This window comes from Manis pentadactyla, chromosome 2, assembly GCF_030020395.1.
Source record: "Manis pentadactyla isolate mManPen7 chromosome 2, mManPen7.hap1, whole genome shotgun sequence".
In the NCBI taxonomy this organism is placed as follows: domain Eukaryota; kingdom Metazoa; phylum Chordata; class Mammalia; order Pholidota; family Manidae; genus Manis; species Manis pentadactyla.
In genome coordinates this window covers 209357166-209493624 of record NC_080020.1, presented here as the reverse complement: position 1 = coordinate 209493624, position 136459 = coordinate 209357166, and the positions used below count along the sequence as shown (strand labels likewise).

At 39.6% G+C, this 136459-nt stretch overlaps 2 protein-coding genes across 3 annotated transcripts; one reads left to right on the top strand and one right to left on the bottom strand.

The window, feature by feature from the left end:
- Positions 1-17405: 17405 nt before the first annotated feature.
- Positions 17406-57857, top strand: RASGRP3 (RAS guanyl releasing protein 3). 2 transcript variants are annotated; one of them, XM_036931615.2, is made up of 17 exons: positions 17406-17516; positions 20235-20430; positions 21542-21644; positions 23432-23494; positions 24050-24181; positions 25200-25347; positions 26828-27001; positions 27384-27500; positions 30577-30852; positions 37248-37325; positions 42569-42685; positions 45811-45926; positions 47132-47279; positions 51472-51508; positions 53556-53681; positions 54002-54366; positions 56135-57857. In XM_036931615.2, exons 2-17 carry the CDS (start codon positions 20361-20363, stop codon positions 56141-56143), a joined length of 2079 nt encoding a protein of 692 aa, XP_036787510.2. In that variant the 5' UTR covers positions 17406-17516; positions 20235-20360; the 3' UTR covers positions 56144-57857. The 2 variants fall into 2 exon arrangements, with proteins under 2 accessions (XP_036787510.2, XP_036787509.2); XM_036931614.2 differs by lacking the exons at positions 17406-17516; positions 20235-20430; positions 21542-21644 and having other exon boundaries at positions 23392-23494.
- A 19037-nt stretch (positions 57858-76894) lies between these two features.
- Positions 76895-92641, bottom strand: FAM98A (family with sequence similarity 98 member A). Its single transcript, XM_036931621.2, has 8 exons — positions 92470-92641; positions 89328-89476; positions 87024-87158; positions 83288-83472; positions 82207-82287; positions 81542-81658; positions 78802-78969; positions 76895-78715 (listed from the first exon to the last, which is right to left on the bottom strand). The coding sequence occupies exons 1-8, from the start codon at positions 92520-92522 to the stop codon at positions 78008-78010; spliced, it is 1596 nt and encodes a 531-aa protein (XP_036787516.2). The 5' UTR covers positions 92523-92641; the 3' UTR covers positions 76895-78007.
- Between the last annotated feature and the right edge of the window lie 43818 nt (positions 92642-136459).

Below are 136459 nucleotides of genomic sequence, written 5' to 3'. Positions count from 1 at the left end.
ACCCGTTCCCTCATTTTGTTACCCCCTCCTCCTTCTGAGTCTTTCGCTTCCTCCTCCCTGTCAGTGTAGAGGTACGTTTCAGCAACTCTCATCTTAAGAAAATGTCCCTTGATCCCCTCATCCTGTGCCAATGTCTCTTCAATTCTAGACAAACTTGTTAAACTTGTATTCTATACCTTTGTATCTTTACTCCCCATTCATGCCTCAGCTCACAACAACCTGACTTCTGCCTACAACTCCACGAAAGCTGTTCTTGTCAAGGTTTCTAGGGACCTCTTTGTAACAAAACTTTAAAAAGCAGATAGTTTCCCGTCTGTCTCTTATTTGACATCTCAGCAGCACTGAATACAGATGCTGATTTCAACTTCCATCAGCACGTTCTTCTTTTGGCTTCGTGGCACAACATGCTTTAAGTTTTCCTTCTGCCTCTGACAACCCCTTCTCATGGTGCTTTGCTGCTTCACCTCCTCTCCCTGACTTCCCGATGTTGGAATGCCCACGGCTTAAGGGTGGTTCTCTTGTCCTTCCTCTTCACACTTTCTTCCTCCATTAACTGAACCATTCCTATGGCTGTAAGTGCTGTTCACGTAGAGATAACTCCCAATTTGAAATTCCATCTCAGATCTTTCCTGGGAGCTCCGTATTTGTATAAGTGACTGCATCTTCAGAACTGCACATGGGGATTTCACAGGTATTTCAACCTTAGCACTACTCAAGACAAGTCTAGATTTCTTCCAATATATCCACTCCCTCCATTCTGCCAACCTTTTCCAACTCAGTAACTGGAATTATGATCCAGCCAATTTTTCAAGCCTTTCATTCCCTCTCATCTTTTCCTAAATTAATCTCCAAGTTTCAACTCGGCTTAAATATTGCCTCTTCTTACCTTGCCATTCACCTAAAATAATTTCTTTTATCATTCTATATCTTAGCATCCTGTCTGGGTTTTCATTCATAGCTCTTATAGCAATTTGTAATTATATATCAATTCGTCTGTGTGTGTGTTTGATGTCGGTTCCCCTCGCTAAACAGTACACTCCACTGGACAGGCACCTGGTCTGTCTTGTTCACCACAGGATAGGATATCCAGTGTCTGGCATGACATCTGGAAGGTACAGGTACATGTGCATTCAATATTTGTTGAATCAGTAAAGGACTATTTGGATACTAAGCCTAAAATGGACACTTTTTATTCCTGACAAGATAATAATTAGGTCTTTCTTTATGAAAATAATAAGCATTTATTAAAATGAAAAGTATATATGTGCATACAATGTATACAAAATGATTTTTGCTTTATCACTTTAGGAAAATTACAGGCAAATTTAATAGTTGCTTCCTAATTTCCTGCAGGAATCAGGTCTTTTTACTGTTAGAATCATACTCTTAATTAGGTTCAAAGATAACATTTAAATACCCAGATAAAGAGAAAGAAACAAGATATTTCATAAATACTTGATGACTGGTGGATAGATTAAGTAACCAATTGAAAATTTACTTATTTCTGTGTATTTCAATTTATTTATAACATAGAAATAATATAAACTATCTTTTCCAGAATTATTTTATAAGGTGAAGTTAGATTAATGTCCTTTAATCTCCTTTGAAGAAAGACATTAAATATGTACAAGGCCCCATTTGAGCTGGTGTACTATCGATTTCCATAGTCTGAGATTATATGTACTAGCAACTTCCTTAGCCTGAGAACTGCAGTACACTAATGTCCTAATATCTGGACTCTCATGGTTTGTAAGCCAAAAAAATGTCATCAGTTTTCATTGTTATAAGCCCTATTTGAAAGGACACTATTTGACAGTGTTTTTGTGAAATTGTTAGAATTGGATCATAGTCTGTGCAGCGTTGGAGCCCCCCTCTCTGCTGCCCTGTCCCGTGGGAAGTGCCATATGGAGCTGGTGGACTGCACAGCACAGTGGTCCCTGGCTGATGGCATCTGGCCAAGGTACTGAAGGGTAACAAAGATGACAAAGTGGCGACAGAGGCCACTTCACAGGGAAGAGTGGGAATAGAATCTCTAGACCTTAGCAGGGTCATAAATGCCTCTGCAGAAAGGAAGCCTATGTTTTAAACGGAGTGTTCAGACTAAGGTTACTTATGGACTCTTGGGAAAGGGTGAAATTTCAGTATCTCAAATTTTTGTGACTCTAAAAAGCTCTGATGGTGAGAATCAGGAAAGGATGTTGTTTTTCCACTCCTTTTGCATTGGGCAAGTCCATCTATTTTTATGGTATTAAAAAAATGACATTACATGATAGAACCTCAGGGAATACTGATTTTCTTTTGTCTTCTTCTGAAATCCTCTGGAGCAATCAGTCTTTGTGTGTTTCATAGAAGTTCTTAAACTTTTGTTGAAGTTCTTAAACTTCTGTTTATCACAGATCCCTGAAGAGGGCCAGGAATCATCTCCCCAGAAAGTAGCTCTTGGGTGCAAACACACAAAATTGCACGTATGATATCAGGAGTTCTACAGATCTCTGATTCTTGGTTAAGGCCTTGCTGTGTCCTCCCAAAAATTTGTATGTTGAGCACTAACTTGCATTGTAATTGTGTTTGGAGAAGGGGCCAAGGAAGGAGGTAATTAAGGTTAAGTGAGGTCCTAAGGGTGGGGCCCTAATCCAATAGGGCCGTACCCCTGTAAGAAGAGGAAGAGATACCAGCGCTCTCTGTCTTTACCATGTGAGGACACAGCAAGCCAGAAAGAGAATCTCACCACGAACTGAATCAGCCAGCACCTTGATCTTGAACTTTCCAGCGTCTAGAACTCAAGAAATTTCTGCTGCTTCAGCCATCTAGTCTATGCTAGCTTGTAGTGGCAGCCCAACCAGACTAATACAAGTCTGTACCCCAGAAACCAGCCTGCCCCCTGAAGTAATTGTGCTCCTTGCAACTGATCCATGAAGGAGTGGGTCTGGAGGAGGGGGACTCCCTAGTGAGCAAATGTTAGGTGCATGGGAGAACTGGCCTGGGGGCATATGGGAGCCTGGGAGCACAGGGACAGGGTCCAGCCAGCAGCACCATGCACGGCTTTCTTTCTTCTTTCTGTCCCAGGCTTCAGGAGTCCACACTGACAGAGCAAAGTATGCAGGCCATGCAGAGGAGTGATGTGCTCTTGGGCTGGGCATGGGTTTCTCCTACAGGTTTGCCCTCATTGCACTGGGAAGATTGTCCATCTGAACCCAGGGACTGCCTCATATTTCTTTCAAGCATTTAATAAGAGGCAGGCATCCTCCTGAGCACAACAATCCCATTTCATAAAGCAGAGAAGTCACTCCCTACAATTAAGGTTGGAGCCACCCAAGCCAGAAACAAACTGCCGGGAATGTGGAAGCACTTCCTCCTTACAAATCCATTAACCCCATCCTCATCCCTCTTGAGAAAAAGTTGCTGCTCCCTGATGTGATAGAATTTGAGGACAAGGACAATGGGGGCTATAATTCACAGACTATTTGGTGCCAAACGGGCACACACACAGGGTCTCAAAGCCTAGTGATACTGTAGGAATGAGTTTAGCCTTGGGGAGGAGAGCATGTGCAGCTCTTTTCTGGAAGGCTTGAAGAGAGAAGCCCAAGTTTGAATGGCCAAAGATAAGCAATGTGTGGGGCTCCATGTGACAGGAGTAAATGACCAGACAGGGTTCAAGATACAAGTCAGAGCCCAGGAGCCAGCCCTTGGTGCCAAGATCCATGTTGAGTTCCAAGGCTCCACCTTCTCGAGCTCACCTTCATCAACACATCTTTTCCCATCTCAAAATTACCCAGAATTGCTTCAGAAGCCCAGTAACCACCAACCAGAGATACTAGCTTCCTAGATACTACACTAAAATATACTACACTATTATTTTAGACCATGGAATACAAAAAGTTACTTTGACAAAGGGAGATGATTAGGTTGGATTAGTTTTTGCAAAGCCAAAGAGCCAAATTCCCTTGAAATCAGACCGGCGAGCAGAAATTCTGTGACTGACAGCAAATGGTTTGCTCCATTTCTCCAGATCTAAATGGCAAAAGGGCTGCTTCATGTCAGAAAACTCACAGTTTTTAAGCAGATGCATTAGTTCAAAATCAGCCTTCTGACACATGTATTTTTTATGTCCCAGGGAACCGAGTATGAGTCTGGATTCTACAGAAGTTCACCGTGAAGGAATATTTCCTTTTATTCCATGAACTCACTGTTTTAATTTGAACAGATTATGTTATCTTTTTGGCCCTGCAGCTCTCCTTTATAAAGTAAGGTTGTTAAACTGGAAAGTGGAAATGTTCTCTGCTTCTTCTCTATTAGTACAACAAAGTTTCTCTGAGTAACAAACAAACAAACAAACAAAAAGCACTATCAGAAGACTTTGAATGAACAAGATGATAAACTCAGGTGTTTAGAGACCAGCCCTTGCAGGTGCCCTGACCAGTAAATACCACCCCCCTGCTTCTGGTTTCTCTTTTTAGAGTAATAACAACAAAGACGAATACCAGCTCCACTTGTATAGTCACTGGTTTTCCAAGTGACTCATTACCTAAGTGTTGGAAATGATCCACAGGAAATGATCGTGGGAAGTACACAGCGATTTACTCACATCTGACATGGAGGAGTAATCTATTATTGGCTGTAGTCAACAGATCCAAAGCAACCTAGGGAGGAAGTGGGAGAGAGTGAAACTAGATACTACAGTGTGTGGGATCTGAAAATGTGTTTGCCTCTACGCATGAGTAGGTACATAGTTTTTTTAAATAGGTGGCTCAGTGTACACCCTATTTTCCCTTAATCGTTCCAGAAAATGCAAAGTAAATTACTGAGATGGCATTGGTACCAAGTGTCATCCTCTTCGGGAAATCACTGGTGAACATCTGTTTTGTTGATTACAGGAAATTCCCTCAAAAGGAAAACAGAAATCTGAGGAAATTGCAAAAGTTGGAGGTAATCTAGACATTTTAAGCATATTATAAATGGAGATAAATAATAATGTATTAGCCTAACCAAGCTTGACAAATGCTGTAGAACCCAAACTTACTTTTTTGCCTGGGCAAGAGGTGAAGTTTGTCTTGCAGTCTGAACCTACTTTACAGGTATAAATATGCCAGAAGGCATAGTAGCTGTCTTGTGATTCCTCCTTGTCCGATCCACAAATAGTAGCATTCTGCAGATCTGAAGAGTCCTCCTTAGCTTTTGCTTAGTATCTGTGATGTCAGCAGGTCGCCTGACGAGTCTGAGGAAGGGGCTTGCAAATGCAAATAGCCAAATGCCCAAGAAGGTACCATACTGAGCCAAGAAGATCAAGGATAAGAAAAATTCTCTGACTTGGACAGGTAACATGTCAGCTTCCTCTTCAATCTACTACAGAAGCAAAGACACATAATAATATGATAACTGGCAATGATACCTGGCCTCAGTTTGAAGCAAAAAGAGAGGGTAGTTGGGACTTTGGGAACCTGCGAGGTACTTGCCACTCAGCTTCTGCCAGATGTTGCTTATTGGTGATGCAGTCCAAAACTGGCAGATTTGATTTTTCCACAGGAATCTAGAAAAATGGATTTTTAAAAAGGGCAAGTCTAGATTTGTACATTTTTGCAACTAATTCAAAATTTTTGAAATTTTGTGAGAGCCAGTGCTGTGTGGGCCTAACAAAAAAATACACGCATGGGCTAGTTTTCTATCTAAGAGGTCACCATTATATAAGCATGGATGCTGAGTGAGAAAGAACTTAACTTGAACCATCTTCAGTTTGAGAAAATACTAAGACTTGTGATTTATTCATTGTATGTCTTTAAATAGGCTTTCTCAGATACAGAAAAAAATGTAGTAACAGAAGGACATTTGAGAACAATATTTTTAATGTTTAAACAGCCAATGTACTTTTATATTGAATTGCTGTAGCTTCAGAGCTAGAGTTCTTGGGTTGTTCTAGAAAGCATGGTTTTGTATTGGGACCCACAGGGCTTTATATGTGAGATGTGCTGATGTCAAGCACATGGCATCTTTCAGTCATCTTGCTCTGAATATGGTTCTCAATAAATAAAACATTAGAATAATTCAGATTGCTCCATGTTACAACAAAGATATGGAGATTTGGATACATTCAGATGACATAAGGGATTTTCTAGCTTTTATAAAATAGATATGTGGCAGTTTGTAGATAGCACATTATCAAAGTAGATTCCCTATCCATAAGCAAAATTAAATTTTGGGGGGAAAAACTATAATTCCTGAAAAACAAAAACATTGTTACAAAACCTGGGCTCCCTTCTCATTGCTTCAGATGCATGAAGGTAACATATTTTGGGTCTTGAGCATTCCTTAATTTTTCAGTGTAGATACTGCTGCAAATACTCGAGTGTTTTTTTCCCCTATCAAATGTTTCTATGGTGGTTTTTTTCCTTTATCTTCCAAGCCAAGTATCACTATATTATTATGTAATAATAAGTTAGTGAGGGATTTAAACATCTTCATTTGTATTGTTCTCTTTTAAAAATGCAGTAAGTAGTTTGTGTTGTGTTTAGTAGGTATTCTTTTTACCTAGATGTTGATGAATATTTTCAGGTTTTGTGTGATTAATAATTTCAGAGTGCTAAATAAATAAGTAAATACATGCTCTGTTTCCTAGACTAGAAATTAGAAGCAAGTGTTGAAGAGAAGCTGCTGAAGATGAGATATTGTGGTGAGACAAAGATTGGCAAGGGTTTAAACTGTGTGAACATGCGGACTTGTGAAATCCCCACAAATTACCACAGAAGCCAGTGAGGTTCTCATTCTAATTTTAGTCCTTGGTTTCACTTACTATTTCAGCCCTTCAACATCCTTATTGTGACTGGTACGTCCATCTACAAAACTTTTGGTGGAAACACTCAAGAATTGCTTTTAGGAACATTAACAATTTGATATGCATTTCTTTCTTTGCACAGAAGCATGAATGCCATTTCAAGACTTGCATCCCATTCATGACCCTTTGATACAGGGGAGATACTACTAGAATCTATCTAGTATCTACTAGAATTTCCTGGTCTTTAACCTCTTTGGAGGCATGCGTATGTGACTTTGTATCCCCTGAAGTATTTATCATAGGTGCTTGATACATTTTTCTCTAAAAAGTAGGTTGTAACTAACTGATCAATAAAAATATAATTGAGTAAGTTGGGTTGTATGACTAAAGGAAGCTAATTTTATCCTCACCAAATAATAAATATTACAGAGTAAGAAGCTGATGGTAGAGTCTTTATTTAAGAAAATGTGGGACTCAGGCATACTTAGTAGAAATGGGATTTAAACCAGTTCTCATTTCATGATTCAAAGTTCCAGCCTATGCTGCCTTTCCCCTCTTTTTTATTTCTCTCCTTTCTTTTTTTTCTTTCTTTATTTTATAAAATGGGCATATGTAGGTAAAATATATGTGGCTTATGAGTTTGAGAGAGATGTCTTAAATTGGAATCATTTTATCCCTTGGGTAGAAGGCACTTTTTGGTTGTTTATCAGGGAAATAATAGTAGCTAATATTTATGGAGAATATGCTATGTACCAGTTAATAAACATGTTACCTGTATTAACTTATTTAATTCTTATTATAGCCGTACAACACAGATACTATTATCCTGCTATGTAGATAAAATACAGAAACACAGTAAGATTAAATAACTCACCAAAGGCTGCAGAGCCAGGAAGTGCAAGGGTGAATTTGATCCCAAAGTTCTGGCTCTAGAGGCCAGCCTCTTAACCATTAAACTGTTCTCAGAAAAGAACCCAGTTAATGGGTAAAATGTGTAATGCCTATACAGACCCACAAGAAAGAGCTACTTGGGATTATGTCATTTGGACCTTCACAGAGGCTTTTAGTTCTGATGTTTAAAATACGGTAGACCCTTCTCTCCCTCTGTCAGTGTTTATTGAATGAAGAATGAATACATATACACTTTATTTCCGTGTTGAGACCTCACCATTCTGCTAGCATTCCTGTTCTCCACACCTCTCTACCTTTTTCAATGGCATTTACTTCTGCCCTGTTCTCCTATTCTCTGCTCAGCTCCACATGCTTGAGGCCCAGCTCAATTATCTGAGTCAGAGGTTGTTTTTACTTCTCTCGTGACTCTTTCATAATGCCCTGTATCATAATTTCTGTTCATGTGTGTCCCTCTCTTAAGATCCTAAGGCCTCTGAGATCATAATCTGTGCCTGATAGATACTTGTACCTCTGCCATGGAGTTAATCACAGTGTCTGGCACAGAAATAAGTGTTTATTAAATAGATAATAAAGTGACTAGAAGATTTTTCTTTATTCTCTCTGTATTTTTTCTCTATAACATAAATCTATAATTCTAAAAATCTGGAAGCATGTCGTGAAATTCCATTTTGGGCATGCTAACGCAAAAGGAGTAAATTTGTTCAATCATCAAAGGAAAAATACAAGACAAGAATAAGATTAGGGGATAAAATTGGAGAAGAAACAAATCGGAAGTTGGAAGACCATGTTGGAAGCATATAATGGCAGAGAAAGATAACCATATAAAGATATCAGATACCCTTCTAGGTTGGGGGCTAGAAAGACAAAAGACACAGTCTGGTTCTTCAGAACCTCCTGGGGAGACAGAACCATCTGGAAACATAAATCATGCAAAGCCTAAAGGAAATCAGTGTGTTGAGTGCCATAGTCTTCCTGGAAGAGTTGGGAGGGAGGACGAGAATGCAAACAGACATTTAAGAGGTTACTACGCGATTGCCAAGCAGACATATTGAGGGGAAGGGAGACATTCTAAAAAAAGAACCAATGAAATTCAGGCTGCTGCTATAACAAAAAATGCCATAGATTGGGGGGCTTAAACAACAAACCACCCTCGTGGCCTAATTATCTCCCAAGGCCCCATCTCCTAAAACCATCAAATTGGGGGTGAGGGTTTCAACATATGAATTTGGGGGGCAAGGCACCAACATTCAGTCCAAGTCATATGGGCACTATTTTACAGCAATATAATGTAAAGCAGAGGTGAATAAGAAGGGTGAGTGTACAGATGGGCGGGGAGTGAGGGCCATTCGTGAAAGGCTTTGGATTCCATGCAAAGGACTTTAGACAATAGGGAAGCATGGAAGAGTTTAAAGTTCCCTTCTTTAAAAGAAGGGAGTGGCAAGATCAATCTGATGATTTGGGAAGATTGACTTGGCACCAGTAGAGAGGAGAGAGACACGAGAAACAAGAGTCGTCCTAGCAGCCTGACTAAGCACACATTGCAGTGGACCAGAGGGCAGGGAACGCTAGCTTGAATCCAGGGGGGCGCAGGGGAGAGGAGGAGTGAAGGCCTGTGAGGGGCACAGGGGAGGGGGATGATCACAGGTGGTGTGGAGGGATGATGGAAGGAGGTGTTAGGAAATGTAGGATGAGTCCCAGGTTTCTGGCATGGAATATTTGGAGGCAGACTGAGCCATAAATCACGGAAAGAAATACAGCAAATATAGCAGTTTAGAGAAGTGAAGCGGATGTATTTTTTAATTAATTAAAAATTTTAAATGGAGATACAATTCACGTACCATTTGATTCTGTCCTCCTGAAGTGTACAGTTCAGTGGTTTTCAGTATACTCACAAGGTTGCAGGATAACTCGCACTATCAAATTCTAGAGCATTTTCATCATACCAAGAGACATCCTGACCTCGCTGCAGTCTCTCCCTATTCCTCCCTTCCTCAGCCCCCGCCAGCCAGCCATGTACTTTCTGTCTCTATAGAATTTTGCCTATTCTGGACATTTTATATAAGGAATTATATAAAATATGCCTTTTTTTGTCTGGCTTTTTTCACTTAATATAACATTTTCAAGATGTATTCATATTGTAGTATGCATCAGTACTTTATTTCTTTTTATGGCTGAATAATATTCCATTGTATAGATATACTTCATTTTGTTTCTCCGTTCATCAGTTCATGGACATTTGGCTGGTTCCCACTTTTATGGGATATATGGTTTTTATGAATAATACAGCTATGAACATTTGGATACACATTTTTTGTGTGGACATAAGTTTTCAATTTTCTCCTGGGTGTATACCTAAGAGTGAATTTGTGGGATCATAAGCTAACTCAATGTTTAAGTTTTTGAAGAAATGACAAACTGTTTGCCACAGTGGCTGTATCATTTTACATTTCCACTATGTTGGTAAGAGATGATAATTTACCCAAAACTTAACTAAAACTTGCTCAAAGTGGCATAGTTTTAAGTAGCAGAGCTAGGATGCCATCCATGTCTACCTACCTCCAGACCCCACTCACTGTCCTCCACAGCACTCCATGCAGCTGGCCTCAGTGTGGTGTGAAGTCACTAACAGAGAGGTGGTGGTGAAGCCATGCTGTGGGTGAGTTTACCCTGGGGAGTTTGAAGCGAGCGGAAAAAAGATTTGTTTTCTTTTTAGAGAAAGAGAAGGGAGAAACATTTGCTGTAGGAGGAACATCTGAAATGAAAGGAATGACAAAGTCATTAAGTGGCACTTTCTATGTATAAGAGTCAGGCTATATCCATTTAATGAAGAGTACAGATATAATTTTTAAAACATATGTTTTTTTGGCTCCTATACTTGACTTTTAATTGGCTCCAATAAAAGGTCTAGCAGCAAGTCCCTGATTCAGTAGTAACATCAGACTGAGACTTTACCCTCCCGTAAGCGTGCTGTAAGCATACTGGTTTCTAAACAGCAAAATGTTTTTCCTTAAATGATCACAGTACAGTTTTACTTTAAAAAGAAAAATTAATATTACATTTTCAAGTGGATCTCTATCCATGTATACAAAAGTTAGCATCCCAATGTGTATAAGAAATTTAGCTTTTAAAACTGAACACTGTGAATAGTGAAATAGGATAATAAAATGAGTAACAAGAACAAGAAAGCAGCATTGCACAGCCCCTGTGCTTTCCCTAGTGGGGTCCTTTACTTACACCTTTTTTTAAAAATCCAAAGACAGTTCAGAACTTAGTGCATTCTTGCCTGACCCCAGTCCTTTCACTGTCATCAGCTCTTGTTCTAAATATTGTCTTACATATGTTCTTATTCTTTTTGTCATGTGATGATAAGTCTCTTGATGATAGCAGGTGGGTGATATCCATCCCACACCAAATTCTGGAATCATGCTTAGATATCTCCAGACACTTCATTTTCTGACACCACTGAATTTAGTTAATATTTTCTGTTTTAATTTTGGGACCCATAAAACTTAATATTCTCAGGTGTCTCCTCTTTCCAGAAGCATTCCCAGATCTCTGGTTTAATTCAGTCCCATCTGTGTTCCCATAATGCCCTGGGTGTGTGTCTCTGATACAGGACTTAATAGGCTCACTTTTTAAATAATAATCAGTTTATAATCTGAACCCTGCAAGAGGAGTGGGCCCGCAAAAATGGGCTTTTTATGCCTGTGGTACAGTGCTTAATGCTTAATTGATATTCAGTAATCATTGGCCTTTTTGCTCAACCAAATACCTTTCTCTGAGAGCAAGGAGATAGTTTGGAAGGCCGTCTTTCATTGTGTTAGTGCCTCTTGCTGCATTTCTGTTCAGCAACTTGTAACTCAGATTTCAAAATGGTTCCCTGCTGTTTTGAGAGACAGGGAGTTTGCACAGAGTGGTGGTAGGTTTGAGAGATTGCTCCAGGCTGTGCCTTCTGTTTGTATTCTCTTGCTTCTTAAAGGCTTTCTGTGCAGTATTTTCATTCCCTTGAAGCTCCTTTGTGTAGATTCTATCCCTTGGGATTGTCATCTGTCCCCAGTGGGTGGATCCCTAAGAGTTTTACTTGCTTATGCCAGTTCTGAGAAAGTCTTCTTGCTCATGGTGAGAACATAAGGCATGAGCACATCAGCTGGTCCCAAATGCTGACCAGAAACCAGTAACCAGCTCAGAGCTCACCTCACAAGGCCTCCTTGCATTTTTAGGTAACAATTCAGTAACAAGGCTTCACTGTATTTTATGTATTGCTGGGTTTCTAGGAAGAGACCAGTCTCCCGGAGTTCATGGGGTAACGTGCCAGCCCAGGGACTGGCACAGAGAGAACCCAGAAGGATAAGCGCCTCCTTCTCCTTCTCCTCCGCATCCTTCTCCTCCTCCTCTTCCAGCATCAGCATCACCATCATTACCATCTTCCTCAAACTCCCTGTGAACTAAATGAACAATCAAAGGGTAAAGAACTATGTCTTTATTTCAGGGAACTTGGAACCAGATCCCTCCAGAGCATGAGTGCCACAGATTAGGATTCTTACAAATATTGCTGTTAAATTAACATTGGCATCTGCAGGAGAAGAAAAGATGGGTCTTTACAAAAACTGTTTCCCCAAAGTTTGAAACATTAACTTCTGAGCTAAATATTTCCCAGTTCTGGGTCTTATTTTAGGATATTATTTAAAATTTGAACACTGGAGTTGCTGTGGTAGATCATGACCCTTCCATGGGGTTGAATGTGTCCATTTGAAACCCATCTGATTGCAAGTATCCATTATGTGCATATTTCAGTTCTCTTCCATGCTCAGCTCCACCCAAATGTTAGGAAAATACTTTCTTGGTTGGACTTTGTAATTTCATGGTATTTATTACTAGAGCTTTTTCAAGACTCTCATTTCTTATTCAACTCATGTCAGATAGCTATAAATAGGTTAGTTTAGTTGCCAATATTGAATACCAGTAACCAAGAAAACATAAAATGCACCTTAACCTTGCTACTTATTTGCTAACCAAAAACATGCAAGGAGGTCTTGTGGGGTGAGTTCTGAGCTGGTTGTTGACTTCTGTTCACTGTTTGGTACCAGTGGGTCCCTGAATCACCGAGCTTGCTGTGATAATGGTGGTTATTCATTTTCAGACAATAGTGCCAGTGATAGAACGTTTAGAAGCTAAGCATAGGGAATAGTAAACATTTGTTCTAGATGCCTAGAAGTTGATCTAACAGGCAAACCTTAACAACAGCTAAAATTTGTGTGGGTAGTAGAAAAAATACAAATTTTCGGAGTTAGATGGACCTGGCTTTGCAGCTTAAGAGGAACATGGTATGGACAAGTAATTTAACCTCTTTAGGCCTCAATTTCCTCATCTATGAAATGAAGAAAGTAATACTTAGCTTTCAGGGTGTTATAAGAGTTAAACATAACATAAATATTTTCCCCAATATTGTGTCTATCGCATTACATGCTACCATTTGTGCAGGCTATCATTACCTCATTTTCTAAAATCCAGGACAATATTGATTACTAATGCCCTATTAATTTAGGAAGAGCTCTTTGCAGGAAAAAAACAAACAACAAAAGTTAAAATCCAGAAAAACCTCATGATCACATTAAATAAATCCATCTGAGGCAAGAATGAAAAAAATTACTTTTAGAGTTGAGAAATACAATATTATCCATGGCTACTCCCTACAGTCATTGTTTAATAACCTTTGGCAATACTGCTCACAATCCATAAATGTGGGATACTTCATTCTCTGAATCATCATTATTTAAAATGTTTCAACTTTGCTATAAGGGCTGGGCTCATTTCCTAAGTTTATACTCTCCCAGTTGGTTTGTGATAGAATCAACTTTTGATGGTGAATGGCGATGAGGCTGTGAGGGAGCACACAGGGAAAGCCAAATTGGAGCAATATTCAAAGAACTGAGAGATGATGTTGAAAGAAATGAGAAGGAAAATGAAAATTACAGCAAGATCGATGCAGAAATAACTGAAGAATGCCAAACATGAAGAATGAACTGAGAAAAAAACAGTCATTTTTTTCTTGTGATTTATGACCTTTTCAAAGGTAACAACAGATAAGGAGGGCCTTGGAGAGTGTGTGTGGTGAGGCAAAGAGACAGAAATTCTGGCTGGGAGAGTGGAGAGCTTGGGGTTGGTGGCTGAGGTTGTTGTAGTTGCCAGAATGAAAATATCCTGGATTTTGTCAAAAGGTGGAAGACAAATGATTTATTTATTATTTCATTTCCAATACTGTCTCCCTCTTCAGGATTTCAAGCAAAGCTAGGTGAAATGGGAGCAGGGATCATGCCTTCCCGAGGAAACCACCTAGCAAATGCCAGTCACGCTTTAGCTCTGAGGTTCTTCCTTATGGAAACCATCTGTCACTAGGCCATAATAGCAGAAACTCAGAATTGCCTGCTCGGTACAGAAAAAAAATTGTCATATAAGTTGTTCCCAGAGAAGTTATCAAATAATTTCAGAGACATGACACAAGTAAGTGATTTCACCCTGGGAACAAGGAACATTAAACTTCCTCTCAAAACAGGCTCCAGAAGAAGAGAAACATCAGCCTTCCACTCTGAATGGAGATATTGCCAACAATTCTGGTTTCTTTCTTCTGTTCTTCCCAACATCTTTTGCATATGTTCCTCTCTTGATAAACCTTGGACCCATCTCCATCAGACCTTCCAGGAGATGACCTTATTGCCTTCTTTTTAAAGTAAGTAGAAGTCATCACACAGAAACTTCCTTGACTCTCTGCTATGAAAAGGACAAATCTCCCTATATGTACATTTTTTCTCCTCTTTTATGCTGTTACATTGAAAAAGGTGAGCCTCTACTTTATCCAAGCCTAATCCCTCCACCTGTGTACGGGTCCATCCCTCTTGTCTTCCCAGGGACCTTATTATATGGGTTTCATTATCTTTCTCCTATCCTTAAATTTCCCTTTCATTTGATTCTTACCCTTAAACACACTCAGGTGTCAACTCATAAGTCTATAACAATACCCAGAAGCTAACTCAACATTTCCCGCTGAATGTCTCAGACATCTGTAATACAACACATCTAAAAGTGAACTCATCATTTGCCCATATTCCTACTCTTTCCTCATCCCCTCAATTTTTCAGACCCAGGGAGAAGTCCCATAATCCAGCAAAATGTCTAGATAGAAATCTGGAAATTATCCCTGATTCCTCCTTCCTGCTCATTATGCGTAGTCAATGAACAAGCAAATCTCACTGGATCTATCTTCAAAATATATTCTGTAACTGACCACACCTCTCCAGCTCCACTGCCACACACTGGTTTAGATAACCATCATCTTGTGCCTGGATGGTGATAATTGACTACTAACTGGTTTCTCCATCATCAGAGTGGGTCTTTACTAATCTCTTCTCCATACTGCATCTACAGGGATCCTTAAAATCCAAATATGATCATAGCACCCTCCTACTCATCTTTAAAACAGTCTTTTCCCATTGCCTTTCAGGTAAAGTCCACACTCCTTAATATGGTTTACCATTCTGTTCTTGAGCTACTCTTTCTGACTTTTTAGACTCATGTCTTGCCACATTTACTATTTCAGTCATTCTAAATATCTTTCAATTTTTCATAACTGCCATCTTTCCACCAATTCTTTGCCTAGCTAAGACTCTTCTGGTTCCTAGACTAAATTAGTGCCTGCCACTTAATAGGATACTTTATTGTAATTACTTGTTTAATTCTTTGCTAGACTGTAAAGACAAGAATTGTGTCTATCTCGCTTACCAGTTTATGCAGCTCTCTGCTCATCCCCAACCTCCTCTACCAGCCATTCTAGTACTGGTACCTGATGTCTTAGTATCTGATGTCTAATAGAGCCTCAGGATGTATTTGTCAAATAAATTTATGGCAAAACTCTGTAAGGTAATTATTTCTCTTATTGAACTCAGTCATCTTGATTCTCCTATGAAGTCTCAGAGAATATAATCACAGCACTTTTAAAATTTCAATTCCATGGTGAAAAAGAGGGATTGAGCTCCAATGTTGCCAGAGCAACAAATGTTGACACTTTAGCTGCTAATCCTTAGGGATTGAAGGTTTGTAATGATTATCACTCATCCTCACAAAGGGAGTGGGCATTGTCTCTTTATGAAGGTCACAAGAATGTGAAAACATGTATTTGGTCATTTATATATAAAGACAATATCTGCCTTTATAGAGGAAAGGGTCTTCAAAGGTTTTTTTGTTTGTTTTTTTCTTGCAGTACAGATAATGCTATTTAGACAAGATTGCCTGTGGAAGCGTTCCTATGGCCAACATCATTTCAAAACTATCTGTTGAATACTTTCTAGATATAATATTTCACCTTACAAACCCTGCCATCCTAGAGCCAGGAGCAGTCTTCCCGGTCACTTTGGAATGCTTCCTAGACACTGTCTGGGAATTTCATCTACAGCATCTCTGACAGTCATTACCTTACTTTGGCTTGAGAATTTTTAGGAATGGAAGTCCATTGCTATGAGGCCATCTGCCTCACACCTGAAGCTCTAGAGTCACAGCGTGTTTTCTATTTCCTTTTTCCTTGTCTAAACTAAAATCTCTCTTCCTGTCATTATATACACTGGTCCTCTACTTCACCTTAAGTCCTCAACTCAGAAGCCTTTAAATGCTGGAAGGGGAGAGGTAGTGGGGGCAAAGGGAGATGTCCTCCCCAAGCAGCCCCTGTTTTGCAGGACACACGGTAGGTACATCTTATGCTTCCTCACTGCTTAAACAATCGAGTAAAGTAAGCAGCCTTAATGGCACTTTACTCAGAGATAAGTAAGACTTTCCCCATTTGTTTATCTAATGTTTAAATCAATTTTTAAAAACTTAACATTCTGAGTCAAGAACCTGGGGTGCTAATTTATATCTGTTAATGGATGGTTGGATGGAATTGGCTCTTATTTACTATTTCTAAAATTAGGAGCATAGTTCTTATTGTTCAGGCAAAACTCAAAAGGATTTTTTTGGATACAGTCTTCACCAGTTATGTTAATGAAAGTCTTCTTGCTGCATGAACTTACCCACACACCATACAAACTTTGGAAATCACACCCAAAAGAACTCTATTGCCCTTCAGAAGTGAGAACTTCTTTCTTAAAAATAGTTCAAGCCCTAGGAAAATTTTGGCTTATTATGTCCTTTTCAGACTTGTGAGAAAATATCTATGCTGGGGAGCAAAAAAAAAAAAAATCATTTTCACTGCAGCCAGAGAGTATCTATCAACACTAAAGCAAGTCCTAAAATGACACTGACATTCATGTTGAGACCATCAGGAGCGGCTGAGAGTCAGAGTTCGATGATCCCCAACAACAAACTGTTTTAGAGATTTACTAACTTTTCAGAGTTGGTGTTTGGAAATTCGTAATGAGTAATCCACTGAGATAAGTGTATTTGGACTAAAAGAGTAGGTTACGCTATGTGTATACATTTTATTTGGACACATTCATGGGTTTCTAATAGGCTGAATTTTAAACAAAATGACTCAATTTAAAACACATCATGTCACCAAATAACTATTTTGAGTTTTTTCTCTTTTTAATTGACTTTGTGGGTGAAGTTTAGACAAAAATCTCAAAAGCCAATTGTATTTTTGGAAATGCTTTAACACAATATGGAATCTTTGGGGTTTCTGTTCCTCAGCTCTGAGGATTTCTTTCTGTCCTTGTATCAGGTTCTCCAAAGTACTTATTATTCAAGTTGAATAAACCCATTCTGCAGCCTATATCCCCAGTGCCTTGTCAGTGATGATAACTGCCCTTAAAATTCTTTCAGACCTAGATATCTATCTGTGTGAAACCAACAGGTATTTCTTTAAACTATTTTAGATTATGTAAGAAAGTCACCAAAATAAATATGCCTAGAGAAAGAAAAATTCCATGATATTAATAATAGTTACGGGTAACTTTTGCCTTTCCTTTTTCCTTATTGTCCTTTTTTAAATGATGAATATATATTGCTTTTACAATAAAGAAGCTTTACTGTTGAAAAAGGAGTGGTAGACACCATAATATCCACAATATGCATATGAAATGAGATCTCAGGTACATGGGCAGGCAACAGAACACTAAGCAGGGACACAGACACATCTGATGGTAGAAACAGGTGGGAGCCGGATAGCCCAGCCCACCTGGCTCTCACGTCCTGGCTTCGTTACAGATCACAAATATAACTCCAAACTTGGGGATAGGTCTTCGGTACAAGCTTATTTCTGAACCCTTGTGGATGATCGATACTTTTCCCCAAACAGATCAGCCGCATAATTTTGGTTTTGACCTGAAAAACTAGTTTAGTTAATCTAGGCCCTTTGGTTCTAAGTGATATATTTCCTATTCAGTAACAAGAAATAACAAGATTTAAAAAAAATGTCTGTATATACATAGTAGTAATCAAATTTGTCAATTGTCCAATCTTGACTTTTAATGGGATTGGCAGACCTTTCATTAGGGAAATCAAGGAAGTGTTGCCCTAAAATGTCCTAAAAGAGACACCAAGTTCTTCTTTTGAATATAGGCAGAGCCTATTAAGTGCAGGAAGCTGTCAGCAACTTCTGTCCCAGCGATGTTTACTAAAAACTGATTTAAACTGGTAAAACAAATTAAAAAATAACCTCTTAAAAATTTACAGTACACATTCATACAACTATGCACATATTCAAAGACAAACTTTGTATTTTTTGAGCATCTTCTATGTAAGAGGCAAAATCTTAGGAGTTGGGAAGTAAACCAGAGAACAACACAAAATTCCTGCATTCGTGGAGCTGATATTAATTACGTAAGAGAGATTAAAAAACAAGTAAACAGTGAAAATACATAGTATGTCAGATGGGGATAAGTGTTACAAAGAAAAATAAGTCCAGGAAGCAAGGTAGGGCAAGCCAAATGGGAGGTGGGTATGGAAAGAGTGCTGTTTTAAGGAGGGTGGTGAGGGAAGGCCCTCCTGATAAGGTAACTTGGTTAAGAGATGTGAAAGAGTTGGTTCCAGACAACTTTATACTTCCTTTTCACAAACCATTTGAGCAGCAGAAATGGGAGAGCACACTGGTCCAGTGTTTCCATTATTTTTATTGCACATGTGAAATAGCCCTTCTTTTTATGCTCTAAGAGCGGCACCTTCGGCACCGAGTATCAGCATGGTGGTAATTTATTACACAGAAATAATACACAGTAAACATTTTTCTTCCTGAACTACATGCCTGGTGAACAGACTCTCTTAAATGATACTCTTCAGTGGTCTCACAACCGTGCACAGGGATATTAGTTTTTTTTCTATTCGTTCATGTGTTTGCTTTCTGAAGTTGACACTGAGCCCATTGAAGGCAGGGACAAGACAGCGATTGGCTCAAGTTGGTAGCCTCAATGTCTAGCCCAGCGCCTAGCATTTGTCAGGTGCTCATTGATTAGCAGTTGAATAAATAAATTTTGGGAGTACAATAGACATTGACTTCAAACAGTTTAAGAGATGAATTCCGAATGGCCACATTTACCTACTTAACTGCCCAGAGTGGATGACTGTGTTATATCATGAAGGCCTCCTGACCTCTCTAAGCCCTGTGTGGATCTTGTTCTTCAAAACAAAGTGCTGGTTTGTCTCCAACAGAGATGCTTTCAGTAGAAGCAGCCCTGAGAGGTTGTTTCCAGTCTCATTTTCCCCATGGTGGAATGGGACAGTTGTTACCCCCACATTTTCCTTCTTCCTCTGTGACAGATAATCTGGTTTATGCCCTCATTCTGAGATGGTGTGGAGGAGTGATATTCTTCACACTAGACTGGGGGCAAAATTATGACAATTTATGACTTGGGAGAGCAATAAAAGGGGAAAAGGGAGACCAAAAGCTTATTTTATAAAGAAGTTCTGATTCTAGGCCTTAGCAGCTGTGTGGTTTTGGACTAGGCGCTGAATCTCTATGAATCCCATGATCTCATCTGTAAACTGGGAACAAAATTACTACCTCATAGTTTTGTTATGATGGTCAAGTTGAGTGATATGTGTAATGCATTTGGTATGGTACCTGGCACATAATATGGGTAGTCAATAGATTTTTATTAATATTTTTACTACTAATAGTAATACTGTTACTATGAGAGAAGTTAAGCACATAAGATTTTTTTTACCAGTTATTGAACATTTATATGATCACTGGGGATAATGTTCATAAATATATTTGTACTTTGAAATTTTTCTCCCCCTATATAGTTGTATTAATATTAAGTAATTTTTATAATATTCTTGTGTGTCATATCATTTAAGAAAATGAAGAAAGTGTAATATACTGTATCAAAATAATTTCAGCTGCAACATGGGATGGCATTCAACAGGGAACATCTCCGTGGGCACAGAGCGCCATGCATGCTAAGGGACACCTCCACAAGTATTTTGCCATCATGGTGGTTGTATTATTTCTGTCACTTTGATACTTTTCTAGTAGAAAGACACAGTCAATGGAAGTCACAATCTTTTCAGTAGGAAAGTAGTGAGTTAACAGGAACTCCAGTCTAATAACTTTCTCTTCTTGTTTCTTTAGTGCCTTGAGGCATAACTGAGGACAGAGACCACTGCTAGGTGCAAACATCACCAACTTGCATGATTATGAAGATGGTCTGTCTGATGCCAAGAATGTCTCTAGTTTTTTGACAACGGCTAAATAACCATGGGGTCAAGTGGACTTGGGAAAGCTGCAACATTAGATGAACTGCTAAGCACTTGCATTGAGATGTTTGGTATGAGTCTTTTCTACCTTTTGTATATCTTGATACTATTACTTCCCTCTATTCAGATGCAAGTGTTACTGTGGAACAGAATTCCATCTCCATAACTTGGTATCTAAGTCTTTTTTGCTTGATCCCAGTTTTTCTCCCCAGTATCACTGCTCTCTGCATTTCATTCCCTTTATTGCCCACAGGTAATACCCAGTCATACTTAATGTTTCTGGAATATTCCCTGCATCTTTCCACCTCCATGCATTTATCATACTCCTTCACTGAGATTTCCCTTCAGGGCCCATCTCAGATGTCATCTCAGATGTTCCTAACGCCATTCCTAATCTCCCCTGTCAGGAATGCTGATTGCTTCCTCTACCTTCCTACAGCCCTTTGTAACTTTCTTCTGGCACAGGTATAGGCTGTTATGATCGTGTCCTGGTCTTCTGGCTTAGACACATGTGGGTGGCATAGTCTGCTGCATTCTCTATTTGCATATGTGTCTTATACCTCCTACTAGATTATAGACTTTACAGCTGTATGCCTTTTTGGTGGGGGGAGGGAGAGCCAGGTAGAGGCTTTTATTTAGTGGTAAAGTGAGAGGACAGAGCTCCTGGCTCACGCCAGGAGGGAACAAGAGAGCCCCTACAGCTGTGTGCTTTTTATGTTATTTTTGTATCCACGTTAGCATTTTGGATTATTCCTTGCACAAATAGAATCACAAAGGATTAATTTGTTGAATTAATTGCCATAGGAAGAGTTTAATCAGAATAGGTTTGCCAGATAAAACACAAGAACATCAGTTAAATTTGAATTTGAGATACACCACATTTTTAGTCTAATTATGTCCTACTTGTACCATATACTAAAAAGACATACATGTACTAAAAAATTACTTGTAGTTTACCTTAATTCAAAGTTAACTAAGTGTTCTGTGTTTTTATTTGATAATCTGGTAACTCTAAAGCAGAGGGAGAGTGAGACCAATCCACTTAACTTGCAAAAAAATACCAATGGAATGGAACAGTCTACAAGAAATTTTTGACACTAATATTTTTCTACTAATGTTAGAAAAAGAGAAGAGGTATAATGTTTTCTTCTCACTCCTCATTTTATTTCACTTTTTTAACAGATGACAACGGAGAGCTGAATAATAGTTATCTGCCAAGAATAGTTCTACTGATGCACCGATGGTATTTATCTTCCACTGAATTGGCAGAAAAACTTCTCTGCATATATCTTTTCAACTACCGTGTAATTTTTACAATCATAAATCAAGTTCTGTATTTAGATAGAGTGTCTAACCAAAGCCAGTAAATTAAGATGAATAAACAGTCTTCAGTCAGTTAGCCAGCCATTTTGTGAATATATATAGATGTCTAGACAAAACATCTGGGTGATGGACCAGATAGTTGACTATCCATCTGGATGTTTTGGCTCTTCTTGAAAATAATCAGTAGATATAAAATGAAACAGGAGCTGTAGGAACAACAGTTCTACTGTTAGTGTAATGAAAGAGTATTTAACACTGATTCAAACCTAATTTATTCCTTGTAGGATGGCAAAATGGTGGACTCGAGGATACAGATTAAACATATGGAAATGCCAGCCAAAATTATACGATCTTTCTCAGACACAAACAGCACCTAAGTTTTTACATCTTCCGTTGCTGGCAAGACCCAAAGTACATTCTAGCAGGTTTATTGTAATTTGTTGATTGACATTAAATTTAGATTTCCTTCAGACACAAGAGAAAAAAGATGAGTTGGAGACCCCATTCTGTGATCAGGGCTTCCAGCAATGCACCCTTTGGTGTACACAGTGCAGTCCTGAAAGGGAGTTGGAAGACAAATGACTGAAAATGGCCAGTCCCACGTTCTAAGGAGGTTTTATTCCCTGAGATCTGTTTACTAAGTAATGGCTCGTGTTGGTTCCTACAGTCTCTGCCTGCTTCAAGCTGCGGGGCAGGGCCACTGCAGACAAGTAAGAGGCCTTACGGGGCAGGGGGAGCCAGAGGGACGGAGGGTCTGCTGAGTGTTGTTTGGGCCAAATGGGGCTTCCATCTGCTCGCTTTAGGCCTTTCCACTTTTCGCTGCCTCTGTTCTTCTTCCCCACAACCTCAGGGAAGAAGGGGATATTAGAGAGGGTAAAGGGACATTCACACCGAACAGAGGTCCCAGAAAGTGAGTGAGATCTGAGTCACCACTGGTCCAAGGTATCCACAGGTCCCATTATTGCAGGTAGCGCTTAGGGAGGGACAGAGGGAATTGACTCAGTCCAGCCCCATCCCTCCTCGGGATCGAAACACTGTCCAAAGAACGTGCCCACACACAGCCTTCTTGTCATTAGTATGTCTGCTGATATACAAAACAAGAAAAAAAGGCATATCTGGGCACTGCGAAGTTCAATATGTGAAAGCACAGATTGTACAAAAGTTGATACTGCCTGTGAATCAACATTTCCTTACATTTTCCTCACTTTGGATTCTTTGCTCTTTGCATATCCACAGTGCCCAGCATATAGCAGGAGCTCAATTAATATTTGTTAAAAAGGCTGTAAATAAATAGACTTGAGAATAAATTATAGCACAACTTACGGATTCATATAACTGACAATAACATTTTCAAATACTAAAGAAAGTAAAGTACTTATATAAGGCATCGATCCTAAATACAAAATCCTTTCTACTAAAATGGTACTTCAGTTATGGTTGGTTTATCTATAGTCGTAGTATATCATTACAGTTGACAGGCATCCCTTGGTAAGTGCTCAGAAAGGTAAAACTACTTTTATAAATGCTTCTCTTCCAGACAAAAAAATATATCCCAGAGTGATAATATGTTGTTTTAGTTATTCAGTGCTGACATCTTCAAAACCCTCTTGTCTCCCCGTTTGAACATCCCCGTAACTCATATGTCCCTAGGATGGCCCTCTTATTAGGTATTTATCTAAATTGATCAGACAGCTGCAGGTATGTGCAAAGGAAACCAGATGCAAGGATTTTTTTCTTTAACTAGTATACGTATCGAAATGCCAGTGGAGAAAGCTGTGATGAATTTCGATTAAAGATCTGCTACTTCATGAGGTAAATGTACTTACAAATTTAATTGTCTTATAGTTTCTGTTTTTGGAATTGTTGATAATTTCCCTTTACCCAAGCAGTAGACCTAGCTTTGTGACAGAATGGACTCAGATCCCTCTTTCATTGATTTTGTTAAAATTAGTCCTCCTCTGTTCTGGGGGTAGAATTTATCTCTCTCTCTTTTTTTGGACTAGAGGTCAAGCAGTGGTAGATGTGATTAGGGAATGAAACCAGCTCTTAGAGAGAGGGAATTCATATTTTCCTATTTCTTCACCATACACATTCCCACCTGTTTGCTGTGAATTAGGAGAAGGGATTCCTCTCAGCTGTGGTTCCAGAAACTCAGAAAGAGAGGCTCAGTGGGGGAGGGAAAAACTAGGGTCCTTGGTTGCAGGAGGGGAGAGAAACCCAGTGTGATAGATGGGGGATAGGGGATTGCTAATTTGACATATATGGTCCTGGATTCATTGTTAAATGTAATGTATAAAATGATACAATGCTTTCCATGGAGTCTAGTTTGAAATCTTCCAGTTGTGAAAAATATATGATACCTTTCAGGTACTGGATTCTGAAGTTTCCTGCAGAGTTCAATTTGGACCTTGGTTTGATCCGTATGACTGAGGAATTCCGGGAAGTGGCTAGTCAACTAGGATATGAAAAACACATCAGCCTCATCGACATATCCAGCATGTAAGAGGGATGCAAGCCCCTTTCAAACATGATGAGTCCTCTGTTAGGGGGAGAGAATACTGATGACCCTACTTGGCCTCCATTCACGCCATTTCGGTTTCCAAGTGTGCCTCTCTGGGGGAAGCCTTGTTTCAGTGGGCCGGGGCCATTGGACATAGCTCTTCTCTCCACGTTTCAATTTCTTTATTTGTGAAATAGGGATAGTACCTTTCTCATGGGGCCATTATAAGCATCCAACAATACATGAGATAGCATGTGGAAGCATTTGGCACAAATAGATACTCAGTTCCTGGATCTAGTTTATGTCTCCTATGCCCTGACCACTTGTAGTTGTGCCATAAACTGATTAGCTCAGGTATTAGGAAGTTGGTGATAATGAGGCTTTTGTTTCATATCAACTAGTTAACTTTGCATGGTGAAAACTATTTTAGGACCCTGATCATAGTTATCCACCTTGCAAATATATGCTCATGTGTCCTAGGCATTCGTATTCTAGTCTGTTTTCCTAAAATACTTCTTCAAGAGTGATCAACAGTGAGTGATCCAGGAATCATTAGGGATATTGTTAAAAATACAGATTATTCATCTTCAATCAGAATTTCTGGCCAAGAGGTCCAGGCTTCTGTCTTTGTAACAAGCTTTTCAGATAACCCATATGTTGATGCAGTGTGAGAACCAGCTTCTAGGGGTTTCCATGTGCCATAAATCACTATATATATATTGATAGACTGCCAAATTTATATGCTGGGCCCTATTATATGAACATTACTGGTCACAGAAAAGACTAAGTGAGAGATTCTAGATGGATCAGTGCAAACCCACCCTCTCTGGAAAAACAACTTGACATCTATGTTCTGTTGGCAATGGGAAGTGGTTTTCTCTTTGAATACCAAGGACAGGGCATGTATTTTGCTCAAGACCCTGGAAGCGGGCCAAGAGTTACCGAATCAGTAGGTTAATAACGTCCATTGAGTGAAATGGGCTTTCAGCACATTGACCAGATTTGTCCTCTTTACAGTCCTTCCTATGACTGGATGAGAAGAGTCACACAAAGGAAAAAAGTATCCAAGAAGGGAAAGGCCTGTCTGCTGTTTGACCATCTGGAGCCCATTGAATTGGCCGAGCACCTCACTTTTCTGGAGCATAAATCTTTTAGAAGGATCTCAGTAAGAAACTGACATTCATTCTTCCAAGGATAACAACCCCTGTGCCAACTTTCCCAAGAGCCGCGTTTTCACGCTCATATTGGCAGCCTTGTCACTGCACTCCACTGGAAAAGTGCCCTTAATTCACAGGAACAATCCCTTTTAACCAAAGATAAATATTATCCTGTCTTTATTTTATGGCTCAGGAGCTGTATTTCTGTCGCTATTTTCAATGTCTCCTTTCATAGGCTGAAAGCATAGTTTTCTTGTGTGGAGAACTTCTCAGTGGAGATTTAACCATTCAAGGTTTATTGAACTCCATTGACTACTCCCAAGTGAACATATTTGGGTAGACCCTTTATTTGGGGGAAGAAATATTTATTTGGGTTAGGTTGAATGAAATATTTATTGATTTGCATAAATGCCGAATTAGGGGTGTATGTTGAAAATCAGAATTGTAGGCTTTGAGGAGAATCTCAATATCAGGCTGTTACTTTCCCAGGGTGGAGATCGTGAATTAAAATTTTCTTCCCTACTCTGTCTTGATAGCATTCCTTCTCTGCATCCCTTTTCTTCCTCCTGACTGTGGTCTCTTCCTAGCCACCCACTCACTGTCCATTTGTCATGGTAATATTTCCACAAGGCCCACAGTCAGCCTGGTTCTTTGTCTCACCAAGCTCTGGAGCAGTCACTCCTCTTCCCCCTTTTTCATGATGCCTGGGAATGAATTACATTATTGCTTACAAAGAAGAACATGAGGTTAGAAATATGGGTTTCTGAAAGACTGATGCTTTTCACTAAGTTCGCCTTATTTGCAGAGAACCTTAATGGTGCCCTGCAGGCAGGCCATGGAAGGGAACCCCCACCCCACCTCCCACACTGTTTATACCATAGAAGGTTCATATGTATTTACTAACATCTATGCTGACTTCCTGAAAATATGTCTGTTTTGCTAAGGAGCTGCCTTACTTCAATTAGTATTCTTTTCTTGAAAAAACTTTACAAAGTTATTCTGACTTAAAATAATTACTTTTATATTCATTTCCTCTTCTTTAATGTATACCATTATATCGCAAATTTGCCTTGTCCATTGTAAAGCCCAGTAGAGGGTGAAAATGGAGATTCTTAGGTTCTTCCTCTGGAGATACTGATCCCTTAGGTCTGACTGTTCCCAGAAACCAGTATTTTAGCAAATGCCCCAAGTAGATCTATGGTCCAGTGAATTTGGGACTCACTGAAATATAGCTCTGAGTCTTGTCCCTTCCTCCCTGACCAACACTGTAATGTGTGGTCAGTGTGTGTCTGCATATGGGAAATGAAATGCAGTGAAATAACATGTTAAAGGCGTGTGTGTATTTAAATGTATAAGATGCCATTATGTATGTGAAATCAAATCTGTGTTATCATGAAGCAGTATCTTATTTCTTCCATACAACATTCTAAATTCTGATTTTGCCACAACTCTATTATAATTCAGAGTCTCTGAATCTTCTTTTACTAGTTCACTGATTACCAGAGCTATGTCATCCACGGCTGCTTGGAGAATAACCCAACCTTAGAGAGATCTATTGCTTTATTTAATGGAATTTCTAAGTGGGTCCAGTTGATGGTTCTTAGCAAACCAACCCCCCAGCAAAGGGCAGAAGTCATTACAAAATTTATCAATGTTGCCAAGGTATGTATGTCTGGTAGTTAGACTGGGGTTCTTAAAGGATGCTAGATTTTTATTCACTCTATTGAGAGAAGTCATTAAGGAAGTTTGGGGTTCACAATATAAAGGACTATTATTCATAAATGTCTAATGAACAAAGCATACTTCTCTCATGTAAAAAGATTGCTTTTAATTGGTAATACTTAGAATAATTTATTGCAGCTATTTTTCTGTGAAATGACTGATATTTTTTCTAGTGGATTTCATTTGTACTGTATTTTAAATTGATGTTACTTTTTCTTGATCCTTGTTATTAAGATTGTGCTTGCATTCACTTGTAATTCAGAAAGTTCAGAGTAATTCAAAAATTGTTACAAAATACTGATGCTAATATTTTTCATTGCAGAAGCTCCTACAGCTCAAAAATTTTAATACCCTGATGGCAGTGGTAGGAGGTCTTAGTCATAGTTCCATTTCACGCCTCAAAGAGACCCATTCTCATCTTTCTTCAGAAGTTACAAAGGTACAGTGGATTGAATTCTAATCCCCAATTTAAAAATTCATTCATAAGTTGTTTATGGGTAGGATACTTCTAACATGTGTCGCTCAGATGGCGGAAATTTTCTTCTTACATAGTGGTGGGTTAGACATGGGGGCTAAAATAGGAATAAAATATGCTCATCGTCAGAGAAATGCTGAGAAAAATCACAATGAGTTATCACCTCACACCAGTTAGAATGGCCACTATCCAAAAGACAAGAAATAACAAGTGGAAGAAAGGGAACCCTCCTAACACTGTTGGTGGGAATGTAAATTGGTTCAGCCGCTGTGGAAAGCAGTATGGAAATTCCTCAAAAAATTAAAATTAGAAATACCACACAACCCAGTAGTCCACTTCTAGGAATTTACCCGAAGAAAACAAAAGCCCTGGTTTGAAAAGATATATGGACCCCTATGTTCACTGATGCATTATTTACAATAGCCAAGATATGAAAGCAACCAAAACATCCATCAATAGATGAATGGATAAAGAAGAAATGGTACATATATGCAATGGAATATTATTCAGCCATAAAAAAGAAATAAATCCTGCTATTTGTGACAAGATGGATGGACCTAGAGGGTATTATGCTATGTGAAATAAGCTAGGCAGAGAAAGAAAGTCAATAAGTGATCTCACTTATTTGTGGAATCTAAAACTAAAAATTCTCAATCATAATATAAGTTGGTCATGGGGATGAGAGTACAACATGGAGAATATAACCAATGATTCTATAACATCTTTCTATATTAAAAGATAGTAACTGCACTAGGTGGGGTTCGGATTGAATGATGTGGGTAATTGGTGAACCACTGTGTTGTATATTTGAAACTAATATAAGATTGTATATCCAAGGGAAAGGTACTGGGGATGATGGGTAGGAAGGGAGGGATTAGGACAGGGAAAAAGAAAAGGGGCATTGCAATTAGCATATATAGTGTTGTGGCGGGGTACAGGGAGGGCTGTACAACACAGAGAAGACAGGTGGCGATTATACAGCATCTTGCTACACTGATGGACAGTGACTGTAGTGGGGTGGGGGGGGACTTGGTAAGTGGGGGAGCCTCGTAAACATAATGTTCTTCATGTAATTGTACATTCATGATAGCAAAAATAAAAAAAAGATTGTATATCCAGAATACCTCAGTTAAAAAAAAAAAAGGAAGAGAATAGCCACAACACCTGGAAAAACAGGTTGGAGGTGGTAGCAAGCTGTTTGAAAACTGTCCCAATAAGAATCCTTGAATACCATCAGCATACTGTAGTTGCAGATATTCCACAAACATGTATTTGGGGCTTACTCTGTGATAAACACAGGGAGTACAAGTTGAATAAGACAGAAATTGTTCCTATTATCCCTTCCTCAAATGAAGTCATTGAATGCATGCTCTATTCATAGCACTATGTTTGACACAGCAGAAGATACAAAAAAAGGAGGGGATGTAGGCCTTGTATAGAAACCCCTCAGATTTATAGCTGAGTTGTCAGGAACAAAAATATATTTTTTAAAAGAACACTGAGAAAAGAACATTTATTTTTTAAAATGTTTTTAAAAGAACATTTCCCAAACTGAGCTTTTTTTCTGCCATATTTTTTTTTCTAGACCACCACATATTTTTCCTTATTTATCAAAAAAGAACATTTCATCCTTGTGAAAATATTTCCTTGTAAGTGTGTACTTTGCTGTTATCAGTAAGGACACTTTCAGCTGTAAGGTTTTTTTTAATCTTGAAATTGCTTAACAATAAGGAAATGGATCATCTCACAGAGCTAGGAGTCCAGATGCAGGGCCAACTCCAGGGCTGGTCTGAACAGAGCTCTGACTCAGTTGCCCTGCCTTCCTTTGAGTATCACTTTTTGGGTTTTGGTTTGTGTTTTTCATTAGACCAGCTTCTCTCCTGACTGGGCTGTTGGGACAATAGGAAAATTATACTCCCTTATTCATGAAAATTGGAGATAAGGAAACCTTCCCTCTTCAGCCCTACCTCCATGGAATTAAAGACCTTTTAGGCAGACTGGACCATCTCTAGTCACATGCCCACCACTGGACCAATAACAGTTGCCAGATGAACACAGTGTAACTGGTTGGCTTAACTCTGCGTTCCTGAACCAATCACAAGCCAGAGGGATGGAATTATGATGATGGTAAATCAAAACCCATCCTTAGACCTGGACATAGAAACAGCTCCATCCGAGTCACAGGGGCTGCTTTAAGAAAGAAAAAACTGACCCAAGTGGGGGTCTGTTAGGACGGTCTCGTTGACGTTAGGCAGCCAACAGCAACTTGTCCCTATAAACAGGAGGATGTAAGCCACAGAAGCACCACTGTCCGGCCTCAAACACTGCACCATCCCAAGTATAATGGGGCTCATTATGTAAGTGTTTCATTTTTCCTTTAGCCTTATACTGAATTTCAAGTAAAGAGCAAAACCCATTTTAAGTGCTGTAAAGAATAAGAATTCAGTGTAGGCTCATAGAGGTTTGGAACCACCAATGTGTCTCCAAAAATTATTTATTTGAACTCCTCTTTCTTACAGAAAAGGAAACTAAGGCCCCCAAAAGTGAAGTGACTTGTTTAAGGTCACCTGTCTTCTTCTGGTTAGTGGTGGAGTCCAAAGACACAGCAATCTCACACCTCAGTAGACTGTTCCAGATTAATCTGGAATGCAACTTTCTTGGAACAACTAGGCAATGTTAATATACTACTTACATATAATACAATACATGCCTGTATTTGTGGACTGTAACATTTCCATGAATTACGAAATAGTTATATATACATGATGCTGTTTAACATCCCAGCATCCCTAGTAGGTGGGCAGAGGTGTGGACAGTTTCCATTTTGTAGTGAATAGAACAGGCTGTCCAGCTCAGCCAGGCCCAGTATTTTCCTAATTTTCTCTTTCCTGGTTAGTATTTCCCTGCATCAGTGTTGGTGCACTTGATACTTCTCTCAGGAACAAAGGAATTTCCTAGCAACACACTGCAGGGTCCTGGGAGTGGGCGTGAGGGCACAAGGAAAGCTGTTTGAAAACTGTACTTTTCCATCTGTTCCCAGAACTGGAATGAAATGATGGAGCTGGTCTCTTCCAACGGCAATTACTGCAATTACCGCAAGGCCTTTGCTGACTGTGATGGCTTCAAAATCCCCATCCTTGGCGTACACTTGAAAGACTTGATAGCAGTCCATGTCATTTTCCCAGACTGGACAGAGGAGAACAAAGTGAACGTTGTGAAAATGCACCAGCTCTCCGTTACCCTGAGTGAACTGGTCTCCCTGCAGAATGCCTCTCACCACTTAGAACCCAACCTGGATTTGATCAACCTGCTCACAGTGAGTCCGCGGGACTGGGGTTTGTGCTCATAACACTTCTGCACCTCACTTCCCAGGGGATGCAGGAAGTAATTCACTAGGCGAGGGAGGAAGAGTTCAGGATCAGTTGATGGGAAGAAATCTTAAAGGGTGAAGGGGAACCCTCCACCCATAACAAGCATGACTTGAGACTGTAATCTCAGGGCCAAGAAATGTCCCTCTGCTCTGAGGAGCCCAGTCTCTGCCCCTATGGATCCTGCCTCTGGAGTTCTTAGAAAGGCCCTCCAGGCCTGTCCTCGGTCCCTCACTCTCCTTCATCACACACACCTGATTAATCACCTCCCGCTGAGTGTCCTCAACACACCTGCTTCTCTTTATCCTCCCTGCGCTGCTGTCCTCCAAGCCTGGAGTAATGCAAGGACCCCCTCTGTGATCCCCCTGCCCCCCACCATCAACCACCAGGATGCGGTTCCTAGCCTGGCATTCGGGGCCCTTCAGGTCTCCTTTTCTGACTGTCAGTCTAGCCTTGTTTGTTGCCACTGATGCTGCATCGCACCTACCTCTGAGGAATATTGGCCTTCTTACACTTTCCACCATGAACTACTGCCTTTTGCTTCCTGGCCTTTGCACTTTCTTGGAAAAAATCCCTTCCCTACTCACCCTGTGACAACCTCAAAATCAAAAACTTCTATCTTTCTGGAATGTTCTCTGTTTCCCTCAAAGCAGTAATGCATCTGTCACATGTGTTGCTCTCATGCCTTATACTTTCTTAACTATAGGAGGTACCACTTTTAATTTGATGTTTTTGATTGCTTGCTTGCTGTATTCATTGCATGTCCCCAGCCCCTGTCACGGTACCTGGCGTATTTAGGAGCTCAACAGATAAACTGAACGCTGTATTTAGAAATGGTATGGATCAGACAGAAGAAATTCACCTACCATTCATGTTTTGGCACCTGTGGCACCCTCCTTTAGCTGGTCTCCAGGTCCTCACACTGTGAGACACAGTGGGTATATAGACCAGAACATTTCCATTGGCTGTTGCTGTGTCGGCGGAAAAGAACATAACCAAATTCTCTCATTCTTGCTTAAACAAGGGGAGAAGCAACTTCCCTGTTTGAGTTTATATCACTGTGGCATCTGAAACTTGGCTGCAACACCGAATTGACGATTTTCCTTTAATGGCCATGGAAAATGAAAACGATAACCCCTCTGAAGCTCTGAGAGCCTAAATCCGCTGGGACTGCTACGCTGGAGTAAGAATGCAGTTCCTAGAGCTTCTCACCAATGGTTCCTAGAGTACATAATTGTTTACCAAAGAACAGAACCCCTAAGTGTGTGCAGTAATGCCTGCTGCACCTTTGGTATAAAACAGAAGTGGCCAACACACAGAAACACCAATCTCCTGGGATTGAGTGTGAGACAAACAGTAAACACACAGACATTCTCTGTTGGGGGAGAAAAAAACTCCCACAATCCAGGCACCTGCATTTATTAATCATTTGCCATGTAAATCTGTTGCCATGAATAAATGACCAGAGTGTAGCCCTGATCAGACTGCAAACCCACAGACACAGGTGATGTCTGCGGACCGGCGTATGTCTCACACGCCTGTGTCCTGGCTGTCTCCATGACATGGGGCATACTGTCACAGAGCAGAGGTCTACACTTAGGCAATTTCCCATCCAGATAAATGATCCAGACAGTGATGCAGTAGGGAAATTAATTTTGAGTTCCAAATGCAGCAAGCAACATCATGACATATATTTGGAAAAATACTGAACATTTTGAGTGAAAACTTTTTGGTGCAATTGGAAAATCTGAACTCTAGAAATAAAAGCTATGAAATAATTGCTTTTTGCTGGGAAGAAAATAAAAATGTAAAAGGATGCCAGTTCCCCCTTTCTCTGTCTCTCTTTCTTTCCCTTTCTTTCAAAGGTATTGCAGGAAAACTTAGAAGCCCCCAGACTCTATATTCAGTAATGGCAGTGTCATATTGCATCTGAGACAGGAGATTTAGCTTTGAGCCCTGATTTCAGTTACTTGGCTTTGTCCCCTTACCTCACTAGCACTGACTGTGGGTTTTTCTTAAAGGGTTTTGTGTTCGTTTGTGAGGCCTCTTCCTCTTCCAACTCTACACTTCTATGATTCTAGCTGTAAGGAACAGTTGAGCCTTGAGAATAAGGAACCAAGTGTCAACTTGATTCTGTGGTTTCAGCCCAGCAGCTCCTTAGGATGACACAGTCCTGTATCCAAGACCCAGTGACCCAGCTAGTTTCTACTGAAAAGCCAGGATCCTTCCTCTTTCCCCACAAGCAAAGAGAAAGCTCAGTGTGTAGGAGACTCCCATGAAGTTTTCACTAAAGGCCTGTGGGCATTTTATGAAGAACATATATGTGGGATTAAAACCTTATGATTGACGGTGGCTGCCCAAATACGTGCGAGGGCGTCCATAGCACATCATCCTGAGGGAAGATTCATTTGCCCCAAGACTCGAGGTCAGGTTTCTCCTGAAATGATTGTTTACCTCTAAACACAGTCCCAGGTGAGGATGCTGATATGTGATTGAAGATAGAAGATGAGAATTCTTAAGTCAATTAATGATTACTGACTGCTCTGTGCCATAGCTGGTATAGCAGTGCTTGAACTCCCTCTAATAATTGATTACAGTTTTCCCAGCACTTTTCTCATACATCTCCTCAGTAAGGGCTCACAAACACCCTGTGTTGGAAACAGGGCAGAGCAGGAAGTGCAACATCAGCCTGACCCTTCCAATTTCACAAAATAAAGAGATTCATAAAGGACAAAAGCCTTGAAAATGGTCAACATCCGAATCCTAGCTCAGGGCTCACCCTCTCTCTCTCTTCCTCTGATAGGCATGCACTCTGTAATGTGTGAGTTACACTACATTCAGTCTTTTGCATCTGTAAACATGAAATAGCCTCGCTGTCCCTCTTCATGGATGTGTAAAGAGAGAGTTAACTGCAGAACACCAGCACTGAGGGTGGGGACTGGGTATGCCATTTTATCCTCGTAGTCGTGGATCCCTGAACAGCACTGGGCACCTAAAGGGAGGGGGGACACCAGCAAACTGTTGGGATTTGGATCGTCTCCCTTTTCAGGGATGGTCCAGAGAAGACATTTTTCCACTGTGACCCAAATTCACACAACCAGGAGCTGACGCTTTCTGTTTCATGGTACACAAAATAGTCTGATTCTTTTCATAGTATTTTTAGATCTATCAGTTACTTTTACCATTCTGAGTATATGCAAATAACTGGAAATCCCCTGTATTTTTTCAGTCTCATAAAAAAAAAAAGAAGAACAATTAGAAAAATGGTGAATAGAGGCAGCTGGATGACCAAGTATGTTTTATTTTACACTTTTCCAGTCCAGGCAATATAGGTCCTAATGGACAGATTAAATTAAATCCACAGCCATCTTTGCTGACAGGCTTGGGTATAAATGTGACAATGTCAAACAGCAGCTCAGAATGTTTTTCAGAAATAACCAGATCCAAAATACATTAGACACAAGCAAACATTCTTGAAATCCCACAGACAAACTGCCTATATTATAAAAAAGGATATAGGAAGTAAAACAGGTCACTCCATGAAGGGCTCTAAACCCCAGGGGTGATCCAAGGACACAAGAAGAACCGTGGCTGAGAAAGCAGAGGGGCGGCAGGAGTACCCCAGGCGGCAGTTTCCACGTCACCATGAGCACAGGGGCATTTGGCTGCTGCACTGACTGGAAGCCACCGCTGTAGTTCCCATCTGCGCAGCCCTCTAAATGAACCCTGTTGGACATACATTAGTGCATTTTATCATCACAATCGTCCTGGAAGGGAGCTGTTATTTATGACTCCTATTTTACAGATCAGGAGACTGACACTTGAGAAAGTTGTTTTGCCAGGTTCACACCACCTTTAGTAAACAGGGGCAAACATTTGGAGAAGACCAGAACATTCCCATCGTAGGGGCAGATATCTGTCCATGTGACCTATAAAAAGCCCAAGAATGTTCTATGTCTCTTCAGAGAACATCTCCCCTACTTACTGTTGTTGGCTTGCTTGGATTTCTGGCCAGATGTCTGGCACTGCTGTCATCCCCACTCCAAAGACACCAGCGCCAGTCATTAGAGGCCACATCAGGAAGACTGGAACATGCTCATCAAAGTCCTGATTAACCCCGATAACAAGGAATTCAGAAGGGAGAAGTCACTTGGTTCTCTAGTTACGTAGCATTCACAGTACAAGGCAGCAAGCTGGAACTTCAGTTATGGTGGAAAAGACAGGTGCTCACCTGCTCTCGTGAGGCTTAGAGACCAGCAGAGTCTTCTGCTGGGGAAATCACAAGATGGTGGTCAAGTGCCCCATGGCGGATGTGTTTTATTTGGCCCAAATGACATCACTTTAAAGAGTTTTTGGATTAGTTACCAGTGCTTACAAATGGAGGTATTTCATATAAAGTTCCAGATTTCTGACTTCTCTCGACAAATTAGAAGATATGGCAATTGTTATCAAGCTGAAAGAGGAAAAATCCCCACGTTAATTACATCGGAAAGATCCTTTTTTCCAAATAAGACATTGTTATACCACTGTTTCTCTCAAATACCTCTTTCACGTATTCCATTTTGCTCTTATGTCACGGGCTGCCTCTTAAAGGCATCTGTTTGTGCCATGGGATGGTTCCTTCCCCTGCAAAAGGGCAGAATCCCTGGGGGTGGGAGGGACTACTGTGCAGGGGAAGGTAGATACAGTGTCCATTTTTTGTGAGGAGGATTTTCATGATCTGAAATGATGCTGGGGCAATTTTATAGTAAACTCAATTTATTATGTTTAGAAAAAAACCTTTAGGTGGTGAAGTCTAGGTAAAGCAATATACCACCTGATGTATGCAATCTTTAAGTGTTGTGTTTAGTAGCTAGAAATGTGGCTAGAATGGTCACTGGCACATGCTAGATGACCAGTGAATATTTGTTGAATGAATGAATAATTCATAAATGACATGTTATAATGCCAGCTTCTTTTTTGAATGAGGTAGAGCAGAAAGATAAATCCTTCAAAGACATCCTTTGCCTCTGATTTTCTCTTGCTTCCTCCTTCTTTCTCTTCCTCCTCACTCCACACCCCTTCACATTAAGCCTTTATCTTTAGACAAAATATGTGAAAGGACATTTTTTCATGCCTAAATGGTCAGAGAAGGATAGGGCACCTGCTTATCTTCACTGCTGATAAAGTGATGTGATTCATCAAGTGTCTTAATATTCAAGGGCATGGGTGGGAATTATCCAGGCTTATTTTAAGTGTCATGACTTCTGTTTTAGGTGAGTGAGGCCATGCACCTTAAGGCTTTACAGATTTTGTCCATGTGCCCTAATCTTGTTTTAAGTTGTTAACCCTGCCTACCCTAAAATTTCTCTCCTTGTTATTTGTCTAAGTCCTCCTGGTTAGGTCCCAGTTCACAGGTTACTTTGTGATCCGTTGTGACCACTTCTGTCTTCAGTGGCCCCCACACATAATAATAATAATATTAGTGTAACAGGTATAATAATGTCAGCAACACCAAATTACATTTCTTGAGGCTTTACTGTGTACCAGGAACTGTGTGAAATACTCGACATGCATCATTCCATTTGATACTGATAAAAATTCAATTTCGTAGGGACTTTATCATTGTACCCATTTTACTGAGGCAGAAATTGAGTATCAGAGAGAAAATAACTGGTTCGAGGTCACAGAGCTAATTAGTGGCAGGCTCAGTATTTGAACTAAGGCCCCTCTGACTCCAAACCTCAACCTCATGCTGTACATGCTGCCTTCCTGAAAACGAGTCCTAGAAGCACTGAGTGCAGAGCAACTTACTTCACATTTAGCACATGTTGCCTTCTGCTGATATGAACACATCTTTTTGTGTTCAGGTCCTATTTATTCAAATAAGTCGTCAGGCCCTTGTGAGTCGAAAATGATTTTATACCATTTTATATCACCAGGATTTAGCACAATGCCCTAAAATAATAAAAACCTAACTAATTGCTCCAATTTTCTCTGTAGTTCTTTATTCAAGCCTCTAAGACACTACTTATTGCATTTATAATTCTTGCTTTATGCATCTGTCTCGATATAAAATGAAGAATCCCTTACCTCCAGCTAAGGGATTACTGCTTAATAGCTGCTTGATAATATTTTGAGGAACCGAGTCAGTGATTCTTGTTCATACTAATAACCACCCTAGGTTTATCTTTAAAAGACATTTTTTTCTTTGTCCATCTCTGCATGCTATCTTCTTAGTGTTCTGCATTCACTCAGATTATTAGACATTAAGTTGAGACATTCAGTTTGAAAAACAGTTCAGCAATGTAAAAACACAAATGTGATCCAACATAATTAACTTCTCCCTTCTAATTTATTGTAGCTTTCTCTGGACCTCTATCACACAGAAGATGACATTTACAAACTGTCACTGGTGCTGGAGCCTAGAAATTCTAAATCGGTAGGTACTGTGTTCTCTCTAAGGATCAGTGCCAAACACCACTGTTGTCACTTACAGTAATTCACTATTCAAATCCATGTTATTCTCATCTTGCCAGTGGAACAACTTAGCCCTGACAGCTTGAGAAGTATTTCTTTACATCAGCAGCTAGTAAAGAACATTATTCCCAATTATTCTGTTTTGTGATCTTCTATGTGTTTATGTTCCCTCTGAGGACTCACCTACATGTAGGGCCAAAAAAAGAAAAATAGAAGCATCTGACTGTTAAAGAGTATGTAAATCCTTCCAGGCTTTTAAAAAAATACCATTAACGTAAAATTAGAATTAATAAATTTTAAGTACTCTGATCATAATTCACAAATTTCTCTACTAAAAATTGACTCAGCTCAGAATTTCAGTATAACATTGAATAGTGTCTCATTCAATTGATGGCTGACTCTTAGTAAAGAAACACATAATGAGTTGAGTAAATTGCTTTATCGAATGTATACTTCTCATTAGTTTAGCGACTATCTCTTAGAGATGGTTTGCACATGGCATGGTAATAAAAAATGCCTGGGTGAATTTGAAATTTATAGCAAGGATGAGGTTTGCATGTCCAGAAAAAAAGTCCACGTTTGCTTCATATCTCATATCCTGAGATCAGTTTCCTATAAAAGTCTCATGCATTATCTCCTTAACCAGGTGAACTCTGTAGCATGTTGCCTGCAACTCTAGACCCTATGTGTGTCCATCTATTAACCCTTCCTGTGATTCTGAAGCATCAGACTGAAAGAGGCACAATGATAGGGAAGCCTCTTTTATGGCGCTGGGAAGGCACGAGGCTGGCTGCAGCATGCTAAGCTGTACGGGTTGTGTGCACACAGCATTTCCACCTCCCAGCACCTTCCTTCCCCTCAACCTGGCACCTGAGTTGCTACTGGTTGGGTGTTGGACTCTTAGCAGGGCATCATATACAAGTTGTCTCCTTAACTCTGTGAAGGAAACCAAGTCTGGTGCGCACAGGCATCTTGTGCGGACCACCCAGCCAGTAATTGGGAGAACAGGAATTCAGTCTCAGGCCTGTTTTCAATACCTGTGCTTTTTATACTGCCCACTGCTGCCTGAGGTTCCACACCACCCCTGTTTCAGGAATGGAGTAGGAATGAGCACTTTAGACCACTCATCTGATGTGTGTCTTTAGATTTATTCTAATTCATTTTCAGTGTAAGTTTCTGCCAGTTTTAGGAGAGATTTCTATCAAACATAGAAAGTCTTTTTCTGTTGTAAAAGCAGATGCTTTCAGAGTATCAAGTGCTGAAATCCTATGAATTTGTGAAAACGCATTTCCCAATCCCTTTCTGTCTCTTCTTTAAGTGGAATGTCATTCTATTTGTGCTTAGCTTTTGACATGTGCTGATAACTAGAGAACAAGTCCCAGACTGGGTTATGTTCCTGAGAGCCTGTAGCTCACAGTTGGTGCTGGCTGACCACACCTAAACAGTTAGTCCCACTATGAACCTCTTTCTGTCCACGGTGGCACCTCGGTGTCTCACTCGCTCTTAGTGTTTTACTTGGTGTCTCAGTTTTTTCACTCTCTCTCTAAGTCAAAAGAAATGCCTAACAGTTCCACTTATAGAATAGTTAGGTACAAACAACCTAATAAATATTTATATTCTAATACCTTAGGATCCACTTGTAAAAATAATACCCATACATTGAAATAAAAAGAATATTTAATTTTACTCCTAAATAGCTACAATTACTTACTAATGCATGCACGTGTCTGTGGATCACTATACAATTTCTTAAATCTTGAAATGAGATTGGATACTGTCACCCTTATTTCTTGTCCCACATTGATTTGTTGCTTCAGAAAGCTATGATATCATTGAAAGAAACAGAGCATGATCTACTGGGTGAACTGTGAACTACTTGAAGCTGATAGTTCTCAGGGCATCTGACAAATATTGAGGCTTGCTGCAATTCCCTTGGGAGTTTGAAATAGCTTTTGATACTTTCGGAGTTTAGCAGGGCTCCAGGCAGGGCACCTTGTTGTATAGGTTGGAAACTGCACATTTATCCTTCATCTGATCAGCAAAATAAAAAGTCTGATGGGAAGAGCCGTCATCATGAAGGTGTGCATGTGAGTGACTGTGTGTTGAGGTGACCAAGTCCAGCCAGCAGGCAATCTGTGGTGCTTGTTGATAGCCCACAGGATACCAGCAACTCGCAGTGTGGTTAAGGGTGTACATCAGTATAGTTACTCCTTGATTTCTGTTGCAAAAATGTTTATCCCCAATTCAGTATCAAATAAAAAACCTACTAATACAAGTTTGCCTGTGTGCACCACTAAAAGCTGTTAGATTATATGAGGGTCCCAGGTTGAGGATATAAAGCACAGAGCACTCTTGGCTGGTCTCCTAATAGGATTGTTACGTGCTGTGTTGGATAAACATGTTATGTGCTATTACCACCATCTTCCCCACATTATTGAAAGAAAGTATCTTTTGAGAATGTGGAAAAAACCTGTAGAGAAAGCAAGTTCTCCAAAGAGGTCTAGAAAGACCTAACAATTAGCCAAACAGAAGTGATTAAGCATACTAAGATATTGACATAAGGACATGTGCGTGCACTGGTGCCCACTTACTGCACCCATCTACTAAATTATCACTAACACTAAGCATTAACGAGTTAGATAACTGGTGTTCTGTGCATTTTGTATCACACAGAAATCTGTATGGATTGTTAAATATGGGAGTTTAAGGATGTTTTCGTTATATTCGGGGAGCTTGAGTAGGATTTTTGGATGGGCTGGGAGAGCATTTATTTTCTCTTTCCATTTAAAATGTACTCTAGGCTGCTGCTAAACAAAATGCACTATCCGAGCATGTATTTAGTTACATATTAGAGTCCACTGACAAAAGATGTGTGTGTGTGTGTTTCTTTGAAGCAGAGTACAAGTTTTATTTAAAGTCACTTAGAGACAAAGTGTGGGCAACCTCAGAGAGAGGAGCGCCAAAAGATGTGTGTTTTTGTAACATTCAAGTTACATAAATATTTGCAGATGACATGATATTGTACATAAAAAACCCTAAAGAATCCACTCCAAAACTACTAGATCTAATATCTGAATTCAGCAAAGTTGCAGGATACAAAATTAATACACAGAAATCTGTGGCATTCCTATACACTAACAATGAACTAGAGAGAGAGAAAACAGGAAAACAATTCCATTCACAATTGCATCAAAAAGAATAAAATACCTAGGAATAAACCTAACCAAGGAAGTGAAAGACGTATACTCTGAGAACTACAAGACACTCATGAAAGATATTAAAGAAGATACCAGTAAATGGAAACACATCCGGTGCTCATGGATAGGAAGAATTAATATTGTCAAAATGGCCATCCTGCCTAAAGCAATCTATAGATTCAATGCAATTCCTATCAAAATACCAACAGCATTCTTCAACAAACTAGAGAAAATCGTCCTAAAATTCATATGGAACCACAAAAGACCTTGAATAGCCAAAGCAATCCTAAGAAGGAAGAATAAAGCAGGGGGAATTATGCTCCCCAATGTCAAGCTCTACTACAAAGCCACAGTAATCAAGACAATTTGGTACTGGCACAAGAACAGACCCATAGACCAATGGAACAGACTAGAGAGCCTTGATATAAACCTAACCATATATGGTCAATTAGTATATGATAAAGGAGCCATGGACATGCAATGGGGAAATGACAGCCTCATCAACAGCTGATGTTGGCAAAACTGGACAGCTACATGCAAGATAATGAAACTGGATTATTGTTTAACCCCATACACAAAAGTAAACTCGAAATGGATTAAAGACTGGAATGTAAGTCATGAAACCATAAAATTCTTAGAAGACAACATAGGCAAACATCTCCTGAATATAAGCATGAGCAAATTCTTCCTGAACCCATCTCCTTGAGAAAGGGAAACAAAAGCAAAAATGAACTCATGGGACTACATCAAACTAAAAAGTTTTTGTATGGCGAAGGACATCATCAACAAACCAAAAAGGCATCCTACAGTATGGGAGAATATATTTGTAAATGACATATCTGACAAGGGGTTAACATCCAAAATATAGAAAGAACTTATACACCTCAACACCCAAGAAGCAAATAACCCTATTAACAAATGAGCAGAGGATATGAAGAGACAGTTCTCCAAAGAAGAAATTCAGATGGCCAACAGACACATGAAAAGATGCTCCACATGACTAATCATCAGGGAAATGCAAATTAAAACCACAATGAGATATCACCTCACACCAGTAAGGATGGCCAGCATCGAAAAGACTAAGAACAACAAATGCTGGTGAGGATGCAGAGAAAGGGGAACCCTCCTACACTGCTGGTGGGAATGTAAGCTAGTTCAACCATTGTGGAAAGCAGTATGGAGGTTCCTCAAAAAACTAAAAATAGAAATACCATCTGACCCTGGAATCCCACTCCTTGGAATATACCCAAAGAATACAACTTCACAGATTTAAAAAGACATATGCACCCCTATGTTTATCGCAGCACTTTTTACAATAGCCAAGATATGGAAGCAACCTAAGTGTCCATCAGTAGATGAATGGATAAAGAAGATGTGGTAGATGTATACAATGGAATACTATTCAGCCATAAGAAAGAAACAAATCCTACCGTTTCCAACAACATGGATGGAGCTGGAGGACATTATGCTCAGTGAAATAAGCCAGGCGGAGAAAGACAAATGCCAAATGATTTCCCTCATTTGTGGAGTATAACAATGAAGCAAAACTGAAGGAACAAAATAGCAGCAGACTCAGAGACTCCAAGAAGGAACTAGTGGTTACCAAAGGGGAGGGGTGTGGGAGGGCGGGTGGGGAGGGAGGGAGAAGGGGACTGAGGGGTATTATGTTTAGTACACATGGTGTGGGGGGTCACGGGGAGAACAGTGTATCACAGAGAAGGGACATAGTGGATTTCTGGCAACTTGCTGTACTGATAGACAGTGACTGCATTGGGGTATGGGTGGGGACTTGATAATATGGGTAAATGTAGTAACCACATTGTTTTTTCATGTGAAACCTTCATAAGAATGTATATCAATCATACCTTAATAAAAAAAAAAGAGTTACATAAATATATGTTTTACTGGTATTATTACTATATAAAATTTGTATGTCTTTCTCAGTGTCCCTGGTCCTAATTGCTCAAGGCTCCAGACAAAGTTGAAAAATGTGTGTGTTTTCTGCCAGCAGCCTACCTCGCCAACGACGCCCACTAAGCCGGTGGTGCCCCTGGAGTGGGCGTCAGGAGTGATGCCGAAGCCAGATCCCACTGTCATCAACAAGCACATAAGGAAATTAGTTGAGGTAAGTGGTTGAGGGAGAGTAAAGACTAAGCACTAGAAGGTTGCTTTCTCTTTCCAGAATATTCTACTGTTGTCCAGGAATCAGATGGAGTCCATGAAAAGAGCCCCTGGGGTGAAGGAGCGATTTAGCAGACATTGCTCTACCTGGCTTTGCCTCTGGGAGACAATCTGGTCAAGTCCTCTTTCCCCTTCTTGTCCGTTTGTTCTTGCCCACATTCTCTTAGCTACTCCCAACTCTTCTTTCTCCCAGGCATTTGACACCTCTATCATTGCCTCTGCAACTTGAGGGACTGTTTAGGGAATAGAATCTACTCATTAAAAACTCACCTGAGTCACAGTAAAATGCCCAATTAATGGGTTAAATCACCTAAAGGAAAAAGATCCTATACATTGAATAGTTTCTCTTGGTGTGTGTGTTTGGAGATCTGTGACATAGCTTTACAATGCCGTTTAGGTCAGAAACATCACTTAATGAAGGGCTAGTCTCGGTCAGAGTTTTCCATATAGAAGGAAGAGTAGAAGCACCATTGTGGGAAAAATGGAAACATATCAGGCACTGGAAACTGTGACCCCTGATTAAACATCTATTTTCATGGACCAGTACATCCTCTGGTGCACAGGAGTGTGTCTTTGGGAGAAAAATAAGCTTTTTGCTGGGGAAGAGTGTCCAAAGAAAAAGCATTTTCTCTATATTGGGTCGTCCAGCAAACTATGAGGTATGAAAGAAAAGTTATGTGGAGCACATAAGGTAATAAGGAAAGGTCAGAAAGGGTGCGGGAAGGGGGTGGGGAGCCCACAAGGTCCCGGGGAGGCCATGGGATGATGTTGTAGTAATAGACCCAACATGCAGCCGGGGCAGGGAGAAAAGGATCCAGGCAGGGCCTAGTTGCAGCTCAGAAAGGTCTGGAACCAGGAAAGGGAGGACAGAACTATGTCCTCTCTCCACTCTCCTCTCCGCTTTTCACTGAGCACTCCCTCTGTTCTCTGCAGGCTGACTCTCTTCCACATGGGAAGGCCCTTCCTCCCTCCCTCCCTTCCTCTCTCTTTGACCCTCTCTCCACCTTACACCTTCTCTCTTCTCTCTAATACCAGTTTTATGGGGAAGGTTGGCCAAGTTAGGATGAGTTACTTACTGTTGATTCAATCAAATGAAAAACTGGGTTTTCTTATAAATTTCTATAGAAGTTTATTGCACAAAAAAATATAATTTTTTTATACTTTTAATATAAATATAGATATTAGACTATAAATAATAGGTACTATGTAATAGTTCATTTTTAAGCAATTTGATTGTGAATGAGTATTAATATTGGGACTTGCAAAAAAAGTAATGCTTTATGATTCTGTGTGATTCAGTTACCAGCAGATAAACTTACAATGAGTGCTAAAAAAATCATATTTGTTATTCAGTAATTTGTTCATTTATACACTGCTTCCTTCCCAAAACACTCCTGAAGCAGCTTTGCAACACAGGGCAATACAGGTGAAATAGAGAGAAACCACTGGGAAAAGGAAGATAGATTCATTACAATTAGACTGCAAGTTGAATATACAGTTGCATACATGTGTTTGCAGGTAGAACGTACAAACATTTTTGGAAATCCAGTTTAGCAGAAGGCAATGGAAAAATCTTTTTATATATCTCTGATTATAAAGAAAGTCAGAAACATTGTAAATACTGATGCTGTAAATATTCAAACATTTCATAAAATACACAAAGCACAAGTTTTACTTTCAGGTCTTGGGATTTCTACTCTCTAGGGATAACTCCTGGTAGTTTGTAGATTACCTTGTACAACTTTATTACACACACACACACACACACACACACACACACACACACACACACGCATGTATATCTCTGAGCAACCTTGTTCAATTATTTCTCAGAACAGATTCCTGGAAGTGGAATCTGAGTACGCACTGATTGTCCTCCAGAAAGACTGTGGCCATTTACTTCACCAACTTGATATGAAAGGACCTCTTTTCTCACACTCTAGGTGATTTCCAATTAATTTAATGCTTTCTGATCTAAGAGGTAAAAAAAAAAAAAAGTTTCATTTGCATTTCTACAGTTATTAGCAGAATTGAGCATCTTTCCATGAATGTATTGGCCATTGATTTTTACTGTGGTGATTGTCCATTTTCCTTTCGTGCCTTTGCTCTCATATATGTTACAAAAATTTTCTCATTTATCTTCAAATTTGTGAATTCAGCTTTTTTATTCAGATATTTTACATTATGTTGTAATAAAATATTTTGCTTATGGCTTCTGACTTTGATGTCCTACCAGGAAAGACATTTCCTTCTCAAACATTATAAAACATGTGAAGTATTTTCATCCATTTACCTTTGGTACTTTTATAGCCTTATTTTTTTGCATTAAAAACATTTAATGCATCTAGAATTTAGTTTTGGGGCAATTAATTTTATAAGATTATTAACTATTTAACTAAGTAGTAATTGTTGAGTAATCTATAATTTTCCTGTGGATTTGAAAACATACTTTTTGATATTCTAAATTAGTGTATATACATAGATGTTTCTGTACTCTACTCTCTGTAGTCAATTACAATATCATGTTGTTTGATGAATGTAGAATATTGCAGAATATTTGATTTCTGATAGGACACATTTTCCTTCATTACTTTTCATCTTAAACAATTTTAGACTATTCTCAACATGTTTACTTCTATTTGAGCTTTAGAGTCCATATGTTCACTTGGAACAAATTCCCACTGGGATTCTGATTGGAATTGTATTAGAAGTATACTTTAATTTTTTAAATAATTTAACATTTTAAAGCTTTATTCCTTATTATCATGATATTGGCATATGTGAATTCACCAAGTCTAACTCCTAGTAACCCTGAGCTCTCAGTTGAGACCTTGCTTTCTCCAGGAAACCTTTAAAAATTTTCCCCATCCCCAAAGTACCCTGTTTTTATTCTCAGCATTGCACTAATCTTGTTATACCATAAAGGCTTCTTGATTTCATTATCTCACACAAGATTGTGAGTTCCTTGACAGAAAGAGTAATATGCCTGTTATCATTGCTTTCCCAATAATGAGTTCAGAGCCTGACTCTTGAATAGTCATTTGATAAATATTTGTCTTTCCTTTGCAGTCTGTGTTCAGAAACTACGACCATGACCAGGATGGGCATATCTCCCAAGAGGACTTTGAAAGTATAGCTGCCAACTTTCCCTTCCTGGATTCCTTCTGTGTACTGGACCAAGATCAGTAAGCTTTGATTTGTTATATTTTAATGCAACTGTCCTGAAGCAGAAAATTAGTAGCAGAGGGAGAACAGGATATCTTTAATGTACATCTTGACAGCTTCAATCCTAGTGAGCTGATGAGATGAGTCTAATGTTTCACTCATTTTTTTTTCTTGGGGTGATGAGTACAAACTCCCGTTTGCAAATTAACCCAGCTCTCCATTTTTCACATTACTGCTACTGCTTGGCTATTTCATCAACCCCAAAACCTCCATCAGAAAAGACTAGAAGAGAATATATGTTAGATGTAGACTGGTAGATTCCTCAGCATTAGTGACCCTGAGGGCAATCTTAAAACTCATCAAGTAAGTGAAATTACTTTAAATTACTGTGGTCTTCAAGAGAGCAGGTGATGGTGCTGAGAGCCAAGAAGTGTCATGCTTGGTTTTTTTCTTTGCTAGCTGAAAGGTTGTCTTCATAAATGAAGGAAAAATATATATATTTTACTTTAGCTTTAGATGATTCCTGAAAAATTTAATGACTTTAGGGGCTAAAACCCAGCTCATTAAAAATAATAAATTTTTTTTTAATGACTGCAGAGAAACCCTGGCATTAATAATTCGATTGCTTAATTCTGAACTGTGTGAGATCAGTTCCAAGTTTAAAAATCATCCTTAATGAAATGCTGTATTTGATGTTGGTGAAATGTCCAAATTCTATGACATTAAAATTCTCTAATATTTTTGTTGGTGTGAGAATTTAAAAAAAATTAAATCTCTAAGTAATTTGAGGCACCAAGGAAGCCTTGCTATTGCTAAGCAAGGGCTAGGAAGGAGATGTTCTTCTGGAAGCTACTATTTGGTAATGAAAGAGACTCTCCATGCTGTGGTACAGAAGACCGCATGCGCGCACACACACACACACACACACACACACACACATTTGTAATGAAAGAGACTCTCCATGCTGTGGTATAGAAGACTGCACACACACACACACACACACACACACACACACACACACACACACCCCTCCTTCTGCTTTCTAAGAAAGCCTTTGGCACTGGAAGTTGCCTTCCGAGGTGCTCTCCTTTCAGATATAACAGAGAAGTAAACATTCCCTACCTGCTCTTGGCCACACAGGTTTGGGAGGTGGTTGGCACAAGAGTGGCAGCCACTTAGCAATGTGGTCTTCAAAGATCCCTCCCTCCTCTGATTCTCTTCACAGGGATGGCTTAATTAGTAAAGATGAGATGATGGCCTACTTCCTGAGAGCAAAGTCCCAGCTACACTGTAAAATGGGACCGGGATTTGTCCACAATTTTCAGGAGATGACTTATCTCAAGCCAACCTTCTGTGAACACTGTGCAGGATTTGTGAGTCTGTTTTCTGTTGTTTTCTTTTGCATGAAATTATTTGTGCAGCATTCTGAGAAGGTAGGGAAATGATACATGAACAAAATCTGTAGTTTGCTTCATATTAGAAGTAAAACATGATGGCTCCCTGAAATTAAGAATTATATTCAAAACAATGACAAGATGTGTAGCTTTTGCTGTAATCTTTCTAGGAATGCAGGCTGGCAAAGACAGAGGAGGCTGGTGAGGCCTCTCGACTCAAGAGAGCGGTTTGCCTGTAGTCCCTGCCAGGAAAAGGTTCCACTCAATGAGCCCTGGCCTTCATCACCTTTACTCCTAAGTGGGTGCAATTAGGGGGAGTGTTTATCTCAGCCAGTTCCTCCCAGGTCTTGTTTCATGTAGTATCAGTCACTAGCAATCCATCACGGCATGACTCAAAAAGGAAAAAAAAATACTTTTGGAGAGAAGATGGTTATAATAATAAAAAAGATTTACTTGGCTCCTGATAGTAACAAAGTACTTCTGTAGACATTATGTATTTAATCCTCATAACTAGTCCATGAGGTGGGCATTTTACTCTTCCCATTTGCCTATGAAGATAGGTCCAGAGAGGATTCCCCACATTTCCCAGGATCACACAGCCGCTAAAGACCAGAGCTGGGGCTCAAATTGAATCCTGTGCTCTATGTGCACCACTGCAACAAAGGCAGATTGTCCACTTCATTTCCCCACACTTGATAGTGCTTCAGCAGTTAAGGTCAGCTCTGACCCTCGTACTAAGCAAATTCTCCTGGGCCCTGAATGTCTTCTAGTTGACACTGAAGTTATATAAGATGGGAAATGTGGTGCTCTGGGCGAGGGTGGCCCACCTGCCAGGTGAAGATGACTATTGCTCCTTTGTCCAGATGCCAGAGCTCAGTTGTGTTAGCTCATTCAGTAGTCATGGCCCACTGTTGCTGCATATTGAATTCACAGCTGACATTGTATGCTACCACTGAATTACATTTTCCCATTCCTGGCTTGAGGAACTGGCTTTGGGGGACCCAAGGGCAGGAGTTTGTGCTCAAGCACACACTCCTCTGGGAATGGGTAAAGGGGAGGCGGTGGTGACGTCCAGGATGGCCCCAGTGGCCGCAGCAGCTGGCGTGGTCACAGGGCAGAGCCAGCCTCTCCAGCCCCATCTGCCCGCCCCCGGGAAGGAGGACTGCTGCTCTATCATCTTCACCCCTGGGTCGCCTCACTTGATCACTTACCGTAAAGTAAATGTGTCTCCTTTTACATGTTTCCCTCTTCTGTTGGAAATTTTTGGATGTATCTAGACCTGAAATGCTGAAGTGGCATGGGGCGCACTGGTGGGCCACTGCAAGGCTCAGCCCAAAGTCAGCTTGGGACATCGGTCCTCTGGTGTGGGGCGAGAGTCAGTAGGCCCATATCAAACAGCAAAACCTTATCTCTGCTCTCCGGTCCTTCTGGCCTTCTCTCCTTTCAATGGAGGCCCTAGTTCTGTAGAAGTTGCAAGGCGATCTTCCTTGAGGACTTCCGCTTTCCCCTCCCTGACTCATCAGAGATTTGCTGGCATCTTGATGCAGCTGTGATGAGGTAGAAGCTCTGGAGTTGGAGTCTGGGACTCTGCTTTAATCTCAGCTCTGCCCCTTATTAACTCTATATCCTTGACCAAGTTATTGACTGTCTTTGAGTATCTCTTCTCCTATTGGTAGATGGGGTTAATATGCCTGCCATGTTTTGTGATGACTAAATGATATCAGGCATGTTGCATGTCACATAGCTCAGAGTAAATATCCTTGGTACTTTGTAATTTACTTAAAAATGAACTTATTTAAGGTTTTAATGGCCCTTTTTATTTTTCAAAATATATTTAATTTCATTGGTACAATTTGATTTGATCTTTACTCACATATACATTTTTTTAAAAGTCCACTAGTTTTCAGAGAGACTTAGAAGTACATCTCTCTAGATGTGTCACTGAAAGGAATTATGGGGGAATTCAGGGAACCATTTTTCAGTGCCTGCACTGCCTGCTTTTGAAATAAATTCCATTTTAAAGGTAAGGAAGACAAACAGACACTACTTAAAATACATTTATTTTAGCATTAGAATTCCAGAACTGAAAGAGTTAAGCTAATTCCCTATTTGGGGATGTGGACAAGTTAGGTGACTTCTTTAAAGTCACATGGATGATTAGCAGCAGGACTATGACTCATATCCAGGTCTCCTGACTCCCAACCAGCGCTCCTTGCCCCACAACAATTACTCCGAATCTTCTAGCAGCCTGAGGTCTCACCTCAACGGGTTGTAGGAAGGACTCCTGCACACCCATCTCCGTGGGCTTGATCTCTCCTGTCCTTGGCTGATGGGACTCAACTTTTCCAGCAGTTCCTGCGGCTGTGCTAGTAATGTGCCATATCCAGATATTAGTATGAATCTTCTTAAATTAAATCACATCCTTTCTTAGGTCAGTGGCTTTTGCTCACACACAAAACACAGAGGGACAATTGCTTCCTGTGTTTCCTTCAAGTGACACATTCTTTTTTCCCTGCTTACCAGCTCTGAGACCTTGCCAAGTGGCTCCACCTCTCTGTAGCTTAATCTCATCTGTAAAAATGAGAAAATTATTACCTATCCCGTAAGGATGATGTGAGCATAAAGTGAGTTAATACACATAAAGAACTTAAATTGCACCTTTCATGTAACAAGCATTCAATAATGTTGGCTATCATTAATATTATTATTACTATTGCCAAGGGCTCCTTGATGAAACAATTTCTTAATAACTACAAAGTCTCCCAGACGTGGCACCTTGCAAACTATTCAATTCCTAGGTCATCACACTCGCCGTTTATAAAAGAGAAGCAAACTAGGTATCTTGAAGATCTGTGTAGCTCTGACATGGTGCGATTGTCCTGACCACCCACGTCCCTTTTCTGGACTGACTTTTCTGAGCCCTCTTCAATCCCCTGAGGCACCTGTGGCCTTGCTTCCAGCTGGATGTCTTAATAATTCTTCCAAGCCCCAAGGCAAACTACTGGGCTGTCCCAGGAAACCTTTGCATTTTAATTATGTATTGGGAAGGACCAAATAACTTCCAGTGCTCAAAGGAATCACCAACCACCAGGGGAATGTCCTTGTCAGAAAGAGGATAAGGAGCAGCCTCCCCAAGGCCCTTGAGTCTCTTCTTAATGGCAGATACTTTCCCTTCTCATAGGGTCATGATGACCACCTTCAGGGCATTATTCCTTCACAATGCATGTGAAGGACACTTCCATCAGCCCTAGTAGGCCACTGGCCCTGTTTCTTTCAAATCAGTTTATTAAGTAGATATCAGTCATCTGACCTTACCACTAAAAGGTTAGAAATGCAGCTTCTCCAGCTTGACCTAAACCCATTTAATTCAACAGTACTATGTGTTTCTGGTGTCCCTGGTACCCACGTACAAGTGCTGGGGGAGGCATGAAGAAGAACACGGGAAGGCCCTTCATGGAGTCAACAGTGTGTCAGGAGGGCTAAGACACCACCTCCAGGATGATGCCCCCAGGTGCTTGGGCAAACATGCCCCCGGTGCACCGCAGGCTCTCACCTCTCTGCTGAGATGTTTGTCACTTCCTACACCCTACTTCCAACGTGCTTGGCAGAATCTGAGCCTTTTTTGCATCTCCCACAGCCCTGGCACCGGCCAAACCCCAAGAAAATGTGGAGAATGAATACATGAATACATAGATCTTTTCCTCTCCTGTATTCTTCAGGGGTACTACTCAGAAAATAAATTCACAAATTCCTAATGCTTTTGTGGGATGTGCACTGCTTAGGTTGCTTAATTTCCTGTAGAGGGCGCCAAGAGCCATTAATATAATTAAAAAGGAGGCAGTGGGAGCCAGAAGCTTCCAAAGAGAGTGAGACTCCCCATAAATTTTGCTGAGAACACTTTATGCCAAAGTCCAACAAATGCACCAACATCAGTTTCCCATCCCAGCTGCATGTGGCTCCCAGAAAGAAAAGGGAAGCAAAACTGTTATCACCCCCACTGGGGTGGGCTAGGAGAGGGTTCTTCTATCTGACAGGAAGGGTGTCAGGATTAGCTACATCCTGTTTGTGCTCCACCAGTCATCACATATCCCAGGACTTCCTTTTCTATAGCCTTGTTTTCTTTCCAGATTTTTCTTCAGATTCCCTGACATTCCTTTGTCTTTTGTTACAGCTCTGGGGCATAATCAAGCAAGGATATAAATGCAAAGGTAAATAAAATGTTATTTTGTTAAAATTTTAACATGTGATGTTTGGGGCAGAAATCAAATTTGTCTGATGAAACCACAAAATCATGGCATCGTGGAGCACTTGGGTCTTCTAGGCCACTGGCGCCTGAAGAGTTAACGTGGCCAGGAGCGGACTCCCTGAAGTTTCAGACAGCCCAGGTGGGAATTTTATAACTTTTACAAGAGCAAGCAAACTACCCTTATCAACCCGCACACACTTAGTCCCCTTCTCTAAGATGTCTTGCTAATCGTCAGCATACAGTTAAGGTGGGAATTTTGAAGTGGGACAGTCCCAGCTAAAGTACCATGTGTAAGAGCTTTGTCCTTCAAGGGGAAAAAAATGCACACTCATTTCTATAATACATATGCATTTCTTTCCACTCTCACACAAGCCATTTCCTTCTCTACTAAATCACAGATGATGATGAGAAAAGAGGAGAAACCTTAAAACTTAATTTTTGTCCCTTTCGATGAATTTTTCAGACATCTCCCCCATTTAGCTGAAATTTATCAACAATTGAATAAATATATATTCAATAAACGCAATACATGGGCATATTAATAGGCATTTAGGAATCTGTTGCTATATGTATACATATGATTGTCATATATCACTGGTGTTTAAGAAATTGCTGGATATTTTATGCAAACTATTTATACTAGTTCTTTTAAGAATCTGATAATGCTCCCCAAACATATGGGAAAGCTACAAAAGGAAACATCTTAATCACAGAATGTTCACAGAGTCATATTATTCCTTGTGATACCATCTTTCCTCGAGCCAACCTTCAGTATTTGGCCCTCATTTTGCATCAACAGAGAGCTACCTTGAATCTCAATGAAAGCTGCATTTTCATGCTCAAAAAACCCTTCCACTTAGTTTTCTGAATCTATTGTCTTAGTCTATCTATCCTGGATTTTTACTTGCAAGCACTAAAGATACTACAATATGTTACTACTCAGCTGTAAGTCATTAGTTTTATACTGGTTCCTGTCCCTTATTCCCTAAAAGACACACAAACACGTACACACACAACTTTAGGAAGATGAAAATCAGTCAAACCCTTGGATCATCTTTGTACAATAGGGTATTTTCTCTTAAAGGTACACAGAGTGAAAAAACTAATTAAAATAAACTGAACACGTCATTTAATTTAATCTTTCCATGATGTCACTACAAGACCATTTGAAACAAGATCATCTGGGGGACAGTGGGTATTGGACAGAATTAGAGAAGTCATCTTTGATGGTGAGAGAGAAATATACTTTTTTAAATGAGCATATCTGTTGAGTGACTCTAAGGGGAATGTAGGACCCTCATCATACAAAACAATTATGTTGCTATCTTCCAAAGTGGCCAAAATTTTCTACCCCAAGTAGCAATTAAGAGTCTACTTGCTTAACTAAGGTATCCTAATGGGGAATTCCACAGACTCTGGCACATGCCATTTCAAAGGCAAAGTCCCATCTTATCTTCTGTTTCTATGCAAGGAAAGGAAGCACAAGATAGAATCACTTGCCCTGGAAAAGGTTTGGGGAAATGAAGATGAATAAAAAATGCAAACAAATACTGAACAGAGGGACACCTTGCTGTAAATGAGAAGAGGCAGCAGGTGGTCCTGGGAGAAGCTAGAAACTGAGGCCTCTCCCCCTCCTTTGGCTCAGGGAGCTTCTTTGTGGGGACTCCACCTTGGCCTGGGAAAGAATCTCAGTCTCACGTGATCGGAATTTTGTTTTGGGCAAAGGCAACTCCCTGCGTAGGCTGGCCCCTGCTGCTTCGTGCCCAGTACTTCAGTGAACTGTGCAGAGGAAGAAGCTAAACAAGTGTAAGAGAAGGTTAGGAACCCCAGGAAGGCAAGAGAGTTCCAACTGCCCTTTTCCAGCCCCAGAAACACCCTGTAGGCCTGGACCCGACTCAGGTTCAGACACAGAGAAAGGAGTGGGCAGAGGAGGGCTGACAGCTCAAGACCAGTAGGCACGAGACACACCTGCTTCACACTAGTCATCGTGATTCTTTGGGATTTTTCAGACTGTGGAGCCAATTGTCACAAACAGTGCAAAGACCTCTTGGTTCTGGCCTGCAGGAGATTTGCCCGGGCGCCCTCCTTGGGCAGTAGTCATGGGTCGCTGCCTGGAAGTCCCTCGTTGCCCCCAGGTAATGTCCTCTGTTCATTTTCCTATCTCAGTTTCTCTCTGCTCACCTTCCCCATACCTGGACCTGGGTTGGGTTCTGGACCTAAAGCTGGTCAGAGTCATTACACACCAAGGCCTTCTTCAGCATGAGCAGCTGTGGAGAAAACCCTTGAATCCTGCTTGCTTTTCTCGCTTCCAGGTCTAACATGCGAGTCACTTACAGCCAGTATAGTTCTGCCTCTGGTCTATTTCTCTGGGACTCCTGTTGTTTGCACCAATTTAGAGGTTTTTTTTATGAAGAAGTCAGATGTGAAATAATCACAATAAGCTCTCTGCTTCCAGTGCAGGATGAGGTGTTCGAGTTCCCTGGTGTCAGTGCTGGACACCGAGACCTGGACAGCAGAGCCATCACGCTGGTCACAGGTTCTTCTCGCAAGATCTCCGTGAGGCTACAGCGGGCCACCGCCAGCCAGGCCACCCAGACTGAGCCTGTGTGGTCAGAGGCGGGCTGGGGTGACTCAGGGTCCCACACCTTCCCCAGAATGAAATCCAAGTTCCATGAGAAAGCAGCAAAGGACAAAGGCTTTGCCAAGTGGGAAAATGAGAAGCCCAGGGTGCAGGCTGGTGTGGATGTTGTTGACCGGGGCACCGAGTTCGAATCTGACCAGGATGAAGCAGACATGGCTGAGAACAGACAGGATGGTGAGGTCAGTGTTGGGTCAAACCACAAATAAAATTAGAAGAAGGAGGGTGAAATGAGCCGTGATGATGGGAGATAGCCTGGTAGTTTTGAAAGCAGAATGGTTGGAAATCAAGACATACATCACTTTTTATCTTGCTGTTGCCTAGGTATGTGACCCTGAGCAAAGGATTTCTTCTTCTTAGGCCTCAGTTTATCATGGGTAAAATTGAACCAAATGAGGCCTAAAACTTAGTAAAGGCTACCATGTCTGTGTACTGAAACAGTGTCCTAGGGACCCAGGACTACTGTGTACATTTAACAGACCAGAATGCCAAGCCAGCCAGCTCAGTGCACCAACCTAGAATCAGGGTGCAAACTGAGGAGGCAGTGGAAGCAAAAGGCTTGCGGACAGAGAAGGAGAGCTGGAAACTCTTGCCCTCACTGGAAGAAAAAGAGGTTTTTGACAACATCATGGAGAAGGAGGTGGTGGGAATCAGGGACATGGGGCCCTCGCTCTGTAAGCCAGGCTCGGCCTCCACATAAAAACTATGCTCGAACATCCAAAGCAAATCGGGGAACATATGGAATGTGTTAGAATAAGCTGAAAATGTAAATTGATTCAAGATAGACTTAGATAAATTTACTAGTCAACAGTTCATTGAGTATTAGGAAAAAGGATTTGGGGGAATTGGTATCATATTCCTAACCTTCAAAACAATGTCATGGAGGGCAGCCATTGCCTCCCTACTGAATCATTCTCATAAACAGATCATTAGGTTAGGCAGAGATCCTACTGGATGGAGCCAGCACTCTGTATTCTTATGGGTGGTCCTCCGCATTCCACTCACCAGGAGACCTGAACACACAGTCTCTTTAATTTCCCACGATGAGAAAAACTCCTATGAGTTTTAGCCAAAATTCCTCTAGTTCTCTTCTCTTTGAAGACAATAAGGAGGCCGCACTTCACCTTCAGTCATATGAAGTTTATTCTAAGTTCTTGCTGAGCCATGTTTCCTTATAATGCCAGCTTTTAAAAAACAGCTTTATTGAGATACAATTTATCTTTATAAAATTTAAAGCATATAATTCAATGGTGTTTAGTATATTCAGATGCACAACCCTCACCACAATCCTAGAACATTTACATCATTCCCCAAAGAAACTTTCTACCCATTAGCAGTCTTATCTCCCCAGCCTCACTCCAGCCCTAGGCAACCCACTAGTTTAGTTTCTGTCCCTACAGATTTGCAATACCAACTTTATTTTTAACATTTCCCCTACCGAGGATCTTGGCAAGTAGTTCAGGTCTATCCTTCCCGGTCTTCTGCTGGCCTCACATAGTTCAAGTGGGAATATAAAGGCGAATAAGGAAAGCTTATGACTGGGGACAGAGGAAGATATCCAAGCACAAGGGATTCTAACTCAGGGTCTAAAACAGGGCTTTGAGGAGTTCATACTTTTTTCCTCATAAATGTTCTTCACTGCCCTTATGTTAATTTACATTGTGGATTTCTGGGAGGGAAACCTCAAGGAGCGTTTCAGATACCAACATTTGGTGGTGCACCCTGTGAGAGCATTACAGCGAGTCATTGTTGGACTCCGTGTGGGAGGCTTTAAGATTTCATGTGCTGGATGGATTACATGCTCTGTTAATTCTCTCTAAAACTTGCAAGGACAAGGTACTGATCATGTGACCTGTTCCTTCAAATTTATCTGATAAACTGCTTTCTAGGGATATTCTTATTCTGTTCAATGAGACCCAGCCATACAACAGTCTCTGATTCAAATTGCAGGATGGCTGACTTCAGGCTGAGGACACTGGGGACAATAATGTTGACATTTGGAAGGAACAAGATGAGAAACTCTGAAGAACACTCCAACCCTCAGGAAGTTAGCTGAAAAGATACCTGGATGCTTACTGCCTTGACACCATGGATCTCCCTGACTCTACTGTGGGACAGAGGATTTACCCTATGAACTATTTATTTCCTCCTTCCCTGCCCCTAGTTAGGTGCCACAGAGACTGTGTCACCTAGTTGGTAGTTAGTTTTCTCATGTAACTTTCTCTAGAGCCATTTATATACGGGTGAAATGAAAGCTTTTGTGCATGTACTTGATACTCATCTCTAAACTCAGACTTTGCTTCTGTTGTGAGAATATTATTTCAGTATTTTTATAAATGTTGGGGGTTGTTTAATGAGGAGTCTATTTAAAGGTCTTGTGTGTTTCTTGGATGGAACCGGGACTTAAGATTTTCTCAAGGGACAGGGAAGCTCTTCAGATCCAGGAATGCAGTGATTCTTCTAATGATGAGCTAATGCAAGGAGAAGCTGTTTACATTGTTCTTACCATACAGTTGCCATGATGATGTGTAACGAGTCACATGTTTATATTCATATAAGTTTACCAATTCTGCAACACTAGGAAGCTATGACACAGCCGTGAAATCTCTCCGGATATTGCCATGGGAGAAAATTCACTATTTTTGTCCCATTTGGCTAGGTTTAGTCATCTTTCTTAAGACTCCTATGAAGACCACTATTAAGAAATGTTAATAGCAATTTAAAAATCAATTCAAGTTTTTGGAGATAAAACTTAGGAGAAAAACAAACCAGCAAAAATTCTGCTTGGTGAACTACAAAACCACCAGAATTTTTTAATAACTCAAAATTGTTTTAAGAATTTTGTTTCTTAAAGAAGAAAATGTTTTGTGGTGAAAGAGAGCTCTTGTCTTCTTCCTACAAACTTACCGTCCATAATGAAAGACTAGTTGTAGAAAGCAAATCATCACAAACCACCTTTAATTAACATTTTATTTGAACATTTAAAGTATCAATATTTTAAGTCTCTTCCTTTGACCCAAAATAACTAGACATGGGTTTCTTTCTCACACGATTAGAGGAAAGAGAATTTGGTTCACAGGCAGAGCTGGGATTGAGCCTGTGGGTGAGGGGAATGATATGTTACCACATGACCACTCAGAAACTGTCCCCCCCAGAGGCGCACTGGTGGGCATTTGGGGGCTTCTGTGTACACACCCCATGTGAGAATGAATTTGTTCCTATTGAGGACAGCCACTTCTGTAAAGAAATGCTTTTCTTCTCTTTTTCCCATCAGGTAATTGAGGCCAGTTCTGCTCAGCAAACACTTGCTGAGCGCTTGCCCTGGGCACAAAGATGAGCAACACTTGGTCTCTGCCCTCAGGAGCTGAGAGCCTGTGGGCCTTAAGGCAAGATGATTCCTTAAAATATGATTCCAAAATTTCCTAGAACTGACTTAATTGTGTCGAATAAATTCTGAGATCAATTTGTAGAGATACTGCAAATTAAATGAAGTCAATAGTTGAGAGAGCTGTGATTAAGCTAGATAGCAATAGAACTTATTTGCAAGCACCTCAGAAAGCAACCATCCCCAAGTGTGTTTTATGTATGTACACTCTCTATTACTATTCCTAAATGCAATGAAAAATACATGTTAACAAAATTAAAAACAAAATGACAGTTTAAGTACAAGAAATCTTTTTGTGGTTTTTTTCTTGTCTTTTTTTTTTTTTTCAGTTTTAAGAAAATTTAGGAAGAAATCTGTTCTTTGTCTTCTTAATTGCTTCACCTGCCACTTAGTTTGGTTTATTTTTGAATTTTCACATATAAGAAGGGTTTTATATTGCCAGCCTTCCTGTAATAAAGATATTAAAAGGACCTTGAGTAAAAAACAGACAAATAAATACAAACAAATATATATGTATATAGACACACACACACACACACACATACACACATAATACTGTTATTATTACTTTGCTGAAAGGGAATTTGAGTCCATAGTGAAGCTACTTTATAATTTTGATTATATCATTTAGTTATAACCAATGGTGATTCTGATGTTTCCAATTTATCAATTTCCCATAATCAGGGAAATACGTAAATTAGGCAAACCTATGGTGAGGCAAAAAGAACTATGATGGTTGGTTCTTCCAGACCTTCCTTTTGTAGATTTAATGATCATTTGTCACCTGTTAGGTGAAAAGTAAACACAAAAACAAACTCTTAATGGTGAATATTACCAGGTACGGGGAGAGGGTAAGTTAGATGCTGCAATTAAGTCTGCACTGAAGGACGCACAAAGTGGACCAATGCTTTTTTTGCCTAACCAGAGGGCGGCCCTACCTAGGATTGGAACCCTGTATGTCGACTGGCTGCTTCCTGAGCAATAAAATGCCCCCAGATTTCCATGGTAACAGTGTCTCTCCAGAGGTCAAAGAGGTTTGTTCTTTAACAATGAAGGCAGGACACCTACAAGAAGGCACACCTGTTATTGGTAATGGGCAGCTTAAGCATTCCTAAAATAAACAAACTGATTTTTGTCTGAGGAGGTAAATTCAATCAAATGAGGTTACCACAGCATATCTTTGGCATGTAATCGTCAACCAGATTTAAATCCATCTCTACCAGTTGTGATTATGAGATCCTGGGCAGGTCACCTGCATCTATTTAAGCCTCAGTTTTCTTATTCGAAAAGGAGAGATTTCACTATGTTCCTCAACTACCTCATAGTTATTGTAAAGATCAAGTTGAATAATACACGTGAAAGTATTTTGTAAAGACTTCATAAATAAGTTAAGATTATTTTGCAATCAAGCAGTGTTCTTCTCTAAAATGGTCAAGATTGCAGATGACATGTTTTTCATGGCTGTGTACTTTGGAGGCCCTAAGCCCCACCTTTAACTAAATTGTGTGTCAAAAAAGAGTTAGTTAAACAAAGAGGTAGAAATCAAAAATATTCAAAAGGGTTTTTTTTTTATTCCTGGCACAATGTGTGTGTAGGGTTAGTTCTCATCTGTCTTTTGACATTGGCTCTTCTCACTCCATTTGAAAATTGGTAGGCAAGGTTACAAAACCAAATGGATAAAATATAAATGAGTTTAGAGAAAAATAGGTCAAAGCATAAATATGATCAAGACGCTGGCTCTAAAAAGAGTTTACTATGGGGAGACAGAGGAAAACAAAAATTAACTTTTAAAATTAGAAGTAGGCCGTTTGACAACCAGAATGTATTTTACAACTACTGAAGGTGGTAATGATAGGAAACTACAGCTGACCCTTGATCAGCACAGGTTTGAACAATGCAGATCTGCTTATATGCAGATATTTTTCAATAAATATGTTGGGAAATTTTTTTGAGATTTGTAGCAGTTTGGAAAAATATTTTCTCTAGCTTTATTGTAAGAATACAGTATATAATGCATATATAAAATATCTGTTAATCGACTGTTTATGTTATTGGTAAGGCTTCTGGTTATTTGTAGTCAAGTTCTGGGGAAGTCAGAAGGTATATGCAACATTTTCCCGCTGCTGGGGGATGGGGGCATCGGTGCTTAGCCTCCACTTTGTTAGAGGGTCAAATGTACTTGGAATACTTGGAATTTTAAGATTCATCAGGAAATAGCTTCCTCCATGCTCTATCCAAAACTTGCTTGCTGAAGTCTAGGAAGTACTCAGACCTCAAACAAAAATGTTTTCTTTTTAAAATGTTAGTGGCATGTTGAAATTCACATCTATTCAGAGTCAAAGTGACTTGTAGTTATACATAATACCGTAAGGAAAGCATCACTTGAGTGCACTCTAGAAGGCAGCTGGCCTGAACACTTCAAAAATAAAATGTCATAAAAACAGAAAAAGGAGGGAGAAGCAGTTGTGGATCAAGTGAAACACATTAACCAAATGAAACACAACCACATGCAATGTTGTGCCTTGATTGCATTCTGGATGCAAAACTTTAAAGAAAGAATTCTCTGGCGAGGGCAATTGGAGAAATTTAAATGTGGACTACAGGAGTCCCTTCTATCCACAGTTTCGCTTTTCCCAGTCTCAGTTACCTGCCGTCACCCACCTCCAGAAGCAGATGATCCTCTTTCTGATGATCATCAGAAGGTCAGTAGTAATCTAACTCTACGTCAAAGTTCCTGCACTGTTCACCTCAGTTCCTCTCAGCATGTAGGCATTTTAACATCTCATGTCATCACAAGAAGGGTGAGTACAGAACAGTAAGATATTTTCAGGGAGAGACCACATTCACATCATTTTTATTACAGTATATTGTTATAATTGTTCTATTATTAGTTACTGTTAATCTCTTACTGTGCCTAACTTATAAATTAAACTTTATCCTAGGTATGAATGTATAGGAAAAAACAGTGTCTATAAGGGGTACGGTACTATCCTCAGTTTCAGGCAGCCACTGGGGATCTTGAAATGTATCCCTGGTGATAAGGGGAGACTACTGTACATATTAAATGACATATTGTGAATGAATTTTAATTCACTTTAGTGTGGTAATCATTACGGTCATATAGACTGTCTTTATTTTTAGGAGATGCCTGCGGAAGTAGTTAGGGTTATAAAGTATCAATATCTGCAATTTACTTCCAAATGGGTCAGTAAAAAAAAAAAAAAAGGAAAAGATTTTGTGTAAGGAGATTAAGTAAATGTAGCGAGATGTTAACAGTTGCCAAATCTAGATAAAGGGAATATGGATATTCACTGTACTGTTTCGTAAGCTTTTCTTAAGGTCTGAAGTTGTAAAACAAAAGTTTGGAGAAAATAATGACTTCTCTTAGTGGAAATAATTTTAAAAAACAACGAGAACAAAAACAAAAAATAAGTTCCATTTGCAGAGAAACTAGGAGAGATCTGAGCTCTTCGGCACAGCAGGGAGCCATGGCCAGAAGCACGGGAGATTGATCAGAGGCTTGCGGGAGGACGTGGAAGCAGCCGCCGCCGCAGAGAGGGACTCTGGCTGCAGTACAGACAGGTAGCATCAAATGCCCCTCCAGCACACGCGGAGCATATGCTCAAGTGTGGATTTTTAAGCCTCTGTTGACAACAGAAGGAACAGATAGACCAGCCAGTCGTGGGAGCTTCCTGGACCTGGTTTGATTCTGAGAAGTAGAAAAAGTGGAGCACACAGAAGGAATATTTGCAAGAGACCGTCTGTTTCTATGTTAGCAGAGTGCTAGGGAGTTTTGTGATAGAAAAAAACAAAAACCCCACAGTTGCCAATCCTTGCCAATCAGCCTTTGCTAACTGAACTTCCACGTAAAACCGAAAATTTTAAGACAAATTTCACCTGGCCTGGTCAAGGTCTTGTCTCCTTCCCTATGTGAACTTCAAATTTTGGATAAAAGCACATAAGTAAAATAGTGAAGACAAAAACAAAAAACAAGGGCATAGTAAAGAAAAAAAAAAAGGACAGTTAAACAATTGTCACAAGACCTCTCCCCTGTACCCAGCAACAGTGTTACAGATCATACGACAATCGTTTCTCCAAGAATCAAAGTCACTAAATGGATTCCTGATCCACAGAAACCGTGGTAGTAATAAATGCTTGTTAAATTAAGTTACTGAGTTGTAATAGATAACTAATACAACTGGGCAATTAAGCTGTAACTCATAACTTTGGGCTAAGGTCTCTACAGAAATAATTTGCATCTCTACCAGATAAAAATAATTTGCAGCTTATCAAGTTTTCTTCAAGTTAGCATCTGGGCCCTAATCCATAATAAATAGTATATCAAACCAAGTTGTATTCCCCTAGAAAGGAATTTCTCAACTTCTGTACTACTGACATCTGGGTCTGGAAAATTTTTTGTTGGGAAGAGGTGGGCTGTCCGATGCATCGGTAGGCCACCAGATGCTAATAGTACTCTATCTCCCCCTTAAGTCGTGATAATCAAAAATGTCTCCAGACATTTCCAGATGTCTTCTATGGGCAAAACCGCTTTGGTCTGGGACCGTTGCCTGTGCATCGGTCTCACCCAGAGGTCTTGCTGAAACACAGATTGCTGGACCGCATCCACAAAGGCTCTAATTCTGTAGGTCTGGGGTGGGGCCTGAGAACCTGCATTTCTAACTAGTTTCCAGGTGGGGCTGGTGATGATACTAGCTGGGTGCCGCTCTGGAATGTCAGAAGACCCCAAGGAAGGTTTGTTAGGCACTGCTCTAGAATGGCCCTGTAGGACATGCAGCCATCTTTGCCCTATTTTAGGTTTTGGATGACATATCTCTCTAACTCTAAGGAAATATAAGATGAAGGGAATTCTACATAGTTATAAAAGTAAGCACTGGAACAGATCTAAATCTCTCCAAATGATAGAATAGATACAAAAACCAAAACAGAGAGACCCTATATGACTTTCAAAAGTTATACAAATAGAAAACACAACCCAAAATAATCAGACATTTGTTTTCACCTTACTCAGGTCATATAACAAGTATACAAAAAATAAGGTGCAAGACTTGTGTTGCCCAGCGTGGCAGCCATTAGTCACATGTGGCTGTTGAGCACTTGAAATGTGACAAGTGCGTTATCTTTAAACCTCTGTTGGCAACACAAGGAACAAGATAGTGTGCTGTGTGCTGAAGTGTGCTGTAGATACAAAATAGGCCAGATTTGGCAGTACATAATAAAGCAGGCAAAATATGTCATAAGAGATTTTGTATATTGATTATATGTTGCAGTGATGTAATGGGTTAAATAAAATACATTGTTGAAAGTAATTTTAGCTTTTTTTCACTTAAGATAGCTACCATGAAATTTTAAATTGCACATGCAATTTGTATTATATTTCATTTGGACAGTATTGCTTTAGAGAAACTAAATAACAAGATAAATTTAATTATAACAGCTGATACATATATGGTGCTTATTTCATTCCAGACACTGTTCTAAATGCTTTGCACATGTTAATGCATTTAATCCTCACCACAACCCTAAGAAGTAGATGTTATCATCATAGCTATCTTACAGATGAGGAAACTGAGGCACAGAAAAATGAAGTAATTTGCCTAAGATCTCAGTAGTGAATCTGGGATTTGGGTGCTGTCAGTCTAGCTTCAGAGTCTGTAGTCTAAACCACAATATTAAAAATTGATACATATACATACTGAACTCTGTCCTCTGAAAACATCTCCTGTTCCATCTTCTTCAATGAAACATCGACAATCATTGACCATATGTCAGGTCACAATGAAAACATCAGTAAATTTTAAAAATTTGGAAATTATTCAGATAAAACTGTATTGTGATACTATAAAATTAGAATTTAATGGTAAAACCTGAAAAATGAAGCCTTTAAAATGTAGAATTAAAACAAAGCCTCAATCATCAAAATCTTTCAACTAACTCTTGAATCAGAGAAGAAATTGAAGAATATATAAAAATGATCATGAAAACACTGTGTACACTACCTACAGAATTCAGTATTAATCACTGTCCAGGGGAAAAGTTAAGATCATAAATACCTGAATACATTAATAGGCCAGAAAGAATAAAAATAAATGGCTACTTTGTTCAAATCTAGAACAGTCCCCCCCAAAAAAAGAAAGAAAAAAAAAGAAAACCAAGTTAAAATGAATAATTTTCCAGGAAAATATAATCTCAAAAACTGGTTTAAGAATTAATGGGGTTTGTGAAGAGTTACTGTCCAAAGTTATCATCAGATTCAGATGGTACTACTAGAAACTTATTTTTTTTATTGAGGTAGCATTGATATAGAATCTTATATTAGTTTCAAGTATACAAGACAGTGGTTCAACAGTTACCCACATTATTAAATCCTCACCCTCACTAGCATAGCTACTATCTGTCCACATAGGAAAATGTTACAGAATCACTGGCTATATTCTCTGTGCTGTACTACCATCCCCATGACCAACCGACATTAGGATTGAGAATTTTTGTGCCCCTTTATCTCCCGCAACCTCCCAACCCACCCACCCCAACCTCTCACCCATGGTAACCACCAGAATCTTCAAGTATAGATGATTTCAGTGTAACTTACATTGTTTTGGAATACAAGAAAAAAAACCCTAAAATCTTTTTTTAAAAAGCAAATATAATATTGATACCAAAAGCAATAAGAATTTCCCCAAATAAGAAAACTGGAATAATCTCATTTATGAATATCAAGGCAAACTTGAAATATTACAAGTATGATACAAAATATGACAGTTCATATTAGGAATTTAAGAATTGTTCAATATTCATTTAGGACTATGTGATTGTTAAATCTAAAGAGTAAAATTATATCATCTTAATGCTAAATAAACATTTGATAAATTTCAAAACACATTTTGATTTTAAAATCCTTAAAAATAAAAATAGATGAGAAATGATTGAATCTGATCTCTCTCAATGCTCAAGCCAGCATGATACTTAGTGAGGAAACACTGAGCATTTATTCTAAACTTGTTTAAGATAAGAAAGCCTCTCATCACTATTATTGAATAGTGTATTGAAGTATTATGTAATACAAAGAGATAAAAAAAAAGAAAATAGGGGTATATTTAGAAGCAGGTAAAATAATTATTACTATATGACTTTATACTTAGAAACCCAAGAGAACTGACTAAAAACAAAAAGAAAAATCACGCAGTTGGGTATTAAATTAATAGAAGTAGTTTTCATCAATACAGACAGGAATCAGAAGATAAGAGTCTTCATATATAAATGACAAAAATAGTTAAGATATCAAGGAATAAATTTTTTAAGAAGCAAGCTAAACTTCAGTATGTTTTTGAGAGGCACAAGAGAAGATTGAAATGAATGCAAAGGCACTAAATTCTTGGACAGGAAGAAAACAGAATGAGATTTTAGTTTTCTTCAAGTGAACCTTTGAATTTCTTACTGTGATCCCAAAAAACCATGAAGAGGAATTTTATTTTTTTAATTAGCAAATTGATTTTAAAGTTCATAGAGGGACAAACATGAATTGTAGAATAATGAGTGAGTAGTCGAGCTCTGTCGGACATTAAAAACTAAGGTATAACAATCTATTGCAAGGGTATGACTCAATAGAAGTACGATAGCAGGTTCAGAGATAGGAGAAGCAGTATGGTAATTAAGTATATGATAAAGTGGGTGTGTCATATCACTTCAGAGAAATAATCCAATAAAATAATTTAAAACAACTGGGTGGTCATCTTAAATTTGGATTTATAGAGCAAGACTTACACCATGATAATTTCCAAATGAAAGATTTAAATGGGGGAGAAATTGTATTATAAACTATGGGATGATTATTTTAAGTTATTATCTTTGATAAGGAAAGTTTTTCTAGCTATGACAGAGTCTCCAGAAGCCATAAAAGAGAAGATTGATAAAATGAGCTTTATAAAAAATTTTTTAAAAGTTTGAGTGGCTCACCCCTCCAAAAGCTAAGTCAAAAGATAAGCAAAAAATATTTTAGATTAATTACAAGTCATACCACTAACCCAGAGCTAATTTACCTAATATATAGAGTTACAATTTGCTAAAAAAAAATTCAATATCCTGGTTTCAAATAAAATGGGCAAAGGAATTGAACAGATAATTCCTATGAAAAGAAATCCAAAGGACTCATGAAACATGTTACCTTCCTCACTAATAAGAAATATAATTTAAAACTACCCTGTGATAACAGTTTCACTTGTACTCAAAAATTTTAAATACTTTTTTGTCACAAGTGTGAGAAAATAAACACGCTCTTACATCACGGTTGGGAATGTAAATTTGTAGAACCTTGATGAAGACCATTTTGACAACACCTGTGACAATTAGAAATGTAATTTCTTTTTGACCTAGTAACTCCACGTCTGGGAATTTATCCTAAAGATGATGATGATGATAACAATACCAGCAATAGCAGCAACTATTACAGCGTTTACTGTATGCTGGGCACTGTTCTAAGCAGCTTACGTAGGGCAATTCCCTGAAACTCTGCACTAATTTGAGTTCTTAGTGATGAGAAACTTGAGGCACAGAGAAGTTAAGCAATAGGCCCAAGGGCACACAGCCAGTAAGTGTTGGGGTCAGGCTTCGAATCCCAGCAGTATGTCTCCAGGATCTTGTGATCTTCCAAGATATACTTAGACATAAGAGAATTACAAAGTAAATATAGTTTTTCACTACAGTATGTTGAAGATAGAAAACAACTGGAAATAATCCAGTATCCATTAATAAAGCCCTGGTTAAATAAATGGTTACATCCATACAATGTAATACCATGCAGATGTCAAAAAGAAAAAAGAGAGAAGAAACGCTTTATGAATTGATATGGAAAAGTCTTCAAAATATGGTAGTCCACCCGCTTATCCTTGGTTTTGCTTTCTGCAGTTTGTTACCCTCAGTCAGTGCGGTCCTGAAGCAGACGGTCCTCCCAAGGAATCAACATCAGGTCAGTGGTCGCCTAACGCTACATCCCAATGCCTCCGCCACTCACCTCACTTCCTCTCATCACACAGGTAATTAATACTCTCACGTCATCACAAGAAGAGGGAGTACAGCACAATAAGATATTTTGAGAGATACCAAAAGTTCACATAACTTTTATTAAAGTATGTTGTTGTAATTGTTCTATTTTATTATCGTTTATCTCTTACTGTGTCTAGTTTATGAATAAAACTTTATCATAGGTGTACATATATAGGAAAACACAGAATCTATAGGGTTCAGTACTATCAGTTTCAGGCATCCACTGGGGGTCTTGGAACATATTCCTCCAGATAAGTTGGGACTATTGTAAATTTTAATTAAAAATTAAGGTATAAAAGAGTAAGAATTACATATCTTCATTTGTGTACAAGTGGGGGAAAAGAATGAATATATTTATTCTCTTTATGTTTTAAAATATATCTGAAAAAGGATGCCCCACTCCCAGCAAATTAGATGTCACTGAAAGGGGAACTGTGTGGCTGAGGGACAAGTGAGGAGATATCAGTGAGTAACTTTTTTCTACATTTTGAATTTTGAGCCATGTATTACCTGTTGAAAATTAGATACTAGTCCTAGTGCTAATAAAAGAATGGTGTGGCTCCTCCTTAGGGTCTGTGTCACAGGGGAATAATTTGAGGCAAGGTGAATGAGATTGACAAACGCACCCTTGTAGCAAATGCCTAAGGAATGACTACAAAAGAATGCTTAGTCACGCTTTTAACAATCACTTAATGAAACAGAAAAAATCACAGAATTAGTTATTAGCAGAACTGAGATCAGAAGCTCCTAATATAGTTCTCTTTTCAGTACCTCAAACCATCATGTTATTTTTCCTATAGCTAAAACGACTCCAAAGGTGGTGTTCTTTGAACTCTCACGATAGAAGAGATGGCATTCTCAAAACATGGCTTGCTGGTATACAATATAGAGAGAGCTCTCTCTGGTCTAAGATGATGCATTAGTAGTGAAATATTCCTCAGACATACCTGATGACATTTACCAATTAGTGGTCTTTAAGCCTTTCTGCTCACGCACATTTTTAAGTTTATATACAAAAATGTCTTATAAATTTAAACAAGTGTGTTTGCTGTAAAGTGAAATGAACACTGACTGTGATCAGAATAAATATTGCATGACATGATTTGACAAAATAGGTTCTAATTACCTTACTGCATAAAGACTCCTGAATCTGAAAGAAGTCATTTAACATTTTTATCCAAGAATTTTGGCAATATTCCTTATTAGATTTGGTTTTTGTAAGTCTGTTTATATTTAAAAGAACCCATATAACTAATCATTATTCTTTTGATTGCTCTGAACTCAAAATATCCCTAGACAGACCACTTGATCCTTAAGGGAAGGAAGTATAAAGGGATTTAAGGGGCTAGAATGCTTTGAATAGATTGTTATAAGAGGCGTCTAAGAACCAGTTTTTGAATAGTCTCTATGTTTGGCCCCCAGAGGGGTTTACACCCTGGGGCAATTCACAAGAGGAAGATGTGGAAGGCATTTTGGGCTTTTTCCTTTCTCTTTCTCCCTCCCTCCCTCCTCCCTTCCTCCCTTCTCTTTCTCCCTCCCTCCCTCCTCCCTTCCTCCCTTCTCTTTCTCCCTCCCTCCCTCCTCCCTTCCTCCCTTCTCTTTCTCCCTCCCTCCCTCCTCCCTTCCTCCCTTCTCTTTCTCCCTCCTCCTCCTCCCTTCCTCCCTTCTCTTTCTCCCTCCCTCCCTCCTCCCTTCCTCCCTTCTCTTTCTCCCTCCCTCCCTCCTCCCTCCCTCCTCCCTTCCTTCCTCCCTCCTTCCCTCCCTCCCTCCCTCCCTCCCTCCCTCCCTCCCTCCCTCCCTCCCTCCCTCCCTCCCTCCCTCCTTCCTTCTTCCTTCCTTCCTTCCTTCCTTCCTTCCTTCCTTCCTTCCTTCCTTCCTTCCTTCCTTCCTTCCTTTCATAGAGTGGGAAAAGTTTATTTCTCAGCTCGTTTTGGGAATGACAACTTGTGGAAGATGAAGACTGAAAATTTATTTCCTTGCTTACAGCAATCCATCTACAAAGCATATCCCTTGCAATTACTTTGTGCATTCTCATTCCATTCTGGAAAACACTACGTTAAATCACAGGCAACCTTCTACCTTATTTTACATCGTTTTTGATGAGAAAAAAAAGGGCCCATCTAGAGGGAGTGTTTGAAGGAAATACAGAAAGAATTGTGTCATGAGCCAATGAGCCACGAGTCTCCTATCAACTCCCTTTGTTGTCCTTGGCAACGGTATTACAAAGCTGCTCTGTGCTACACACAGACTAGATACATTGGAAAAGATTCTCATACTAGACAAAAAGTAGAATAAAAAAACAAAAGGGTGCTACACACAGACTAGATACATTGGAAAAGATTCTCATACTAGACAAAAAGTAGAATAAAAAAACAAAAGGGTGCTACACACAGACTAGATACATTGGAAAAGATTCTCATACTAGACAAAAGGTAGAATAAAAAAACAAAAGGGTTCTGTGTGTGGAGGCAATCAGGATATTTTAGGCAGTTTTGAAGTTGTAGTAAGAACTGAATGCTATGTACTTCTCTGCAACATTTGTTCCAAACTTGAACCAGGAAGGGAGGAAAGGTTCTATTTAAGGTGTTCCTGAGTATTAATTACCTCTGTATGGATACTAGCTAAACATTGAGTGTATATTATATACCACACACTGGGGTAGGCCTTTTACATAGATTATCACTTTTTTTTTTTGAAGTATTGTTGATAAACAATCTTATATTGGTTTCATGTATACAGCAGTGGTTCACCAATTACCCACATTATTAAAATCCTCACCCCCAGTAGTGTGGTTACTATATGTCAACATAGGAAGATGTTACAGAATCATTGGCTATATTCTCCATGTTGCACTTCCATCCCTGTGACCAATTTATATTATGATTGAAAATGTTTGTGTCCCTTTATCCCCCTCACCCTTCCTACCCACCCACACCAACCCTTCCCCCATGGTACCCACCAGTCACTTCTCAGTGTCTATGCGTCTATTGCTATTTTATTCATTTTTTTTGTTTCGTTTTTAGATTCCACAAATAAGTGAAATCACATGGTATTTGTCTTTCTCCACCTGGCTTATTTCATTAGCATAATACCCTCTAAGTCCATCCATGTTGTCACAAATGGCGGGATTTCTTTCTTTTTTATGGCTGAACGATATTCCACACATATTATCACTCTTACCCTGCACAGCTATTCTGTGAGAGTGGGAATGACTACCCTTATTTTACAGATTGGAAGATTCTGGTTTAGCTAGGCTAAATAACTTGTTCAAGGTCACATAGCTAATATACCAGAGTTGTGAATCCCAATCACCTGCCTTCTGGCGCTCTAAATGAACCATAGACCAGTTTTTATTGCATCCATCAACTGCTTTTGAATTTTAACATGATATGGGTAAAATTGTAATATTTCCAGAATATCTCACCTGGCTTTAGTGCATCTGCATATCAACAGTCATTCCTCAGGGGGTAGAGAGAGGTAGTTTATGTCCATATCAGTGGGTTATTACCTGGGCAAATGAGGGCTTATATGAACCTGAGAGGTTGGGGGTTAGCTTGCTTGCTTCTGCTGGAGCAGGAAAGAGATGGCCCCAGACTGCAGCTTGTAAGCAATAAATGGGTTTTAAACTCTATTTCTCCCTTTGACTGATTTCAGTTTTAGAGGTATTTTGCCCTGGGATTTCCTTTCCCCAGAGTTACACATGGGTACACATATCCTTGCTCTAGTGTGTTAGAGTTAATGTTTCTAGGGGAAATGTGCTTTTTGATTACTTTTGTTTTTCCATAGAAAGCACTTAAATCGCTGGGAAAGAAGTTAACTGAAGAGACAGCTCTGTGATATTTAAAACTGTTTTATTTTATCATCATCAAAAAAAGATTACAATAGCCCTCCCTCAAACCTTTAGGTTAGGATTTATTTTCTGCTTCTTTCATTAGAGTTTTTTTTTCATTAATTTCTGATAATGAGTATTAGTATGAAGCAAGTTTGTCTGTAGTTTCGTATTAGTGTAGGTGACTTCTTGAGATTGTCTCCACCACCCAACTGGTCTCTAGTGAGAAAGGATTCTGAGGCAGGTAATCTTAGGCAACATTAGAGATATTGACATAGCTGGAAGGTGTGTATAACTGGGAGTAAAACTATCTGCTCTGAGGAACTAATAGTACTTTTCAAACCTTTTCCCAAGAAAATCTGATTTATCTCAACCACCTCATAATGCCTTATAAAAATTCCCATGAAGATACAGTGAATGCTAGGTAGGTTTGCTTTGACTTCTTAAAGAGTTCTGCAGTTGATATTTTTGGGTTCTTAAAGATATTCAATTACTACACTTTCTTGAAAATTTCCTTGGCTTTTTGCAACCTTTCAGAACCTCTCCCTTCTCAGTGAAGCTTCTGGAACTAGTCTAAACTTCCTATCATTCTTTTCCAAAAAAGTAGCTTCAATATTTATTTTGAAAGTGCTTTTGACAGGGTTATGAGATGTGATGGGTATTTTTAAGCCCTAGGTTGATAAATCTCTGTAGCATCTGAAGTTGTTGATTACTAAGCTTTGGAGCCAGATGGCCCAGGTTTGATGCCAGCTCTCCTGCTTACTCGCTACACGGATTGTGGGCAGTCTGCTCAGTCAGCCTGGGCTTCAGTCTCCCTGCGTGAAAAGGGGTAACAGTAGTACCACATTGCTCTTGATGAAAGGTCAAGAAACTACTGCTTTATGGAACCTGGACTTCCATGCTACTGTTCTGGTTTTCCTGACTTCTGTGACCCTGCTCCTTCACCCCTTAAATGATTATTCCCCCAAATTCCATCGTTGGTCCAATGCTCTTTCTCCCACTTGGGTGATTTAATACAGAATCATTATTCTAACTTTTCCAGTGCAAAGTCACTGGATGCTGATCATTCCCAAGTCTCCATCTCTGGGTATTTTCCTGAGTTTCAGATTGAAATCATCCCCTCCCTCTCCCAACACACCTCAAAATTTTTACTACAATTCTTAGAATTTTTACAATTAATGGTATTGTTGTCCAGTCACACACACACACACACACACACACACACACAGGAGTCGTACTAAATTTCTTGTTCTTACTCTAAGAAGTCCTGTAATTTTATCTTCTAAATATTTCCCCGATTTTTCCCTTCTCTGTTAGTTTAAACTCTGTGCTTATGATTCCAATCTTTGCCCCCCCCTTAAATCTGTTATCTATTCTTTAACCAATGATTTATATAGATTCCAAATCTGATCATGCTATACACGTTGGCATAGGTGTATAAACTAGGTTCAAGTTACTTAGGAAGGTATGTACGGCCCTCTGTTACCAGTCTCCTGCAACCTTTCCAACTTCTCCTGCCAATTTCTACCTCATATGAGCAATATTGAGAATGTGCTATCCTAGTGCCCTGGCGTAACTTTCATTTTTATTATGCAACAATTATCCTTTTCTGGCTTTGCCACCGGACATTTTCCAAGACAGGGACTTTTAACTTTCTTTGTCCTTCAAATGCCCAACATGGTGCCTGGAATATAACAGGCACTCAAGTGTTTATTGAACCAAACAGCAGGCCTTTTTTTCTTCAAGTATAACAATGTAACGTAACAAAACTAGTCATTTTAATAGACTGTTCTCAAAACTTTCCCCCAAATCTTGGAGAACATGTTGAAAAAAATTTTTTTTTCACCTTAGGCTTCTTCATTTACATTTAGTGGGCAGTGCATTGATTTACTGTGTAAGTTTTCATGCTAATAATTATGTTTATGCAATGTCTCTACGAATATAAGCTTCCATGTGATTGATTAGAAGTACCCAAGGTGAGTTCAAACACTGACAGGCACACCTGCTTCAGTGATTTGAACCCTTGGAATACATTAACATACACAAATGTGGAAATGTAATGCTGACCAACAACATAAAAAGAGCATTTCTGTTGATTATCATCTTAGGAATGAGAGGAACAAGAAAAGCAGTAAAAAAAGTTTTTTTGTAATAAGAGATGTTCCCATGATGAATTTTAAGGTAAATCCAATGGTTCTCTGTTTAAAAAAAAAAAGAATCAGCTAAAATATATAGGGGATGATTAAATATGCACACATTTAAAATCTATTTTCAGAAGGATAGAATATAGGTGAGTAGAGTATCCAGAAAGGTAGAATGAGTACAACTTAAAAAATCTAAGTGTTAAGAATATACATGAGTTGGGCAGTGGAGAAAGTTAAGTATATATAGCAAAGCAATGACTTTAAATGCTTCTCCCTTAGCGAGAATCTATTCAGTTCTCTACTATGTACGGCACAGTTGGATGCTAGCGCCATCTGCATCTAGAGAAAGAAATGAAAATGATAGTGGCTCATCTTTGATAATTCCCATAGAGAATGTTGACATCCCGTTCTACAGGTATGCAGGCAACAGAAGTAACAAAGGTACCATTATTTTCTCAGAGACAATTATTTTAAGAGGTCATGTCAAAATTTCCCTCCTAAAGTTTTTTTTCTCCAAGAAATTCCCATATTCCCTGCTGTAGTAAGTCATATTCACTATGTTACAATTGTTAAGAATGTTTGTAAAATCAATAGACATGTTCATATAAAAGCTAAGAACTTTATTTTTATAATGACAAAACTAACTGGTAGTTTGAAATGATCTATTTCTAGAGAACTTAACCTATGTCAAAGATGAGAAAGTAAAAGACAGTTCTTTGATGGATTTATAATGGGGAAAAAATTATAGTTTGAAGCAGAAAATGAAGATGCAACTCTTAGAGCCATCATGGAGAAATGTATCATTTGCTTTCTTATATGCTTGTATTTAAAAAGCAATCTGTTAACCATAAAAACAATCAAAATTACAACTGCTAAAAAAATGAAACATTCCTTAGATATATTGTGGAGGAGGCTACAAAACAGATTAAAGCAAATGTGAATACATTTCTAAATCCGAGGAGAGGAAATTCCAGGGCAAAATACCTCTAAAACCAAAATTAGTAAAGGGAGAAATAAAGTTTAAAACCCGTTTATTAATTACAAACTGCTGGCCTTCTCACATGAAGGTAAACTGTTCCTGACTTTTCTGTGCTATGTCAGTAGAGAAGAAAGCATTAGCAAGGTCTACTACATAGTGATACGTTCCCAGCTCATAGCTGAGGGTGTCCATAAGGGCTTCTATAGAGGGGACAGCAGCATGCAAAGGGGGTGTGACTTTATTCAATTCCCTGTAGTCCACAGTCATGCACCAGGAGCCATCTGGCTTTTTCACTGGCCACACTGGGAAATTAAAAGGACTATGAGTGGGCTTTACGATGCCCACCTTCTCCAACTCCTGTAGAGTTTCTCCAATTTATATTGGGGGTAAATGCCATATTCCCAGTGGGATTTGGGCTTTCCTCACTCTAATTGCCTTATCCCCACAGCCTTCTATCACAGCAGGGGTCCCAGGAAACTAAATCAGAGAACACTCAGCTCCTGTGTCCACCAGCACCAGGGCACATACATTCACAGGGAGCCAATGGATTGCTAATAATACATGTGGCCTCTGGTCCCCACCATATCCAAGGTGGGGACCTTGACACCTCCTCCAGTCGAACCGTGATGCCCAATCGTTCTCCTGTGGGGGTGAGAGCCCAGGTGAATCCTGAGTACTGACCCCAAGGAAGTTTTGCAGGGACACAGGCTGGGCGTGAGGCTTGACTCGGGTTTCTGTGTCCTGGACCTCAGCGGCTGGAACTGCTGCTCTGGCTTTAATTGGTGCCACAGTTCTAACAATATCCTGTAGCGCTGCCCATCAAGTTTTTCTTTCACTACCCCAGCCTTTATCAAATCAACCCACATCTGGGTCCCCGAGACCTTCACAGGGCCTTTTGCACCTCCCCTTTCAGTCATAGCCCATACTTCCTTCCGTGCCCTTATTGTTTCAGCCTCCCCCAGATCTGCTAAAGTACGAGTAGCCTCACTTATGGGTCATCCTATGTGGGGGGCAAGAGTGGTCACTAGGGGCCCAGAGATGTGGTAGCTGTATGCAGCACTCTATTTCTCACTTCTACAGTGAACAACAACTCATCGGGGCCCTTGGGGGTCCATATTATAGATGGTATTTTTCATGTCGAATTCCTGCAATACCTGTTGGAGATCTACATACGTTTACCAACTGTGAGTAAATGGTAAATCACCCTGATTAGGCCAAACTGCCCTAATGGCAGCTGTCAGCCAGTCCAGAAGTGTCTGATTCCCTAAGGCGTGATGGGCCTTTTGCAACAGCTGCTGTTGGGAAGGGTGAGTCGTCAGGGAAGCCATTCTATTCATCTCAATACCGACAGAACAATGTTTTCCACCCCCATATCCCAGAGACTTAGAAGCCATGTAGGCAGATTCCGATGGCTTCTGCCTATAAGGCATGCTCACCCTGGGTGAAGAGATGGAGTATGGAGCGCGCTCCACAACCTGGGGAAGGGGCAGCTCCTCCCCGAGAAGCCTGCGGTTGTTCCATTATTTTCTTAATTACAGCCGGGCAGGCCTTTAATACAGGGAAGGCTGGTACCTCGGGTTGGTGGCCTAGGCAGCAGATGGGCCCACGGTCCCGCCTCCTCCTCTTCTCCCTCCACCATCTCCGGGGCTGAAGGCACCACCCTTTCCCCCCTCCCCCAAAGCTTCCTTCCTGCAGCACAGCTTCTCCTGCCACCTCCCCACTTGCTGCTGCTAAGGAATCTTCCAGGATCATTACCTGTCTTTTCAATAACTGTCTCTCTTGTTATTGCCCAGCTCCTCCAAGCGATGATGAAGTGTGTCTCCTGCCTAAGTCCCTCTCTCCCGGATACCATTTTCCACTACCTCAAGGAAGAGAGACCCTATAATGCCAGCTGCTACATGGCTACTCAGGGCCTCTAATTAGTCTTCTGTCTCATGGAGGGCTAATTCTGCAGCTTTCAGTGTCTCCACTCTTCCCCAGTTCTGGGGAAGGCCCCACCCCTCTAGGAGGTGCTTTACCCTAGACCAATTTCCCACTAAAGTCTCCCAATTTGGAAGCCCCACAGACGGGGGGCACAGTAATAAGTGAAGCTGCACCCTCTGCCACTGCATCCACTGGGGCCTCCCCACCATCCACAGGGGGGTTCCGGGCATCTCCCCACCATTTCTAGGGGCACCCCTCTCAAAGGACGCACCCATTTAGACAGATTTCGGGTCCAGAGGTCCTGCCAACTACCACCAGATACAAATCCGGAGAAGAGGAAATCCCTGGGCAAAATACCCCTAAAACTGAAATTAGTCAAAGGGAGAAATAAAGTTTAAAACCTGTTTGTTTACAAACTGTGGTCCAGGAGCTGTCTCTTTCGTGCTGAGGCAGAAGCAAGCAGTCTCCCCCGCCAACTTCTCAGGTTCAGATAAGCCCCCAGGTCACCCAGGTAATTACCAACTGATATGGAGATGAACTACTTCTCTCCACCCCTTAGGATCGTCTGTTGATATGGAGATGCACTAAAGCCAGGCCAGAGATTCTGCAATTTTACCCACAACATTCTAAGGTAACATTTTAAGATATGAAATCTTAACAATTTTATTTCTAATTTGAGATCCCTAATATATTCTAAACATATTTAACAGCATAAAGAGACCAATACTTAAAACTTTCAAGACAGAACTTAAAATCTTTAATGATAAAAGTATGTCAAATTATCAAGTCTGAACATTTCAAAATGGTTAAGTACTAGCTGAAAAATCTGAAAACAGGTAGTTAACAAAATGATCAAAGTAGGCCTTTAAAATGGTTTTTAGCTATCAAAAGAATGTGCTTATCTCAATAGCAAACAATGGTTTTAATGGTAAGACATGAATTCTTTACTCTAAAAAACCCAATTTAATAGGAAAAATAATACAATTATTTTTTCTTTTTACAAAACATATATTTTCATTTCCCTTCTACTTGAGGAAAAATGTCCCTTGTCCGTAGGAAGAATGCAGAAAACAAAAGAAAAAAAAAGCCCTGAAAGATTAGGGTCATTGATGGAGCCTTGTCTAACACATTGTGTGGCAACAGCTACACCCAGTGGCGAGAGCTTGGTAGTGAAATTGGAAAACAATTACATAGTAAAAGTTAAGTTTGGAAATAGTTTTTCAATTTATTTACGGTTTGGGGTAAGGGCTATCTTTCGCTAAAAATAGTGTTGTAAGGAAACACTCAAGAATCTTTGGGGGAACAAAGGCCCTAGCTCATTCGCTTGAATCAAGTGTCCAGAAAAACTCAGTTTTTAAAAGTTGCTAAAATAAAACTCAAACCAAAGAGAGAACATACAGATACTTTATTGCTCACCTTTCACACAAAGCACACCTCCAGCCATTTTCTTTCACAGCTTGACAATGTTTACATATACAAAAACCCAGCAAGAAGCGTCATGTAGATTTCAGTAAAGGAGAATGTAAAACATCAACTTAGCCAGGCTTTTGTTTTCTGCAGCAATAATAAAGGGCCTCCTGCACTAAGCAAAAAATCTGTCCTCTTGGTAGTAGTGCATTTCTTCCATTACAAAAAAAGTCTCCTGCCCAAAGCAAACCAACTTGTATTTGCTGAGCCAGTGGTATTAACTCATGCATAAAACAAATTTCAGTTTGCTGTTTCTTCTAGCAGATTTCAAGTAAAAATAAGGCTGAAGGAGGAACTTGTTTTGCATGGATGCAGGTCAGTTTGAATCGTTATACTTAACTAAACGCCTACATGTACTATAAGTTCACAACTTAGTTTGCTTTTATAATCTTTATGGATTTTGGCTGTATTCAAGGTTTTCAGACTTGAGCATATGGTACAGTATTCCATCAAAAGACCAAGGCTACTGAATGTGCTATCTGCAGAAGAGCTCATTTAATAGGAACTGACCTAAATGTTCTATCACAAAGCAAATGTGGCATAACCTCTCTGAATAAAAAGCCAATCAGGGCAGAACTGTGCTTGGAAAATAGGTATTAGAATACTTTAAGGAAAACATATATAAATGGATTGTTAACATGAGGAAGGTTTCCTAGCTGTAAATCTAAAAAAACCTAGGAGAATCCTCATTTTCAAAACTGCTTATTGAAAACATGAAAACTATGTATTCATGTAATTTCTTCAAAAAAATATGCATGTTCTGACTGTGGAATTAGTCTACTGGTCAATTAAAGGCAATTTTAATTACCTTTAAAAATTCTTCATACAATAGAGAGATGTTGCATGTGTTTCTCGAATAAACATCATGTAAGTCCATTACAAAAAAAAAAATTGAAGACCTACAAATGCTTATGCAAAGCAGGAATCTGCCTGCCACCTGTGGTCTTACATTAATTCAAAAACAATGCTGGATTCAGGATTCTGAAACTAAGTTTCTATTACTTGAGCTCTAGCAAAAATTTAAGGTTCTGTAGCCTCAACTAGTGTAATGTCTTCCCTGTCCAAATCCAGAATGATTATACTGATAACCTCCATGCTGGAAGTGCTGTTCAAACTGCCCCCCTTGGTGATAATTCTGACTTCCCCTTCCTCCCCAACCTCCTCCTCCCTGGCCTCCACGACCACCTCGGCCTCCACGACCACCTCTCCCTCCACGACCACTGCCTCGATCACCATGGTGCCCACCATCCTGGTATCTGTCCTGCTGATATCCACCACCCTGGTATCCACTTCCTGTATATGTGGATGTTTGGAAACCTCCATAACCACCACCTTGATATCCACCACTGTGGCCACCATGATAGCCACCTGGTTGGAAACCCGAATCTCGATAACCACCATCTTGGTAGCCTCCGCCTCCTCCGCCGCCGCCTCCTCCTCCTCCTCCTCCTCCTCCTCCTGCACCTCCACTCCCTCCATCTGTCCAGCCTCCTTGCTGCTTATTTCCTCTTCCTCCCCCTCGGCCACCATGGTCATAGCCACCACGTCCACCTCTCCCTCCTCCTTGTTCATGACCGCCTCTTCCTCCATATGAGGAATGTTCATAACCACCTCTCCCTCCTCCTCGGCCTCCAGCTTGCTGCTGGGGGCCATCTTGCCTTTTCTGCCACGGTGGCATCTCTGGCGGGGGTGGTTCAATTTCATTGGGTCTACCTCCTCTGTCAGGCACCCTGCCCATCAACACCTATGGAACGAGAAAGAGATTTTAAACGACTTTATTTTACAAACAGAAATAAATGAATGAGAGAAAATTAAAGGTACTCTAATCACCTTATTGATGGCACAGGCAGTCTTTTCTCTTATAGAGCCACTGCTTGTCCTTAAAATCTTGGACAAGTCTTGTCTTGCAGCCAGAAGGTGTGCAACGGAAATGGTACTTTTAGGAGATAAGACTGAGCGTTTCGGCTGGTAAACCTTTGCTAATTTTTCTGTCTGACTCTGTTGAAAGAAAGTGTTCAAAGACAAATGTCAATTTTCAAAATGACATAGAAACACTGATATTAAATAAGCTAAAGATTTCCAAAAGGTCTGATAATAATTACTGGACTCCAGATGGGAAGGAAAGTTATACTCACCATTGCTCTCACTTAGTCAAAGAACTATCTTATAGTACAGTTCTCAGATATGCTGATATAGCAAGGAATAATGTTGGGGGTGGCTAGGAGGGGGATATAGGGGTACAAAGGGGCTTCCCTTTAGGCTGTGGGGCTAAAATGGTAAAAAGGTTCCCTGTGCCATTGGTCTCAGACCAGACATTATATTTAAACATAAGAAGGCAAACTTATTTCAATAATTTGCCTTTTAATTTTCCCATCTTTGTTTACTATGAGATTAAAAAATTAGCTGTGATTTGTACTATGTTGTTAACATAAGTTTCTTGCAAAAGGGATCGCCCCTATTTAATGCCCTCCTCTCTTATAAATAATAACAAAAGGTCTCCTTTAACTATTTAGTATTAGTGTAGGTAAATGATCAAGACTGTTAGCTCTAGAGAGACAGACAAACCACTGGGAAATCAGGAAACCTGTATATATGTCATTTAAATATATTTGAAGCCCAAGACCACAAAAGATATAAAGAGAAAGTTCACAGACGAGAAAGTCTGAAAAAATATAAAACATGATTTCCAGACAGGAATCAATAAATACCAATTAAAGTAGCCTGAATTTTGGCAAACAACAATGTCCCATCTACTAAATTTTGGAAGCAACAGCTACAACTATAATAAACAGCAAAACAGCACAATAACAAAAAATATTTGCTAAGTTTGTCAGTTACATGCAAGTACTCAAATACTGATGGGATATGTTTACAGTATATGAAACAATAGGATGAAAAAGGTATGGACAAAGTAAGATAATACTAAAAACCGAAACTATTGTGTTTAAGACAATGGAATGATCATTGTCTTTTTATTTTAAAATTTCCTTAGTCACTAAAAGGGTAGAGAGAGTGCCATTCATAGCTTGTCTGGGTAATGTTTCCTGATATTTCTTTTTGTCATAGTCACTACCTATAATAAGGGCTCTATGAGAGACTAGTTTGGCAGATGTTTCAAATGAAACTGATTTAAAATGCAATTTCAAAGTGACAAAAGTACATAAATTTCATTATGTGAAAAACTACATTTGTGCACATCAAAATAATTTCTATAAAATGAAATTTCAAAGTGAGATATCAGTACATAAATTTCATCAAATGAAACAAAAAATTGTTTCACACAAGTAATTTGTTTAGTTCTTTCTTATTCTCCCCATTAATATATTTCACAGAATCATAGTGTATTATACTTCAAAAGGATCTTAAACATCACCTAGATTGAACATGACATTTTAAAGTTGTCAAAAATGACAGAGGAGGGTAAAGAGAAGTTCAGACACATTGTTAACAGGATGCCAGCTGCAAAGTCTGCTCATGGCAGTGCCAGGACCAGAACCACACAGTGTGTTGATGCCTCGGTTCATGCACTCTCACTAATCACTGTACGTCCTTCTAGCTAAGAGTTACAGGTTATTTTTCTGAAGTGTATCTGTCATGCTGAGAGTGAAATGATTGTTTTTATCAAAGATAATTTAAGAAAAGACTATTTCCTAAACTGAAGTTTACTCCTGGTGTCACTATTGACTAGTGAGATCTTAGGCAAAGTCTCCCATTTATTTGGTCTTCATTTTTTTAGTTGGCAAATGAGAGGACTTAAGACTGATCTCTAAGACCTCCTTCCAATACTAAAATATTGTAACTCAATAAATACCTACCCAACAATTTAGTAGCTAAACAGGGCTGTGCTAAGATTTAAAGATCTTTGGTGGAACTAAAAAGACACTTTCTAAACTAAGAAGACATTTTCTGAGTCAATTAATTATTAGAGAAAAGGCTATTTTAAAAAATGATTGCACTATTACGGGAGTATCTAATACTAACATCTGGTCCAATCTGTGCATAAATTCAAGGATTAGTTCACCTCCGGGTTCTAAGAAGGTCAAATTAATTGTACCAATAATTCCCACTTACTGATCATATAGTAGATATTTAATAAATATCTGTTGAATAAGCCAGTCCTTTATCTGGATTATCCCATTTAACTGAAATAAAGCTTAAGTCTTACCAGATCCTCCAATTCCCTATAAATAAATCAAAATATTTGATCTTGCTAAATCTAGTATTTCTAACTCTGATCAGCATAATTAAATTGTTAGCTTGAAGAATAGCGAACAATTAAAAATTTTATTTGGTAATTTTCAGATACTCTGTTTCTCTCACAAATGGGTACTTCCAGTGGGATCTAAAGCATATAGTTTTGTTTAAAAGTATTAAAAAAAAAAAAGAAAACATTTTTCAGTATTGCTGAATAGCTGAAAGAATTGCTCCTCTAGCAACTCACTAAAGAAAAATTGCTATCTGAGTCTTCCAAGCATTTTTCTTGTAGTCTCCACTGTACCTAAACCATGATAGGAATGTTTAAGGATCTTGTCTATAAATACTCTGCTCTGTTAAATTACTTAATGTGTACCTTAGCTCTGTCAGACCAGCCAAAAGACTGTACAGTGACATCCAAACGTTTTATTAGCAGCTTTCTCCGAACTTCATATTCATTGGCTATGGCTTGGTTAATTGCTTCTATCTTTTCCTGAAACAAAATAAAAAAAGACCAGTTAAGAATTTAAGTATGCTCTGACCCTGCTCCAAAAGAGCAGAAATTATTTCACTTATAATAGAATCCCCATGATTCTCCAGCACTTAGCACAAAATATAGCTATTTAGTAAATATAATAAAAGTTAAAATTATAGGTAAAATAGTATCTCAAAACATAATAAAGAATACATAAAGTACAAAATTCTCATTTAGCTTTCCTGTAATTTCATTGTGGGAAGCTCAGCCCAGTGAAGTTTTTGGCTTGAAAGGCAACCCATTCAACAATTAAAAACATGCATTATACTGAACTTCAATTTATTTCAATTAGTTATGTGAAATATTTACAAATAATAAGATTCTTCTAATCATACACAACTAACATTATTCTGCATAAGTCTTAAAACTCACAAAAATGATTCTAAGAATGTCTACTAGGAAACTACATATTAGAAAAATAACTGAAAAAGCACAACCTGTTAAGTGCAAACATTTATATCAGGAGATTGACAGATGGTTCCTTACAAAGTATCATCACTACTCACCCAGTGGACTGGTCCCATTGGCTTCTTCAATAAAGGCTTTCCCACATGATTAGGTGGAACTTTTGCTAATGTTTCCTTTAACTGACACAAAAATATAATATGAATGAATAGACAAATCTAAAAGTAGAACATATCCTCCTCATCTTCCCAAATCCCAGCATATCTTGCCATCAAAAGAAGATTCCTGACAGGAGCAAAGGTGGAGGATGTTTTGAAATGTACAAGACCCACAAGATAAAGACACTCACTTGTCCCATTTCTCACGTGTCTATGGAAGCATGATTCCTTCAGTGCACCTACAATAGTGCCTGAAAACAGTCGGCACTCAATGTGTATTTGCCGAATGGATGAATGAATACACAGAAAAAAATTGGACTATGGATACATTGCTGCTCCCCTGTAGAGTTCAGCCAAAATTGTGTATCATGGTGTCCATCTACCCCACAATGCAAATGTACCAATTCTTAGAGTCCAGCAGATATGCATATAGAGAAAAACTCTGCCATAACAAATATCAGTCTCTTCTAGTCATTAATTTTTTTTAATTGCTTGCTCCTAATCATGTTTTTAAAAACCTTTGAGCTGTTGATAATGTGTGGTATGAAAGTAATTGACTTATTTTCACACACTAGTCAACAAGTCTTGTTTGCCAGCTGAAACATGTAAGACTTGAAGTGACTGGATTAAAACCCCAAAACATTAATATTGTTTTCTGTCCAGTCAGTGGGGAGGAGGGTAGTAACATTTAATGATAAAGACCTTAAAATTAAATGCATAAAAGTTCAATGATAAAATTTTACAAAGGACTGAAATCTTAATTTTTTATTATACCTAGCTTATTCCAGTTTATAAATCAAAGTGTAAAGTTTCCTTTTTTAAAAAGAAACGTGTTAAGAAGTCAAAAAATAGTAAAATACTTTCTTTTTAAGATTTGAAGGATTTAAACCCCAAAACTCATTTAGTAACAATTACTTAATAATAGGCACATTAGGTTCCCATTAAGAGAAATTAACTTGCTTCATTTCAAACAAACGTAGAACTATGCCTTTAATACACTACAATCTGGTACTAAAGGTCTTACTTTTTTTTCAATCCCGCTGAAGAATTGGAACATAGATATATTGGCTGGAGGTTTGGACATTCCTAGAGCAATACATATGCCTTTCAACTCTTGAAAGACCTCACTACCGCCTCCTTCTTGAGCTTTTTTTGGAGGAGTATTCACACAGAGCATTCTGGCAGCTTCTAGTTCTGAGATGAGGTATGCTGAAGTAAACAAAATAAGATTTTAAAATGAGATACAGCCTATAGTTAATAGTCATAAGTCTGGAGTCACAACTCTATAGACCTAATGATACGTAAGTTTTAAAGCTGCAAGAATGGATAAAAACAAGAAAATAAAACCATTTTTACCTGCAAATGATGTAACATATAAACTGGTTCTGTAATTCAGGTACTTAGCCAATATATATTTAAAGGTTGATTTAAAAATAAGCAATTCTTCTTTGAAACGAAAGCGTCAAGGTAGATAACATCTAAAAATCTGGATTCTTGCATTCCTCTATTAAGGGACCTCCAGAACAGGGGTTGGCATCTGTTAACACATTTGCAAAAGGTGGCAGGTGGCCAATTTCAGCAAGTTTTAACTTGCTTTGTAAAATAATAATGTTAGTGCAGTCTGCTTAATAAATAGGGAAGAGTTAAAGGCATTTTATAAGGAGCTAAATATTAAAAAAAAAAAGTTTTTTTTTTTTTTTTTTTTTTTACTTCTCACCACTGACATGCAACAGTGATATAACTGTCTTGCCCTCTTACCTTCCAATACTTAGGTGGTCTGTTTAGAACTGGCATGAAACAACATTTTTAAGTAGTCAAAGCTTAACTTACAGGAGATGGGGTTAGGCATTAAATGCCCCAAAGTTCCTTTCATGGTCTCCACTAGCCTCATGTCACCCTTTGGTTGTTCAAAGAAAACCCTTGTCCATCTATATTCTTCTCAGTATTCCCCCTACCCCTACATTCCTCATTCTTGCCCCCCCACTTTGAAAACCAGCAACAAAACTTTTACTTCTTGGCAGAGTCCTTTCATATCAATGTCATCCTCTCGTGTGTGGATTTCAGCCAGGTAATCTGCTTCAGGTAATTCAGTTGAAGTTATAAATATTCAGTTGTATTCCTTAACCTTCCCAACAACATTTAAATTTTTATAAAAGCTGACTAATAATCTTCTAGATCTCAGGACTTCAGGTTACGTGACAAACTGAGAACCTAGTGATAATCATTAGGAAGACAGTTTTGGAAAAAGACATTTTCTGGGCCATTAGGTCCTACAGAAGTATAAAAGAGTGATCAGCTTATATAACTCATTCCCTACACCCATGTGTAATGCTAGAAGAATAGGGTCATAATTTTGGCACATCATTTTTTAAAAACTGCTAACTCGTATTCTAGAATGATAAATACAGCTAAGTTTCTGGAAAGGTGATGGTAAATGGGTTTGATAAAATATTAACATAGTCCATATAGTAAACTGTGAATTAAAAGATGAGAACAGTAAAACCACACTGTCATAAAAATAATCATTGTTTTTATAAAGTAAGGTTTCTTTGGAACATGGTTGCACTTGTTTAAGTATCATCTATGGCTACCTACATGCTACAGGAGTAGAGTTAATAAGTTGTGAGAGAGACCCTATGGTCCACGAAGCTGAAAATATTTACTATCTGGCCCCTTAAGAAAATGTTTGCCAACCCTTGTTCTAGAAAATCATGTATTATATGATTCAATAAACTGGTCCTCCAGATTTAGGATAGCACAGTTTAGGCATTCAAAACATTAGTTTACTAATACAATTACCATAAAAAAACAGTAACTGAGGTGTTCAAAGTACTGGAAAAGATACTGGAGACAGTACAAAACAAAAAAGATTATCTCTACTGACAATCCAGTTAGGGATAGAGAATATATACAGAAAAAGAAAACTAGTCCTTCATCTGTTAGGAACTCAGATACCTGACTGACTTTACTAAGGGAAATAATCTGACAACTAGAAAGGCAAATAAACAGTCAAAACAGTTCTTAACTAGAAACATGAGAGTTTTTCAACCAGTCGTTCAAAGACTGTTCTATTTTACTAATAATTCTAATAAGGTTATTTTAATTTTCCCCCTAATATATAATGTATTAAAAGATTCAGATCAGGAAGGTAAGGGTGCTAGAAGTAAAATTAGAGCATAAAGATGTGACAACTGGTAGTTGGAAAGATGAGAAGTATTTATACGGAGCGAATAGAGAATGAATACATGTACATAAATACTAGTATGAAAAACAGGACACAAACTGAGGGGAATATTTTAGAAAGGGGAAACAGCCGAGGCAAGGATAAAGAGGAGGGAAGTGAGTTGTGCACATGTGTGTGTGCATGCATGAGGAATTCCAAGAGCAGAGTAACCGTTAGTTGATTTAGTCATTTAGTTAAGCAAATAGTTATATATTCCTGAAGGGCTTTTGAAGCGATAGCGCATTAAAATAAAGTCTGTAATTATGATCCCAAATGTAAAATAATAATGTTAGTGCAGTCTGCTTAATAAATAGGGAAGAGTTAAAGGCATTTTATAAGGAGCTAAATATTCAAAGCGGTTTCTGTAAGTATCAGCACTAAAAAGGCCAAACTCTGAGCTCTTTGAAAGAATTAGCTATTCATGGTTGTTAATAAGCTTTCCTTAACAGCTGTTATCCAAAATGACATATTCTAAGTGCCAAATATTAGGTTCTGGTAGGCAGGTTATTAAAAATCAGTGCGTACACTGTGGCTGAGCCAGTTATAGAAATTATACCATCTGAAGGACACTGAAGGCATGCATAACAACTCTGTGCAGCACTATAAGTATCTAAAGCGGTATCTAACCTTATGTGCATATCCCTCCCAGTCCCAATCACTTGACAAAGGTAATTTAAGAAAGTGATTCTGGAGTAACTTAGTGCCTAAGTATAATGACTATGAACACATTTGTTTTTTAAATGAACCGTCAAAATTGGAGTTTGTCATTTTTCAGAAGCCATAGTACAGTTGTAAAGACAACACTTTAAAAATCCTCTGAATTGTGTTTGTCATACTAGGAATTATGATATTTAATTAACCAAAGCTTAACCTAAATGTGTCTTGGAATGCTACAAAAACTGAGTTAAGACTATTGGCTTTGTTTATTCAGGAGTTCACTTAAGGCAATAAAATTTGTGAGTCTACTTACTATTTTTCAGGGTGAAGAGAGAAATAGTAACTAGAATATTAAAAGATGGAAGGAAGGAACTTTTCATAATCATTTATTTCATAGAATGGTTAGTAAATATAGGATCAAAATGTTATTCCAGAAAATTTTACACTGTAATTTGACATACTTACAAAAACCAAAACTCCCAAACAATAACTCTACCACAAAGCAGTAGCAAGAGTACTTTTAATTTAAAAAATCTTCATTATTCCCACAATATCTTTTGTCTATTTTAAAGTGTGTTTCCAGTCTAGAACACTAAGGTTTAATGACCACACACTTAAACAACACTTGGCTGTATCTTTGGTTCCATTAGATGAGGCACTACGGCCTGAGTACCACCAAAGTTAAATGATGAAAGAATAGCAATTACAAACAACATGCTACCTAGTGCACAGGCCCACCACTAGCTTCTAATTTGGAAACTTACTATTTCCTTAAGAGAAGTAGTATTCTAAATTAAATCCATAAGAAAACAGTAACAACTAGTTTATCAGTCAAGGAAAACAGAAAATAATAGCTACATTCTAGTAGCCTTGAACTTACTGAGCAAGAGGAGGCAGTTCTTCTGAACAAGAAGGCGCTTGGTCACATCCCCAGATGTCAGTGAAAGATATGGACAGTTCATCTCCCCTAGCAGCCCACTCACCTCAAGCTGGAATTCTTCAGCTTCCTTTGGGCCTTTTGAGAATGAAAATAATCTTAGTTAATAAAAGTGACTGTTTTCCCTCTTAGCGTAATAGTTATATATAAATTGAAACTTTTAGTAGCATTTTTTCCTAACATAAGTTCCTTTGTCTTCTAATTCATCCTTTCTCCCACCACTCCCAATTTTCTTTCTTAAACAGTTTCCATTAGGTTATTTCCTTATTTGAGACTCTTTAATGGCTTAATTTCTATCCCACTAAGCTGATTTTCTGTCCTCCTTTAAAGATTCTTCATAGCCTCTCCACTTTGCCTTTCTCAGCACACTGTTATTTAGTAGTACCAATTACATGAACGTAGTAGTTATGTGCTCTACTACTCCACAAACGTTCCCTCTTTGTGCCAGGCCAGTCTCCTCACTGGCCCAGGATCAGTCAGCCTCCTTCTCTTCTGTGCCTTCATTTAAATTATTCCCTGTGATTGACAGGCACTCATTCTCCTATCAAACCCTACCTATCTATCCATGAAAGCTCAGTGGTCTTGTTCCTTGATTGAACCTTCCCCAGGGACTGTTGCATTCATTGATTTCCTTCCCTTGTGAACCACAAAGTAAAGCATTTCATTATTGTACTAATCTCCAGTTGTTCCATTTGTGCCTAATAGTCTATTAGACTGAAGTTGAAAATAGGGAACATGACTTGTAGTGATGTACTCCCACAGCATGTGAAATACAGTTCATTTTGTGAACCAAGGAAAAACATGCTCTTTCTTCTTAATATTTTGATGGTTCTCTATTCAATATCACAGAGCTGCAAAAATTAACAAACTTTGAGTCATCTGACCTGAACCCATTTCTCACCTGTAAAATGCAAAGGCTATATTACCAATGTTTTGTAAGATATGTTCTATGAACTCCAGAATTTCATAGAACTCCTTTATTGGCAGCTGGGATGAGGAAAGAGTTGCACTAAAATTACTCCCTCTCAACTTCAGCTAGAATAGCTTTTACCTGTTTTATATGTTGGTTTCTGTAAAATGTTTTCATTTGAACAAAGGGACTCCAGGTTATAATTAGTAATCAGTCAGTATAGGAGTTTTCAGAAGTTCCTACATCCTCTGAAATGTTAGGACAAGAGGCAGTGTTAAGAATACTGGTTCCCAAACTTGACTGCTAGGATTGAATCCTGGTTAAATCACTTACTAGTTGTGTGAGCTCAGGCAATGTATTAACCTAATTGTGCTTCCTTGTTCAATGTATAAAAGAGTAATAAAACCTGCCTCAGAGGGGCACCCTGAGGTTTAAGAGTTAACACACTTTAGTGCTTAGAATTAGAACATAATGAGTGTTCAATAAATCTAAGCTGCTGCTATCATTACCATTACACTATACTGTCCTTAATAATTAGAATTGGATGCCATTAACACATATGCATTAAACATACTGAACATGCAAGAAACTGAGCCCTCTAAATGGGATTCTGTGGGAGGAATAAGTGGAGGAAGGGATTATGTGTATAGTTCTCCCTAAGGGTGGGTTAACAAGGGGGCATTTTTCTTTGTCTCCTATTACAGGGTTACCTATGGTAGGAAGGAACCAGATGGTGGAGTGTCAGATTCCAAACTTCTGTCTCTTTTGCAGAGTCAACAAACTAGTGCTAAAACAATAACAAAATTGGCAAATATAAAACAACTCTCAACGCCATAAATCTGATGGTGCTGGATCTGTTGTGAGGTATCTAGTGACACATTCTTGTGATACAGAAAACTTCTTAATACAGTGTTCTTTTTTCTCCCCATATGCAACAGAATTATAATACTTTACATGTATTTCTGGAGTCTGATAATCTTAAGAGAAAAACATCCCAGTTTGCAGTACTACCCCCAATTTGATCTCATAACTCATGTTTTAAAAAGAATGGAAAAGTTAATATATACTGTACTTGTTTCCATTTTTCTTTACCTCAGTAATATGCTCTTTTCAACTTCCACACGTTTTTAATAGTTGCATGAGTACATTCTGTTTTTCATTTCCAAATCACTTTATCTCTAACAATAATGGAGGGGGAAAAAGTATTTGGTTTCGTCACAAAATTTTAAAAATTTTACAAATAACTTGAAATCTTAGCTTTAGTACTAATAATATTCAATTGACAATATCCCACTTTTATTTTTATATTTTGCTCCTAAAACTGAATATTTACTTACTGTTAGTTGCTTGCACATTTTCTTCTAGTTTACAGAGCACTCTTAATTCAGACACCAGCCAAGCACAGAGTTTGGTAAACTCAGGGGAACTGGCTCCAGCAGAGACTGCCTGAGACAGAGCACCATCTTCTAACAATGCACCCTTGTAGCTGGTGAGTAAGAAATTACACTTCAGAATATAAAATGACATCTAGTGTATTAGAGACAGTATATCTATGTATTATTTGTATAATTAATAGTTTATTATAAAGTTATGACGAATTTCTAAACTTGCACATAAAAATAAAATTTATATTTTATAACTAAAACATAAGAAAAGTAAACTAAGTGCTAACTCCATTTCAAGCTTTCAAAATATGTGAATATGTAATGGAATCACATATGCTAGTAAATTATGTCAACTTCTGTACATTTACTGAAAGGTCTTACTGTACAAAGGTTTACTTTCATACTTTAATTGACTTGAATTTTAAAACTAGATTTATAATAGCTAATTACACTATAGTTTACTATTTCAGAAATAAAATTTAGATTACCTTTTCTAGGAATTTTTCCCGAAATCTTAAAACCAAAACTTTCCCATTACTTTCCCTTTTTTATATTTAATGACCATTAAGACTGGTTAGATATACTAGTACAAGAGAAATGTCTAGATTAATTTGATAATTGCTGGAAAGTTGATGTTTAGGTGAACTGGTGCACCTGAATCCTAATCCTTTGTAAGTGATTCAAGTGTAATTTTAAAAAAATTATTAAATGCTCAAACATTTACCAAAGACAATTGTAATAATGAACCTCAATCTAATAAAACTAGAATTAAAGATTTTGCCATCCTCAAACTAATTTTAAAACACATATTCCTCAGATTACTTTATCAGAGAAGCATTTATATTTATAAATGAAATATAAAGGCATTATTAAAAATACATTAAATATGCATGAGATAATCTGATGTTTAGAGGTATAGAGGGATGTTAGAGAAATGACAATACTTTATACTTTAAAAGTACAATTATATATTTATACATTGAATGGAATGGAAAAAGTCTTACACAGAAAAATGAGACTATAATATAATCTACATCTAGATTCAAAACCACATATCTGCACAATGGAATAAAGAGTCTAGGTCTAGAAATTTCTTGTTTTACACATTTAGACTCTTGGTTTATTCTACAGACAGTTACTGAATTCCTACTGTGTGCCTGATTAGCGATAAGAGATAAGTCATTTAAATTTAGTATTTCTCAGTGAAATCCTTTAAAAGTACACATCACCCAATTACAGCTGAATTTTAATGACTGAATGCCACCAAACTAAGCAGTTATGGTTAAAATTTGTAGCGAAGTTTTCTGAAAATTCCATGGTTTACATTACAACCAATTTCACTTATTTGATTACAATTATTACAATAAATTACTTTTACAGTACCCTAAAGAAGAAAAATATAGCTACAAGAGCATAAAAGAACAAGAAGAAACAGCATCTATCACCAACTGCTAGGCGACCTGTCTCCATGCAGAATGACTACATTTAAGTAAACCGTCTTCCTCTCACTTCACTCTTTCAAAGCTTATCTTAAGTGTCATTTCTTCTAGGAAGCCTCTAAGACTTCATTTCCCTTCACAATAAAGGGACTCTCCTCAGTTTTCCTCACAGAATATTCTCACAGTGTGAACTACTTTTCCACCTCACTTTGTATTCCTTAGCGCTCAGCCCTACACTGCCACAGAGTAAGCGTTCCTCAAAAATGTTCACTGACAGTGATTTTACAGCATCTCACTATGCTGATGATGGACAGTGACTAATGGGGTATGTGGGGGGGGGACTTGGTGAAGGGGGCAGTCTAGTAAACATAATGTTCCTCATGTAGTTGTAGATTAATGATAACAACAACAAAAATGTCCACTGAGTGGTTTTGTGTGAGAGCAAGCAACTTAGTCTGAGATGTCCACCAGAAAGAGACCATTTTGCTGAACATGACTTTTATGTATGCCCTAATCAAGAAATAAGCCCCAGATCTGGGTTATTAATGAAAATTTATAGAAAGTTCAAAAGAAAACAACAGTGGTAATTCACTTTGACAAAGAAAGATGATAAACACTAGCACTTTTCCTGAAAATCTCTACCAGGACAGCAAGTTACTTAAATGGGAGCAAACTTTGGGAACTCTTAGGGAGTTCTTTCCTAAAGAAGAAAGGCTCCCCCACCTCCAAAGATTTCAACATCACGGAAAAGCCTGGGGGAAGGTTTTGATAAAGAACTTGTTATTTCATGCATATAGCAAGCTGAACCTGTATTTTTTTATGTATAAATAAAAATGTTTAGTCGTACAACTTCTTTCTGGAACCATATTTAGCCCAAGAGGTTCTAAGTTCTCAAGTTTTAATAGAGTACATTGACCTGGGTGACCCAGTGAGATAAGCAGCCCTATTTCCAGCTTCTAGGTACTGAGGAATTATGGCTGGGTAACTGTCAGAAAAGACAATGCACAACGAATATACAGGGACTTCGTAGGTGAGGATACCCCTAAGAGTAAAGGTTAATGGAGGCTCAGTGAAGTGTGTCAGACTCCTGAGAAACTACCAATGGTTCCCATGATGGTGGGGACAGGTTAGGGAACCAAGAAAGCTGGGCAGCGGAAGGCATGCAACGCCCAGACATGTGGCTTAGGGAAGCTTGGGAGCATGCAGAGATGACTGGGCAAAGGAGATTGTTTTGAGAAAACTGGAGGAGTAGGGGCTCAAGACAGGAGCCGAAGTTTGGAGGACAAGTAGGAAAAAAGAGAACTTTGACAGTCTCTAGAGTGAGGGGAAGGGCAGGATGATAGCCAGGAGAGAAGCTCGGGAAGGGGGGGTGGCGAGCAGCAGAGCCCAGACACTGACACGCATGACCGACAACCGCTACGGGTAACTCGGTCGCAGGGAGCACGGGGCAGGCCTAGGGTCGTCGCACTTGGAGGCCCGAACCCGGCGGGGCAGACAGTGGACGTGGCATTGGGGTCCCAGAGCCGTTAAGTCGGCGACAGCCAGGAGCCTCGGGGTGCGGCGTGAGGAGGCAGGTGTCCCTGACTGGGGCGGAGGGGTATTCCCGGCGACGCGGCAGTGTAGGGTTCGTGAGGCCCGTGCCCTGGCAGTCTTACCCTAGATCTTCCAACGACTCCAAGATGTCAGTCTCCATGAGGTCACACTCCATGCTACTGAGGTATTCAAATTTCCGAGTCGTCAGGCTCCCCTCTTCGCCGGCAAACGCTAACACTCGCGCATGCGCTGCCTCCCCGGAACTTCCAAATCTACAGCTGGCGCCTCAGTCCCTGCACTGCGCATGTCTCGAGCGTGCGCAAGAAACTTAATTCCGCCTGCCGCTCCACTTCTGCCGGCTCCGGACCGCCGGGCGGTACAGTTTTGCACATGCGTATTAATGAATAGTGAAGCTGGCGGCCCGAAGAAGGGCCGGAGGACTGGGTGCGTGGCATCTTGGGCGTGGGGACCCGGAGACGCGGGAGCGCTCTACCCTCTCTCAGTCGGGTATACGCATGTGCGAGTCGGACTGCGCGGGCCGGGGAGGAGCCTGGGGAATCTCAAGACTTGGGTGGGTGTTGGCTGTGAAAATGACTCTCTGACAACCTTGTGGCTGTCCGCAGCCTGCCGCCGTGTTCCATCCTCAGCTGTGGACTAAGGAGAAAGGGAAAACGCGCGTCTGATTCCTTAGGACGGGGGCAGACAGGCCAAGCCCGAGAAGGGTGGATAAGCAGCCGTTTGATTTCCTTGTGGCTGCAGTAGCTTTACTTCAGGGCCAGGGAGGAGTCAGCTTTCCTTTGGCATGAAGTATTCAGAAAGTCATTTCATCCCCCACCCTACAACTCCCTCTCGCCAGCCCGCCATTGCATTCCCTACCAGACTTCGTAAGCTTTTCCCAGAGCCTAATAAGCATCTTATTTTAAGACGGGGCGGAGGGGGACTTCACTTCAAATAAAATAGTATATATTCAAATTCATGCAAGTTAACAGGTGAATAAACTTTACTACTGTAATGTGTTTGCTTTTGTCCTAATTTTGCTTGGTGTGATATTCAGTTTATGATTGGTTATGATTCCTTGGTAGTTACTTTTTTGCTATGTCCCTACAAATTACTGAAAAACTAGAAAAAGTGTTTACAAAGTGCTGGCATATTTAGAAAATTGTGTTTAACCCTAAGTTGGCATAATGTGGCATTGTGTAGGCATTTAATTAAAGAATTTTCACATTTGTACCAGATTTTATTCTGTAGTTCTCAAGTATTTGCATATCTAACGAATAAATGCCCCCAAACTTAATACACCATTTTTCTGTTCCTTATTTTGCACTATCTAGTGTGGGACAGAATTACACTTATTAAGTACCTACTGCTGGCTTAACATGATATTACTCTCTTGATCTATATTACTTTATGCAGTCATTCTAAGGCCGTGTAAGTATTACTCCCATTTTACAGATGAGCACGCTAAGACTCTGACTTAATGATCTGTCAAAAATCTTAAGGCCAATAAAGAACTGGATTGAGAGATTCAGACATATCTGAATCCATGTACCTTCTGATTTTACTAGTCAAATAAGGATTAATAAGCAAGATGTGAAAAGATAGGAAGATCTAGCAAGTTGAATTTGTTTAAGCCAATGTATGTTGTACATAATTACCTTATAATTTAAAAAATGTAATAATTATTCTCATAGGATTGTTGAAGATGCTAAACAAAAAGTAATGCTTTATGATCAAAACCGAAAGTTTATGTGATATGAATGCCCTTGCACTGTTCACTATGTAAGAACTTGCTCACCATGTAAGAACTTGTTCGTTATGCTTCAGAAGATTGGAAACTGTTGAGAATTAGGCTTGGGGTTAATTAATGATTGTGCATTGAGTCCCCTATACAGAATTTTATTGTTGTTAACAACCATTTGATCAATAAATATGAGAGATGCCCTCCCAAAAAAAAAAAAAAAGTAATGCTTTAATGCAAAGTCAGTTTGGGAAAATACGGTTTTGAGACATGGGTTTAGAGTAGGGTGAGGGCCTCTGGAAAAAGCAAGGCAAGATATTTACAGTCAAAGTAATGTAACAATGTAAAGTCCCTATCGAAACTGTGTTCCACATTATGCAAAGTCAAGGTCCCACTAATTCCCTACGATAAAGATACGATACTAGACTAGGAATATAGACATCTTCAATGAGATCAGTTAAATGTCAAAAGGCCAGGAGTAACTTGGCCTGGAATGTTTGAGTGTTCCTCAAGGGTATCTCAGCATAACCCGTGACTTCACTGTAAACAGCCCTAGCAAACAGACAACAACCCAGCCCACCTTGAGGGCAGGGCAGGTGGTACAAGTCCACACCCTAAACCTTCAATTCCCCCAAATCCTCAACTGCCTATAAATCCTCTAGACAACACACCACCCCGGGCTCTCTTGTTCCCTCCTGGAGTGAGCCAGGAGCTCTTTCCTCTCACTTTATTTCTAAATAAAAGCCTGTACCTTGCTCTCCTACCTTGAGTGTTTGGGAAGCTCATTCTTTGGCTTCGTGAACAAGAACCCTGGCATCAGTTTCATTCTTAACTTATTTTTTTAATGAAAATTGTAACACATAATAGGGAAGAAGGGATGACTCCCCGAAATTTATTACTCTTCTCTTTTTATGCAAATCTTTAATTTAAAGGGAGGGTAGACAACACAGAGGGTTTTTAAAATTATTATTTATAATAATTCTATAATGGATTTTGCTGTAATAGAAATAATGCTTTAAAAAGTAAATATTGTCATTATTTCTATAGGATTTACTTGGAATCTTTTGTATTTTATTTAGACATTGTTTATATTGATTTTATAATCAGAATATTTGAAGACCTCATTCAAGCTGAATTTAATAGAATGGAAAGAACATTGATCTGGGAGTTAGGGAGAACTGGTTTTTGCCTCAATTAGTATAAAATTTTTTCTAACACTTAGAGGAATCTGAAGTCCATCAGGTATCTTTGAGAGATGATGAGTTTTCTATGTAGAAGGTGTTCAGCTAGATATGATTTGTTGAAGGTGCTCATGTGAGGGGCACATGGCCTTTTACTAATCCTGGTAACATTTGACTCTAGATTCTTGTGGGTAGAGTTCAATATTTCCAGAATCTCTCACCTGGCTGTAGTGCATCTGCATATCAATAGGTGTTTCCAAAGGGTTGAGAAACTTAGTCCATCTACAAGGACATGTATGGATTTATCTGGACTGGAGAGGTTGGATGGAGCTCTCTCTTCTGCTGCAGCTGGGTGGAGAGAGACAAGATATCTGCTTGTAAGAAATAAACAGGTTTCTTAAGCTTTATTTCTCCCTTTGACTGATTTGCCCTGGGATTTCCCCCCCTGGAGTTACAACTCTTACCCAAAGAGAATGTAAAATACTAATTAAAAACCCTTCTGGAGTCCATCTCTTGAAGTGGGCTAGTTACTGTCTGTTTTAGTTTCCTGTTGCTGATCTAAAAACATTACCACAAATTTAGTGACTTAAAACAAGATGAATGGGTCATCTTTAAATTTTGGGGGTCAGATGTCTGAAACAGGTCTCACAGGACTAAAATCAGCAGGGCTGCATCCTTCTAAAATCTCTAGGGGAGAATCTGTTTTCTTCCCTTTCAGCTCCTAGAGGATGCCCTCATTCTTTAGATTGTGGCTCCCTTCCTTCTTTAAAGTCAGCAATCACATCACTTCAGACTCTTGTTTCTTTGTTATCAAGTATCTCTGACTCTTAACTCTCCTCCCTCCTTTATAACAATCCTGGTGATTACATTGGGTCCACCCCAAAAATCCAGGATATCTTCTGTCTCAAGGTCCTTAATTTAACCACAACTGCTGATTGACTTTTTCCATGTAAGGTAACACTGGTAGCTTCTGAGGATTAGGGCACAGATAGCTTTAAGGGCGTCCATTATTCCACCTTCCATTTTTCCACCTACCTTGCTGTCTTTCCTGGAGAGTAGAAATGATCTTTATTTAAAAGAATGGTCTTTGCAGATCTTCTTGAAAAGAGTAGAGAGAAATCATATTTTATACTTCATAAAAAAATGCAGAGGGGAAAATTGAAATGAAAACTCATTTCAGTTTGTAGAGGAACATCTGTTTATGTCATAATCTTGAATATTATTATAAGGGAAGTTTTGAATTATGTGGTAGCTAAAAATTTATGCAACTGAGCTTCCTAAAAAAGCTACTTCTAAAATCTATAAAAGGATAATTTTTATAATGGCAAGGAAGTAGGTGCAAACTGGAACTTATGGATTGTCATTTGTCATAGAATGGTTTCTAAGAGTTGGTTAAAAAGGCACCTAAAATAAATAATTTTTCCATCTCAAATAAGAGTCTGAAAAATAGCAGCATTTTCCAGTTTATTGAATTTGCCTTTAGAATGACCCTACAACAAGGAGAAAATAAAGACTCTAGATTTGTTCACGTTGCTCATGCGATAAGAATCTGTATATGCTACTAAATAAAGCCCTTTTCAGGTTGCATAGTGAAAGAGGTACTTCCCCCCCTGAATATTAGTGTGTAGAATTGATCTTGTACGGTCTCAAATACTCTTACATTAATAAAGAATGCTTGTTTTCAGCTCATGCCTCTGGCTCTGTTAGTATATTTTCTGAGCCCTGGCAATTTTTAGAGAATGTTACAAAGTGTGAGAAGAATTATCTTGCCTATGTTTAAATTGGGGAAGGGGTATAGATATGGATATAGATACAAATATAACCAGGTCTTTTCAAATAAAGCTCCAAACTTAATTTCTGTTGTTTCCTCCACAATGCTTCATCCTAGTTGCTGTGTTTGCCAACCTGTAAATGAGGCACATAGGGAACCAGACAGACATGGGTCTAATTTCATCCAGTAAGAGTTTATTAGACTCTAGCTCATAGGTGATAAGGCCTGGAGTGGTATTTTGTTTGGTTTATTAATTTAAAGAATTTTGAGCCATCTTGTAAAAGTCTGGAAATATTATCTAAAAATGTAGATTTTGGGGTTTTCTTGAAAACATAAAACAGATGACTTTGCAGCACTAGACTCCTATTGCTCTTTAGAGCAGCAACTGGCCTGTGTTGGAGAAGGTTGCCCCTTCTAAATTGGGTATATGAACCTACCACTTCTTATAGTTTCTGGATCCTATCACTCATACAATATATCATATGTGTGTATACCCAGCAGTTTACTTAAACCCTACCCCTAACCCCTCCCTGTTGAGTTTGAGATTTCCAATCCTTTTTATTCTTTTACTTCTTAATTATGTTGATTTCTTCCTTTAATCCACCTCTCATAGGCTCCCCCTTTTCCTCTGCATTTTCTAGTGTAGGGATGGAACATTTTTTCTTCTATTCTTAGGTTTATGAATGGGACCTGCATATTAAACTGACAAAGGTTAACAGGAGAAAAGGCATACAAATGTTTATTGCAGTTACTTTTTTACTTTATTTTTTTAATGTTCATGGTGCTCTACAGAAAAGAAGTGAAAACCCCCATAGGATTGTTAGACTTGAGAGTTTACCAATTTAACAAAGAGTGATAAATTGTGGCCTAAACAAAAGGAAGTGGATCTGAGCTTCTAGGGGTGGTAAATTGTGGGAGGGTAAATAAATGGGGAAACTAATGGAAGATAAGGGTTATCTTAGTAAGATTTGTTTGTGAAGACTCATTTTGTTACCAACATTTTCTTCTCCATAGCCATAAAACTTTCCCAGAATAAGGGTTTATGGCAATCACAGTTTCTCACAAGTTTTTGCTTTTAGTCAGTTAATGAAAGCTCTGAGACTTCTTTCTATATCTGTTGATTATCGGTTGCCTCCAGCTCAAAATAATCCATATGCTGGAGTGGATGCCATATTTTGATCCCCTTCACTAGTCACATGGAACTTCTACTGTTCATTGCCCTTCTATGCTTCTATATTTTGTACAAGTTGTTTCCTTAACTCAGAATCCCTTTTCCTTCATTCTCTGCCTGGTAGTTTCCTCCTGCTCAACCTTTAGACTCATGTAACTCCAGTGCGGGTGGGAGGAATATGTTCCCAGTCTGGGGCAAATAACCTTTGAAGCAAAAATCAGTCAAAGGGAGAAATTATTGCTTATGAGCAGTTGTCTGCTAGACCATGTCTCTCGCGACTGGCTGCACACCTCTTCAGTTCCAGTGTGAGCTCGCTCCCCAACCACCTTGTAATCACCTGTTGACATGGAGATGGCCTACTTCTCTCCACCCCATGGAAACACCTACTGATATGGAAATGCACTAAGGCCAGGTGAGAGGTTCTGGAAATATTGCAATTTTACCCACAACTGAGTTTTGGGAAGACTTCTCTGACTGCCTTAGGTACTTACTCTCTACTTCCCAAAGCTTCTTTAGCATCTTGTCCCAGATATCATTCCTGCTCCATTGAAGTGCACATAGATGCTGTGGGTAAAATTGCATTATTTCCAGAATCTCTTGCCTGGCTTAGTGCATCTCCCTATCAGTAGCAGTTTCCAAGCTGTGGAGAGAAGTAGGTCATCTCCATGTCAATAGGCAAGCTAGGGCTTATCTGGACTGGAGAGGTTGGGTGAGGCCTCTTTTGCAGCCAGGTTGCAAGAGATGTGGGATGGCTGCTTATAAGAAATAAGTGGGTTTCTCCCACTTTATTTCTCCCTTTGTGTGATTTCAGTTTCAAAGGTACTTTACTCTGGGATTTCCCCTCTGAAGTTACAGATGCCTTCTGCTCTCTTTGCAGCTTTGCTCACACCCTCAAAGGTTAGCTCAGCTTCACTGCTCCGAAAAGAAGGTGTTTCCTGACTTCACCAGTTACAATTAACTTTCCTCTTCTGGATTTCTAAGGCAGTGGTGCCTAACTTGACTATCACAGCCATCTGGTAGTGCAGATTCCTGGGCCTTACCCCTGATAAGTCTTATGTCAGTGTTTCTGTGGTTGGGTTTAGGAATCTATTTTTCTTTAAACCACTTAAGATGGTTTTATAATTAGCCCTCCATACTTAACATTTATTAATATTATATTTTTATGTTGCTTATTTAATATGTTCTAATCTTTTTTCTCTAGTTATAAAGCCATGCATGTCCTATATATTGCCTAGTACTTTGATATATGCACAACTGGCACAAAAATGTTGATTATTTGATTGACAAAAGTGTTCCCTTTCTCATGACCACATCTTGCTTTCTTCTGAAAGAAGAAAATGATTCTTTGCAGGGAATAAGTAAGTATACAACAATGAATTACATTCTGAGCTGTTGGATCATCCTGGAACTCCATCAATGCCTATTTAAAACTAGGCTATTCTGGTAGGATAATATGTTCTCTGTCACTTAGGTTGTTATTAGCAGCTTTACCTTTTATCCTACTCTAGTGATCCTTTATGGTATGAGGGTTTAGAATCCTTGAACATATTTTTCAAGGCCTGTTCCCCACCAACCACAGACTCACAAGTCCCACAGGTGATTGAGAGTGTGCTATGAACAAAGCAGGGTTCTAAATCACTGTCCAAAGGAGAGCTTGTCAGTATTATCATTATAAATAGATAAATGAATTTGAGACTGATTTTGAATGTCCTCAGCAATCTTAGTTTCCAATTCTCAATAACAGGTAGTTAATTTCTTTATTATCACAATGGTATTGTTTACAAATGAAATAGAGATAAGGAAAAAATATTATTTAAGCAAAAATAGTTACACTAAAATTCTTGTGTTGGATTTCTTTATGTTTTGGAGAACTTGGCTAAAGTCACATAAACTGACTCTGAAGAGAACCTTTAGGACCTCATTCTAAACTAGCCTTTCTCAAACATTTCCAAAAGACAATCCCTAATGCCCTAAAGCATCCACTGTATATCATTAACTTCTCTCCTATACATCTAGAATGCCTGCTGTCTATATATAATACTAGGGAGAAATCAGAAAAAGAGTCACTGACTTTTTTTCTCTAGGACTCAATCTTTCCTGTGATTGAGAAGGGCTAAGTTATGTATAGCTAAATGGCTGTCAAGCATATGTGTGTATCAGAATTACCTGGAGGCTTTTTAAAACACAATTGCCAGGCCTTACTTCTAGAGGGTCTGATTCAATAGGTCTGGGATGAGCCCAAGAACTTGCATTTCTAATGAGTTCCCAGATAATTAACACAGGTAGGCATGTGCACACATGCAAACAGCTGAAATAATGAAACAAGACACATCCCTTGCTACATGCTACGTACTTTTCAGTTTTAAAAAACTCTATTCCACTTACTTAAAAATTGCTGGTTGGGAGCCACTAAATTGATCTTCTAACTCACTAATAGGTTGTGAGCACCAGTTTGAAAAACCATGGATGAGGAACTTAGAGCATTCTGTTCCAACTTTAGGATTTTACCCTATGGCTTAACCACCCTCCTTCTATAGATAAGTCTAAGAGGTTCCAAGCACAAGGGCTTAAGAGCTAGCCACCCAGTAAACATTCAGACACCGCTGGGGAGGCTAATGGGAAGAATGTTTGGGACCCAAAGAGCAAACCCATGAGGCTGAAGGCATCCTTTATCAGTGAAAAAGCAACCAGACTGAGTAAAGAACTCACTCTAAGAGAGTATGACTCAGTACAAACTTGATCAGAGAGACGAAGGCTCATCCACGACCAATGATTCTGAGCATATTACAGGACAATGACACATGTAAATGGACTTCTGACCTGGTTTCAAAGGAAAATTGGGCCTAATTTCTAGAGTAGGAAAAGAGAAAGGAGAACTGTAAGGAAACTTTTTAGGATTATAGGGGTATCATAGACATTTAGACTACAGAGAAGTCTTGTTTAATGGCCTAAAGACATGAGGAGATCCAGGGAAGAAAAAAGGCATTTGATTTTTTCTTTGCCCATTTTATTACTGTGACCTTGGAAATAGGAAAACTATGGATGACCTCAGTAGTATGGGAACAGCATACACCAGAAGTGACGTCGGAAGCTATGCCAAGAGATAGGAACAGATCGCTACCTGATTTTCCCTAACAAGGACTGTCTGAAGCTGAGGATTTTTTTGCAAGATTCACAATCTGTGATTATTCACCAGGCTCATGTGACCTGGCTAGTATATTTACTTACGAAAGGGAGTTCCTGATTTGTGTGAATTGACGACCCAGGCCATGAGTAATGATGAACTGATTCTTAAACCATTATCTTCTGATTCTCAACTTAGAGCATATGCATTTTTGATGGACTGATGTATTGATTTACGCATGCGTGCAGGATGGACCTTGGCAGCCAGAATCGCCACCTGCAACCATGACTGTCTCTCCACTACCCTGAAGAGGGGAGCTGTCAGAGTCGGGACGCTGCCGCGCCACTGGCGCAGGCGCAGTTCGCTCCGCACGCACCTGTGCGGGCGCCTCGAGGCCTGTGTGAACACGGGCCTCCTCGCCAAGCTGGCCGTCTTGGAGCTGTCGGCTGCCTGGCCTCCCTTACTGCGCTCTTGAGGAACTGGGAAGGTTGTTGGAGTGAGAGTCCTGTGGCTGTGTTCTGGGAAGATACACAGGAGCTCTGTGGAGTCAGGTCTCCCAGCTACCAACCATCAGTGGACTTCCCGGATGGCAAGGCTACGGAGTTCATCGGAATCTGCCTTCAGGGAAACAGGTGAGTAACTGTTTTGGAGGGGGATGGACCTTGGCATCACACAGGTGTGTTGTCCAGAAGTCCCTGCTGGTGTCCTAGTCTATCCCTTACATGTCCTGGACCTGGGGCAGATTCCATGGTGCCTGGATGCAGAGTCAGTCGCCTGCAACAGTGCAGTTTGCATGTAGGCACCTACCCTCAGGCACCAGGCCTCCAGGGCTGCTGGAAAAAGGCCTATGCCTGTCCCCCAGGCCATCCTTCTGGGGCTGTGAGTCTCTTCACTGTGGCCTGATGAGGTTTGAATGATGGCAATCCTTGTTGTTACTTTTAATCCAGGGTCACTTTCCATACATAAAAGTACTTCTTGGTGAGGTACAGTTTATCATAAGATACTCTATCACTATAATAATTTTTGGGAAAGCAAAACATGACATAACATGCACTTGAATTTCTTTTTCACATTCAAAAAACACATACTACAAGATCATAATCAAAGTTTGAGTTTAATCCTTTTATACACTTAGAATCTAAAGATTCTTCTGGGTTACTTTTTGCCATCGACAAACTTGTGCAGTATGATGGTAACATTGACACCACTTGGATAGGATTATTGAGCAATACCATGGATAAAGAATGACCACCTGGGATGACCTTTGTGTGACTGAATGGAGGGTGATGTCTTTCACCTGCTGTATGGAGCCATGGAAAATGACCAGATTTGTGGAACACAATCATGAGATGAGTTTTGGACAGGTGAAGACATTTTGAAACCTTCCTTTGAGACTCTCAGATGGAGCTATTGCATACGAAGTTGCACAAGAGTTTGGACTTGACCGGAGAGGTCTGGGCTGGAAATAGAGATGCATGAGTTACTTCTGAAAGGGTGGAACTTCGAGCTGGAGTGTGGATGGCATTACCTTCAGAGAGAGTGTAGTGACAGAGGGAAAGAATATCTGGAGAAACTCTGGTATTTCGTGTCAGATAAAAGAGGTTAAGGTACAAATGAGGTGGAGAAGAGGCCGACAGAGAGGAGGAAAATCCTGTAGTGTTGTATTATGGATGTTAACAGAGTTTCAGGACAGAGGGTCGGGACAGCTGTGTTAAATGCTGCTCACAGATCTAATAGGATGAAAATTAAAAATGTGCAATTTATTTAGTTACCCAGAGTCAATAATGACCTCAGGAAGAGCTATTTCAGTGCAGTAATGGAGACTAAAATGAGATTAAAATATGTTATTGAGTAAATGAGAAGTGAGGAAGTAAGGAGGCTGAGTGTAGAGAAAAACTTGAGAAGTTTGATTTTTAAGTCAAAGCAAAGATGAAAGCAATAGGAATGTTGCTAGATAGATATGTGGACTCAAGAGATTTGTTGTATACAATTTGGACATGTCCAAAAAGGGATCTAGCTGAGAGCAAGGGATTTTATCAGAGTGAAAGAAGATAAAATTGGGGATATTTTTGGAAGTTTGGGAGAAGAGGGGGTCCAGAGTGCTAACAAAGACTTCACCTTTGACCCAACTTAAGTCAGGCTCCTCTGAGTCTCCTCTGACCAAACCCAACCTTGGGCTTTGTCCTTACTCAGAGGCTCTGTCTCTTTAGTCCAGTTTTAGTAAGAATCCTGCTGAGGCAGTTTAGCTAAAACCCTCCACCCTTGATTTGTGATCAGATTCATTATTCCCCACACTGGGTATCTATCTTATCACCCTGGCCTTTCAGCAAAGATCCTGTCAGTTAGGCAGAATTCCCCTTACCCCTGATGTTTCCTTTTAGTAATTTTCCATCCAGGAACCCCATCCTGTTCTTTGGCTATAAAACTCCATTGTCTGTGCTGTATTTGGAGTTCAGCCCAATCTCTCTCCCTTCCTCCAAAGACCCCATTGTAGTAATTCCCCTGAAAAAAGGCCTTTCCATCTTTAACAAGTGTCATGAATAACTTTAACAGTATGAGGGTATGGATGAACCTTCGAGCATGGATGGATGGTAATCCATGTTATGCAGTGGTGAAACAGTGGATAAAACTATTGCCTGCAATAACTTGGGAGACATAGCTAATAAAGTGTAGCTCTAGGGAACAAGATGGGGAAAAAACAGAATATTAAAAAGTTGTGTAAGTTTCTAATGGCTGCATTTGCAAGGTATTATTTGAAAGAATTGAACTCAGAAAAGAATTCCTACATTTGCAATTAGGAATGAAAAAAAAATCCTCAAACTCAGGAACTTACTCTTAGAAGAAACAATTGTTTCTCAATCTCAGCTAGAAAAACCTAATACTAAGAAGGCTTTTGAGGAGTAAAACAGTCTTGTGTCAAGGGTCAAACTCTCCAATATCAAAACAATGGAATGAACTAAGGTGTTTCAGAGTAAGCATGCACCTGAATGTGTCCTGCCCAGTAAATCCTTTCAGTGATTCAAGGAAAAGGGATTAAATGTGAGGTGCTCCCATTGAAGCCTTATAAACTAGGTATTTCAATTTAGGGGAGAGAATCTTGAGGGCAAGAAAGCAATGTTGTGATTCTGAGAACTCTGCCTGAAAATGAAAATTGGGAATGTAGAACTGATAGGAATCAGAAAACAAGAGACCTGTGTCAGGAACTTAACCTGGCAAAGGAATTACATGCTTGGTCAAGAAGCCTATGACTGACCCAGACTTAGTAATGATCTTGGGTCTCGAACTTTCTAGGGGCAGGAAAGCAGCCTGAGAAAGCTGCTCAGACTTCTACCAATCCTACATCAGGTATGGCAAAGGAAGATGGTGAGTAGGAAGACCTCCTAGAGGGCAGAACCAAGGGTCATAGAGGAAGATTCAGGGGCTTCTTTGGATCTTTCTTGCCATAGTGGCCTTTATGCCACAAGTCAGAGAGCCAGTGTGAGGGCTCAGGATGTGTCTGGCTGACTGGGAGATGGACTTACCTAATGCTCCCACCCCGAAGTGCAGTGGGTCCTGGTAGCGTTTTGGTTCCCTTCATACTGGTGTCAGCTTGGACTCTGTAGGTAACATCTGGTTATTTCCTTTACTCTGTGTATAACTTTTCCAGAAAATGCCCAGCTGTGTACCTGTGCATGGGAATATTCTACAGAACAAACACAACTTCATACAACAATGTTGACGAGTCTCGCAAACATAAAATTGAATAATAGAAGAACAAAAGAGTACATAGTGTTTGAGTCCATCTTTACATAAATATCAAAAACAGGCAAATCTAATCTATTATCTTCAAAGTCAAAATAGTGGTAACCTTTGGGGGGTTAGAAGGGGAAAAGATGAGCTTCTGAGATGTTTCTGAAGATTTATCACTCTGTACACTTATGATGTATACTTTCTGGACATATGTTGTAAATACTCTTATGTAAGTATCTGTGGATGAATCTATATGTATTTCTCATGCTGCCATCTTTTTCTGGAATCCTAAGACTGATCTATATCTATGTATTAATTTCCTTTGGATATATACTTAGGAGGAGTACTACAGGGTCATAGAGTAATTGTTTGTCTACTTTTATTAACTACTGCTAGTTTCCCAAAGAGGTAGCATTTAAATTCTTACCAGGAACAAGTGAGGATTGCAGTTGTCACATCCTTCTTATTATCAACCTTTGTTATCGTTTGTGTCACCTTAGCCATTCTGGTAGGTGGTTGAAGTTTATCTTATTGTGGTTTAATTTTTATTGTCTTCAGAGCTAATTATATCAAGCACCTGTCCACCATTGTGAGTGTTTAAAACAGGGCCTGGTATAATGTAAGCATTAAATGACTATTTCTTTAATGAACGAAGGAATTAGATATCAGGACGTTGAATATTACGTCTTCTTAAAAATACATTTCTACCTCTAAGCTGCAATAAATAGCGCTGTGCAACATTTAGCTTTTCTTCATTCTTGTATGTGGAGTTCCTAAAAGTTCGATAGTCTTGTTTTCTTTTTATATATAATAAAAGTGTTTTAAAGCCTAGGTTCTAATGACAAGACTCCCTGGCTCTATTGCTTATTACCTATATGAGTTTAGGAAAGTTATGATACTGTTTTGTGCTTCAGTCTACTGAACTGTACAGTGGAGGTTATAATAGAATCTACCACGTGGTGCTGTTTTGAGCCTTGAAGGACACCATCTATGAAATGTGTTCAGAACAGTACCTGGCATATAATAAGCTATTAGTAAATGTTAGCTTTTAGAAATGTAAAATTGAAGTTACAGCTCTTTTCTGTAAACTGTTCAATAGTGCATCTGAATAAGAGAAAAGAAAATTCCGTTTTACAGATAAGAAACTGAAACCCCAAGAGATATTGGTCTAAATTTACACAGGATACCGTCACCATGCCTTCTGAAAATAGAAATTTGTAGTAGGAGTTATTTCTCTTGAATAGCATGGAGAATTCACCGGGCCAACTTTCTTGTTAGAGAAACTTGCAGTAAAAGAGTTCATTAATAGAATATCTAATTACATTTTATCTGTAGGAAGACAAGCCAGGAAAAGTAACAGCAGCGGAGGGAGAGGGGGTTAAACATGCGCTTGCCTTTCAAGATGGCAGCTTATTTATGGATGGAGGTATAGCCTCCTATTTTCAGAGGTACTAAGTTCAAACTTGCATTTCAGACTTTCCTCATCCACAGAGTAAACTGTCTTGAGATGGTACAAATGCTGATACATTGAGTTTGGCCTTTTGAGTTGTGAGCCCCTTGTAGCTGGGTCTAGTTTGAGAAGCCAAGGCAAAGATGAACTCACGATGCTCAAACACCTTCCCAGTCTCTACAGCCAATGCTAGCCTCTGTTCCAGAGGTCTGAATACCAACAGCTAATGTACTGAGCACTGCAGTGTTCTAGGTACTGTTCTTAGAGCCTCGCAAATACTATCTCACTCATGCCTGTGACAACTGCAAGAGGTTGGTACAATTAATACCCCATTTTACTGATGAGAACATTGAGACTTAGGGAGGGTAAGTAACTCCTCACATAGCCAGTAAGTGAGTGTGTCAGGGTAACAACCAGGGTCAAATGAACCCCAGAAGCATGTGTCACTGCCTTGCTCTGCATTGACAGAAAGGTCCTAGAGGAGATAATTGGGAGGAAGCAGGAGGTAGGAGTAGGTAAGGTAAGGTAAGGAACAGAAGAAGATGAGAGCTTGGAGATGGCAGCATCTGCTTAGAGCCCCCACTCCTCTCCTCGAGAGCAGCCAGCTCCCCAGAAGGCCTCGTTGTCTCGGCTGGTGACACAGATGCCCTGAGACTGAGCCCTGGGTTCCTGGAGACTGCCTTACTAAGGAACCAAGGCATGTGCTTTCTTCATGGAAGTAAAATTCTTTGGTGTAAATTCATTCACACCAAGAAAAACCCAAACAAGGTCATATCTCCTATCTTTGCTCACCTTGCTCACTGTACACCTCTTCCCACCTTGGTTAGTCTTTGCCTAGTTAAATTCAGTTCTTCTGTTTGCATTATAACCTATCATTTAAAAAATACTTTGTGTTAGAGTCAACCTTAGTTACAAGTGATTAATTGCTTCACTTTGCCAAAGGAATAGAAGACAAAGTATAGATTCATAATGCATTTGATGACCGTGTATTGTACCCACCCTGTGTCATTCTTAATGAAGAGCCAGGACCTGAGCTACATGCCTGTGCCCCGCATCCCTTGCTGTCTACTAGAGGAGATCAGTTATTGTTCACAAATACCTGGTCGTGTTTGGTGCTTGAGGTTTTTAAAAATCTCTCCGTAAATGCTTTGGCGGTTTATTTGTCCCACTGTTACCGGATAGTGGATTGTGGAATTCTTCAGTTCTTGAAGGAAAAAATTCAGCCCAGAGACTGGATAGAGAGTTAAAGCCTCAAAACTTTTTTTATTTAGCAAAGCAAATAAGGCTTCCTGGGAGGTGAAAGTCCCTTCCTGGGTTTTACATTGTATCTTTAATGGGGATTTATTTGGTTTACTCCCTCCCACTTTGTCATTCTCACACATCTTTTGTGTTTTCTTGTTCCCACCCTTTCAGCTTCTGCCACGTTTGTGTTGTTATTTTTCCCCTGAGTGTTTAAGAGAAACCCCCAATGAGGCCCAAACCATAATGTAAATGACATAATAATGATAGTTTGATGGCCTCAGGGTCATTCATGCCCACGTCTTCTTTAAGTGTATAATGCTCTAAAATTGGAAGTGACCCAGTATAAACAAAAGTGCTTATCAGTTTGTGTTGAACCTCAAAAGGGGCTGGTCTAAGGGAGACTGGGGGGGCCCTGCCCACCTCCTTTCTCCCCTCCTGCCTCATGTCTGCCTGCCTACTAACACAGTGATCATCATATCTGTCATTATCAAACTCTAGTATTCTGGAGTGACTAAGATTCTCAAAATTTGTATGAATTGCCATGACCTTTCTTTCTGTATTTGAATTAATTTTTTTATTTCACTGTTATAAAAAAAGATACTTAAGAGTTTAATAGTGGAAAGTGATAAGCTTTAGAAACATTTATTCTGAATGCAGCACTAAAGTACCTATTTCAGTTGAAGTTTTAAAATATTTTCTTGTTAGCCCAGAGTCATTGATCTTTGCCTGCCCTCCCCACATTCCTTTCTGTTGAAATTTTATCTGCTTTTGTTAAACCACCACCAAAATGACCTTGTGTCCTCTCAGGTAAGTTGTAGTTGACTGTGTGAGGCAGAGAACATGTGACTTAAGAAGTTCCTCAAGATCTGTGGCCTCATTGGGAAAAGATAAGCTGGGCCAAGCATTTTTCTCCTTGGTAATTTTGCAACTGGAAAACTGGAGAACTAAGACAGAGCCATTTGGCTATAGGGACAGTTGGTGAAAGGGATGTGTGGAGGGCTGCTGGGGTAGCTTGGCGGGGTGCCTGAAGGTTGCAGAGGAAGAGAGGAAGCTGTTCAGAAAGCCTGGAGAATATAGCTGTTCCCTCTTCTTCATGAAGGGAGCTGTGGCTCAGAGAGCTTGAGTTAAGTTATCCAAACATGCGGAGCTAATACAGGTCAATAGTATTCACAACTTTCTCTTCTTATACCCTTTCTTTTCATATACAAGTAGCAAACAAAAACAACAGAAAGCTTGGGGAGTACCTATGAAATTTCTCTGTGCTGTTACCTCTCCTTCTCTGAAAATACTTAGAGGCCACGTATATGTATTTTTGTGGGTTATCTGATTTGTATGTCACCCAAGTTATCTTAAAATTCTCAACCTCATAAAATGAAAGACTAGTGCTGGCCTGTCTTTATAAGATTCTGCCATTTCTTACCCCATTTCTACCAGTAAAACTGATCTTTACAGCCTGCTTTTTGTTTACAGCTCTAGCAAGTGCAAGTCTTTCTATTTAATGAAGGAGGCTCAAAAAGAGGAGCATGGAAGATCCTCTCCGTCTTCAGCCTCTTTGGGAGAGAGCTTTCTGTGCCCTGAGAACAGTCAAATAACCTGGTTTGATAAAGCACTGGAAACATTCATCAGACTCTTAATCTTGCTTTTCTGTGCTATGAAGAGATTTCTGTGACTGTTCGTATGGTTGCTCTCTTTGTAAGACAAATTCTAGCCGAAATAAGCAGGCAAAGAGAGGCAACAAAGGGCCAGATAATTTATTTAAATACCCCTGGGTGAGGTTCTATGGCCTTCTTGCCGGTGGCCAGAGAAGTCACACCGGGTTAGGGAGGTGGGGCGTTTATAAGGGATTAGGAGGGGGAGGAGTGGGCAAACTATCTTAGGGGGGTGTTGAGAGGTATGATTGGCTAAAGGTGACATAATAGTCAACTAGAAACTTTTTTCCTTCCAGGAGGGAGGAGGCTGACATCTGGGTCTTGGCACATCAGGATGGAATTCAGGAAGAGCTGTCCTCTTTCCATATAAAGCATGGACTTTGGGGTCTGGTCTGTTCTCCCCCTATGGCATCTCTCTGTTCTGTTTGCATGTCCTTGTTTTTCCTTCCTCCAGCCTAACATTCCAGCCTTTTGGTCATAACGGGCGACGAGTCAATCTGGCTACTTCCGGCTGACAAGGGGCTTCGTGGGGGTTTGAGGCTGGTATTAGGCCGAAGGAGGGGGTTCAGTGGGAAGAGGTGTGTAACGGTGAAGTAACATCTGGTTGGTGGCGACTCGGGTCATCTGGGTTAGCCGCTGTTGGAGGAACCTGAGGACACAAGGGGCAACTAAGAGTAAACTACAAACTGTTATTAAGGGGCCCAGTAGGGGCATTAGCCAGGCTGTTAAGGGGGACTGGAATTCTGGATTGAGTTTACATCTCAATGACTAGTATTAGGATTTAGTATAGATAAGACTGCATTATTGAAACAATGCTTTTCTCTAAAATCACCCTTATTTTTATTAGAAGTAGTTAGATTAAGAAAATAATTAACAGTTGGCTTGATTATTTGCATAAGTGCAGCAAGAAGAGCAATTGATTACATAGGCTCTTTTAAATATGCTTTGCTGGAACTTTTTGTAAGGAATTTCAGATTGAACTTTTAAAGACCTCTTGAGGCCAGAAAGCCAAGCCAGACTTGCCATCAGCTTGTGCCTGCAGTACCTGTAGATTTGGGTGAATTCCTCTCTTCTTGAGGTTCCTGCACCTGCCAGGAAGTGACCTTCTTTACTCACCTGGTAAGGCTGCTGGGAACTCTGTAAGCAAGGTACCAGGCCAGTTTTTCCAAGGGGCTTTGTTGGCTTTATAAAGTCAATTTTAGTTCTTTAAAGCTGTCTGTTCATATCTGAGTTTATACACATGTCTCTCAGGTATGACGTTCCAGTTAAAGCCTTGGTAGTATAACTAGTGTTTTTAATTGGTCTTCTTACAAGGAAAGCAGATTCTTATTGAACTTATGCAAATAAATATACTGCCATGAAATATAAAAATAGTTACTGAGAGTTTTTAAATTCTGGAGGGATCAGGTAGAGAGAAAAATAAAGTTTCAATTCTGCTTATAAAGGCAGTCATTTACTAAACTTTTGTCAGCTTAAGAGAAAAAGCTTAAAACACTTTATCAACAACATTTGAAACAAAAAGCCACAAAATCATCTTCTTTAGCTTACTTAATCTAATGTAACCAATACCTGTTCTGCTGAAATCTAGTTCTTTACTAGTGTAGGAGTAATAAAACAGTGACTATAAATGGCAAAAGACTTACAAATGACCATGGTTAAAGATCTGATGAGAGCTTACTGTAAGACAGTTGACATAAGGAAATTCTGATATTTCTGTAACAAAAAAACATTCAGTAACAAAGTTTAGCATTATTTTTTTTTGACAGTGCTTCTTAATTAAGCAGGTAATTATATATGAGATAAATAAGCTAAATTAGCCAAATACTTTCTCCAATGAGAAAAAATTCCTCTGACATGTTCCAGGGGCCCTCTGGAAAATATCAGAGTTAACTAGAGGCAAAAGCACTTTTTTTAAAATTTGATTTTGGGAAGTTGTTAAAAGTTTTAAGACACTTGCTTAAATAGGACTATAGGTTGCTATAAAGCAACACTTATCCAATTAACTAGAATGACAACAAAGTACTTCAAAGGCAAATAAAGGTTACAGTTGTTATCAAAGTTTAGCTTTTAGTCCTTTTAATATTAAGATCTCATTTTCTTAAAGACTCTGACAACTCACTGAGACTTTAAGCATAAGAAACTGCTTTGATAAAACAATTAGAAGAACTTCCTGCAATCTTTCAATATTGAGCCGACTAACAGTTAGAAAACTTTGTCTTTTTAACTGAAAACAAAATTCTAATTTTGCTGTGTACTTGATACTGAGACTTATTTGCTTTAATTTTATATAGCATGACCATATTAAATGCTACAGACTTTTTACAACTTTTATCAAAAGATATTTTTTAGCATGCAGAAATGTTTTCCTTTCTACTTTAAGTAGTTTTGATCAGAACTTAAAACTATTACTTTAACTTTCAGTGAACACTGAAAAATAGGCTACTGTAAACTGTTACACTAGCATTCTTCAGATTGATACATTTATGAATGTATATTATCATTTTTGGAAATGTGCTTTATAGCACAATTTCTTATTAGGCACAAAATATGTCTATATAACTTAGCAAACTTTAAGAATTTTGGTTACTACAAAAATTCTCAGGCTGTTTGCATATATACACACTGTTATACATTAATACAGTATTATTATTAAGATGTTTATTTGCTAGGCTTGTTTACTTATTTTTAGCAACTATGCTAAATTACTTACAAAACTTTTACTGAATGTTAGACAAAGCCAAGCCTTTAAGCATTTTATTCTTAAAAGATTTAGCAGATAACATTGACTTAAATGACTTTAGGTAAACTTAGGCTGCTGATAACAACAAGGACATGCCCGCCTCAGTCAAACTCAAATTAGCTTTCATGCTTAACATTTTTTACTAGATTCTCTGGAAGTTCCAGAATGCCCAATCTTCACAATCACTTGTTTTTAAATAAAATATTTTTCATTTATACACTTAGACACACAAACCTACAAACTGTGATTCAACAACTACAATCAGCAACACTTTTTTCATAAAAACATATACACAGATAGACAAACCGATACAAAGACTTAAGTTACTGATACCTAATTGCCGTCTCTCTTCTCAGCTTCCTGTCTGTGGATTCTGGAACCAGAGGGCAGGAGGGGTGTGTTCTGATGGGGGAAGAGGGCGGTGAAGGTGGAAGGAGAAGGGGAGGGGGTGGTGCAGCCGCCGGAAGAGGAGAGCCAGACAGCGGCATGGTTGAGAATGTAGGACTTTAAGATGGAGGCGACACGTGGGAAGACAAAGGACTTAGGGATGGTGGTGGAGAGAGGGGGAGGGGATTGTGAGCTGAGGGAGGTGGGCGACTGAGGTTCTGGCAGATCTGAAAAGGACTGACTGAGCAGAGTAAGAGGCTGACAATCTTTAACTGGAGATCGGGCCAGAAGAACCTGAGTTATAGAACACTTAACATAAAGGTTTTGACGGGGGTGCAAAGTCCAAAAAGCCTGCACATGTGGGATTTCATTCTACTTTCCGCTCCGGTGTTAAGTCAGTGAGGAGGCTAAAATCAAAAGTTCCCTCGGGGGGCCAGTGAGATTGGTTGTCCAAGGGATACTGAGGCCCGGCCTCAGAGCAAAGGAAGACTAACTTCCATTTGCGAATTTCCCGGGACAAACAGAGTAGCCAAATTAGAAATGAGACACTGCAGCAGGGTCTGAGCCTCTGCTTTTGAGGGCTGGTTCCTCACGTCTGCGACCACTTCCCAAAAAATATCCCACTGAGAGGAGCACCCAGCGTCCCAAGTGCACCAAGTCAGGGGAGACGGCCTGGGAGCCTGGGTGAGGGACATCTCCCCCACCACAGGGCCAGGGGTGAGTATCCTGGATACTTGCAACGGAGGGCTGAATGCCCAGACCTGGATGTAGCTATGATTTCAGACGGACCAGGTGAAACGGAGTTAGGAAGGGAAGTAGACCGGGGGAAACTGAGGGACTCACCGGAAAATAATCTATGCAGCGGAGAGCAGGCTGAGGTCCTGGGTCGGGGAAGGAGAGGGTGGGGCCGCCGGTGGCCGGTCGGGGCCTCGCGTTCACCCACCTCCCAGGTTTCGGCACCATATGTAAGATAAATTCTAGCCGAAATAAGCAGGCAAAGAGAGGCAACAAAGGGCCAGGTAATTTATTTAAATACCCCTGGGTGAAGTTCTATGGCCTTCTTGCCGGAGGCCAGAGAAGTCACACCGGGTTAGGGAGGTGGGGCGTTTATAAGGGATTAGGAGGGGGAGGAGTGGGCAAACTATCTTGGGGGGTGTTGAGAGGTATGATTGGCTAAAGGTGACATAATAGTCAACTAGAAACTTTTTTCCTTCCAAGAGGGAGGAGGCTGACATCTGGGTCTTGGCGCATCAGGATGGAATTCAGGAAGAGCTGTCCCCTTTCCATATACGGCACAGACTTTGGGGTCTGGTCTGTTCTCCCCCTATGGCATCTCTCTGTTCTGTTTGCATGTCCTTGTTTTTCCTTTCTCCAGCCTAACACTCTTGCTGTTTCCTGCTAATAGACATCTGCTCTTGGAAGCAAAATGGGAACAAAGGGGCTTTAAGACTCCAAAGACTGTGGGAAATAGTGCCATGTTCTGTGAAACTAACTTTCAAAAAGAAACATAAAATTCATATTATTTTTCTTACTTTTCTTCCACCTTGTTACAATGTTGAAATTGATATCTCTATATTCCTAAAATGGAAAAATACTTATGTTTTTCTCAAATCAGTAGCCCTTTCTTCTCCCTCACAGTAGATGTGGGGTGGGTCTGACTGCTAGTTTTCATCATTTAAAAATGATTAACAGTTTTATTTAAATTAACACTTAGGTATACTTTTATTAACTCAAAAGATATTTTTGAAATTGATTCTGACCTTTTCACCAGCTTGGGGAAAAACATAACTTTATACTCTTCATCCTCACTTTCTTTATATGGAAAGAAATCAAATATATCCCATTGTAGAAATTTCTGACCTTCTCCTGTCCTAGAACCTTTGCACCAAAGCTTTGGCCCTTCCACACACCAGGTGGAGTGAGGTGGGAAGTCCAGTCGGCCTGCCAGCCCCCTGGTGCTTCCAGGCCCTGCTGAGTTCTGCCCCGGGCTGTTTTGGACAGCCTGATGACTCTCTTCCGGTTCTTCAGTAGTGCCCTCTGGGCATAGGGCATAGATTCTTACAAAGGCAAATGTTGGTGCTCAAGCTCAGGCCCCAAGGTTACCTTGACACTTGCATCCATTTCCCCACAGCCTGACACTGTGCTGCTGTGAATAGAGGGGCTCCCTGGAGCCCCACTCTGTCCCAGGGTCAGTTCCCACAGTTTGCACCTTTCGGTGAGTTCCCATACCACAACTTTTGATGGAGTTTGGATTACTGCCCCAGACTCCCCATTTCCCTGTAGTGATTCCATTTTAGGGCTCTTACTATCTTTTCCACCCGTGGACTGATGTCTGAGTCATCATGATCCAGCTGCATCATGTGGGCCTCCAAGTCTCTTCCCTCCCAGGGGTCTGGGGATCCTTAAGCAAAGGGGTCAGCCTCTCCTCCTGAGTTCTGCATACAAAGGGAACTTTATCAAGCCCACAGGATTCTTTTACATTTTCCCCCTGGACATGGCTACAAACTTGCCTTTATTTGAATTACTAAAAGAGTTACCATTCAGGTTATAACTCACTTAAGAAGACAGTCACCTCTAGATAAATCCTGCCACAGCTTTGGACCAGGAGGCAGTTGCCATAATGTTCTCTTTTCCTCATCTGAGGCTCTAAACACCTATCCAAGTCCCTGTACTGCCAATTACAGGGCAGCAAAAGAAGGACTTGAGGACATGCTAAAGGAGGTGTTTTTTAATCTGTGTGGGTTCCTGTCATTGAATAGAAATCTCTGTGTGTAACCCCAAACCATTTGGACCTCTGTCTGAAAAACATCGGGGAGGAAAAAACATTTTCTCCACCCCTTCAAGTTCAGTGTGTGGGGCCCTGCAAATTAAACTGACAGAACTGACAAAAAACAGTTTATTCCAAATGTAACATGTGTACACATGGGAGTGCTCAGTGATGAGTAACTCAAAGGGGTGGTTAGAATTTGGGGTCTATATACCATTTTAATAGGTGAAGGGGAAGGGAAGAAACCCAGTGAGGGTTAAAAAAAGCTTCTTAGAAGGATGGGTGGGAGAAAAGGCATTTGTGGAAAAATGACATTTGGAAAGATAAACGAACTCCTAGTAGAATAGAGGGGAGACGATAGTCTTGAGACAATGTCTGTTTGGATGTGGTGCCGAAAGTTTTTGAGTTCTAGTTTCCAAGATTAGCATTGTACCTTAGAAAGGGATTTATGATAATTGAATTATTTTGGAACTCTCTGCTTTTCTTTTTTTTGAGATGGATCACGGTTTTGTTTATTTTTTATCTCTTCTGCTAATTTCTGCCTTTTAATTGGAGCATTTAATTCATTCACATTTAAACTAATTACCGATAAGAAAGGACTTCTGCCACTTAGCTATTCGTTTTCTGTACGTTTCATATGTTTTTCTTCCTCAGTTCCTCCATTACTGTTTTCTTGTATTTTTTTTTAAGTATCATTAATATACTCTTATGTTGGTTTCAAATGTACATCACAGTGGTTCAACAGTCCCCGTGATCAACTTATATTGTGATTGTGAATTATTGTGCCCTTTTCTCTCTCCACGCAGCCGGCCTCCACCCGCCCCATCCTCTGCTTCAATCTCTTCCCCTTGGTAACTACCAGTCACTTCTCAGTGTCTGTGAGTCCACTGCTTCTTTGTTCCTCTGTTTTGCTTTGGTTTTATATTCCACAAATAAGTGAAACTATATGGTGTTTGCCTTTCTTTGCCTGGCTTATTTCACTGAGCATAATACTCTCTAGATCTGTCCATGTTTTTGCAAATGGCAGGATTTCTTTTCTTTTTATGGCTGAATAATATTCCATTGTATATGTGTACCACATCTTCTTTATCCATTCATCTATTGATGAATTCTTAGGTTGCTTCCATATCTTGGCTATTGCAAATAGTGTAGTGATTAATAGGTGCATATATCTTTTTGATCAGGGATTTTGTTTTCTTTGGGCAAATTTCTAGGAGTGGCATTACTGGGTCAAATGCTATTTCTATTTTTAGTTTTTTGAGGAACTTCCATACTGCTTTCCACAGTGGCTGTGCCAATTTGCAGTCCCACCAACAGTGTAGGAGGGTTCCTGTTTTTCCGCATCCTCACCAGCATTTGTTATTTCTTATCTTTTGGATTGTGGCCATTGTAACTGGTGTGAGGTGATGTCTCATTGTGGTTTTAGTTTGCATTTCTCTGCTGATTAGTGATGTGGAGCATCTTTTCATGTGCCTGGAAGTCTGCTTTTAAGATGATGAGGGGTTTTGGGAACTCAACATGCCTTCCTCTCAAGATAATTTTTATGCCACAGTGGCATATTTTGGGGTGGCATGTCCTGATCCCCTTCAAAAAGGACTATTTGAACATTATAAAATATAACAAACTTTAAAAATATTCAGAGGATAGTTTCTTGTTCCTTGTGAAGAAAAATGTAATGAACTTTAAGAAAGTTAAATTAAAAAATAACCTACAAGTCCCTGAGTCTAGAAAGGCACCCCATAATTAATTTGAACCCTAAATATATATTCATCCCAGTGAATCTTGGACTAAAGAGCTTCATGATTTATAATTCCCTTTACTGTGAAATTTCAGCCAGTAGCAGGAATAAATTCTTATGTCAGTGGACCTTGACTGGTATCTCTCACTGGTCAATTTCTTGTTGCCTCAGGAGGAGAGAGGGGGACTGGTGACCTGCATGGCACAGAGGTATAAGAAATGAAAATGTAGTCAATTTATTTAGTAAAAGCTTGGTTTCTTATAATTTTTCTACTCTGGTTTTTAGTCTGTTATGACTAATATCTAATAATAGTCTTTCCTACTTGACAAGTTTTTATCTGCTTGATGGTGTAGGGACCAAGGGCAGGCTGCCCCATCAAGGCCCAAAAGATTCAGTAAGATGGTTTAACCCTCCCTCCCCACAACTGCATAAAAAGAATTTAGGTGGAGGACCTGCTCCAGGAGGAGAGCTATCACCACAGATAACTATATATATATATTTTTATTAAGGTATCATTGATATACACTCTTATCAAGGTGTCACATGAAAAACATTGTGGTTGGTACCTTCTCCTATATTATCAAGTCCCCCCCATGCCCCACTGAAGTCATTGTCCATCAGTGTAGTAAGATGCCACAGAGTCACTACTTGTCTTCTCTGTGCTACACTGTCTTCCCTGTGAACCCCCCTCCACCATGTGTTCTGATTATAATACCACTCAATCTCCTTCATAGATAACTATATTAATGTAAACTAGGTGCAGTAGGGAGGGATGTGTCAAAGTCTGTTAAAATTCCTTTTTGTGCCCTATCCCCCATTGTTTCTGTGTCCCAGCAAACATTTGTTTATCAAACATTTACATTTTTCATATTCCTGTGAATGACTTCCCTTTTCCTTTGAAGTCTCAGACCTCCACCCCCTTCTCCTTAGTTCAGGATGACATATGTACCTCTTTGTCCCTGTGTTTGGAACCCACGTCTGTGTCTTCCCCGTACATATGTAATAAAACTTTTTTTTTTCCCCCCGGTTCATCTGTCTCATGTCAGTTTGATTCTCAAAGGATAGAGGAAATTTCTTCTTCCCCAACAACGGTTTACTGGATTGGTTTATTTTAGTCTCTACTGAGGACTGGATATACAATGTTTTTTTTAACCTGAAAGATAAAAGTTAGGCAAAGTATTATTTTCAAGTTAATTGTGTGCCAGTGAATCTGGAAAAGCCAAAAGATGGGTTGACTAAACCCTAATGAAGTGGAAAATATTTGTATTTTGTTTTAATAACCGTGAACTCCAGAGCCTGTGGGGGCACCTGGTTTTTATTCTTTGCTGCAGCAGGTACTCAATGGCTTTGGAATAGTCTCTCTGTTCTGTAGCCAATGAGGTTTTCCTGCTGCTGGCAGATGGCGATTTATTTTTAAATTGGCCTAGACAGGGATACTTTTTTTTTTCTTCCTTGGCTATGGTGATGATTTCAGGAAGACAAGCCTCCAAAGAATGTTAATTCTGGCAGGTTAGATTTTTCATGTAATCCTAATTGGAAGAATCGGGCATAATGGCTGTAAATTGACCAATAAATGCTTCCTACAGGGGAAAGATCTATTCGCAGTTGTTGCTAATGATGTCAAGGTCTCCAGCCTCTTCTCTAGCTGATGACTATTATAAATTCAGACTTCCCTTTTGTGCCTTATCCTGGTAGATAACGCTTTGAAGGCCCTTCTCCCTTTGCTATCACAGGCCCCTTAAACATTCTTGCATAACTGCTATTTTATATTTATGTTTCCTTGATGACTCCCCAGAGCCAATAACAGCATCTGCTCCCACAGTTTGCAGGGCATTAAAGCAAGAGGTCCTCTCGGCACTCTGTGATCTATGACGGACACTTCTGATTGACTGCATTCTAATCAGGTTCCCTTTTCTCTGCCTCTTTTCTGCATCATGACTTTGACAGATAGAGGCTCTCACTGGCTCTGTTCATAAATTCATAAGAAAATTAGTTTACAGTTATGAAATATTCCATTACATTTTCCTTACTCAGATTTGTTTCTGTTGCAAGAGGAAGATCTGCTATTTGCCTAGGACAGACTGCATTGGCTCTGTTCTTTGTTAGAACATGGAATGGCACTTTGGCAGGGCCTCCATGTGTGTGTTTATTCATTCTCAGATAAGAAGACATGTATCTGTTACGTAGTTTATGCCACATTAAAACGTTTTAAAGAAAACGATTCTGTAGGTCTGTTTTTTAAAGGATCATTCATTTTATGAGAATTTCATTTCTGAAGTGACATTCATAACCTCATATTAAATGACTTCTTGTTTTAAAAAATTTTTTATGAAGGTATTATTGATATACACTCTTATGAAGGTTTCACATGAAAAAACAATGTGGTTACTACATTCACCCTTATTATCGAGTCACCCCCATACTCCATTGCAGTCACTGTCCATCAGTGTAGTAAGATGCCACAGATTCACTGTTTGCCCTCTCTGTGCTACACTGTTTTCCCCGTGACCTCTCTAATAGACTTCTTATGAAGTTATTTCACAGCACTAAACAAAGAAATCAGAGAAAAAAGTTATTTAAGTATATGCATTTTCTAAATTCTATCACTGATCCAAGGGCCATTATATGTGTTTTGTTGGGGAATCTCATATAATGAAGGAATTTTAGAATATTCATCTTAGAAATTTTCTTAGACTTTGTTATAACTTAGAAATGTTATAGATAGACTGAATGTGTCCATACCACCCTTTCCCACTCCCCCCAAATTCATACATTGAAATCCTAAACCCAGGTGTGAGGAATTAGGATGCGGGGGCCTTTGGGAGATAATTAGGTCCTAACAGTAGAGCCCTCATGAATGGGATTAGTGCCCTCGTAAAAGTGACTGCAGAAGGCTCTTTCTCTCACCCTTTTTTCTTCTATGTGAGGATATACCAAGAGGATAAGAAGCCTGCAGCCCCGTGGGAGCCTGAGCATTCTGGCACCCTGATCTCAGACTTCTAGGCAGCAGAATTGTGAGAAAATAAATTCCTGTCATCTATAAGCCATCCAGTTTATGGTACTTTGTTATAGCAGCCTGAACTGAGTAGGACAAGTGGTGTTTTCCCCTATGTTTTCTACAGAATAATAGTTCAGAGGGCTGTTATTAGGTTCCAAGAAAAAACATGGTGAGGATATAACATGGCCCAAGAGATATACAAAGCAGTTTAAAACAATATGAAGTTGTCCTCATTGTAAATGTCCCCCTTGAAAATGTTAAGGTGAATTGGAGTTTCCAAGAGGCCACTATGTTGTCTTCCCAAGATTATTTGACCACAAATAAATTTTTATTCCAACTTATTTTGCGGAGCTCATGTTTAATCAAACATACATGGGCGGCGCTGGCCTTGTGTGGTTCCTCAGTGCTTCAGTGGAGGAAAATGGGACCCCAAGAGGGGTTTCACGTTCCCAGGGTCACCCCGATGGTGACGTGCTGACTCACGGCTGGAGCCCAGCTCCCCATGTCTGTGTTCTTTACGCAGTTCCACACCGGCTCCTCCTCATTGTGCTTTCACACATGAAGACCACTTTTAGAGTAGCTCCTAAATAATTTTTTTTCATGACATGCTTTTTGCAATATATGTCTTTAAAAATAAACTTCATATTTTAGAGCAGTTTTAGGTTTGCAGGAAAACTGAGCAGACCATACTTAGATTTCCCATATACTCCCTATCCCCACACATACATAACCTCCCTCATTATCAACATCCCCCCCAACAGTGGTACATTTTGTTACAATAAATGGACCTGCACTGACACATCATAATCACTGAAACTCCATTGATTACACTAGGGTTCACTCTTGGTGTTGTACATTCTATGGGTTTTGGTAAGTGTATAATGACATGTGTCTTCCATTATAGTATCACACAGAGTAGTTTTGCTGCTTAAAAATGGTCCGTGCTCCTCTTATCATCCTTCCCTCCTCCCTAACCCTGGCAACCACTTGTCCTTTATTGTCTCCGTAGTTTTGCCTTTTCCTAGAATGTCATATATTTGGACATATAATATGTAGTATACAGCTGTAGGGGAGGAAAAACTACTCCCCACCCCCCATCCTCTTGCATTGTCTGCTGGGGCCTATTAATTAGCCTGACAAAGACAAATCAGCGTGAGAAAAACAAACAAAAATTATTAACAAATGCATCACCCATTCACACGGGAACACTCAGATGAGAAACTCAAAGGGATAGTTATGACTTTGACTAGTATAGCATCTTATCAACAGAACAGTACATTTTCAGAGAAGTGCTAATAAGACAAAGGAAAAGGACTTTGAGTTTCTGGGGTGGCAAATGGAGAGAAGGCAAATATGTGGGGAAATTAATGGAAGAGAAAAGCTCGTTTTTGCAGTTGGTTATGTAGATTCATCTGGTGCTGGCACAGTTGTCTCTGGTGATTAACTGCTGTCCTTTCTGGTAGAGGAGAAGGGGGACATCTTTACAAATTTATGTCACTGTTAAGCAAATAAAGGAAGGACAAAGAGCTTTCCTTGTATTTGCTTCTTTCTAATTGCGTTTGACTCAGAATAATCCATAGGCCAAAGTGGCATGTTTTGGAGTAGCATATTCTGCTTCCTCTCATCAGCTGGACTTCAGAATTCTTATATTCTAATATTCTTATCTTTTTTCTCCTCTTATTTGGCTTTAATTTTACTCTACTTTTGCAAGTTTTCCTTTACCATGGTTTTCAACTCTCCTGCCCTTCTAATTTTTTCTTCCCCTTTCCTTCTTTCCTTCCCACTCTCCCTCTCTTTCTTTCTTGGACTACAGCTTTATCTCTTATGTTGAACAAGCACTGCTTTGGAATTAAATCATGAAGCAATTTTATTTTTGTCTACTATTCTCCTTTTACTATTCTCTGGTGCTAGTTCTTTCTTTGCCCTTGAATGAAATTTAAGGCCACTCCCATAATTTTTCTCATCATTTTCAGATAACAAAAGATGCTTTCTAGTCCCGTGTCATAGTTAAATGTTTAATCTTGATTTAGAGCTAAATCTTTCTTTCTCCAGCTTAGGCTGCTGCAGATAGAAAGTCTGAAGTCAGGAAAGGGAAGATAATAGTCTGCTGCTTTTCTCCTTCCCCCTGGCACTTTTGTTCCTTCTCCTGATTCATTCTGATCACATTTTCTGATCTTCATCCCCTCCAGAGTAGCAGTCCTGAGAAGGAATGGGGAGAAGGAAACAGAGATTTGGCTATAATGATAATAGGGCCAAAGTGTGTGGTTTCTTGTAGGTAATACTTTCCTATATCATTTTATAAGAAAACATAGTTTAAAAAAAAAAAATTAAACAGTTTACATATTTTATAACCTCATTAGCAGACACAAAATGCTAGTATTTAATACGATGATAAAGCATCATTTCAATTATGTGGAAATATCTGAGAACCTTCCACAGCATCTCCACAGCCTCACCTGTCTCCAGCAGGGTTGATCTCATCCACATCCTCTCCCCCTACTTGTGCTGCTTCTGTTTTACAAACAACGGACTGAATTAGAGTCATCTGTTTGCTTGTCTATTTCTCTGCAAGACAATAAGCAACTTGAGGGGCCTCATTATCTCTCCAGTGCCTGGATTATAGTGCTTTTACATAAATTTCCACCGAACTGAATGTACAGAATTCAAAGGGTAAGAGCAAAGATTCAACAGAAGAATCCCCTAAGTGAGTGCTATTCCAGAAAAGAGACTTAGTCTGTTTGGGAAATTCATCTCTCACACTGATTATGACCCAATTATGGGCCCATCCTTTCCTTTTGCTTCAGTGAGTTTGGGAGAAGAACTGACAATTTCTTCTACTGTCAGATTATGGCTGACTCCTCCCAGGGAGCAGTAAACGGTAGTGCCAAGAACATTTTCCTCCAAGTAAGGAAATTCTGATTATAATGATCATGCTCAGATACCTAAAGGATTGTTGAACTCTGACCTCTAGATAACTGGGGAACTACCATTTTGTGAGAAAAATCTGGAAAAAAAAGATAACGCGTTAGGCTTGTTTGTAAATATTTGGTTCACCTTTCCGAGAGGCATATCTTAAAGCTATAAAAGTGTACAGTATGTTTTATGGGTTTTATCTTCCTTCAAAGCTCTATAAAGTCAGAATTTTATTGGTGTGAGCCCTCTGTGTGAAATAAATGATAGATAAGCAGATGATCATTTTATTTCATGGTTGAGACAAAATATGCTGGGCTTTATTGCACCTAATCCCCCACTGAAAGAGGAGTTTTAAAGTGCACATTGTTAATTCTGTTTGGCAGATATGAGCTATAAACATGTTTTCATCTGCTTTCTCTCCTTATTAAATTATAAATTTTCAGTGATTATAGGTTTTTACTTCTCTTGTGGGAAACTTAGAAATTTTTTATATTTATCTTTTCCTATTTTTCAGATGCAATCACAATGTTACCCAGAGTGACCTGGGATACAGTATTAATTAGTTTCAGCATATTACTACCATTGGTATACATGACTTTTTTGGCTTAGAATCCAAATATTAGCCATCCTCACCATTGTCAAAACAGTGATTCCTGATTACCCCAACCAGAAAAGAGCTCTTCTGTCTTGGTACTACTCTGTCACTCTTTCTTTGCCCTTAGTAAATAAAGTTCCTTTTTCCCGGGAGGTGGAGGCCTGTATAATATCTTTCCCATGATCTTTGTCCCCTCTACCCCTGCAGATGGGACTGCTTAACTTCGACTAGTATAGGACAGAAAGTTGATTTTACTTTTTATACCAAGTCTGGCAGATACTTTTTGGCTTTGTGGAGCACTGAACCTAGATGATGAAACCACGGTAAACTCAATATGACACAGTGCTACAGTGGATACAGATGCCTCCCCATATTCAGGAGTGGGATCCTGGTCACAGCTGACATTATTAGATGACATAAGCATGACATAAGCATGGGGGAGGGGAGTTGGAACCCTCTGTGAATTCATGAATTTTAGGCCAGGTAACATTCCCTGCAGCCCATGAGTCCAAAGGGTACCCATTAGGAATGTAGCTTCATCTCTTTTTTCTGAATTTCTCTAAGCCGTCTCCACTTTCCCACTCAGAAGCACTCAGGCAGAATAAAAGAACATATAACCATGCCAGGGAACCTGACATCAAAAATGTTTTCTTTAGAGGAAAAGAGGCTCACATTCAATGGGGTATCCATCCCAAACCACTCCATGAAGTGGGCAGTGCAGGGAACACAGGCCACCAAAACGTCTGGCCCTGGCTTGCAGGCCTTTGCTGCCTGAGAGAGAGAGAGAGGGAGAGAAAGAGCAATGCTTCGAACAGGAGGATTTAAAGCTTCTTTTTCCACTTTTCATTTTGATTTCTTAGGAGAACGTTGGTCATTTATTGCACATTTCTCCGACAGAGAAATCCAAAGCAGATTTGACTTGTCTCTTTGAGTTTCCTAAACTTGCTCGTTGACAGACAAACCTAGTTTACTTGCTGGCTTGGGACCCCATCTTTCTTCATTTTGTACTTGTGCATAGAGCTTGTCGTGTAGATTTCCATTCTGTTCTGAGTCTTTATGCTTTTGCTCACTCTGTCTTGTTTCCCTGGAATGCCCTCTCTCCCCTGCCTGTTCTTCAAGCCTCTCCCTCCTGGGCCTGCCCGTTGGCCACATTTCTGCTTGCGCTTTGCTCCTGAGCTCAGGTACTGCCCTTTCCAGGGTCTCTTTTCTTCTTTCACACTGCGGCACATGTCGGTAGCTTCTGTATATTCTTCCTTCTTTCCACTGAACAACACTGATTTTTTTTTTTTTCAGCATCAGGGGTGGCTGGGCCTCTTCCTGGATTCAGGGTTTGAATCTTGACTGGTTAAGTCAATGGTAATAATTCTATTTCCCATACCAGTGACTGTTTTAGGAATAGTCAAATGATGCAGTTCTGATTACCAGCACATGAGGGAAAGTCTGCGGAGAGCTTCTGAGAAAGTGTAACTCACTCTTAGAAAGGGAGCCCCACAGGAGCTTCTAGTTGGGATGTTGCTAGTGAGGAAGTTACATTTAGAGCTGTGGCAGCCACCTTGTGATCATGAGGGGACAAGCCTGAGGGCAACACAAAAAGACTGAGAACAAAAGAATGTAAAAGATGGAAATTGCTGCATGCTGAAGACACCCCTGAGTTGCTGACTTAACAGCACTAGAACAATCCTTTCAGACTCCTTGTTATGTTCACAATAAACTGCCTTATTGTGGAAACCAGCCTGAATTGGGTTTTCTGTTATTTGCAGCTGAAATCATCCTTACTGATTCCCACCATGCCCCGCATCTATCTATACTTCCTTTAGAACCCCATGCCTTTTTCTATCATGCTTCTGTTTTTAAAAATAGGTTTATTGAGGTCTAATGTACATACTGAAAAGGTCACCCACTTAAAGTATGCAAGTCAATGGTTTTTTTATATTCACTGAGTTGCACAACTATGATTACTAGGTAATTTTAGAACATTTAATAACCCTGAAAAGAAACTATGCCCAACTAGCAGTCTTAGCCTACCTGCTCTAGGCAACCATTCATTTATTTTCTGTTTTTGTGGATATATATGTTCTGGACATCTCATATAACTGGAATCAAAAGATATATCTTTCATGACTGTCTACTTTCATTTAGCATAATGTTTTCAAGGTTCGTCCATGTTGTAACGTGTATTAGTTCTTCATTTACCACACTCTGTTTACCCCCTCATCAGTTACTGGCTCTTCATTCAGCTCTTATGAATAATGCTGTTAAGCACATTTGTGAACAATTTTTGAGTGGACATGTGTCTTCATTTCTCTTGGGTCATACATAACTAGGAGTAGAATTGCTTGGTCATATGTGCTTTTTTTTTTTTTTAACATTTTGAGGAACTGCTAATCTGTTTTCTAAAGTGGCTGCACCATTTTACTATCCCTCTATCCGTGTAGGAGGATTCTAATTTCTCCATATCCTTTCCAACACTTGTTATTGTCTCTGATTTTTAAAATTTTAGTTATGCTAGTGGATGTGAAGTGGTACTTCATCTGGTTTTGATTTGCATTTCCCTGAGGGCTGATGATGCTGAGTATCTTTTCTATCATGTTGTTTTAATTACGTGTTTCTGTGCCAGTCATTAGTGCAAACTATATGCCATGTATATAAACACAGGGATGTAAATGGGCTTGAATCAAATTTACTTATAAATTTGGGATGTAATACTTATCTCATAGAGCTATTATAAATACCAAATGCTGGTTCATAGCTTGGACATAAGAGGAAATCAGCTTAGATTCTAATCCAAGCTCTGTCTCACTCTCTGTAACTTCATATATTATTTAACATTTTTTTGCTTTAGTTTCATCTGCAAAAATAGGAGAAAGTTATCTATCCACCCTGTTGTGAAGATTAAATGAGCAAATGTAAGAATATTTTTGAGCATTGTGCCTGGCACATAATCACTGAAAGACAGGCAGTGCTTCCTTATTGTTGGGTCTGTGCAATCAACCTCCAAATAACCAGGAGACGTGTGAATGCAAAAGCAAGAGCATTTATTGGGTAGCCAGCATGCTGGGGTCTCACACTTGCAGGTGGAGACCCCAAAGTACAAGTTCATTCTCCTTTTATACACAGGAATGGGGTCGTGTGCAGAGCGGGCCGTGTGCAGAGCGGGCCTAGCTATGACCTGACCTTCACTACAACCAACTTGTTCACCAACTATTTGGACCGGTTCCTTTTAGGTGGAGCGACACTCCTGACTGCCGGGTGGGCGAGCCATCCATCTTCCACTGGCCGGGAGCATCCGGCCAGCCCTGGCAACTGTGTTGGTTAAATTTTTGTAACTCTTGTAACTTCTTGATGTGACCTGTCTTTTACAAAATGAAGTCACTTATAAAATGGAGTAGCTTATGTCAAGACTCTTCAGTCAGGACTCTTCACTTATTAGATGTCAGTTCCTGTCGTGGATGGTTTGTGCCCGAACCAGACTCCTTTTACTGCACCCACCCATTCCCCTGGCTCCTTAGAGCTCCCTGCCGTCCCCTTTCTCCAGCGGTTTGCCTTCGCCGAGGATTGCTGTGAGACTTAGCCCTACATATCCCCTTCCCTACTCACTCAAAAAGCACACAGCCAGTGATTCATTGATCCTTCACACAATAAACTGGTCCCGGCCCCTCAAAGCAAACTGATCTTGGGTATGATTTCTGCTCCAGAGCTCTGTCCCTGTGGGTCAGGCCAAAGTGAGACTTTGCCCAGGACCGCTTCCTTGCTTGTCTTTCCCTTTCCTTTCCTGCATCACTCCCCGTTCTGCATGCCTTTTTTTGAGCTCATTCCTGTGCAACAAATGATGTGTACCAGAATCCGGTCTCAGTTCTGACTCTCGGGAGCCTGCCTGAGACAGTGGTCTTACCCACCAGCCCCGTGTACTCCCCCTTCCTTCACTATCACTCCCTCCTCCCCTACTGGACCCTCCTACTCCATCATGCCCACCCCTCCTCTGTACTGCAAAGAGAAGGGGAGAGGCAAATGATGAAAGTGTGAAGGAGATAGAAACAGCAAAAGAAAAGAAGCAGGAACTGTGGAGAAGAAAGCAAGGATTGAATAGTCAAGGAAGTGCAAGATAAAGGAGAAATATAGTCAGACACAGAGGGAGTTTGAGTAAAATGTATTCTTCAACAACAGCAACAAAATCTATGGCCTAGGGGTGACAGGAAGGATTCTTACAGCCCTCTCAGACTCCTTTCTAAGGATGTATGTATCCTGAAAGATGTATCCTAAAACTAAAAATGGACCTCTGTTTTAAGAGGTTAGCTGATGCATTTGAAGATGAGAAGCGGATGGGAGATAAATTACCACGGGATGATCAGTATAAACCCACCTTACAGCATTCTCCCAGAAATCACTAATAAGTATCTATTTCTCACCAATGTGATGGGGGAGGGGTGCTCTGTTTTTGGAACAGTGATTCCTGATTCAGAAGCAGAGGTAGGGGCAAGAAGAGGGCCTGCCCCCGGACTGTCAGTCTCCTGGGGTAACAGTATGTACTTTTCCTGCCTCTAAAGAAAAATTCCGAGAAAAAGAAAAGACGAATGGAGAGCTTGTGCATATATATATATATATGTATATATTTAAATATAAATTTTTCACTGAAATAGAGCCATGGAGAGAGGAGGATGAAGACAAAGACGCAAGGGGCACAGCAGTAAAAATCCCCCGAGCAAATCCTTGCATTATTTTATTGAGCTGCTCTCTAGGAAACCTGACAGTTTCTTGTGAATGAAGGCTCTGGTGTGTTCTATGACTTGTGTCTATTTCTCTTCGTTTTTTTTTTGAGTGACTTCTAGGCCATTTTAAAGTTTTTGTTTCACCATGATTTCTGAAGTTGCATCATACACTCTCAGAAAGCTCTCCTGCAGCCACGTGTACTGTCACTGGCTTCTGTCTTGTCGGGGAGAATAGGGGCCCTCTGTCAGCCCTGGCTTCAACGGTAAATATGTCAGCTGTCCAGCCTCTTTGGTAGATGGCCAGGAGAGAAGCAAGATGGAAATGGCCTTTAGGTGACTAATCCATTGCTGCCATAAAATAGTACAGGAAGTCATCAGGAAAGTGAACACACAGTCAACTGACGACCTAGCCGAGAGGTGCAACCTGGGGGCCCTCAGAGAGAATCACTGCTGCCAAGAATTAGGAGAATTCCCACACACAGGAGGTTGAAGTCCCAGAGTTTAGGGAAACCATGCATTATAAAGGTGGGGATGTGGAGAAGAGCTGGAGGTGGGCATTGTTGGAAGTGCTTGTGGTGGGCAGTAGGACCGTCAGGGTTCCTCCCAGTCCCCCCTGTCCACACAAGGAGTAGTCCAGCCTCTGGAGACATTCCGTGGCATGGGGGTGGAGACCACTTGAAGCCCACATTCCGAATCACGGCACCCTCATCTCCCTCCAGCCCTGGACCCAGAATACCGGCACTAGGTGAATATACCCTAGAAAGGAAACAGAGGACCCTTCCCTGGGGAAACCAAGAGCCATGGAGAAAAGACTTGCAGACGCTGACATTTGGCTTTTAATCTCTCTGTTGCCTCTACCACTGGGCAAAATCTCTGAGTCACAGCTCTGAAGCTGGGAGTAAGGGTGGTTGCTGCCTTTTCTCAGGCAGACTCCCTGCTTACGGGTTGTGCTCTGGATGGGGAAGCAGTCTAGTCTTCTTGGCTGGCCTCTCTGGACATGGACCTGAGCCCTCTGAGTGAGTGAGGGCAATGGGGCCTCAGTATCCTTGACCTGCTGTACCTGGGGAAGAGCCTTCACCCTGTGAGGGTGGGCTGGGTGCAGGAAGGTAGCCCTCGGCTTCTTGGCTGCCCTCATGTGGAAGTGAGCCTCTGTCACAGGGAGCCGGGGGCCGGAGCGTAAGCCATGCTGTCGGTGGGTTCTTCCTGCAGAGATCCCGTAGCTTCTGCCTGGGAGCTGGGGAGACAGAGGGCTTCTGTTCTTATACCTCTCAGAGTGCGTTCCTCACATTGAGCAAGTCATGGCTCAAGGGCCACAGATGCTCATTGTTCTTTGAAGATGTAGTAGATTTTGAATAGTTCCTTCATTTGCCGTATGCCCTTAGGACAATTTCAAGACACTTTAAATATTTTTGTAATTTTTACCAGTTATGTGGAAGAGATTCGATAGAAGCAGTTTATTTTATGAGGGAAACAGAACTCCCGAGTTGGAGTTTGTTTGCCTCCCTGCAGACTTAGAAGTCATTAGGCAGTTGGTGTAGATGTTATCTACTCCTTCAAAAACTTCAAGGAAAAGGAGGGAAAACCCAAACAATCAGCTTATCTACTGGAATGGAAGCTCCAAGGGAATAGGGTTAATGTCTTTGATTTTTCAGTGAAAAAGAGCTTCCCACACTCAGTATGTCTGGTCTACTAAGGACTCAATAAATGTTAAAGGAAAGAAGATGAGGGGTTCAGGTAGCTGAGGGTACAAGCAAGAGAGCAGTTTGAATGACCTCGTCTGTTCTCCTTTTCTTATTTCTCCAGACTCAAACCCTCACTTGGTTCTACTATGTTTAACAGACACCAACTGGTTAGACTACTGTCTATGCCCATAATGGTTTAGAAATAATTCCAAGATGCTTATTGAGAACACCTTGAATTTATTCTCCCAGTGTGCAAATGGATCATTCAGAAGCCTGAGAGAAGTGCTCAGTGAAATAGATACTTCCTGGTACCTTCCTGCCTGACTCTCACCACAAAATGAAATCCCTCAGTCACTTCAATCATTAGTTCCAGTGTCTCTCCACATATGGACAAATTGTTTCCTTTTTAAATTATGTTCAATTGATCTTATCTTAAATGAGAGGTTCTCAACTCTGATGGCATGTTAAAGTTACCTAGGGAGATTTAAAAAATGCACATGCCCAGGTCATATCTAAGACCAATTAAATCAGAACCTCTCAGTATAGTGCCTGGATTCTGGTATTATTTCAAGTTCTTTCAGATATTCTAATGTGTAAGTGAGATTGAGAAACAACTTCATGAACCCTTGCTGAGCTCCCAGTTCCAGCCAAGTGGATTGAGCTGGCTACGCCCAGTTACATCAGGCAGGAGCTTGCCTTGCACCTGTGGGGAGTACGTGGGGAGGGTGAGCTCGCCTGTTTTATTAAGAGCAGAGGCAGCGCCCTCTGAATAAGATTGTTATTCTGAACGGATCTCAAGTAGACAGACTGCTTAAAAGAAGCTAAGCTCCTGGGATAATGTGTTCTTGCCTGAATACATGCCGGGCTCCCTGGAACTCTGCTGTCTTCTGGACATCCTTGTACTATTCTATCTCTATTTTACAGTGATGCTATTCAAACTTTAAGATCATTTTTTTCCCCAGAACAATTGTTTCAAATGGAATTCCATGCAGAAGCTGAGTGGAGAGTTGGATGCAAGTGTAGTTGCTCTAGCTGTGGCAGGGATGTGGGAGGTTTCCTGGCCACTGGCTCTTCTTGATCTGCCCAGAGGCACTTTTGCTGATCCTAGGGTTTCCAGGAGCACAGAATGAAAATCACCACTTTGGGGTGATAGCAGCAATATCAAGGACCAAAGAACAAAAGAAAACACTAGACAGAGTGTCATGAGTTGTTTTGCCCTAAAGAATGACAAGACCCTCTCCCTGAGTGGTCAGGCTGTAGAAGCCCACCTGTTCAGTGAGAATGCTAAGAATAGAAGAAACATCAAAGACAGGAGACAAGTGCTAGAAGAACAGAGGAGAGTAACCAGAATAGTGAGAAGAGTGGAAAATCACATCGTGGGAGAGATAGTTGAAAGAACCAGCATTGTTTAGCCTAGAGAGAAAAAATGGTAATAACTCTATGGTTATTTTTGGGACTGTCACATGCATGTGGGAAGGAAGCAGTTCTCTGTGGATGCAGAAGGTAAATGCTTTGGTTCAGTTTAAGAAGTAAGTTGCTGATATAATGGGCCATCTCAGAAGTTAGCAAATTCCTCCTTCCAGGAGATGCTGAGACATTGTGTAGGTGTGACAGTTACTTATTTGTCCCTCTATCCCTCTCTCCCTTCCTCACACACTTGAAGACCCACATTAATTTAGGTAAAACTGTAACTTTCATCCAATAAAATTAAAATTTGAGTACCTTCTATATGCCACACCAGTGGTTCCTAACTACAGCGTTGACAGAGAGATGTATCACAATTAGCTGTGAAGTGTGTCACAAGAAATTAATTTGTATTCATAAATGACTAAAGCTTGCAAATGATTTGCTACAAAATGAATGACAAATTAGAATGGATTCCATATTGTACCTGTACCACAGTCACTTTCATTCTTCTGTATTCTGTGTTACATATTTGAGTGGGAGAAAGAGCTGTGGGTTATTAGCTAAAGTGTCTAAGATTAATTATAACCTCTGTCTCATGCAATTTAAGTTACAACCTAGAGGAAGTGACCAATTCTGATCTACCATGAAAAAAGTGGCACAGTAGAAACGATCGTCTCCTTGTGTGCTGCCTCCATCATCATTTGTTTACTTTCATGTCAGTATTTTTGTGTTGGGAGCCCCATGGGATGGAGCCCCACGCATCCTCCACAGGAATGCCGTTTGTTGAAGGACATACCTGGGAGGCCATCTGGAGGATCCCTATCTGGAAGGAGTGGCAGAGCTGACAGAGCTTTGGGATTGGAGGTGCCTGCTTGTTTTACTGCACTGTTTTCTGACTGTGCTACTTTGAGCAGGTCACTTACCACCCTGAGCATCAGTTTCCTTAGCCATGAAAAGGGGAGATTAACTTTCTTACAGGGTTACCTGGAAGTTGAGAGACAGTGAAGGTACATCCTATGTACATTTGTGCAAAAAACAAAAAGGTAGATGTAAATACATGATAGCTGTTACTCTTAACAGCATCCAAATACAGCTAGAGAGAACATCCTATTCAACTGCATTTAGATTTCCTCTCATAAGATCAGAACATACTTACAGATCTTTGGAAAAACTAATTGCATAGAAAATGGCTGTTCTCTGAACTATTTCATGAAGAAATGCTATTTTCTGAACTTCAGATAATTTAATTTTGTTTGATAATTTGTGTATTTTCTTGTGAGACTTTACTATTTAAAATAAAGCCTACATTTGAATATTATATGTAACAAGAAATTATTAGCAAAACATTGGCTATATTCTCCATTCTGTACTGCCATCCCTGTGACCAACTTATATTATGATTGAGAATTTTTGTGCCCCTTTATCCCCCTCACCTTCCCTACCCACCCACCACAACCCCTCCCCCATAGTAACCACCAGTCACTTCTCAGTGTCTGTTAGTCTACTGCAGTTTTGTTCATTCTGTTTTGCTTTGTTTTTGTATTCCACAAATAAGTGAGGTCATACGGTATTTGTTTGAGGCATCATTTTTAGTTCCTATGCTGACCAGTGTGTGGTTATATGGGACTTTGTTGGTGAGACTTGCATATTATTAAAGAGCTTAGAAAATATTTGACTACTTTTAAGTGTGCTAGTTATATGTATTTCTATAAAATGTAGCTGGCATGCATAGGCCTCACTAGTTTAGTGACAAGGTGGGAACTATGTTAATGTCCACCTGGCCACAGCTCTGACCTATAACCAGTCCCCCTCTACCACAGTAACAAGGCCAGGGTGAGGGTAGGCAATAAAACCGCTTTTACAAATTAAAAATTTCAATAGTTGGAAATTATAACCATACATTTAATATATATATGGCTACTATATTAATAGGAAAAGAAGTATTTTTGGAATTCTGCCAAGAATTATTTGAGAGCACAGGCTGATCTGAGGAGTGCAAAGCATTTCTATTGCTAAACAATTTTAGAGCCCATTTAGATTATGTTCTGCTGGTATCTGATAACTATCTGTCTATCTATTTATTATTATCATTATTTATCTATTTATCTGTCATCTCCGTGCCTGTCAGTGTTACCTCATTAATTCAGCCTATATGTCAGGGTATTATCTGACTCAGATGTGCTATTTAAAAGGAGATTTTTTCAAAAGGTCAGCCCATCCTACGAATGTAATATTAGAGAGAAAATCTAAATCTTTTTCTTGGCTATGTAGTCACGTTAAAACTCATTCATTAAGTGAAATTTGGAGGCTATTTTGTTCAAGTGTCAACTCTGTGAAAAGCCATCCTCTAGTGATAAAGAATAAAAAGCTTTTGGAGCAAGTGTTTACACAGGACACTCCCACATGCACTCCAGGAATGGTTAAGGGTACTTCTTTGCATCCCATCAATAAGCTAAAGGTGGTGGAGAAAAAAACATGAGGGCCTATGATAACAAACTGCCTATGGTTGGTCCATTGTGTGAAGGATTTATAAATAATAGATGGTGTTTATAATGCTGCTATCAGGTCAAAGACACTGGTAACCACAGTAGTGATGAAGATTGCCTAGGGGACATGGTCATTATTCGGGATTTAATTGTTTTGTTGTTTGATTTAATAACTCATTTTGCAGAAAATGAGCCATGTTATATTACCCTAGAGATTCTGCTCCATATATATCAAAACTAGCTTTATGGGATAGATGCAGATGATGAAAAACAGTGGTGATTAGAAACTTTCGGTTAAGCCAGGTTCAGTGATTAGAACTTACACATTTGTGTATTCCTCAGCCCTGTATCAACAGGTACAAATATAGCATTTACTTCAAAGGAAAGATTATATTATATATATTTTATATCATATAGTAAGCCTCTGGACTTGGGTCAAAGTGAGAGTCAAATGGCTATTATAGTCTACTTAGAAATGCAAACTATGAGAAAACTAACATCAAGTTAGGCAGTGTGTCAAAAGGTGCACACAGAATAAAATTTATAGTATCAGATGCTTGGAAAAGTTAAAATGAACAAATATTCCAGCAGCTAGAAAAAAAATAATTAAACAACCTGTGAAAAGTAGGGTAACATATTAATAAAGACAAAGCAAAAATGTATTGCTTGAAACAGTTCAGGACTTGATTCATCTAACAAACGCTTATCCTTTGCCTCCCATTTACTATTTACATTTAAAAGTATATCCACAGGCATGCCAAATGATTGTCTGTAAAGGGAGGATTTGATGCTTACGAGGAGCCATATGTACTTTAATGAAATAAGTGATCTGTCCTAATGACTCAGAGTTTGTTTAAAAAGAGGTGAGAAAAATTTATCTTGCCTTGCTCAAACATTGCTGGACCACCCTTTGAAACCGTGGAGGCAGGTAACACTCTGCAACAGGAAGAAGATTCTTCCATTATTCACAGTCATACCTCATTTTCTTTCCCAGATATCCATTTCCCTTCCTAAAAGCTATTTGTTTTCTTAAAGAAATCTTTTAAAAGGATAGTTTATAAATATTCCCCTGGGAGCACACTTTGATGCTGTTTTGGCCCTTTTAATTTTCCCTTAACACTATCTTGGAAGAGAATTCCATTCAGGTACATAAGAAGCCTCTTGCCGCCCTCTCATGGCTGCATAGTTACCAGCACGGCAGGGCAAGCTTCCCTTCATAACTCTTCTTTTTCATACTATTTACTTTTCAGTGTATTTAAAATTGGGAGATTAAGGTTAAATTCTGACTGATTTATAAAGATTCAGTATCTTTGTGATACTGTGTCTTCCTAGCCAAGTGCATGATTTATCTTTCCAGTTCAAGTCTTTTCAACCTCATTGGTCATGGCAGAGATTTTTTCTATAGATTTATGTATTTCTTAAATTTGTTTTCACATATATAATATCTTCTGTTATTAAGTGGAGACTTTCTTTTTATTACATCTTCTAGTTGGTTATTTAAACAAGCGAAGGCTACTGATGACCGTACATTGGTTTTATACCTAGCCACCTTGCAGAATCGCATTATTATTTGTAATGGTTTTTCTAGTTTTGTCTCCCTAGGTGCACAATTATATCATTTGTAATTAATGATTATTTTACCTCTTCCTTTCCAAAATTTATATCCTTTATTTTCCTCTCTTGTCTACTCGTATTGGCTTGTACCTACTAGAACAATGTTAAAAACTAGTGGTCATGGTGAAAATCCTTGTTTTTGACTTTAACTTGCCTTTAGTCCTGTCATGTTGGCTTTAGGATTGAAATAAATTTATACATATATAAATGTTTATTTTATATATTTATGCTTATGTATAATACATATTTTACATATTTTATAGTATAGAATAACTAAATATATTATAAATGTGTATTATATACAAGAAATATCCATTTCTATTTCAGTATCTAAGTTGGGTATCATATAACTTCCCTCATTAGAAATTTTGATATGGTCCATTGTAACACACTGCATATCTGGAATAAACCCCACCTGATTTTCATGCATCTACATGTAAAGATATATAAGTTTATCTTTAAAATATTCTGTTCAAAATAATTGTAGCAGAACTCCCCCTGACCCCCTTTTATGGCCGCCACCCATTCCTCATAACCTCTTCTTTTATTACACCCCAATTTGTGGGCTGTTATACACACTGCGCCACATGACATTTGTTTCATTAAACCAATCGTCATAAATCATGTTTCTTGAGCAGTGATTGGATTGGGAGTGGCTACATTAGGCTGGTAAAGATGCGTAGTGCCCAAGAAGGGATTTTTCCCCAGCCCAGATGGAGTCATGAAGACAGTGGACAAGAAATGTAATCTCCGAGTGTAAAACCAGGGGCCCAGGAGGACAAAGGACAAGATAAATCCTCCTGGGGAGCAGACCTGTAGGGCGACAGTTGACCACCAAAGGTTTCTGTGGACGTCCTGTGGAAAGGATTCCTTGCATTTCTGCCTATCAGGATGTGTAAAATAGGCACTGTCAATTAGTGATGATTGCACTCTGTTGCCATTCTTTTTCTTCCTTGAATTAACAGAAAATTACATTTGTCCATTTTCTTCTCCAGTATTGGATGTTGGGTAATAAAGGCAATAA

Excerpts from the sequence above, each read along its gene's own strand:
- RASGRP3 (XM_036931615.2), top strand. The coding sequence starts at position 20,361 with ATGGGGTCAAGTGGACTTGGGAAAGCTGCAACATTAGATGAACTGCTA. Across the intron at positions 23,495-24,049 it reads AAGATCTGCTACTTCATGAG|GTACTGGATTCTGAAGTTTC; the intron begins GTAAATGTACTT and ends GATACCTTTCAG. Across the intron at positions 42,686-45,810 it reads ACATAAGGAAATTAGTTGAG|TCTGTGTTCAGAAACTACGA; the intron begins GTAAGTGGTTGA and ends TTTCCTTTGCAG.
- FAM98A (XM_036931621.2), bottom strand. The coding sequence starts at position 92,522 with ATGGAGTGTGACCTCATGGAGACTGACATCTTGGAGTCGTTGGAAGAT. Across the intron at positions 82,288-83,287 it reads TCAGCGGGATTGAAAAAAAA|TTAAAGGAAACATTAGCAAA; the intron begins GTAAGACCTTTA and ends TTTTTGTGTCAG. Across the intron at positions 78,716-78,801 it reads CTGCCTGTGCCATCAATAAG|GTGTTGATGGGCAGGGTGCC; the intron begins GTGATTAGAGTA and ends CTCGTTCCATAG.